This window comes from Embiotoca jacksoni, unplaced genomic scaffold (assembly GCF_022577435.1).
Source record: "Embiotoca jacksoni isolate LCO1_2020_lvr unplaced genomic scaffold, fEmbJac1.0.p SCAF_24, whole genome shotgun sequence".
Taxonomy (NCBI): Eukaryota; Metazoa; Chordata; class Actinopteri; family Embiotocidae; genus Embiotoca; species Embiotoca jacksoni.
In genome coordinates this window covers 2,717,234-2,861,412 of record NW_027185375.1, presented here as the reverse complement: position 1 = coordinate 2,861,412, position 144,179 = coordinate 2,717,234, and the positions used below count along the sequence as shown (strand labels likewise).

At 39.3% G+C, this 144,179-nt stretch overlaps 4 protein-coding genes across 5 annotated transcripts; 1 reads left to right on the top strand and 3 right to left on the bottom strand.

Moving 5' to 3' along the window:
• Positions 1-52,070: 52,070 nt before the first annotated feature.
• On the top strand, positions 52,071-71,013 carry aco1 (aconitase 1, soluble). Of its 2 annotated transcripts, none has more exons than XM_069159051.1 (21): positions 52,071-52,177; positions 53,174-53,306; positions 53,402-53,570; positions 54,578-54,715; positions 54,877-54,946; positions 55,036-55,219; positions 57,088-57,227; positions 57,334-57,505; positions 58,433-58,533; positions 58,821-58,937; positions 60,315-60,474; positions 61,560-61,695; positions 62,521-62,605; positions 62,948-63,104; positions 64,489-64,613; positions 64,710-64,814; positions 65,794-65,936; positions 68,027-68,174; positions 69,416-69,538; positions 69,668-69,853; positions 69,942-71,013. In XM_069159051.1, the coding sequence occupies exons 2-21, from the start codon at positions 53,198-53,200 to the stop codon at positions 70,056-70,058; spliced, it is 2,685 nt and encodes an 894-aa protein (XP_069015152.1). In that variant the 5' UTR covers positions 52,071-52,177; positions 53,174-53,197; the 3' UTR covers positions 70,059-71,013. The 2 variants fall into 2 exon arrangements, with proteins under 2 accessions (XP_069015152.1, XP_069015153.1); XM_069159052.1 differs by lacking the exon at positions 52,071-52,177 and adding an exon at positions 52,288-52,505.
• A 5,319-nt stretch (positions 71,014-76,332) lies between these two features.
• Positions 76,333-81,722, bottom strand: paqr9 (progestin and adipoQ receptor family member 9). The gene is made up of 2 exons (XM_069159050.1): positions 79,115-81,722; positions 76,333-78,913 (listed from the first exon to the last, which is right to left on the bottom strand). Exon 1 carries the CDS (start codon positions 80,714-80,716, stop codon positions 79,556-79,558), a length of 1,161 nt encoding a protein of 386 aa, XP_069015151.1. The 5' UTR covers positions 80,717-81,722; the 3' UTR covers positions 76,333-78,913; positions 79,115-79,555.
• A 7,795-nt stretch (positions 81,723-89,517) lies between these two features.
• LOC138204151 (leucine-rich melanocyte differentiation-associated protein) lies at positions 89,518-94,030 on the bottom strand. The gene is made up of 3 exons (XM_069159303.1): positions 93,876-94,030; positions 93,675-93,752; positions 89,518-91,259 (listed from the first exon to the last, which is right to left on the bottom strand). Exons 1-3 carry the CDS (start codon positions 93,968-93,970, stop codon positions 91,076-91,078), a joined length of 357 nt encoding a protein of 118 aa, XP_069015404.1. The 5' UTR covers positions 93,971-94,030; the 3' UTR covers positions 89,518-91,075.
• Positions 94,031-98,386: 4,356 nt separating this feature from the next.
• On the bottom strand, positions 98,387-135,454 carry frem1a (Fras1 related extracellular matrix 1a). Its single transcript, XM_069159049.1, has 36 exons — positions 135,113-135,454; positions 134,593-134,687; positions 132,491-132,801; positions 129,168-129,364; positions 128,601-128,924; positions 128,390-128,498; positions 127,614-127,745; positions 124,803-125,147; positions 124,572-124,714; positions 122,794-122,990; positions 122,625-122,715; positions 122,324-122,491; positions 122,036-122,244; positions 120,139-120,232; positions 119,793-120,045; positions 114,981-115,175; positions 114,615-114,800; positions 114,333-114,529; positions 114,037-114,235; positions 112,707-112,854; positions 112,463-112,604; positions 111,731-111,923; positions 110,733-110,997; positions 109,391-109,808; positions 107,918-108,119; positions 107,687-107,831; positions 107,476-107,605; positions 107,174-107,246; positions 106,734-106,883; positions 106,417-106,625; positions 106,252-106,299; positions 105,983-106,168; positions 105,460-105,591; positions 104,802-104,917; positions 104,515-104,600; positions 98,387-100,679 (listed from the first exon to the last, which is right to left on the bottom strand). Exons 1-36 carry the CDS (start codon positions 135,353-135,355, stop codon positions 100,477-100,479), a joined length of 6,534 nt encoding a protein of 2,177 aa, XP_069015150.1. The 5' UTR covers positions 135,356-135,454; the 3' UTR covers positions 98,387-100,476.
• Between the last annotated feature and the right edge of the window lie 8,725 nt (positions 135,455-144,179).

The following is a 144,179-nucleotide window of genomic DNA, read 5'->3' as shown; positions in this document are numbered from 1 at the left end:
GGGAGGGGAATAAGGAAAGTGTAAAAAGGGATGCAGAAAAAAACAGTAAGATGGAGATGAGGAGTTGGTGATGTGAGGGCGAGGCTAAAGGTTTAATAAAAAGATTACAGGTAAGAAAGACTAGGCCAGAAAATAAAAATTAACATGCTGTCACAAGAGTCCTTTTCTGGGCCAATATGTCACCTGATTTAAACATATTGTCACAGCTTCCTCCCTTTACCCATTTTTTTGCCATTTTTTTCAAGTCTTTGTCTGCAAGTGACAGGACTTAAAGAATCTGTTGCTAATATTTTGGTGCCAGATATCACAGGGCAATTTTAGAGTTCTTGTAGACTCCATGCCTCTGTAGGTTGGAGCTTTTTTTTTTTTTTATATATACATAGTTGACCAACAGAATGTCAAAATCATTTGGCTCATTAAGAGAAAAAGCACTTTGAAATGCAATACTAAATAAACAACAAAAAAGTATATGTACTATGTACATTTGGCAACTACAAACAGGCAACTATGTCTTAGTATTAGTAACCCTGAAAGGATGTTGATATAAAATGAATTGGTTAAAGTAGTAGGGAACTTACTACGCTATAAGCCTAAATATCCATAAGTAGCAACAATCAAATGTTGACTTAAAAACAATGTTTAGGTACGAACTATTATAAGTTCACAGACACAGTGAAATTTACTGACATCAATATTTTACCAAAAGTACATGATTTGTGAAATTGCTATTATTGACTTTGCTCTTCTCACTGGCTTGAAGCGGGCGGGGCTCATTGGAAAAAGTGATGTCACATACTTCTGCCCAATCTGAGACTTTGAGTGTTCAATTCTTATTGACTCCCGAAAAACATATTTAATCCTCCTTTAAATCAGTGATCAGTTCCTGATGTTAAAGAAGTCATATCAGAGGGTAAGGGAGAAATTTGATTCACAGTTTTCCTAAAACAATACAATTACAGATCAGTCAGGATGCTAATATTCAACAGACATCTTCAACAAGACAGTAAAAGGTCATGGCTGGCACACATTGTACTTTCCATTTTTACCAAAACTCTAAAGGGGAAATAAGGGAGGGTAAAACTACTTACACTCTTTTATTATCTTATTGCTTCCTGTATGCTACTGTAGCGAAAAAATTTCCCCTCGGGGATTAATAAAGTAACTACCTAACCACCCTGTTTTTTATCTCTGCACCTGCAATTCAGGGCTACCATTCAGCCTTCAAAGGCCAAGAGGACGGGGCCTTTGAACGTAGCAGCCTTTGGTGGGTAAAGAGACGCACACAAGTACACACTGACAACACGCAGGTGACATCAAGTAAAGGCAGATGTTTGTGAATCGGCTCACAAAACTGCAAATAACAGTGGAAAATAAAATGGTAACAGTCAGGACAATACCGAATGTCTCTGAACAAGCACACCCCCCCCCCCCCCCCCAACACAAAAAAAAAAAAAGAAAGAAATCTCCAACCAAAGCAAATCTCAACAAATCCCCAAGAACCCTTCAGCATCCACAGAAAGGTCAATCTTCAATCAGGAAGTCTGGGGGAGGCGTGCTGCTGCAAGGGGTCAACGCAACTAAATGAAAGTCTTTTAGTCTTTTGATGCAGTGGGGGTGGCGGGTGGGCTGCTTGCAGTCTGTAGTGAAGTTGAGGTCAAAGACTTGTATCCTCAAGCACTGTCAGAGGCTGATTTGACTTGAGTGGTTACACTACAACTGGGCTGCTGGGTAACAGCCTTTTCACTCTCTTTTATTCTCTGTGGCTGAGTGTCTTTATTCATGGTTTGTATTACTAAGAACCAAGAGCTTGACACAAATGACTTAAGGGACCATTCCTCTACTGAAATGTATACACACTTTACATGTTTGATGTCCATTTTCATATTTTTTCTGTATAGTTAAGATGTAGTAGTTGTACTAGATTACTAAAAGATTCTCACCAGAGAAGTGAGGTTTATGTGTCAAATGTGATACTTGAAACTGTGCAAAACTGCTGAAAATCAGCAAAGACAGTCACTCTGGTCAAGATCATCTGTATGTCAATGTAAACTGACACAGTCTCTCTTCTTTCAAAAACACTGGTAACTTTAACTGCACTGCTGAAATGTCCGAAAAATAAACTTGAGAAATGACATTTCATGCCAGGCACTTTTAGCCTGCACTGCTGTTTTTGAAAAAGGACATCTGATGTGACATAGACACAGTGTGGTAGTTTCCAAACTAAACCAGCTTCCATTAAAACAGACAAAAACACAGATGTAATACTACACTCTGATCATATGGCTATATTTCAAGCTACAGTAATCAATCACAAAATTCTAGTTACATATTTACAAAAACATTTTATATTTGGCCCGGGGACCGAGATCAGCCGGATTCTTGTTCTAAAGAAGCCTCCATTGTGAGAGGGCATTGACCTCGGGTGGCCTAGCCAGTAATCCATCTTTGCTTAAAAAAGGCATGCAGAGGAAGCCAAAAAGTAATGTCACCTCTGTGCCCAGCTGTGGCTCAAATCTGATGCCAGAACTGACAGGGTGAAACAGATAACCAAGTGATCACTTAGAATGTCAGGGCTATTTTTACGTTTTTGGGAACAAGTCCAGTCCATTCAAGTCATTTGAGAAAAGCCCAAGTGAAGTGTCATGTTTGTCAGACCAAGAGTCTCCACTGTTTGAAGGCCAAAGCAAGTTCAAGTTAGAGAACCTCATTTGCAAACAGCAAATCAGTTGTCTCTCAATGGTTAGTCTATTTAATACATTTGGTCAATGCATTCGTAAATTGCCTCCCAGAGTCCCGTCAATTTGGTCATTACCATTTTCATTTACTATATTATCTAAAATATTCAGTTGAATCAAATATCCAAAGCAAAGCCAGATTTGTATTAAATATGGAATAAACAATGATGGCAGTTGATTACTTCTGTCAGTTTCAAATTGTTTCAGAGACTATTGTGCGGGTTTTTTGTTTTTTTTTGGTCAAATTGAAGGGTACCAGCATTCATCTAGTATTGTAGGTCTACACGCAACCTAACACGGGTCTAATCTTGGTTTACTGGCACAACAAAGGCAAAGAAAACAAACCGGCGTTTAACGTTCAAGTTTGTCGGCGTTTGTGTCAGGAGTCCTGTTTTCCTCCGTTTTGCCCCCCGATCACCTCTCCTCCCGTGTCCCCTCAGTCCCCTGTCTGCTCGTTCTGTGTCCTATCCGCACCTCCCGTCCCTCACCCCAGAGTGACCTGCAGGTGTGCTGCACCTCCCTAGTCACCTCCCCGGACTATATGTACCCTTCCCCTGCAGTCCTCTGGTGGTCGGCTCATTAGTTAGTCCCCCGTCCGTCCCGTTCCACCGGTTCCACCTGCAGAGCTACCTGTTGGGAGTCACCAGTCGGTGGAGTTGCCCTCCCGACTCGGAGGATTATAGACTCTGTTTCTTCCAGCGGTCCTGTCCGCTGGTCTGCTTGCTGCCCTGCCAGCTGTGTCTCCCTGGATCAGTCGGTTGAGTTGCCCTCCTGACTGGGAAACAAGTGGACACTGTAGGTGCCACCTTTTGGTTTGTTTGTTTGTTTGTTTTTGGTTATTGAAATAAAGACTGTATTTTGGAACTAAAACCCGAGTCTGTGAGCCTGCATTTGGGTCCTGGTAAAACACCAACCTCACAACAGTTTGTACTTGAATGCACAGTGTTCACAGCTATTCGTTTTCTCCAACCAGTGAAATTTCACTCCCTTTTAAAGGTGATGGAGGAGAACAAAGCTCAGGTGAGCAATAACGCACTCCATTAGTTTTGCTAAGCTGATCGGTTTACTGGTTGTGTTGATCCAACCACTGCCAAGTTAAGGTTGAACATTTCACAGTTAACATCAAATTTCCTCAAGTTCATCAGTGCTGGTAAATTCTGATTGTCACAATCGCAAACATGTATCATGTTGTAACACAACACCCTGTAATTTTATCTCCAGATCATCAACATCAGCAAGACAGATTTAGCCCGACCTGAACCTATCACTGATAACACATCAAAAAAGCTATGATTATAAATATTATTAGGGAGAACCTTTGTAGAATCCCATCAATAAATCATGATAGGAAAAAAAGCATAGTGTATTTTGCATGTTCCTCTTGTCTGACACCTTCAGAAAAGTGTGTCTTTGTGTGTCTGAGGCAGGATATAGGCCACAGGTGCCATGGAAACAAGCCAGAGAGAATAGAAACTGAAACAAACTAGAGAAAAGAAAGAAACCTGAAAGGCAGATGAGGGGACGATGAGGATGTAGAAATGTGGCTTGCAATGAGAACAATATGAAATAAATTGCCAGGCAGAAATGAATGAAGAGCAAAGGTCAAAGAAAATGTAAATCTATACATGTACTACAAGATCCTCATATGCCCACATTCTGGAAATATCATTGAATTTCTTATTTCCGGGTGTTGCCGTATATTTGTTATATTTGTCAGAATTTTACCACCAGTTTACAATTTTCAATGTCCTAGAACTGCACTCTACTAAATGATCAAGTTTACCTTTTGCATTAGGATCGACGGAGAACTTCTTCTCCTGGAAACTGTTTGGAACATAAAACCACAAAACCGCCTCCATGCCCATCATCATCCTTGTCACAGGGGGACCTGGTGGTCCTCAGGACTATGACCTCTTGCTAAGGCCAAAACTGCCTGGCTTGCGTTAGCACCTTGCATCATCTGAACAAGAGAAGCTCCATTGATCCACATGCCATCCCTAAGGACCGAGGCATTAATAATGGATAGAACTTCTCATCAATAAATAATCCCTGGGCATCCATAAAGATAGGAGATGTCTGCTTATTGTTAGATTGAGCACTCCCACTCCAACCCAGAATTGGCTTTTAGACCTGTCACTACACATCAGTGGAGTACAAATGCAGGTCTGAAGCTCAGTGAACGACAGGGTTTGACAGTTCATCAGGAAAATGGTCACTTTGACTGAATCCATCAGTGAGAGTCTCTGCAGACATGCAATCAGTACATGAAGACTTGGCGATATGTTCATTTCAATTAAAGAAATTATAAATCTAGAAAAAGGTCTGCAACAGTATTCTCATATGGACTATTGTCTTATTGTGCGTACCTCTGCCTGAAAAAGAAAAAAAAATCTGCATGGGTGCCAACATGCAAGATACTAAGACATCACATTTGATAACATGCTTCGTTTTTTGTTATTGAGACCAGCATGTCAATGTGCAAAACATATTTAAACTGATGAATATCATTAACACAACATTGGAATTTTCTTGCTGTAGACATTATCCTCTGTTAGATTCATAAACCTTTAAAATACCTTTCTATATTAGAGTTTAGGTTAGGGGTAGGGTTGTATACCGCCCATATGATTATAGATCATTGCTTTACCATCTCAATCTATGATAAGGAAATTTTTATCCCTAAAGGAATCGCCCAGTTCTGATGTATAACAAATGTCTGTGTCACTGTGTCACGAGAAGTGAAGGACTAGCGAGGCGCTTCATGAGCTATCGCTTAAAATGCCATTGCCTTCACTTTTTTCAGTATTCCTCTGTTCTGGCAAAAGGATTCAGAGCAGAAGGAGACTGATTGAAGTTAGTTCCTGAGATGAGCACACATCAACCGCATCAGTCGTTTATTTAAACCTCATTAACCCTATTTCCTTTCTTAGCCCCTACATTTTCCCTCTGCAGTTTTATATTCATCTGTATTGCTGTTTGCCCCTCATAGCGCTACACACAGGATTAACACTTTTGTAAACAAAAAAACTCAACTGGCAGTCGGGAGAATATGCTGCAAGAGTCGGAGATGCCACCTCAGATGTTTTAAACTAAAGGTTTTCTTTTTGGCAATAAGGCTTTTGGTTACCATGGCGATGTCTGAGCGTCATCCTCATCAACCATCTGTGGCTTTTTTTTCCTGTCCGAAACACACAGACATATATTTCCATTGGCTTTCTCATTACCCACAGAAAACCAGTTGATGATTTAAGAAATCAGTTTCCAGTGAAAATGATGGCCCACAGCATCTTAACACGCGCACACACACACACACACACACACACACACACACACACACACATATCAAATCTTCCTCATGACTAGCTCATGGTGTAGAACAGTGAACTTTGGAGCATTTTTGCACCAACTAGGCACAACAGTCTCAGACTATTTGATGTCACTTTTCATATAATTTTGGACTATTACCATGGCATTATGATGAAAACAGAAAACAAGTTGTAATTTTTACAGGACACCGAGACACTGGCATGAAAACTGAAACAAATATGTTCACTGATGAAGTAGGCGCTACTTCCTTGAGTAATCCTAACGTTGGACAGGATTTATATTTAAATTTGCTATTATCTCAGTGTAAACAAATTGATCATGCCAACAAAGTAAATCAGCCAGCAGCTAAAATTAGGAGAATCTACCGAATTTGATACGTAGCAAACAAAGACAAACAGTTAGACTACATACAAACAGCTTTTGTTTTAGCTTGTTCGTAACAATTCACTTTTAACTTAACGAGTGTGTTGTGGTGGGGGTGGTGTGCTGGGCAAGCCTCAAGATCTGGATGAATAGATACAGTATACATGAGGATGTCAGGTCAGATTTAGTTGTCTCTTGTTGAGCTACATCACTGTGCATAGTCACTGGATTCAGCTAGACATGCTGGGGACTTCCTCTTCACCGTTCAGAGTTATTTCCTGACAAATCAGACCAGACAACAGAGAAGTTACCCAGTAATTGTGTCACACTGGTCAATAGCTGTCATCCAATTAGAATTTACTTTCTACTTCTCCTCCTTCAGTGACCAAGATCTCTTCATTCATAAATGTCTTTAAAAGTAATAAGACTACAAGACGCTTCATGACAATTCTAAAGTATCGGAGGAACAAACAACAAATTTATGATTTTTCTATTCAAGGTGCTTTACCAGTGGAGGGGATATGTAAAATTGAATCTGAAGGAGAGATTACAGTACGGCCATGAAGGTCATGAAAATATTTCTGCGCATTAAACTTATGAGACTCACCTGCAGAAATAACAATAGCTTCATTATCTGTTCAATTTTTTTTGAAACAAACTAGTTAACACTTTCCTGATGTGTGACCGTAGGTGTAGTGCTGTTTGAGCCCACCGGAACAATGCTTCGCCACTTTTTTTTCTCCAAGTAAGGAAATAAAATGTTCACAGTTCTGTAGATCTGGTCACTTACATTTTTTAAGTGCTTCATGTCCAATCATCTTTAAAGCGTATGTTATGCAAGAAAGCTAATAAAAAACATGGAATGGTCAAAGTTTTTATATTAATATTGAAGTTGTATTTATTGAATTACAACGTTAACTCTGAGCCTCACTTTAACCTGCTAACGTATCCGGCGTTGAAGTTACATTATTTGTTAACACAGACTCAATACTTCTGTATTTGTTTCAAAAGAAACATCCATAGCTGATGTATCGTTGAGTCAGGCTGTAACCTACAACGGCTCCCCTTGGTGCTCCATCTGCCCATTACCCTGCAACATACTGATGACAAGGATGATGATGATGATTATTACTATTGATTAATCTACTGATTATTTTCACAATTCATAATGTGGTCATTTAATCAGTGGGTATCTGACTAGTTCCGCTCAATAAGCACTTGTTGATGTTTGTCCAAACAGGTTGTGATAACTGAGTGGGCCCTGTAATTTACTACCAGACAGAGCAATGGGCTGGATGACACTACCAAATATTTTAAGACAGATATTAACTGGGATTTTGAAATCACACAACTTTCTCTTAATTGCATTGAGAGCTACATTTCATGTCAAGTATTTTCTTGTAGTGCATTCACTGCCATGTTGAAGATCCGTGAGGCAGTCATTGTTGTACCAGGTATAACTTGTACTATGTTCAATGATATGATTATTTATGTGAACTTATTTTTATTCTCTTGACCTCTTGAGCATTTTTTAACAAATTGTAAAATCAATTTTTTTTTTTTTGTATTGGCTGCCAGGGTTCAGTTCCGACAGCACTTTTTCTATTATGTCCAGCTGTTGCTGTGGTCCTTGCTCAGTAGGAGACAGCAGAACAAGTTAGTCTCCAATTTTAACAGACCATACATACATTTATTAATGATGTATTTCATAGACCTATTTTGTCATTTATGTAGGACTTAACATTTTGTTTAGATGTTTAGAGCTACATGAAAACTCAGAAGATCAACAAAACCAGACTATGACACACTATCTGTGATTCGCTGTTGAAAATGTGCCCAATCTGGTGGATGGATAGTCTGCGGAAGCAGCCCAGGAAGCCGGCTTTAATCACCTAACCGATCAGCTATGAGTCATGGATCCCATTTATAGAACTGCATCTGAGAGCCAGTCCAATCTGAAGAGGCTCCAAAGAGTTAACATACTGTATATAAAATTAGGCTAGGTGTAGCAAGTATTTTTGCATCATATCTAAAAAAATCGGAATAAATTAGCACCACTGTATATTTAGATTATAGTTCTTTAAGAACTGACAGTTGGAACTATTTGACTGTCTAAATATTCCAACCAGATTGGACCAGAATTTGATCCTCAACAGATCAATGCTCAAACTTAAATACTTTGTAGGTACTGAAGAATCTTGTAGTTGGAGGATTCTGCAAAGCGTCTGATTACTTTCAGTGTCAATGTATTCAAACGTTAATGAATGTTGAATCGCCTTTTAAGGATTCAAAGCCAGTGTTTCAACTGTCCAGTGGCAATGATTTTAGAGCCCAAGGAAAGTTCTTGTGACAAAAAACGTCACTGGACGCTAAATGCCAAATGCCCACTCTTTTCCAGGCTTTTGTGTTTCAGGTTTAAGAAAGTTTTTTTTCTGCATAACACCAAGTAACAGCAGCTCTGTGACAGCAGGCAAACTCCAGTTCTCAGCATAAAAGTTGGACATGAACAACAACATCCACAACCTCCATACCTTTACTTTTTGCCTCGTGACATAAAGTTCTGTCTAATTTCTGTATTCGCATTAAATGCATTGATCATGAGGTACAAAGCTGTCCACTGTGAAAGTAATGACTGTGGATAGTGAGCTGTAAAAACGTATCATAACAATTGGCATTAGTATTGAAAATGTAAACACCCTGACTTCAGATCATATTAAAACGTACCGGTATCATTTTAGGTTAAAGGTTTCAATGAACAGCATTAGTTGGAATATATCAGAGATTTGTGGTATTTATTGATTATGACCAGATCATCACAAAAAGCACACACAACCTGAAAGTGAATCTAGTGTAGATTTTATATTCCTAGACAGCTGTGGCTCAATTTAAAAACCAATAAAAAATTAAGGTGCAGAAGCTGCAAATCCTGATGATTTGCTGTAATTTGTCTGGAAATGACTGTGGATGTTTTTCTCATACAGAGACAGCTTTGTCACAAAGAAAAGATGAAAACCGCTGAACTTTTCATCTGCTGAAACAAAACACCGGTCTGTCTTCTCCAAACTGTCCCTGCAGAACAAAAAGTCCTGAACCTGAAACCTTCCCGTGCTCATCAGAAAAGTGAAACCTGAATTTCTTAAGTCTTCCTGATACAATGAGAAAGCGTGGTTGCAGTTGGGTTGTGTTTCAAACTCCTTTAGGATCAGTGCGAGAGGGAGAGGTTTAATTGAGGCAGTGGAAGATTAAAGTGCTTAGGGCTTTGATGAAAGAGCCAAGGAGACACTATTAAATAGAGGCTTTCTACCAGCTGAAAGCATCAACTCAACTTTGTGTCTGCGTCCAAATATGAAGGATTGCGACAGCAGACATAAGCAGAACACCTCAAATTGATTCAATTTCCCTGCGCACAGCAAAGCTCAGCTCCCATAGGTCACCATATGGGTGTGCGTTTGTGTGTTCCAGTGTGCCTATCTAAGCATGGGGGAGGGAGCATATCAATAATTCATCCATTGATTCGAAATACCCCGCTCCCGCAGCCAAATGCTTCGCCTCTGCTTCCACCAACACGATACTTTTGTAGATTCAGCATTACCCAATTGCTGCCTCACTTGCTTTTAGTTTTCCTCTTTCCTCATTCTGGCTAAATAAATGTGTAAGATCAGGTACAGTACAGCATAACAGCATTTACATCTGTTTTGTCTTGTAGTACTTGTTGTACTCAGGTTTGTGACAATGGACACCTAAGTACAATTCGTCCTCTTATGCGAGCACATACTGTAGGTATGGTCGAAGCGCAACACAGCCGACCGAGGGCTCTTTTTGCGGCTTCAGTGAGCAAAAGCACACATGAACAGCCCTATATTGAATCCCACAGACTAGTTTGGTGCATTTCCTACCTATTCCCTATCACTTAAGGTTTGCACAAAAGGTTTATTCAATTTAAATAGCTTAGTTCAATTCATGAGTGAATGGAAAGTATACTATGCACACTCAAAGCTCCCGATGCAACTCATTTATTAACACCACACCATAAGTGACATTTCAGGCTCATTGCTCTTCATCCGTATCGTTAATAAATAAAATTGCATTGGGAGCTTTGTATGTGCGTAATTTACTCGTGCTCAATCCTCAACAGCATTCCAGCACCAGGTTTCAGTTTACTGGATGAGTGGTCTTTGCTCACTTTGACATTGAATTGATGAATAAAGAGCAAATACATTTTCAAATTGAATTATCCTCCTTTTTCAATGCACCACCAACCTGGACAGCCTAAAACCCTTGACGGCACCAAAATCCTCAATGCTCACGGCTGAGACTGTTGAGGCTGCTACATCCTACATTGATTTGATTGGCCATGGCTGTGACACGCCTTCTAAATATCTATTCCTTCTACTTCACAACTGCACCACAGATGCGCTAGCATTTGTGTTAACCATATTACCCAAAAGTCGGCCACACCTACATGTGCTCCCAGTACAAAGACCTGCATTTGAGCTGTGCCTAGATTGATGGAAATAGAACCCTTGGTGTTTGGTTGACCTATTCATCCGACCTGACCTCCTCCCTGCTCAAAACTTGCGGCTCTATAACTACGTCACTTGACTTCCACCTTTGCTCCTATCATAATTACAATGGCCACCAGAGTGCGCTATCACTTGAACATAAACATTCATGTCATTTTGGGGGCATTTACGAAGGCAACTGATGCTGTCTCACACCATGGTTACTTGACAATTAATTACCTGCAAAAACAAATGACCTGTGGGGTCGTTTCATAAGAGAGGACAGTCTCTAGAGAAGGCAAGATCTGCTTGATACAGTCATAGCTGTAAAGCTGGTAAAGCTGCTATATCAAGATTCATATTGCCACATGTAAACATATTTATGGATGGATAAAAATACATTTTAAGTTACTAATCTCAATAACTTTTTCAGAGGTTTCAACTGCATTCACAATCTATTTTTATCCTAAGCATATGGAGTTTGCAGATGCAGGTAAAAACTGGTTGTGAAAGCTCTGGCAGAACAAGCAAGTGGATGGTCTGCTTCCTTTAAAAAAAAAAAAAAAAATATATATATATATATATATATATTATGAGGTCATTAGGTTTTATGCTTAACATGTGGAAGCTTACTGGTCACATGTGAATATTAAAAGATAATACGCATGTACTTGATTTAACACTAAAATATTATCATGTTTTAGCCACTGGTTTAAAAGAGTTAAATTTAGATACGTTAGAAAGCTGTACTATAACGTTCAATATTGGCAAACAATTTAAATACAAAGCACTTCGATGAAGTCAGGAACACAACCTTATGACATGGTTGTAGAATCAAGCAAATTAATTTTAGGATCTGACATTATTCTGATTGATGATTTTATAACTTATAACTTAGTGATCAAAAGTTTTTTTACTGTAAAACATTCATTCAGCCTTGAGCTTACTCTTCTTTCCTGAAGTTGAAGTACTCTTTAAATATTTTCTGTGTTTACACTTCTCAGGCCTTTTCCAGCTCATTTAAGAAGTGGACACGCCTTAAGGCAGCAGTCAACGAATGGAGGAGTGGATAAATACAAAAGTGTGTTTTGTTGTTCATTATTTTGTCTGAGGTTTTGTGGGGTAAGTGGTCATTATGCCAGCGTTTGTCCATGTAAGGACGCTTGCCGTTCATCAAAGTGAACTAATTACAAAATGTGGTGGCGAAATGGTACAAGGAGCCGTGTCGCTAAATCTTTTCAAAATTCTCGCACTTTCTTATAAATGTGGGTGATGTTCAGGCAAGCAGAGTGCACAACTACATTACTTCTACATATTGACATGAGAATATGAACCAAAAAAATATAGGTTGATGCATCACCTAATTTTGCTTAGAGAAAAGACTGGTCGAGGGAGTCCATTTAGCGCTTCGATTTCCTTGAATCACCACACACAAAGTACACTGAAATGTAGTAAGGTTATATTCTGTTTTCCTTTGTCCCTCTAGCCTCAGGGGACAAGACTGCACTGTCACATATGAGAGAGAAGGATAGAGAGAGGAGAGACAGAGTCAAATAATGGGAAAAGAAAATCTCAGCACTGGCTCAAATAAGGCCACAGGACCTGTCTATGCTAATGCAGATCATTTAAAAACAGAGCTTTTAAAAATACTGATCTATGAAAAATGCACACTGGTTACTTGATCTGAGAACTAGTGTATGGAATCACATTTGACACACGACAAACATTTTGATCGGGAAAGAATATCTATGTAATACTGCCGTTATAGTATTTCTTTGTCTACATTTAATCTAAGTACACTTATATACTCTGTGAGGCACTGTGATCAAAAGTTGTTCTAAAACGTAGTATACACAAAAAAATATTACAAAAAGTATCATCTAAATCAGGGGTGGGCAATTCATTTTCCCAAGGGGCCTCATGAGAAACTGGGACTGTTGTGGAGGGCCAACAGGCTGAACTCAATTCTGCTCAATATTAATTTTATCTCTTTATAAAAAGCAGTAAATTGTATGTTTTTTTTTTTATTAGCTGCTACTGGTAGTAGTAGATGTTGCAATTAGGCTATTAAAATGTGGTGCAAGCATTGTAAAAACGTCAACATTATATCACTATCAACATTCACTAAAAAGATTTTGAAAATGAGCATATTTTTTGCAGTATTTCAAAGACCAGCATTAAATTGACTAAACAAAAATGTAACAAGTGCTATTGATATTTTGTTTGTAGTGTAATTACCTCATTTGCTGTTTTTCAGTTATTTGTTTTTGTTCAGTGAGAGAAGGGTTGGGTATTTTCGGTTGTTTGTTTGAATCCCAAAAAACTCAGATCTCAGAAAACAAAGTGCAAATAAATTCCTCGGATTTTGTTCCACCGACAGGTCTCATTTTGCCTCAATTTCAAACACTTGGCAATCAACATACTTTTACAACATGTACAGTAACTTAAAAAAAAAAATGATTAGAAAAATTATTATTAGGTTTCATACAACCTAGGCCGTACAATGCCCAGGTCTGGTCTAAATGGTCTTTCCACTAAACGTTTAACAATCAGACTAATCCTACATTTCTGGGCGAAAAATCAACATTAATATTATTAGTTTTTATTTTTTTTTAAAGGTAATGTTCGTCCAATTTTATTTTCATTTTAGATTTATGGACGTAATATATATACATTCACTTTAAATCCTTCATGTATTTTTTTTTTTTTTGAAAGAAAGCATGACCAAGACGCATACTCAGTGTGATCATTAGGGTTGGAAAAAAAAAAAAAAAATCAACTGCACACAGAACCATAAGGTGAAACGATTATTTGATTAGGCTGTATAAAATGTGACTGAACCATTCATTTAAAAAAAAAAAAATGTATGTCAGTTCCAGACCTAAACTGTATAATTTATATTCACACATATGAAAAAAAATACACTTTAATAATATAGCTATTAATAAGAATTGAATTGAACAAAATTCCTTAATTTTCCTATCCTTATGAACACAAAAAAAAACGTGTCATCATTGAAAGCTGACACTGGAGGGCGACGGGTGTGTCCGCGCTCATGGTGGTGGTCGCAGAAATGCAACGAGAACCAACAATAAACTGTCACATCGCAAACACCTCCTGTGATAAGGTTGACAGGATAACAACAACAACAACAACAACAACAACAACACCTTGATAGTTGGTGTCTACGAGCAAGCGAAATCCACAACAGCGGGCGCACAAAGAGCGGAGCGGAGCGGAGCAGGGACCCACCCTGTCAGCGTGTCGAGAGGAGCCTCCTCCTACTACTCACTACCTCCAGGTTTCCACAACAAAAACAACACAGCGAGAGATGGGAGAATAAGAGAGAGGAAGAATAATACAGGGAGCAGGGTTGATTAAATGGGAGCAGTGAAAGAGTTATCTCAGTAAGGGAAAAATAAAAAAAAAAATAAAAAAAAAAAAAAAGGAGGAGGGGGTGGGGGTGGGGGGGGGAGACGACATGGATGAATCAGCTGAGATGGAAAACACCCACTTGGGGTTTGACTTAACTTCACGGGGAAAAGATGGGAGAAGGAGGTGGGGAGCAAGACGAAGTCAGCGTTTGAAGAAATTAGGCTACCTTTAATACGAACTTGAACACCACAGTGCAATAAACCCTTGTGGCTTCACCCCCCCCCCCCCCCCCCCCCCCCCCCAAGTTCAGGCTCTCTTTGACAGCTTTTCCGCCTGCAGCTCCGGCAGCCTCACGCTCCCTTTACACACTCTCTCTACACCATATGGCTCTCTCCATCTATTCCGTTTACCTTCTTGGGTCTCTTTCTCCTCTGTCCCAGCCCATTGAGGCGATCACTGGGGTCCAGCTTGTAGTGGGAGTGGTTGTCCTCACTCATTTTATCTCCCTCCTCCCACCTCCCCCCCCCAAAAAAAAAAAACCGACCACCGTTAACTCCGGTTTATTCCTCTGTTTTTTTTTTTTTTTTTTACTCTTCTTCCGATCCACTCAGTCTCCCGCTCTGTGAAAAGAAGCGTGCCGACCTCCCTCCTCTCCGATCCCTCACTTTCTGGGTTGTGCGCGGAGCGCCGAAGCCCAGGCGGAGTGGGGCGCTGGGGGGGTGGGGGGGGGGGGAGGAGGAGTGGTCGGGGAGGAGGAGGAGGAGGAGAGAAAAGGGAGGGAGGGAGGTGGGGAGGGGGGGGGGGCACAAAAGTGTTGCTATGGCAGCAGCTGCCACCAATGTTTATATGGAAACCAAAATAGTTGCCGCGCGCGCATGCACGCGCACGCACGCGAACGCGCACGCGTAGCAGCCGTGTGTTTGTGCGTGTGTGTGTCTTGTTTGTCTGCTTGAATGCCTAAATTACATTTGAAATCGTTCTGAAATAATGGAGCACGATATGTCTTTATCTTTTTTTTTTTTTTCTCCCAGATGCTTAATCAATTATTCTTATCATGGCAGCATAACAGTTTAGCTCATGCTAGAGTGTAGTTACCTTAATCCACCTGCAAAGTAAGGCTTTCATTCATATTTTTTTTTTCCTCTGTTCTTTTGCAACTTGGCCTTGATATATTTTTTATTATTATTATTATTATTATTGATTTATGTATTCATCACTTTGTATGTTACTGTAATATTTGAACCAGGTAACCTTTGTGGTCTGGATTCTTATTGTTGTTAATGAAATGACAGGCAGACAGACAGACAGACACGCACATGTAGCAGCTGTGTGTGTGTGCGTGTGCATGTGTGTGTGTGTGTGTGTGTGTGTGCGTGCGTGCGTGTGCGCGTGTGTGTGTGTTTTGGTCATTTCTCACAGAACTGGACTTCAGAAGATGACAATATGATTCTTAAAGTTGCAGTCTGCTTCAAATCATTTGGTTGTATGGATGGACATGGACCTGGACAGGTTTTTTTTTTTATTTCCACTGATTTTCCCACCATACATCTACAATTTCAGAATGAGTAATAATCCAGTGATTGCTTGTGCCATTATTAAAAAAAATTATGAAATAATTTTAAATAAAAATCTTTTTAATGTATTTGTTGGTTGATTTTATAGATAAAACTCACTCGCAAGTCTTATTGTATGTAGCTAGTCCTGCTTGAGGATGCATGTAAAGCATGGTTCAAACAGTAGAGAAAGAGACCAGCCGTCTAGAATGTAATAATGATAATATAATTTCATCTGTGACCATAATAAATAAAGATATATGGAAAAATAGTTAGTAATGAATGTTTACAGTATAACTTGTATATATAATGTGAGAAAGTTGATTTTCAGGTTGGTCGGCATGCTTCTGCTCACAACTAGATTCTGGTTCTGGTGGTTCAATAAGGCTGCACAAGTCCTATAAAATGGCTGGATGGATCATCCTTTTCCCAGGTTGTCCATCTTGAGAGAGGCAGCAGCGGCCTGTGAATGGGCGTGGTTTCAGCGCATTCAGCCGACACGCGCCCAGCTTTTCAGAACATGAGAGTATTGCATATTTTCCTCATGATTTTAAAGCCTAATTTAATACACTCAAGGATGTTTGTTTTTTGGGGAAGGTGGTTTGCATTTATTTGCATTTGCTAAGATGGACATTCAGGTTGTTTAGTATTTTTGCTTAAAGAATAAGGTAAAAATTACTTTTTGGCAATAACATTTCAGTTGATCAAGTAATCAAATTACTAACTAATCATTTCAGCACTGAACATCAGGCAATAATAAAAGAAAATGCAACGGACAAATTTGGTGATAACATAGCAAGTGGACTATGAGATGTGAGGTGGCAAAGCACCAAAATCAGAACCTCATGTTACATGTTTCACTATGTGAAACAGAAACCAATGTGTTCGGATTCCTACCCTTTAAATTCAGTCAATAACCTTCCACCCACTGAGGATTACACACCCAGACATATGAAGAAAATCCACACAACCTTGTCAGTCTTTGTTGTCTGAAGGCAGATAGATTTTAAATCCACGTGTACCCCCACCCCCACCTCACACACACACACACACACACACACACACACACACACATGCACACACACATAGACATGCACACAACCAGCTTCATGAGTTCCTTTGAAAAAGCATTGGTTGCCTGTATCTTAATGATGGCCCCGGGCAATTAGTTCACAGTCAGAGCAGGTTGAAGGAGCACCCCAGTAATGATGATGAAAACTGGAACTATAGCTGCTTTTCCACAACAGCAATTTAATGACCCGTAACCTGGGGGTTCCTATATTGTTTGGTTCGGATTTACCAACATCAGCCCAATAACCGATAGTCCCATCATAAAAACGTAGACCGCCAGGACCCAAAATGATCTTTCATAGTGGACAACAACTGATGCAGCATATCGGATGCCTCATGATGCCAATCAGATTTTATTACCTTCTTTTACGTAATATGAATGCTTCTACAACATGTTGACGCTGACCAAAACAATCGTAGTGCTTTTACACACATGAAGGGAAGGAAAGACAGGATAAAAGACAACCATCATACTGTCCTCTTGGTGCGACCACCGATTATGGGTGTGTTACTAGTATGTAGTCTTGTTTGTGATAGTTGAGATGTGACTGTGAATGGACAGAACAAACCGTACTGAAAAACGGTGTAGTTTTGCTGTGGTTGCTTTCTTGCTCCCGTGATATGAAGTAAGCTATAACGTAAACCATAGGCTTTGTTGATTGACATTTTTGGTGCAAAAAAATCAAACTTTACAATTATCAGTCACAAAAACAAAAACAAAAACCTAACAGTGCAAGAATATGTACATTACAAACTGCCCAAACTCCGAGAGCCAGTGTTACACAAAACATTTTCACCTATCAAATTCTGTGACCAGGTCTGAAATTCTTACTCTCACCCTTCATGCCTAAACCGAACCGATGTTTGAAACACTGTCAGTCACAGAATCTCATGGGTCACAGAACTCAATGAAACACTGAACTGAGTTTTGACTGCAGGGACTCACTATCACCTCTTAATGTACAAAGTGGTTTTGAAAGACCTTAAAGGTGTCAAACATCAGTTTGACATCTGACATACCACCAAAGGTGATTTGTAATTTGTGTTAATGGGTATGAAATACCAGTCAAATGTTTAAAACACACTCAAGACAATAGGACGGTGTGTTCAAATGTCTGAATGGTACTGTATTTGTGCATAAAATGTGTACAGAAATATTTTTGTTTGACCGAACTTGTGCTGCTGCTTTCTCAAGTTTTGAGAAGACGTTGATTAAGCGGAAATAAGTGGACATTGGTATTGGTTTCATGGTCTAGATGAGTGCTGGTGTGTTATAAGGCAGGTTCAAATCTTGGAAAATGAGTCAAGATTTTCTTTCATAGGTCAATCACGAACTTTCAACATGCAAAGGGTGACAGGTAAGCTATCAAAGGCTAGTATATCACAACTTTAATGTTTGGTTTACACATTCATTGATGTGTGAGAAAATGCCTTTCCTTTCAGTTATTGAGACTAATAATAACAGTTTAATATAGAAACTGGAAAAATGGTGGGCATAATTTCTAAACCATGTAAGTGGACAGACCAGGGACAATAGCACCAGTGTTTCCATGCATGTCTAACTGTTGAGGGTCATAAGAAAAGGGTGTTACTGAAGGGGGTTACTGTGGTGTTTCAGGAGCTGTCATTGCTGGTCCAGGAAATAACACTGTTGAAAGACCTGGAAAAGATGGGCTTGTTATAGAGAAAATTTCTTCTTGCAGGCTTGTAAACCTTGAAAATGTATTCCCTAGTGATCAGAGTTTTTCTTTTTCCCTTTTTTGTTTGATTAAAAACAGCAAGTCCCAAAACATCAGGCTTACATGTTTATTGCCATGGTTTTGGTATGATTTTCCTATAGTTCTGCTCCTTGTGTCATTCTCCCTAACCCACCTGAGGTTCCCTGCGTGTGTCTCTCTCTCTGTCTTTGTCCTTGTCCAGTTCCTGTTTCTCTCTATTTCTGCTCACTTGTGGTCCCTTGTGTTTTTTTTTCCACGTCATTCCCTGTGTCCACATTCAACTCAAAAACAAAGACAGAGACGTTAAGGTTCAGTTCAAGACTAATATCTTGACGCGCCTGATGGTTTGTTACACGAAACATCTGAGACGCCGTCCTTGGTAAATATTTTGAAAAAGACAGGTACTTGGGCAGGTATATTACACACGGGGTAGGTGTATGATGCCCAAGTATTTTCTGAAAGTACCTGATAAACCATCCGTCTATCACCGCTATCATGGGCTACTTCAACAAATATTTGATGTTTTTTAACAGTTGCTTCTTATTGTCATCAGAAATAAACCATCCCTGTAGCTGCCAGTATAGGTCCTCATAGGATGCTGACTGGTCTGAAACACCGTTGGTTCGGATGCAAGTTAATAAACTTAACTTGACAAGATGGATTCTTGTGCAATTTTGAATCCAGTTGTAGGGTAACATAAGCTGTAATAAAGAAGCGGCAAAGATGGCTTTCTTTCTACTCTGGGTTTAAATGGTGGAGGACAGAGAACCTAAAAGAGGGAAAATGTGATCACTGGAGAGGTCCAGACTTTTTCATTTTAACATTTGTAAAGTAGGATTTTCAAACTGTTTCACACACCAACGCTGAAAACACACACAAACCAGCCCCAGTGACATTGGCCTGGCCTGACACTACTTTCCATTAAGATGCTGAGCTGTGATGAATGTGTTACACACACATACACATTAAGACAAAAGGAACTCCCACATTCCTCAGTGCTGCTCAATGGCTTCCATCCCACACACACAGAAACAAGAATAAAGGCTTCCCAGTGCAATTAAAGTGATTTAGCAGCAAACGCCTCGGACCCTTGAGAAGTGACTTCAAGGGAAGCTATTGTGAACACGTCTCTCACACTTTAACAAGAGCTGGAGACAAATCTTAAGTGACCGGCTGGGAAGAAAGGGAAAAAAAACATCAATTGAAGCTTAAAAAAGAACAGGAAATATAAAAATAAACGTTTTTTTAAAAAAAATTTTTATTAAGGAGCAATGTATTCTGGTTTCATTATTAGTGAATTAGAATCTAGAAATATTTTAGTTTATATCGCTGTACAGCTTTAAAGCTGTCATGCTTAGGTGTGATCTTCTCTATTCTCTTAAATCTGTGTCTAAGCTTCTGTTCCTCTCTTTCAGCAATACTTGGAGTATTCTTGTAGAACAGAGGGATTAGCATTCAGGAAAGACCATGATTATGCACAAGTGTGGATTACCTACAGGGCAAGTTAAGCACATGCCCCGGGGCCTCAGATCACAAAGGACCCTGATAAACTACTGTTTCACACAGCCTTGTCTCATAATGTGTTACTCTCATATTGGAAAATTATGCAGATTTAAATCTAATACCAAGACGAGTGTCAAAGTAAAGTAGTGCTTGGTTACGCAGTATGTAAAATGAAAGGGTGCAGAGGTGATTTTTAGGGTGGCATACCTGAATCATATCATCAATGTTACATTTGTGTTTTTACATTATGTGTATAGTATCTACTTGTGCACAGTATGTATACAATGTATAAACTGTATGTATACAATGACAATAAAAAAGCATCCCCCCGCCTGAAGGTGTTTATGTTTTATTGTTTTGTACAGTTGAATCAGATCAGATTTAATGTGGCTTGTTTGGGATCAGCAGAAGAACTAAAAAAAAGATTTATACAATTACATTTTTCATTCACCCCCTTTCATAGAACACAACTAAATCATTACCGGTACAACTGCTTAGTTTTAGAAGGTAAATAGAAGGCGATTCAAAAGCACACGCCCAATTCTGAATACAAAAATATTTCTCAGTAACTGAGCATTCCTTGGAATACAGATATTTTAACCTTTAAAGGGGAACTCCACCCTTTTAACTCATGATAGCATGTTAACTGGTGTTGGGAGTATGACTGTATAAGTGAAAAAAAAGTTATTCTCAAGATAAGACTACATTCTCTGAAAACCCAGTCCCTTTCCTGTTTTGTGGTGTTTTGTGCTGTTATTTTTGTTTATGAAGTACATGTTGTTTAGAAAGGGTTACTAAGTGCTGAAATAGCTGAAGCAGAGCTTCTATTAGGACTGTTATTATCTGTTATAATTTGGCAAAATTGTAAACTGCAGCTTGCAGAGGTTGGTTAAATTTACATTATTTTTCGCAATCAATTCAGCCATCATTTTTCATGTAATCAAAAGGATTTATTAAAAAAAAAAAAAATCACTCCATTTCAATGAATCCTTTTTGGTTTTCTGATGTGAAAGAGTTTTGTACTCCAGAACCATAAAGTTCAAAGTTGATGAAAGTCTGAAAGAGGAAACCTTATTAGCTTATGGCCACTCTGTCAGCCTACCACAAAATCACTGGGTTCATTTTAAGCAGGCAAACATCATGAACATCTCCCTGTTCTGCATTTTAAAGCCCAATCCGTGCTTTGTATCGCCGTCCTTTGTACGCCTCAGAAAGCCACGTGCCCTGTCAAATGGCTGCCTGCTTGGCAGGGAGGGAGGGGGCATCTGGCGTAGCGCCAGGCTCTCTGAATATTTTATAAGGGTGCATAGGTGGGGAGGTGGAAAGGGTGGATGGGGGTATCAAGGGAGAGGTGAGTGTGGGTGTAAATGAAATGGTCGGCGGACTGTACGTCATGCTTGCACGGCAATAATGTGGTACACAATGTTACGATTTTTGCACATACGAAAATAAATAAACAGTTCAGGAAGGAACTACATCACATTTAACTATTATTTCAGAATAAAAGAAAAACATACAATGGCGGTTATTCTTTTCGACTGATGCCCTGGTGCAGCTTTAAGTTTAATCTATAGATCTTTTATGTTATCACAAAGAACAATGAAGATTAAACAGAATGTGATTTAGATGCTTTTAGATATTTTTGAATGATTCTATTGTATTGTAACTCTGATTTATCATTTCTACAACTTTCTTAAACAAATCTGAGCATGTTTTGTGCATAGTACACAGAAGCACAATTCAGCTAGGAAGTAATTCTAATTGCGTGTTGTATGTACTGTACTTGTGTACAGTACGTCTCCAACACAGTCACTCACAGTGTAAGTGAATGACACAGAGAATAACAAGCTGCAGGGTTTAATGAGACTATTGGCAGCTGTTGATGACCTGAACAGGACGGTGGCTAAAAAAAGCAGTGATGAGGGATTGATTGGGCTAACAGGCCGATCCACAGCGTGTCTGATCTAGCCTGTGATTCAAGCGACCATGCAGCCCTGACTAATGAACCAGGGTTAGATCAGCTATCTATCGATCTATTTAAAAGATTATGAAGGAGACATGTGATGATGATGATGCCCTTCTGTCACTCTGATTTGAAAGTTTTGATTTGGAGGGTTGCACCTAAGGACACTGCGGTCTAAACATCCTGAGTCATCCTGAGCAGATACAGTGTGGGGTTTGCTCCTGTTTGTTTGCAAGTGCTGGCAAAATCGAAACATTATTTTCTTTCTACTGTAATATTTTTGTCATTGGGCAAACCAACCCAATTTCTCTACCAGAGTGAGCTGGTCACGAATGTAGCCAACTTTCAGATGTCGGAAGAAGTTTTACATTTACACATTTCCTTTTCTTGTGATAGTGAGATGAGAAAGTTAATGGAGCTGGAGGCCAGTAGCTTAGGTGGGAGACTGTACTGTAAAATTGAAGGAAAATTAGCCTGGTCCAGTCCAAAGTTAAAAAAAAAATACACCTACTTGTACCTCTAAACGTAACTAGTTAAGACAATGTGTTTAATCTGTAGACAAATAGCAATAAATCATGCATGTGTGAGATCTGTATCATAATAGCTACAATATAAAGAGAATAGTGTCTTCCTAGGGCTTCGTTTATAACCCTGTGTGGATTACATACAAGCGGCAACCAACAGAGACGTCACCCATTAGTTTGTGAACTGCTGTTATGATCCTTTGAGTTCGGATATTGGCCGCCGCCATCTTGCTAGTTCAGAGCGGTTTGGAGCGTCTGATTGGAAACCTGACGATAGTGGAAAGCTAACTGCAGCACAGGCCTGTCAATCAAAAAGACACGCCCCCCAAAAACACAGCTTTTTGAGGTTCATTTTGTGTTTCTCTCTATAATATTAGATAGCCTTGACCATTCTGTACAGATTCCAGCTGTGTTCCCGCTCTGTACTTTTTTATCTTTTAAGCCTTCATGTGCTCCTCTTACTGAAAATTAAGACTTAAACAGAGGTCCACTAGTTTTGGTAATTATATTTTATATTTAAAGCTGTACTAATCAGTATTTTTATATGGATGTTAAAGGAGTTGTTCGTAGTGACAAACCTAACCTGGGAGGCTGTGGCTCAGACGGTAGAGTGGGTTGAACACTAATCAGAAGGTTGGTAGTTCAATCCCCAGCTCCTCCTGTCCGCACGCCTAAGTGTCCTTGAACAAGACACTGAACCCTAAGTTGCTCCCGATGGTGTACCATCAGTGTGTGAATGTTCTCCTGATGACAGCACCTTGCATGGTGATCTGTCTCATTAGTGTTTGAATGGGGAAACCATGTTAAAGCGCTTTGAGACCGAAAGGTGATAAAGTACTATACAAGTACAGACCATTTAAAAAGAATTATCATCAACTCTGTAGTTCCTCTCAGGTCTATGAAGGTTTTTCACTTTTTTCTGCCGGTTGTTTGGGATTTGCTGCCAGCAGCTTTTTTGTTTTGGTCCAGTCTCACTGCTCTATTCAACCTAAATAAATGAATTTATTTCATTTCTTTCATCTATGTCACTGAAAAGATTGCCTTAAGATGAAATATCTTTTTCAGCTCAAAATTTGAGGATTTGAAAGTTTGAATTCTCTGGCTCCTCTCTGACCGTGATGTTGGCAAAAGTTTGCTCTCAGACATCTTCCCTGTAAAATGTTAGTAGGCTCCTTTTAAACAAACCCCAAAATTTGGAGCCATATGGAGCCAGAGGGGTTTTGGAGCTAACTCTTTAGCGGCCATCAGTAGTATTGCATTTTAAGGCACTCCCACGTTTGCTTCATTTTTCAGACCTGGAAGCTACGTCCACTTTTATATGCAATGTATAAGTTATACATACAAGGAGCAATTGGAAAGTTTCTAGACTGTTTCTGTTGCGCACGACCGGACTGCAGCACAGTAACAAGCATGGAGCAGGGGGAAGCAATGGTGAGTACGTAAGTATTCCAAGTTATGTGCTTGATCAACATCAGCACCTGTGTTACACACATTTATGTGACCAGTGGCACGTGCGCATTTGTGATTTCCTCATGGACGTATGCAAAGAGTGTGCATCAAATTTTGTGTCAAAGTCAGGAAATTGGCAACAGAGACCCTTGAAATGCTTCAAATAGCCTTCGTCAATGAAGCCATGAGCTGGGTGAAGTGTTCTGAGCGTCATTTATAGCATTTCATGTGGGGAAGATGTCCCCGTCAGGTCAGGAACTTAACCAGGTGGGTTTATTTGACATTTGTGGAGTGGTGCACCATGAATTCATCCTCCAGGGTCAGATTGTTAAAACCAACTTTCACCGTAATGTTTTGAATCCTCCAATGGAAAACTTCAGCACAAACAACTTGAATCATTGGGTGATGGCAATTGGGTTCTCTAAAGCAATACAAATACAACACAACTGTCACTCCCCACCCCCCTAGTCACCAGAATTGTATCTTTTCCCTCAAAATTTGATATAAATTGATGTGTGTGTACATAATTTGAAGTTTTAGGTCAGTGGTGACAGAAGTACCGCAGATCAGAAAAACGTGTGACACAGGTGTTGATGATGATCAACTTGGACAAAATCACAGAAGTTATTGCTCCGTTTGTGCACGATAAGAACAGTCTCGGAACACTTTGATCGTAAGATTATATGAGGAGTGGATAAGTAAAATTATATCATTAAAAAAAACAACAGCTTGTGACCTTTTGTTTGTGTGTATATATATACATATATATTAAAAGTTAAAATGAAGAGCATTATCCTCACGGACACTTCAACCTACAAGTCCACAATCTGCCTTACTGCCACGTGTATCTGCACTCTGAAAACACCAACATCTGTTTGGATCTTGAGCCTTAGCTCTGAGCTTGGACAATACAAAAATAGACTGAGGGTCTGAAGAGGAAATAGACATTGCCTCAGGTTTGTACTTATTATCTTAATCTAATTTCACACTCACAGGTGGCGCTGCAACCGTGCTGTCAGACCAGAGAGGCGGGGAACCTTCATCTGTCCCATCTCCAAGGAAACCCTCTCCCTAGGTGTCTGTCTGTCTGTTGTCAAGGCAACAGGGCAAAGGGGAATACTGAAGGGGAAAATACCGATGAAGATGACCGGGGGAGATGAGATGTAGAAACAACAAAGACAGGCGGCGCCACGTTCTGTCAGCTGAGACCTTCATGATGTCGTTGTCATTAAAAATGTACAGACATGTTCATGTTAAATATGAATGAGACTGTGCAGCAGTTCATGATTATCATATTGGCTCCAAAATGTTTTAATACTACTAATACTTTAATACTCTTTTGCCACTCTAACACTGTACAAAAATGTTATTTAATGTAATGTAATTTACTAGAGTTCTGAAAAAAAAAAGGCATAAATCCACCTTAATTATTGTTTTGAAAAGGTTTCGTATACCGTGCTCATTTATCTTGTCCCTAATTATCCACCCCTTTACCCCACCCACCTCCATCCCCAGACAAATGGAAAACAACCTCAGGAGAAGCAGCTGCAAAAAAAAAAAGTGCCTGCGCTGGCCTGGTTTTACAGAGCTGAGGTTGAAAAGAGTGAAGAAAAGAAAAAAAAAAAAAATTCTGTGTTCATTTACTCTGCATTAAACATCTCCAGTCACAAAGATCCAATTTTGTTTCTATACCACTAAGTTCGTCACTGCCAGACAATGGCCATCAATTTATAATTTCAAGCAGCAGCCCCATCTAGTGAGCAAGTTAAACAGACTGACCCTGAGATTTCACCAAAATAAGACAATCTCATAGGGGATTTTAAGTTAAATATTTAGTAGTTAAATATTTAGCAGTTAAAGTTAGGACAGTTTTTGATTCTCTTATCTTTAAATATTTCTGCATTCTTTTTCTCTTCTGCCTTTTTTCTTACTGGATTCCAGTCAGCTCAGTTAAAAGAGTGATCCGAATAATAATCACAGATTTATTGGCCAACTATGTTAACACAAACAAGGAATTTGGTTGAGGTAGTTGGTGATTCTCAAGCAATATACACAATATACCGGCAATGTACTGTACATATTATTTACAAAATTATGTCACATACCTCAGAGCACCAATCACTGTCTGCATTCAGAGTAGAATCTAAAGACAGCTGGTCTCCTAAGCCACCAGCACCTCAATTCCTCATCAAAGAAAGTACAGTAAGCCACCAATGGGTATATGGAAGTCTTCCCCTGATTCATTACTAACTGAATTTACTAGTTGATAGCGTAAAAGATTCTGAACTTCCTTATCAGTCAAAAAAATGTCTTGCACTGCTCCATCCTGATCATCGTTGGCCACAAATGACAAGTAAAACCTTCTGCTGGAAGTTGTGTTTTTAAAAACATTTATAGAGGCAGTTCCAGATTTGAGGGGAAGGTATATTTGAATATAGTTGGCATAGAGGTGATAAGAAATGTTATGTTTTTGGAAAATGGATCCAAAAGGAATGTGTAAGAACAGAAGTGGAACCAAAATGGACCCCTGCGTTACCCCACAGGTCAGGGGGGCCTGTTGAGAGGAGCAGTTCCCCATGTTGACAGAGAATGATCTGTCAGTCAGGTAGGACTTAAAACATCGTATGGCAGTACTTCAGATGCCGACGGAGTGCTCAAGGCGGCAGATTAAAATTTCATGGTCCACAGTGTCAAAAGCAGCAGAGAGATCAAGTAAAAGCAAAATGTCAGGATCACCAGCACCAGCAATGAGTAAAAGGTTGTTAAAACTTTTAAAAGGGCAGATTCAGTGCTGTGAGACGTTCTAAAACCAGATTGAAAAACATCACGGATGCCATAAAACTGATAAAAGACTGAAGCTGTTGAAATACAACTTTCTCAAAGATCTTGGACAAAAAAGGCAAGGTGGATATTGGTCTGTAATTTGAGGGGTCAGAGGGCTCCAAATTAGGTGTCTTGATGAGAGGAATCACTGTTGTGTGTTTAAAATAGGCAGTGACTAAACCAGAAGACAGACAGCTGTCGATAATTGACAGTATACATGGTCCGATTTCAACAAAAACCTTTTTAAAGAGACCTGAGGGGATGATGTAAAAGTGGCACATTGTAGTTTTTAGGTGATCAACAATTTTAGTGACAGCTGTGAGGGAAACGGGCTCAAAGTGGTCCAACACAGCAGAGGAAGTGGGAGAATTAGTTTGATCAATGTAATGGGATGTAACACTAGACCTAAGTTTTGAGATTTTATCCTGAAAGAATCTAAGAAAGGTGTGACACTGTGCCGGAGACATACTTGAAAATGTCAGCATTGGGGGTTGATAACAGAGTTAATGGTGTTGAAGAGAATTGTAGGCCTGTGGCAGTGATTTGCAATGAAGTCGGAGAAGTAGCTGTTTCTAATAAACCTGTAAACCTGCTAAAATATCCTCCGGAGAAAGGTGCGATTGAGGAATTTGATGAATAGAAAACCGTGGCGTGTCTCCAAAAGCATTTCAAAACTCTTGTGCGGTGTTGGAGGTGATCAAACGAAAGCAGCGAACAGGGGCAGGAGAGGGAGTGTCTGAGCCAGCGGTAACAGCTTCAAAGATAACAGGCTTGTGGTCTGAAGACGTTGCTTCACAAATTCCACTGATGCTTACAGAAATACAAAAAGATGAAACAAGGTCCGATGTATGACCATGTGGGACCAGAGACTAGTTGCTCAAGATTAAAAGAGTCAATCAAGTTTAAAAAGTAATGCACCATTGGCTTAAAAGAACAACACACATGAATATTAAAATCACCAAAAATTAAAATACTATCATATTTTGGGACGATTTCAGCTAAAAACTCAGAAAACTCCCGGATAAAAACACCATTAGGTTTAGGAGGCCGATAGACCAGTGCGCATAAAGTTCTGATGGGCTGTGAAAGCTCAAAGATTTGAAGTTCAAAGCTAGAGAATGGATCCATTTTAACCTGGCGGCAACAGAGACTGCTCTTAAAGACTGTGGCAAGCCCACCACCTCTACCAGTCAGCCTGGGAGAATTAATATATCCACAGTTAGTAGGGACAAGCTGTGAGAAGGCACTGGGTTCGTCTTTAAGCCAGGTTTCTGTCAAACACAGAACATCCAACTCACGGGAGTTACAAAAGTCATTTAAAATGAATGTCTTGTTGGTCAGCGATTTGACATTAGTTAAGGCCATTCTAATCTTCAAGCAGTTCCTCTTAATTATTCAGTTTTAGGCATAATCACAACATGCTTGAAAGATGGAGATTAAGCATTAATCATCAGCATCAATACCATTAAAAATGGGAAGTGTGTTTAGAAAAAAATCCACATTTACCTTTTCCTTATCAATATGAATTAAAATATCGCTCTCCAATCTTTCTGTTTCTAATTTCCACCTCAATTTACTGAGGCTGGTCTAATTTGTGTTGGTAAATGGTTCCCTCTTGTGGAGGCTTGGGAACATTACACAGACGAAATTTCTCTGCGTGTAAGGAAAGCCATTTAAAGAGCGTTTACCTAAAGTCCCATTCGAAATTCTTTTAGATATAACGTGGATAATTAAATATAAATAAGCATGAATCCCAGAGGTCAGTGTTCATGTTGTTCTCCGTGATATAACTGAACACGTTTCAATGGCGTGTCCTCTGTCTCCACTGACCTTCTCCTTAGCACTCACCTATTGAGGCTATTATTTTTGGAAGCAGCTCACATGACACACTAATGTGTCAAAGTGTTCTATCAGAGACGCACAGAGAACAAGAGAGACGTTTACTGCCCTTGTCAAAAATAGCACAGCTGACAGTTGTCCATGAGTAAAAAAAAAAGTGGTGTGGAAATCAAAGGTGTGTTTGCAGCAGTGCAGTGTGACTGGCATCAGCTGGGTATTGTGCTGCTGAAAACCCAGCTCCTGAACCAGTGCTTGTTTTCTGCAGAACAGTCCTAGTGTTCAGACAGATGGAGTCACTGTAACTTTATTATCCAGAGAACCAGGCAGAGACAGAAGAGATTATATTTGATTTGGTGTCTATTAAAGGGCCATTTTTATATGTCAAAATGCTATGCTAAGTACCACCCCGATTGGAAAACAGCTGTGACTGTATCTTGGCTTCGGCAAGGGGAAAACCTGTGACATGTCTGTTGTAAACTCTGCTGCATTAACTTTAAGCCGCGGAGTCCCCAAAGTTAATAGGTCTGCAATACTGAATTGCTTAAATATTTTTTTTATACATGGAAAAGCTATAAAAGTCGCAATAGAATTGAGCAGTCTAGTCATTTGACGTAGCAGTTTCAGAAACTTTAATTTTAGATAAGGCCTGAAAGGGACAACTGGAGTTGTGAAGATACATACTATACATTACAATACAAATCTTTAGTTCTAATGCAGTTTGGACAGGGAGAGTGAAACCCAGGTTATTTACTGTAGCTACAATTTACAGATGTCCCCTTAACAGCTCACGTGCAACTTATTCATATATGCTACAATTTACCAATGTTCCCTAAATGTCTCACTTGGAAGCTATTGTTACACCTGGGACATATTGCCTGCATGGCGAGTGTGTGACAGCTACCTCACTGTACTGCGGCAGCTCACTCCTCTATGGGTGGGTGGGAGGAGCTGTGGCTCAGATGGTAGAGCAGGTTGCCCACCGATCAGATGGTTGGCAGTTCAATCCCATTGGCAAGACACAGAACCCCAAGTTGCTCCTGATGGCCAAGAGCGCCTTACATGGCACCTTGTCACCATTGGTGTGCGAAAGGGTGAATGGGAGGCCGAATGTAAAGCAAGATGTAAGTTTAGACCATTTAAAAAATATATATTTTAGCAAATTCATGTTTCAACTGAACACCATCATCTTTTCTCTATTATCACACACTAAACATTCATTTCACGCAGAATATAATGGGCCATAGACTTTACCCATTACGCTCTCAGAGAGGTGAACTGTTCATTATAATGATCCCATGACCTTCACTCAGGATAGACTTCCTATTGTACTATATTAACATTACAGCTAAATCATCAGTTTTGGGTGACGTATGTCCTGGTATTTCTGGGTTTGAAGACCCGAGCATCTGTTTTACCCCATAATAAATCACAATTACATTTTCAGACTTTTTGATAAAAGGCCAATATTGACACACTTATCAATTATACTAGGTGTAACTCAAAACACAGACATGCACATGGATATTTGGGTTGTCAGTTGTACAAAAACATGTAATCCCACTGACTGAATAAAAAGGCTAGAGAGATATATTTTACTTCTGACATTTCAATACAAAGGGGCACTGCTAAATATTTATAAAATCTTGAGATGAATGAGGGGGCTGAGAGAATCCTAGTAAAATGGTTAGTATGTTAAAATGAGAGACAAAATCATCAGTCAGGTCCATCTTGTCTTGTTAGTATTTATACAATCTAACCTAAGGCTTCAGTAAACAGTCAAAAGCTAAATATTCTGCAATGGTTTGCCCCTTGCTGTTATTACCTCAGTTAGGTAATTAATATGAAATCTATTATGGATCTTTAAGATAGCATACACATATGTGAACATATCATGGCTCTCTGAGGACATCTTCATAAAAAATGAATGCTACTTACTGAGAGCTTTACTCATTTGCTCACGAGTCATCTTAGTGTTCGACTTGCCTCACATTATCCAGTTTCATTCAATAGATACTTTCTCATTGTGTTGATATTCAGCCAGGATTAAGGGTCCTCCTATCACTGATTGCAAATTATTTTTTAGAGGATAGTAATTTATAGTAAAACTTGTTTCTAGTGACTAAATGACTTTGACTCTGTAAGCAGTAAAAATCAGAAGGTCTTTAGGTTATGTTACAATATCACATAATTACCTCAGATCATGATGTCCATATAAGCTCAAAGACAATATCAGGTCATGATGTCATGACATTTAGCTTATGATGTCACACGATCTCATTATAGCAGATGAAATCAAGCCATTAATAGTACATGTTATAATAATATGTAGGTTGTCAAGACTTCCTTTCATGATATAAGTTCAGACAGGACACTAGTAGATTGAACTATTATTTCAGGATGATTATTTGTGTTTGGCAGTGAATCTGCTGGAGTGATGCTCCGGGACAGTCTGAGCAGGCAGGACACAAACAGTTCCTGAGATCTAAAAACCTGCACTCGCAAAGGGAGGTTCAAGGTTCAAGGAAAAACTCTTTCAAAAATCTTTGAGACCAAAGTTTCCCATCGGCACATGCACACCAAGCAGTCTATATATGGTACATAACGAGTACAATCAAATCATCGAAGCAATCAAATAAACAGCTCAAAGCCTTTCTACAACAATACGCAAAATATTTGAACATAAGACCTTCAGTGTGACAGTCGAAGTCAGAGGACACACACTGACTTCGCTCTGTCGCTCTCTAATGCAGCGTGCCTCAAGGTGGCGGCTTGTTGTAAGACGTGTACAGCAATATAGAAGATAATGCCATTTCACTGTAGAGCGTGTATAACGGCATTTGTGAATCTGCTTTCTGAGAATCAAACAAGCAGAAGTGGAAAGCGCTAGCACAGAGTGGGTGTGGTTTACGGAAGTGCTTGGAGCTCCACAGCTTGAAAGGAAATTATGATGCTGGAAGAAAAGATTACACAGAACATTCAGACACAAAGGAAATATGACAACAGATCGAGCTCTGAACACTGACACAGACAGGTGACAGTACCCAGCTATTGTAAAATGCAGAAATTCTATTATAAAATAACAACATCTTTAAATCACACGGGGCATTCTACCTTGTTAAGTTTCCCTCCCATCCTAATTGCATTTCCTAGAATTCAGTTTTGATGTTGAGTATCTCATCAATTTTTTTTTTTACATTCATGTCAATAATGATTCATTCTATAATTCGTCTTATAGATTTAGAGATGAATAAATTAGTTGAATTTGGGAACAGGTAAATGAAAAGTCCACATACTAGCATTTTCCAGAGCTTTCATTGCCATCCTGGTCTATTTTTTGGTATGGTTTGTTTTCCAGTATGCCGAAAGGACTCTCAGTACCATTTATTTATACATTTCCTCTAAATATTTCCTCTAATCAACTGTTTTTTTCCCTGTAAGTCAAACTTCTTGTTCTTGTTTTTACAATACATAAATTAAAAAAAAATTATATTCTCAAAAAATAAATAATCTTTTCAATACAATAAATGGCCATGAATAATGTCAAACATTCAGCCTTTTCTTTGCTAAAAAACATTTTAAATTAAACTTCATTGGTTTAAATCTTTTGTGTCTTTTATGTGAAAATATTTTTTAAAAATTCTCCTGTATTTTATTTTATGAAGAGAAAATATTGGACGAGTTAATGTTGCTGGTTGCGAACATTTCAATTATAGCAGCTTAATTAGGCCACAAGACTATGTCAAACATCTGTGAATACTAATGCTGTTTTGATTTAAACCTGTTTCTTTAGCAATTGAGCACCATAATAAAGGATTATTAGGACATAAAAAAAGGAAAGTGTGTTGAGAATTGATATCAACTATATGTCTGTAATTTTCTCCAAAGCGGAGGCTTTCTTCTAACTGTTGCGCACAAAGAGAGATTTCTTGTTGAATGTCCAGACTAAATAAGCAGCACATTTGAAATCTGAGGAAGCACACCACAGTACACCACATACATCGTACACCCTTCTCTAAAAACCCTTTTCCCCCATCTCTGTGTCGCTTCAAGTTGCTAAAGGCACTCAGACAAGAGACTGCAGTGGCATAAACACAGGTCAAAGGTCACAGGGTTTCTTTGCTGACTCTGTGCTGCATTTGTCTCCCTGTGCTTTTGCCTCTGTGACATGATAGAATGGACTTCTGCCACAGAAAGCTCAAACTCAATTCAGAGACTGCTTGAAAAAGAGGCACAAAAAAGTTATTTAGCTGAGCTGTGGGGAAGACAGAATGTAGCTCCTCTGAAAGTTGTCACTGAAATCATCATGAAGCTGTTGCGTCCTTGTTATTTGAAAGTAAAATGGAGAGGCTTATACAGTGAATAGAGTGAACTTGACACAGCTCATATTACTACCTCTGCTGGAAGAAAAAAGGAAGGTGGATGAGATTATTTGAATTGCCGGGCTTTTGATATCAAAGGTTGTTTATCACTAGACTTTGCTATAACAAGGCTGCTATGTTGTCAAATCTTGGTAATTACTTTAGAGAGGTTGCAACATTATGATTGATGGCCAAAATCACAAAAAATAAGATATAAATTGAAACAAATTGGAACTACCTGTTAAATTCAAGTCTGGAAATCCTCTTAAAGGATGAGAAGTGTCATACACATACACTCACTGTTATACAATATTAAGCACGTTTAAGATTTCTCTGCAAATGGTATTTTGTATACAGTATGGACACAAAATGATATTACTGCTGAATGAAATCTGCAGTTTAATCTATTAATCACCTTGATGGTGATACTTCAAAAAAAGACACAGCATCACTGGATGTTGCAAACCAGAGGCCTGAGAGATGTACTACAAAGCAAGTTCAACATACCAAGGCTTTCTTTGACCGAGCGGGCTCAACAAAGCAGAAACTTGGAGTCAAGAGAAAATCGGTAACACAACAGTGAATATCAAATGACTTTGTTAACCCAGGCTTTCCGTTTTAGGCTCTGAGCTTAAAATAGGAGGTGTTTACAGCATCTGACCAATCAACAACTTGGACGAGGGCACTGATTGCAGAGCCACATATTTTACAAACAATGAGTAAATTGCAATCTGAGAAAAGTATACAGAAGTTAAACAGATGATCCGGGCTTAAAGCAGCACAGCTGCAGCTGCCAAATGGTGGAAGGATAGACCCAAAAAACAAATATCGACTGATTGACTTATAATATCACTTTACCATCACTAGCACACAGGAAGATCTGACTATAATTACATGTGTGTATTCCATTAAATGTATTTATTCTTAGATGTTTTTCTCATGACTTGTTTGACAGTTTTAGTCTCATCATTCAGCAAGTTAGAAATGAAAACATCATTCAAAGTGTAGGTTTACTGTCCTATCTGATATTGTATTATTACAACAAGCACAAGGTTTTTGTGCTTCAGTCAGTCTCTGTTGTATGATGACAATCAGTAAAAAAAAACACAACGAAATGGAATCGATAGTTCATGTAAAAATTTACTGGGGAAAGTCAGCAAGGTTTGTTGGTCTCTGAACACTCTGCCCTCCACAGTGGACTGTCTCACTCCGCGCACTGGCTCCATGGGATCTTCTATGATTGGTAGTGACATTTTTCCGAGAGAATTGATTGGTCAGTAGGCGTTACTTTTGTACGTTTTGATCTGATGTCTCGAACATAACCTTTGGGGCAGGTTATATCGCAGCATAAATTAACTAATCTTGCCTTTAGTACACCACTCTTTACCAAAAAAAGCTGAATTCGTGGTTAGCGCAGTAACTTCAGGTTTAACCCTGGATTTTCAGTACTACGAAGCTGCGTCGCCATGGTAACTTATGCTGCAGAGCAGACCTGCTCCAGAGCAGGTTTAGCTCGAGATATCAGATCAAAACGTACAAAAGTGCCACCTACAGACCATTCAATAAAGCTGCTGATAATGATTAATGTATATGCAGTACTGTGAAGACAGCATTAGAGTCCAGACCATATGTATTTGGACAGTTACATATTTTTTGTTCTTTTGGCTCTAAATAAAATAATGGAAACCCAATTAAAGTGCAGTCTCATATTTAATGTGAATACATTTATCTTAATATAGAAGGAACTGATTGGGATTGTAAACATATTTCAAGGCAAAATTTCTCTTTTTGAGCTTATTGATCTCCATTGGTCCTGCACACAGTATGCAGTACAGCTCTACACTTCTACTCAATTTACGCACATTTTTATTTCAGTTCAATTAAATTGTACTTATCGAGTACCAACTCACAGCATAAGTCATCTCAGGGGCCTTTATATAGTAAGGTTGAGACCTTACAACACTGTAAAGAGAAACCCAACAATTCAATAATTCCCACGAGATACTATTTGGTGACAGTAGGAAGGAAAAACGCTTTTTTAACAGGCAGAGACCTTAAAGAAAACTAGACTCAGAGGTCGGCGGCCATCTGCCTCGACTGATTTGGGTAAGCGAAGAGCGGAGAGTCAAAAGACCACAGAGAAACAACAAACTTATGTTTTCGTTTTATTACGTTCAGATATACATGTCAAATCCTGCTGCTGTTATAAGTGTGTGTGCATCAAAAGAAAAAAATAATGGAAAAGGAAAAAGAGGACCCACATACGATGTGATGAATCTTTGGTCTACACAAATAGACAAGACTATGGCATTATCATTCCTTTAGTCATCACAGAAGCGATGGGAGCATAGCAAGGCTAAAAATAAAACTGTGGACGAGCAAATAGAATGCACAATTTATCTGACAGGAGAGGATGAGAGAAAAAGAGAGAAGCTGCAGAAAGTAAATAACATGACCACCCACAACACAATGTAATACAGGACAACAAATGATAGTACAGATGATAACAATCCACACTTAGTCCGGAATGAAATAACTGAACAACTATTACACGGACGCTGTGAAATTTGGTTCTAACATTCACGCTCCACAGAGGATGAAGTCTACATTTTGTGGCTCCCCCACATAACCTGTTTTCCTTTGGCGCAGCAGTGGCCCACATCCTAATGATGCATGCATGTGATGCAGTTTAGCACATGTGAGGAAAGGACAATAGCAGACAGTGGTGGCAACTATTTTTAACAGTAAGCAGCTAAAGCCAGCTTGAAACTGCTGTACATTAACACGTATACAAAGAACTAAGCAAAAAAAACTAAATAAAAGTAAAGCTAACTGACTCTAACAAGCTTTATTATTAGCTGTTGTTTCACAAACTTGTATTGAAGGCGGTTGTACAGAATATACTGTAACTGTGTCAACAATGGGGATCTGTAACTAGTCTGTAACAAATTTACAGCTGATTTACGGTTATGCCTGGCTGTTGATTGGTTGACTAAACATGCTATTGCTCTTTACGAAACACAGTCCAGAAAGCCACAGCCAGATCAGAGGGCTTTTACTGAGAGATATAAGTTCATGTGTAGATTTCTCACTTTTGTCACTTTTTGGTAAAGCAGAGGTCAAAGGGATTTTAAAAGTCACCAAATCAAGCAAAATAAAAAAAAAAATCCCAAATGTGGCAATACTATCCAGCAGAACTAAACAACAATGGGAGTGAAAGTGAAATAACTATCTGTGTGTACTAACACATGACTAATCTGCAAATGCACAAAATGGCCGAACTCTTTTTATTTAAGTTAAATCGTAAAAGTTCTAATTCTGTAATTTAAACTCAGTTTTTAAAAGCAATTATTTAAGTGGAACAATTTCAGTTCAAATATATATGATTCAAATTAAATTTTTATTGACATATATTTCTGCCCATAGCTAGCTAGTTGTTGTTGTTTAAATATATCCAACGATAATATTTCCTCTTCTGCTTTTGATAATATTTGTGACCTCTTCTTTGGAGTCCTCTTATTTTTAAAGGTCCTTTTGCTAAATGGCCCACTTTTATCTAAAATGAGATGTATTCATTTTGGTTCAGCTACTGCTAATGCCGAAAGACTTCTTAAAAACAAAGTGTCATTTGAATCCATCTGACAGATAGATTGATACCCCAGTGTGAATCAAAATGGTGGACCAACTAACCAATAGTGGATAAATAAAAGACTACTTCATTGTTAATATGCAATTTTCCAATTAGATTATACAATAGTTTTTTAAACTAGAGCATGTATTCCTAGGGCAACATGACTGTGCTCAGTGAGTCAAATTTGGCCACATTGGTGGCCCAGGCATAATGGTAATTTGGGTCAATCAAAGACATTCGGTATAATCCTGGAGGGGGCACAAATAACCACTGCAAATTAGTTCTAGCTTCTATTTTGTGAGAAAGGTTGTCAGTGAGAAAAATTTGGCCTGAATGTGACACAAGAAACATGCTGACCTGTTAACCTCAGCTTAATGACATTTCTCAGAAATCAAATCTTGTTCCCTCGCACTGTCTCTGAGGTCATTTGCATCACAGAAATAGAAATGCTGAAAAAAATACTTGAGACTCCTATAACATAAGTCATAGCTGCAATGCAAATCTATCAGTTACCCTCAGACATCTACTGTTATAGGCAGCCAATGTATGCATATTTGTATTAAAGAAGTGCAGCAGTGTTCCACATGAAGACCTTACCTCATCTCCATAAAAAAAAATTTTTTTTAAAAAGAATTGGAGACAATTGCAACTGAATAAAACATGCTCATCCCAGCTTAATTCAGCTGTCGTCAGGCTCCAACACAGATCATGATTGGTTTGTCAAGTGTTGATGTGTCCGCAGAACAAGCATGTGATGGGATTTGTTGAGAAGAGAACGATACAGAAACATAATGCGAACTAGTGAAAGGGCCTAATACACTAACAGAGTAAGAGATTAAAGCAGAATTAAAAAAAACAAAAACAAAGAGAATATGATATATATTATATATATGATATGTGAGAGAGGGAAGCGGGTGTAAAATTAAATTCAAAGATATATTGAGATAACCCAGAAGCGTGTGACTCAGATCTGTGATAGCAGTGTCATTGGACAGATCAACAGTTTCGGATTTACTAAACACCAGCATGACACAGCAAACTGAGCTTGGCACATCTGCCTGCTGCCAGCTGAGGCCCACATCTGGGTGGTATTATACCTGCCACACAGCCAATAACCCACCATTCCCCTAGTAGTCCACAGCCATACACAGCAGGGCAAAAAACTGTCCTCTGATCCCTGAGTAATTACAGATGAGGCCAGAAATCAAGCACAAAGCTGTGTATGGGTAATTTAGGCTCAGATGAAAATCATGAAATTGTTTTCCATATTGTAAAGCCAGGATAAAATGCAGAAGCAATTTCCGGCCTTGAAAAACTGAAGGCAATGTTGTCTTTGTACAATTCCATTTCAGTACAAATGAGAAAACAAGTGATACTAAGTTTCCATTAAATGTATAAATATACTTGTAATGTAAAACAAAAAGGTGGAAAACTAGATTTAAGCATCTGCAGCTATGAAAGCAGCTCACTGATGATGTACAGCATCGTAACATGCTCATAAGAAAATGTTAACAAGTAGATATAGTGTTTACAGCATGTTTGGTCAAAAACCAAGGCCCTATTGTCATACTGGCACAAAGCTGGTCTAATCGCAGATCCAATTCCATTTGCATTTTGGTACAGTAAAACGGGCATTTTTCCACACTTGCGCTAAATTGCTATTTTTGTGGCTCAACATGAACCTGGCTGCGTCGAGTAGGGTGGAACGACACAACAACTATTTTGATCATCCTTAAGAGCACTTGTGACGGCATTTCTCACTATTTTCAGACAAACAAAAACAAAAACATACAACTAATCAGTCAATTGAGAAAACAATCAGCAGATTAATCCATAATGAAAACTGCTAATCATCACTTGCAAATGGATGCAAAACCGTTCAAAAGAGCTCTGCCTTGACCAACCCATAAAAGAAAATCCCTGCTTTTACATTAATGTATTTTATTCATTTTCAAAAAGGAGAAATACATGTTTTTGATTTTATAGTAAAACGTTTCGTCAAAAAAAAAAAAAAAAGGGTTTGCTAACAACCAAGTCTGCTCCAGCTTACACACAACATATTTTTCATTTCCTTAGTTGTTTGTCATCTTTTGCCTTAAGCCCATAGGTAGCAGCACATAAATTTGCACAAAACTCAAAATATATCAATTCAACCTTCAAACATTTTAAACTTGTGAATTAAACCAAGCTGAGTTTCTCCAGCTGAGTTTTCTTTGCCCTCTCCAGCCTGTTGCAGTGTATGAGTGGGATACTGACTGAGGTGGGTGGAGGGATGATGGCTGAATGGCTGTTTGTTGGGGATGGTGGGTCAGATAATGAAAGAGATTTTACAGACATCTGCTGATTTCTGTCAGCTAGAGCTCATAGGCGGGTGTTCCTGTTGGAATAAATGAAAAATCATACATCATAAATTAAAAAGCTAAATTTTTACATTTGCGTTGACCTAAAAGGTCACCTGTAATTTATTTGTGAAAGTAATATTTTGTCTTTCAACTGTTAAGCCCTTTGTAATTTGCTTCGACGGGTATAATAAAGAAAATCTGCATCAGTAAAATAGAAAAATGTCAAATCACAACTCCTGCACTTCATTTATATTATTTTTTTTTTTACAGAGTTTGGAAAAGTAACATCGCTGTTATCAATGGTGGTGAGATTTTGACATGTTACATTAGGAAAAGCACAGGTGTAAATATTATAATGCTGCATATCTGAATGTCATTAGCTGCCTAAATTATAGTGTTCTGGTATTGAGCGTGCTGGCTCGCTGTCATGGCTCACAGCAAAGGTTTTTCTTTTGAGAGCTATTTGGCAGGTATTAGCAGGCCTTATTCACACCAACTCACTCAGGTCTGGGGATGGGTCGTTATAATCTACAAAATCGATTAGTACCAAGCGAATTTTGAATAGTAGTTTTGCTTGAAATGCCCAACCCTACTCAGTTCATCCGAGTATTCCAAATCCAACTACTGCGTTTCATCAAAAAAATTACGTACAAACTAAGTCTAAAATGAATCAAATGTGCCAGCACATCTGTCATTATATCCGTTCCTTTTGTGCGACCACAACATTTTATTGTAATCTCCCGGTGTTAGGAATTGACAGGGGCCAGCTTCCTACCGCAGTCTGCTGACCTGTAGTTCGGGAGTGCTGCACAGTGTGGTAAATGTGAGTTATTTCAGCTGTTGTTACCTTATCTGTCAAGCAGTCATCTTTGGGTTTGAGTAGGAAATGCATTCACAGAGCGTCACATCTCTTTTTGAGCGACACGTTTCTTGTGAGACCCGCTTACTGTGTCGCTTCAGGTTGTATTCTCCCCCTACTTAAATGAAAAAAATATCACTTTCCACTGGCTTCACCCAGTTATAAGTAGTTTCCAGTCTTTGTTGTAGCTGCATCACCTTTTCTTTGAGGTAGGCTGGTTTCCATCATATTCTGCCAGAATTTGCATAGCTTTTGTGACTTTTTGACTCGCTATTTTCCACATTCGGCATAGCGGTGACACACTAACTCACACTTAACCCACGAGCACAGTTTGATTGACATCTATCGCAACCCGGTGCTGGTAGCCTTCCCTGCTTCATTCAGAGCCACTGGATAAAAGCCAGATTTTAGAGCAGCCGATCAAAATGCGGGACATCGTATCAATAAGTGGGACGTGGAGGAAGGAACGGAAATGTTGCGCACCCTACTCGGCACACATACTCAACCAATTGCTTGCGAGCTACCGGTTGGAGACCCCTGGGTTACAGGGACACTGAAATAGAACAGAGCCCTTGTTCGTGTTATTTATTATCTGAGCTTTTCCTGAAATGACAAGTCAAAATGTCTTCTGTGAATAAGGCCTTGGCATAGTTTCACCATTAAGCCAACAAACACATTTTCCCCAGGGGACAAGTCACCTGCTAACGTCATTTTGTAGGCGACATAATTGGATGCTAGATGGATGGCTCGTTGTTTTTCTTACTCTCTCACATACCTCCGCTTGCTGGGAGAGTTTGTGTTTGTTACATCTTCTGGCTTCAGGCTCAGAGCATCATCAAAGAATTATCGGCATATTAAGCAGATAGGCGCTGCATGGTGTGGCACGTTATTTGTAACACGACATAAAAATTACTATCTAAAAATGTATTAGATAGTCAGCTCTAGCATATTAAAACACTATCTGTCCCAACCTAGTAAGCTACACAGCATTCACTACATAAAAAAAGAAATCCTCGCTTGCTTGATCAAACAAACCTTCACCAGGAAAAGAGTGCATCGCTAACATCAGTTTAAAGGCTACTTGAGACTTCACCTGTACTGAACTACTTGAAATCTTCACTTGAATTGAGACTTTATAAAGTTTTGTTGGTGGTAAAATCCCAGAAAAATACAAAAATAAACAAGACTTTACCACCTCACAATTGTTTACCTGCACCGACTAGTTAAGTTGCCGTTTACGCTCCATGTCTGTCCGGACCAAGCAGCAACTAACAGTGACTTCACTCATTGGTTTGTGAACTGACGTTATTAGAATTTGATTTCGGATTATGGACGCCGCCACCTGAAGAGGTTGAAAGCCCAACGACATTACTCCCCGCCCACCGATAGCAGAAACCCGACTGCAACACAGCCTGTCAATCAAAAAGACGCAAATGTAAAAATAATTCCTCAAGGCATTCCTGAGATATCCCGTTCAAAGAGATGGGGTGGATGTGAGGTCACGGTAACCTTGACCTTTCTTATCAGTTCACCCTCAGGTCCATGTAACATTTGCGCCAAATTTGAAGAAATGTTGCGTTAGAAAAGGCTTTGCGTGCCCATGTACACAGACTATTCAATCATTGGACCTGTGCATTGAAGGGATTTGGTCTCAGCTTTTGACGCTCTTTATTAACAGAGATTGAAAAGGAAAAGCAGCGGTCAGCATCAAAGCTTGAAAGATTTGTGATTTGAGTCTGACTGAGGAACAATATCATCGTGTCTAATAAGGCAAACAGCCACCTAAGAAACACAGAAGTGCCAATTTTTTTTTACATTGAACAGCCCTGTATTTGTATTTGTACCTTCCTGTCTGTCAAACCTCCATACTCACATGTCCATAACAGTGCGGTACTTTGAAAAGGTAATGTGAAGTGTTTACAGGAAATACTGCAACTGTGGTTTAATGGGAAACACTAATAAACAACAGGCACAACATGGCTGACTGGTGTAGCTTTCGGAGACTTCTAGTCAACAGCTCTGACTCTGCGCCTTTCCTATTACAGCTCCGAGGTCCAAAACACAACTCGAAACCAACTTGCAAGACTACTCTGCCATCCCAACACTATGTATCAAAATTTGATGCGCTCTCCATCCCAAGCTGTCTGCCAGGTCGAGGCCGATCAACACATAACTGACGTTGTCAAATTACTGATGATGCGACTTGTTGCACAGCCAACTCACATGCAGTAATTATCTGTGGTAAAGGTCAAACTAGAAATAGGCACAGCAAAATGATCCTCGAAAAATTGCTGGTGAAATGAATATTTGCAAAATTTGTAGATGAGCACTAAGAAATAAATCAGCACTATTCAGTCAATGGAAGTTTGCCAAAGCCTGTGTTGAGTTGAGTTCTCCAAGGCAACTGTAATGCATTCTAGCACGGATGCCAGCAGTTCACCAATTCATAACTTTGGTGCCATCCGCCACTAAATGTGCTATTAGTCATAATTCTGTGAGATAGTGATCAAATGACCAGAAGTGCAAAGGTGACCCAGTAGTGGGACATTTCAATAAGCGCGTGATTATGGAGTTTTATGTTTCGGCCTCAACAGACAACTGACTCCTCCTAACAAGCCACTAGCGCGGCCGACCCTAATTCTAAATTTAACAAACAGAGACGAGGCTTGAACATGGTTTAACGCATCACAGTGCAAACATGAACCTGAACATGCTGTGTGCAGTTCACTGTCATCACATGCGAGATTATCTAAGGACTGAAATTCACGTAATTCAAACTGCAGCTCCCTTTGGTAATTCACAGGTTCTCTAACGTCCCCGGTTCCCAGATTTTGGTCGAAGCCGTACATTTGGCATTCACCTTGCATTCCTACCTCTCTAGCCATGCGGACACATAACCGGACGTCAAAGCCGTCTCACTAGTGGCACTGACGCCACTGTACACCTGTTACGGAGGCCTCAGTTTAGAACAGGCTGTAAAGAAAATCACCTTTACAATGACAACATTACATTTCATTTAGCTCACGCTTTTATCCAAAGCGACTTACAATAACCATGCTTTAAAGTGACTAAATACGAGGTTCTGGGTTCTCTTTGTTTATCTCTCAGCAGGCTGATGAAAAGGAATAGATTTCATTTGCAATAGATTTTTTTTTAGATTTTATACACTTTATTGATCCCCGAGGGGAAATTTCTTCACTACAGCAGGGGGGCAGGTAACCTGACCTGAGGTGCATGTTTTTGGATGACGGGAGGAAGCCGGAGAACCCGGAGAGAACCCAAGCAAGCACAGGGAGAACATGCAAACTCCGCACAGAAAGGCCTGGAACCTTTTTTTGCTGCGAGGTGACAGTGCTGACCACTGCACCACCGTGCCGCCCAAATACCCACCAGAGTATGATTAAAAAAATAATAATAATAATAATAAATAAATGAATGAAAATTTTAAAAAGGGAAATTACAAGCACCGAAAGAGCCACATTGAAGTTAACCAAGGTGAACAGGATTAAAAAAAAATATATATATATGGTTTCAGCATTTCAAGAAGACATCAACACCACGACTAACTCTTGGATAAACGGCTTAGGCCGATTAGCCGCTGAGAACTTCATGACTGGCCAGCAGTGATTTGGACGGCCACGCAAGTGTCACATTCAGGGAAACGCCTTCCCTCCTGGCGCCTCGCTGCCTCGTCACAGGACAAACTGCGCTCCTTTGCACTTCAGTGTCACCGTCGGCGACGCGCATTAGCGCGTCAGCAGCCCCACTACGTCACACCGAACTCCTTTGGAAATCTATCACATTCAAGTTTTTTTTTGTCGAATTAGCAAATTCGTGTACGTGTCAGGCTGTGATCAAGACGCTTTTGAATGGCTTTGAGTATTTTTGTTTGATTCGGTGCACGCCGGATCGACTGAGCGCAGTCTTTTCAATAAAATACAAACTTTTACAGGCGCAGCTTACGAAACCTGCCAAGAGTTTGTTTTTGACAGAACGTGAGTACTTGAAAAAAAAAAAAAACAACACACGTTTTGAATTTTTGATTTGACCACAAATCGGGTGGTAGTTAAAGCAAATGCACGCGGAGCTGAAGACGAGTTTTTGCTGAGTCAGACAATAACTACAATAATGATCTTGAACGTGACCCTTTGCAGAATCTCGACACAGTCTTAAACTGACGTGTTTTCAAATGAAGTTCGGTATGTTCTCCTCCCCCCCCCCCGTATCCGCGAGAATGCAGGGGCGCGCACAGGGAGCACAGACGTGTGTACCTGTCGGGTGGTCGCGGGCTCTTCGTTCCCGGTGGGTGAAGGTGTCCCTCCTTCGAGCGACGCCGGGGTGACCGGAGAAGAGGCCATGTTCCCGCCCTCGTCGCTCACTCACTAACGACCGCTCCCGGTGTCACTTTCCGCGGTGTCCTCCAGCGATTCGGCCACGCTGCTCGCCGCCGTCGCTGCGAGTTGTCCCGCAGCGGCAATGGTTTCCTGTCCGAGCACAGTGACTCTCTGTTCCGGCAATACACTGGTGCCGCTGTCCCTCCTCCGGCCGGTGCTCGTATGTTTGTAGTCCGGTAGCCCAGTCCGGGCAGATGACGTTTTCTTCGGGTCTCACTCACTCCTGCATACGCACCACTACACACACACACACACACGCACGCACGCACGCACGCATACACACACACACACACACACTCTCTCTCCTTCTGTGCTTTTGACTTCATCTAATTTGTGCTTTGGAACACAGCCGTAACAGCGAGAGGATCTCAATTTTAATTTTTTTTTTTAATTTTGCGTGATATCTCTCTCACTGCATCAGTGTGTGTGTGTGTCGTTGCTACACATCATCCTGCTGTAACATAGATACATCTTTTAAGCACAGTGAGCACGCTTCATTTGCATGACAAGGAAATAAATTATGATCGTGTCATCACAAAATATTAGAGAATAGATGAGGGTTACCTAAATACTTATATCCTATATACAAGTTTGTAGCGTGTCACATGGCAGAAAGCCTCACACGCACACTTTCTGTTCTGGCAGTGTCAGAACTCTCATAATTCTAGCAGAATTTTTTTTTTTTTTCTTGAGATTACATGTCCGCTGTGGAATTCATTGCAACAGCAGCCCCTTTTTCCTGTTTTTTTTTTTAATCATTCTCTTGTTATTTATTAACACAATCTTCTACATTTAACGCACAGGGATCTGAAAACCCTACTCTAACAAGGCGAACACAGATCAAATTGACCTGTGAACATTTTAGTTCAAAGACCAGGGCATACGAAGGTCAATATAGCAAGATGTTCCCCATCGTACACCTGCCCGGTTGTGGGGGATGGTGGCCTGTTTATTGGGGGTTGGGGTATCAGGAGGGAGAAGGGACGGTCAACCATCCCATTTGTCACGGGGCATGCGGGAGAGGGGGTGTGGTGCTGGAAAGAAGAGGAAAGAGGCGGGTTGTGGCTGATTGGTTTGGCTGGTTAAAGGCTGTGACGTTGACTGGCCCTGTGGGTGACCCTAACAGATGCCGTGTAGAGTAAGGGGAGAGGGGACATCTTGCGGGACTATTTGTATGAAACGACTGATTGGAAATTACTGTAGATAATCACAATGCTGAATTCCAGCTGAAGCAGAAGCAGTCAGTTCATTATGATAAAAATGGATGTACTGTATATCACTGAATGGGCCAACCATTCATTAGCTCTGGGATCCCAAGACTCAAGGACCCCCATGGGTCACCTGCAAAATGTCACTGAAAGAGATGAGAAAGGCCAACTGAGACCAATTGTTAAATTGTTTGGTTTCTCTTCATAAGACATTTATTGGCACTATATAAATAAAAACTGAATTGAATTGAATTGACTGAACTGCAAAGATACTTAAAAAAAACAGACACAAAACAACCACAAAGACAATTTAAAAAAAAAATGATTTCAGAGGTGTAAAACCCCAATAAAAATGGAAAACATAATTACAAAGAGACAAAAATGGACTGCAAATAATTTTGCATCTCTTTGAACCTGAACTTCTTGCTCTTTTGTAGAGAAAATGTTTGCTGGTGCCCTTTCTCCCATCATCTGTCTGTATTGATTGATTCACAACAACAACTGGAAGCTTCGTTTTGATCCGCTACACTTTCTGCACCATTTCTAATTAAAACTTCTGTAGCATTTGAACAGTCGGAAGGTTTTTTATTGTGAAACATTTGCAGGAACCTGCAGTGATTGAAACCGGACACTAACACTGCGGAGGACTAATTCAGAACAATGGTTGAAAACAGACATTTTTGTACAGAAGTGTACTCAGTTCCTATCCTGTCACTTGTAGGTACAGTGCTTTAATTACTTTAATAAATTAAAGCAATTCAAATTTGTAAGCTACATTATTGACTGTTGTATGTAAATTTGCCTCCACAGTGGTTACACAACCTTAGAAACAAGCCACAATTTAACGGTGTGCACGCATGTGTGTGCATTCGTGCAAGCGCGTTTCCAGTGTACTCGGGTACTAACAAATAGCACTAGACCCTTGGTCATCAGGTAGATTACCTAATGTAAGCACTTTTTTCTACTGCTTACCTCATGACTGTCACAATAGAAGATCAAACAATTGTTACTCTGATAACTTTAAGGGAATTGCTTCTTGAACCTTTGTGTTGTGAGTCATGGACTGATTACTCAAAACAGCCTTCTCTTGTGGTTGTTAATTAGATCAAAGCTGCATTTTTTTTACCACTCTGGGCCAGTGAAACATATCCAGCTGACAAGGAGCAACAAACAGTTTCTAAAACAGATGACTTGCAGAAACTTTAACACCTGGAGATGATCCAGTGGGTATTGAGGCGAAAGATCGACACCTGTGTTTCAGCTGTTAACATCTATGTAAAAAACAGTTCATCCCTTTAACCCTTTAAGATGAGATGGCTTTAATTACGATGACCCTAAAATAAGTAGAGCTCAGGAGCACATCTGACTATAAAGCAGATTAGAGAACCTTTTGCTCCTGCGTGTGAACAACATACACACACTCCAGTGAGTGATGAGTGGAGTTTCTGATTCAATTAGTGACCCAATGGGCCACAGACAAATGAAAACAGTCTGTTGAAAATGAAAGAAAGACAGATGATGTCATATTAGGTGGAGCAGGAACTTGGACCAAGAGGTTGCAAACCTTGTTAATCAGAGAGATATGGAACACATCAAGACCTGCACAGATCACGCAGGCGGAGTTCATCTCAGACTTTTCACGTCTTCCTATGCAGGGTTTTTTTCTTTGTATGTATGAGGCTATGAGCAGGCAGTGAGGTTATTTTAGCATTGGGCTGGGATGACTCAGTTTACCTGTCAAAGAATATCACAGCTGGGTGAAAAAAAAACAGTATTAGTGAAGAAGGACTACAGTTGCCTCAAGGGAGAAACAAGAGTTCACTGCTGCGTTTATGTGTAATAGTGTAGACTGCTATATTGGATTGGTACACTGTGTGACATCATATGGAAATGCAGTGGAATTTATTCATCTTTTATCATTATTATATCATGTCTATTAAAGTCTTATTGCATTCCAAATTCATTTAAGGTTTGTAGTTTTCATTTATAAACTTGATGACTGACATTTGACTTAAAATATTAGTAAACACATTTTACAAAATATATAGATTAAAAAAAAAGGGTTAATTAAGTTTATGAAGGAACTTGATCAGCATACAAGTGTGAACAGGCTTCCCAGAAGACACTGATTGAAAGTTAAAGCTCATCAATGACATTTCTTTTTTTGTAGCTTGGAGAAAACACACACTACATACTACAGTATGTGTTCTGTGTACTTTTCTGGTAATACTGAAAGCAATGTGAAGTATGATGATGGTTGGTATTGAATTTAGTGCCTACCTAAGACATAGACAGAATCACCTTTATTGTCTTTGTATCAGCTCCAGAACAAAGTCACTGCGGGGGGGGGGGGGGGGGGGGGATAACATTGTTAAACTAAATCTGACTGCAAAATGTGTCTGACAAGTTGTGGATCGAGCAAATTGTACAAGTTTGTTTAATGTAACCCAGACTTAAAGGCAACAGTTTTAGGTTGCAGCAACTTAAAATGTTTTGTGGTCCAATATCAAATAAAAATACTGCACATATGTAGCATGATTGTTGAGAGCTTTCTGGCTTTAAAGACTATGATACATGCACACATATTTTGGGTTTTGGGTTTAATGTCTAGAAGGGAAACTACAATTTATAACAACTTGGATTGCAGCAATGACTATTGGTTCTATTGGTCATTAGCAATGTAGTCAAAATGATTGCCAAGATTTTATGCTAGAAAAGGCATAGGCAGTGAGAAGATGTTATGACATAGAAACAATTTTAACTTTAAGCCACTTCCACATTGGCTTCACTTTTCAGACCCTGACACTGAAACTTTTTATATCCAGTCTATGACTGAGACCCATAGACAGGGCCCTCTAGTGGCCATAAGAATGACCAGACTGCTGTTTTTTCTTTCAACCATGACCAATCAGTTTTTTATTGCCCATGTCCCAACTTATTTTCAATTTAATATGGGTTTATATAATTGGCAAATCATCGCAGTCTGTTGATATTTACATTTAACACGCCAACCCAGCGTTTTTGGAAAAGGGGTTGTAAGATTGTGCTGCTAATTCGGGAAACATTCCTACGGATCAAATCTGAGTGTAGAAACAAACCAACTTTATTGTTGGAGGTTAGAGCTTTTGAACTTTCAAGTTGAAAGTATTACAATTAAAGTCTGTGTAATATTTTAGCATTGAAACACTGCACATTATGCACAGAGTGTATTTTTGACTTTTGGGGGACTACATACAGCTGGATCACTTGAACTAAGGCAAAGTATAATCTTTAAATATGCTTCTCTGCTAAAGTTTATTATTGCATCTGCTGTTTTAGGCTATCTTGACTACTAAAGCTTGTATCTTTAGTAGCGCTTAAAATGGCACTTACTTTTAGCACTTTGTAGTTTGGCTTTCTTGAAGAAACTGTATTTTCTTGATTCTTGTTGTTCTGGGTTTTGTACCCTCATGGTTGAAATGCACTTATTGTAAGTCGCTTTGGATAAAAGTGTCAGCTAAATGAAATGTAATGTAATGTAATGAGTGGGAACCACCTTTTGTTACCATCTGGCAACAAAAGACACAATTTATAATCCAAATGTAAACAAACACCTTGCCTCCAAAATTCGGAACACAGCACTGGAATCTGCAGTCACACAATTGGCAGGTCTTGTAATGAAGAGACTGAACAACAACAATTACATATGTAATTGGTCATAAATGCATGCATGTGCCCAGACAGATTATCTCTTCATGATCAGTCAAGCACAATGCCTGCAGGACACATGACCTGCAGGAATGAGAATGCCTCATCATGCCTTCTTTGGAGGAATTAAATCATATACATGTAATTTTTAGTCTGACTTGTTTTAAATGTGGAGTTTTAAGTAATTTCCGTGGTTCTTCTGTGCATGTCTGCAGGGAAATTATTGGGCTTGATGTGATGTCATCTTCCATCTGAGTCAGTGCCGAATGGAACGAGGGCTGAGATATTCCAGTTTGCTGCTAATGTATTATAGTGATTTGATGGTAGCGCTTTGTTAAGCCATACAAAATATTCAGAATTTTAGTGTGTAGTTTCAAAATGAAAAGCAGCTGAAAGTAAAATTTAGTTTTTTTTTTTAGGTTTTGTAGCCAATTTGAAACAGAGTTACAAGAAGTGGCAAACTAAATGAACATGTATGTTTATGTAAGTTTGATGATGTGGATATACTCTGATGTCACAATAACATTAGCACAGACCTGTCCGAAGTTCTTCACATTACTTACGGCACTCGTTCTGTTTCCTGTCAACCAATCACAAACCGAATGAGCCCAGCCCCCTGTGAGGTCATGGTGTGTGTATGTGTCTACAGTATTTATTGGGGCCACACATTGTGCTGGCAGTGGCATCTGCAATACTGTTTGAAAAAGGAACAAAACATCTATTCAGTGCTTGAGACTACAAGGTTACCCCACCAATTGTAGATAAATAACAGGATTTTTTTTTTCTTTTTCTTCTGGACAAGCTGTGGAATTTGTTTAAATAGACTAAATTGGACACCATGAGATACTTCTTCATAGGCGTTCTCAGTCAGAAAAACAGGCTGAACTGTCAGTCAATCTTATCAACATACTACCAGTGGCTTCGGCATTTATAAAGAGGACACCTGATTTGGTTCCTCACACATGCATACACTAAGCCGTTACATGCAGTGACATGTTTATTGTATACATTATGATGTTTATTGACATGTTGTATTTTTCTGTTTTTTCGGGCTGCATTTAAAAACAATTCAATATTTAGATCGAGCTTTGCAGTTGGAACACAATACATGTAACAGATTGCACATGAAACACAGTGACATCCTCTTGTTAAATACAGATGAAATCATAATCTAAAGTAGATTCTGTTTTGATTTCTGAGGAGTCACAAGAAGATCAATAAGAGTCATATCTCTGGTAGACAGTGAGACAAATGTTTTGAGAAGGAGAAGAAAAAAGGCCATGTTAGTGCTGAACTATAACTGCTGTGGGATTGAACACAAAAAATGGACTACACATCTTTGAGTCTCCTTTCATGATATACAGCAGCATTCATCTGGTCAAAAGGGCCAAACTCTGCAGCTCTGGATTCATAGTCATGGTGGTGCGGCTGACAGGAGTGGCTGCAGCAGCAGCACTATTTTGTGGCCATTTGAATGGACAACAACAGGACTTTCTGATCTACACAGTTTCTTTACAGGGTCACTCTCAGTTAAACAGAGACAATGAGCAGAGCAAAATTCATTGTGTGGGGAAGACCGGGGCATCTTGTCACTAATTTTCCTCTTTCTTATCCATATCAATATTCTAAAGAAAAAAAATCTCAGGTAGATATTTCATATTCATTACATTTTCAGGTCTTATATTAGAATAGAGCTTTCAGTCAGTTACATAGGTAATGTGCACTTGTGTCAATTTGCAGCTATCACACTGTGACAGGTAAGTCACACTGGATATTGCTGTGAACTTATTGCAGTATCAAGCCAGGGTACAAGTTGATATTAAATTCCTTTGCCATACTCCCGATAGACTTCACCTGCCTTACTGTCCAAACATCATTTCAGATGGTTTGCTGCCACGTTCTGTTTTTCTTTTATAATTCCTAAACATGTCTTTACCCCTACTTTCAATTCATTCAATTAAACTTTATTTATATGGCAACAAATCACAACACAACAGGTTATTTAAGGGCACTGAACATAGTAAAATCCTTAAAACAGAACTTCACAACATTACACAGAGGAATCCAAAAATTCAACAAGTCCCACGTAAGCCTCTCAGAGGGAAAAAAAAAAACCACTCTCTATTAATAGGAGGAAAAACCAGTGGGAGGGAAAACTCCCTTTAAACAGGAAGAAACCTCTGACAGAACCAGGCTTGGAGGTGGATACCCATTTGCCTCGACCAGTTGGGGTGAGAGGAGAGCAGAGAGAGAACAGAACAGCATAGAGATCCAAGGCAATGAACTAGTGGTGGGGCCAGTAATCGAAGACCAGAAACATGCGGCTTCGGGGCCAGGGATATCTGCAAAAGAAAGCACAGAAGCTACCTGAGCAATGGAACTGTATGGGGAGGTAACAAAGTGCAAGCAAAAACTATGGGAGAGAGAGAAAGCATGAAGTTAATGAGATGCAATGCTGCCATAGGCTTATAACAATATAATTTAGGGATGGTTCAGGGTCACTCGAGCCAGCCCTAACTATAAGCTTTATCAAAAAGAAAAGTTTTAAGGCTAACCTTAAAGCTAGAGAGGGTGTCTCCCCCTCAAACCCAAACTGGGAACTGGTTCCTTAGGAGAGGGGCGTGAAAACTGAAGTCTTTGCCTCCCATTCTTCTTTAGGAAACACTATGTTTACAATAGTATTATTGTAAACATAGCCTAGCACAGAATCGCACAATTCCCCCTTTTGGTCTCCTACAGGAGGCTATTTTCACGGGCGCTGCACTCCTACTTAGACTTCTATTTTTGTGATGCTTTTATTCTGAATTTAAACTTTAACCGGAAGTGGTACCACCGGAGGCGGAAGACGTTTCGCGGTTTAAGAGCGCAGCGGAGACTATACGAGATAAATTGGTTGGTAGTGTGCGGGTAACATACGGTCGTGGTTTTCGGGTGTCCCCTTTTGCACACAGAGGTAAGCGATTGACGAGATTTCATGAACTGTCTCAGTAAATTGTTTTACAGAAGCGTGACGTAGATCACGCGTTGTGTGCTGTGTTTTTACGCACAAATGTTTAGACAGATGCTAAAGTCAGCTAACTCGGCTGTCACGTCATACACTATTATGTGTTTCTACCAACCCATGCTATGTTATTATTATTATATGATAGTTAATCGGGAGTTGCGTCTCTTGTTTTTCCCCTCTTAGAAAAAAAAACAAAAAACGTTTCTGTCTTGTGTGTTAATGTTGATCGACTGCGCTAACGCCGACTGACACCAGGAGGCCAAGTTATAAGTTGGAGGTTTGGAAAATTGGAATTAAATTAAGTCGTTGTTTGTTTGCTGATTTGATGCTCTGGCCATGCCACGTTAAATATTCGTGTCGGTTTCGTAATTGCACTCGGTAAGCAGTGTTTTTAGGTGGCCTTTCTGCCAACCAGCCTAACGTGTGTGCATTTAGGAATTGGAGGCCCAGTCAGGTGCTCATATTATTAGTTTACCTTTCACACAGAAAACGCTTCTCTCAGGGAAATAGTATGAAGCAAAACACGCTTTTCTGTCTGTATGATGTTAGTTTGCAACAAGCTTGTGGCACATTCAGCTGTACATTTTCCCGTTCAAAGTTTCGTGAGATTGCTAAAGTTTTGAGTTATGTAAGGCTTGTTAAACGTGGGCCAAGAGTTCACCGATCTCTCAGCTCCAGTATTATGCATGACTTCAACCGAAGATAATCCTTTTTACGCCCTATGGAAAGATTTTGGCATTGTAAGAGCCTCTTTACACAATGTAAAGAGATTATTTTTTTCCCCATTTATAATAATTGGCCTGCATGAGCAGTTTGCATGTTTGAATAGTAGAAGAAAAATTGCCACTCGGAAGATTATTTGATTTGTGCCATTCCTTGCTTCGCTGCTTTTTTTTTATTTTACATGGTTTACAAGAGACCTATTGTTCATATTTCTAATTTTAGATTGATACTAAAACACAGAAGAGGATGTCTGTGGCTCTGAAAAATCCTTTTCAACATATAGTTGAGCCTCTAAACCCCAAGGACCCGACTCAGCAGTTTTTCAATCTCTCCAAGCTTGAAGATCCCAGATATGGTAACAGCAAATACTTATTAAATGTTAATATGAAATCTCTATGTTTACCATCATATATCTGAATGACTTTCACTTTCCATCTGCCCCTCACTCAGACCGTCTGCCGTTCTCCATCCGGGTCCTCCTGGAGTCTGCTGTCAGGAACTGCGACGAGTTTCTAGTGAAGCGTTCAGATGTGGAAAATATCCTCAACTGGAAGCAGACCCAGACTCAAACTGTGGAGGTACCATTCAGGCCGGCCCGCGTCATCCTCCAGGACTTCACGTATGTCTACACTATCGCTCTGCATTAGAATGTTATTAACTTGTTGTATAATGTAGGTTCTTAACAATGAATGAAACCTTGACAAATTACTGTTGTTTGGGACAGCTGTTTTGAACCATACACTTGTAGTTTCAGCAGAATTTCAATAATTTTACATTTGAAAGTCACAAGCACTTTTCACTCAGTGAGAACAGGGTTATAATGTTCTCTGTGGCTCTGGAGGAGTTTTGTTAAGTTTGAGAGACTACCCTAAAAAGCTAAAAGTGATGTTATTGATAGTGATATGGGAGAGTTCTTCCTGTTAAAAAGGAGTCTTTCCTCCCAACTGTCAACAAGTGTTTGCTCAAGGGGAAACTAAAGTTTCTTATGTGTCTTAAGATGACTTGCGGTATGGTTTGAATTTAACTGAATTAAAATGAAAAAAAAAAGAAAACAATTGATGTCTTCAGTGGGAAACAGTGGGTTTGGGGTTGAGTGCTACACAAAGGTGAGGGAAGTGAAAGTATTGACAGATGGACTAATATATTGTTGATTTTGCATACATAGAATATGTAGAATATCAGAATCTGAAAAAACATAAATCCTGCCATTTTGAAGCCATGAAGCTGTTAATTTATTTATATTACTCATCTATATTGTCAGACCAGTTGTGATGCACAACTGAATTATACTTTGACTTGTATTTCAGAAAAGATTCTTCTTCTTTTTTCTTTTTTTTTTTATCTCTTCATCTTCTTTTTCATCTTTTTTGAGAAAAGAGAAAAGAATCAGTCAGGTAGGACTTAAACTATTTTAAAGCTGTGCAACGGGTATCAATGCTCTGCTCAAGTTAAGAGATAAGAACCTCATGGTCCACAGTATCAGATGCAGCAGTGAGATCAAGTAAAACCAGGTTAGCAGGATCACCAGCATTGAGTGAAAGGTCATTAAAAACTCTTGAAATGGCAGATTCAGTGGCGTGATATGTTCTAAAACCAGACTGAAAAATATCTAAACTTCCTTTGCAGCGGTGTTCCAGCTGTAGTGGACTTTGCTGCCATGCGTGATACGGTGATGAAACTAGGCGGTGACCCAGAAAAGATTAATCCAGTTTGTCCTGCTGACCTCGTCATTGATCATTCCATCCAAGTGGACTTTAACAGAAAGTAAGAAAAAGTTCCTAAATTTCTATCCACCATAGGATCACGATGGGACCATCAGTTCATATATGCTGTTTTACTGAATTCTGCTGATGCTCATCGCTTTTTTTTTGTGCTAAATTTAACTAGTATCTAATCTCTTGTTTGTTGTTGTATTTTTCTTGTAGGTCCGATAGTCTTCAGAAAAACCAAGATTTAGAGTTTAACCGCAACAAGGAAAGATTTCAATTTTTAAAGGTATAAACTTGTGCACAATCTTAATGTCTAATAGTTTTTAATTGTGTTGGGTTGCTTTAGTTAATAAATATAATCTCTGTTCTTCCCAGTGGGGCTCTAAAGCCTTCAGGAACTTGCGAATAATTCCTCCTGGTTCAGGAATTGTACACCAGGTCAACCTGGAGTATTTGGCCAGGGTGGTGTTTAACTTTGATGGATTGTTCTATCCTGACAGTCTGGTGGGCACCGACTCTCACACCACCATGATCGATGGCCTGGGAGTCCTGGGCTGGGGTAAGACAATGGTGTATGCATTTAAACACGAGGGTTATTTGTGGCAAACTTCTTTTGTGTACCCTTTTATCATTCTCTTGCCTCTCCATGTCTACATGGCTATATGTTGCATACTTCGGGAAGCAACTAAAAACGTGACCGAGCAATACGTTTTCTGTTGAGAAAAAAATAGTATACAGTCTTGATACCCAGCATATCTTCTTTTTATCCTCTTCTTCCTTGTGGCTTTAATTTTCTGCCGCAAAAACTCTACTCACTACTGCCTCCTTTCTAGCAGCAGCAAATGACTGTTTTCAATGAAAAAGCCTGCTGTACAATCCCTGTCCAGAACAATACAGCAGACAGACACAGTTACTGACACTGATGGGAATTGTGGTGTTTTTTTAGCACCTATGAGCAAGATATTTTTCCTGAGGTGGTGGAGACCAAAACATAGCTTAAACCAGTGATTATTGGACTTGGGTTCATCAGGTGGACACTAACATAACTACAACCAGATGGTAATGCTCTCTACTGGATGTGTCAATGTGCAACTTTATAAGGTGATCTGTCAAAGCTGAGGATGTTGTGCTCTGGCCAACAACAATTAATCAGTGCAACTTTAAAATCTGTTGTATGCTGATGCTGCCAGTATTAAAACTATTTCCTCCAGTTTTCCAGGGTTTAGTGATGTGAACGAAGATATTTTGAGACAATATGCATTTGTCACCTATCTTTTATAAGATTTTTGTGTAAATGTGATTAAATTCCTTGATTTATACAAGTGCTAGGTTACCTTTTGGCAAACGTTACTATCCACACAGTTTAAAGAAAATTCACATTGTATTTTCCAGATGTCAGACCATGTACCAAACCAAAAGTAGCACTTCCCACTGTAGATACAATTTTTTTTTTCGCATAACATAAAATCCACAGATTTAGAAAAAGTTCAAAAAGTCCCATATCACAATCATAGCTTTACCCAAAACAAATACATAATCAGTTCAAATATGTTGTCTGTTCAACTGACAGAATCTTTTTATTAGTTTATTTATTATTTCCTAAACAATGAAAATTCTGTCCATGTTTAATGATAATTTATCTAAACAGAGCAACTCCTAGCAGCCTACTACAATGTGTTTTCATTGTTACTCTGCAACCTATTGAGATATTATTAGTTGGCCGTTATATTCATTAAAGATAAGGTCTCTAAGAAAGATCTTGACATTGCAGAAACATACTGTATTCTAGATTTTTGAAGGAGAACAGACTTTTGCTAGCAGTGAAATATTCCGACGGCTCTGATGAAACGTCACTTGTGGACATCCGCTGTGTGGCCTATAAACTTTGTGTGTAACAGCTCACCTATCTAAAGTGAAGAATAGAAGGTCACATATTAATTTGCTGTTAGATCCTGTCTCTGTGTCGGGAATACTTATGGATAATTAATGAAGCTGCTGCCATTGTTCCACGTGCGCAAATGTGCGCTACTCTTTGTACGCAGTCATGTAAATCCTGCTGCTGTTTGATGTAGTAAGCCAGACTGTAGGCCAGTCTGTTGTGACCAGTGCTTTGTACTTCGCTGTGGTCTGCTGGGGGAGCAGCGTTGGAGCCGGCGACACCAGCAGACTTAACAAACTGGTTAAGAAGGCCGGCTCCATCATCGGCTACAAACTGGACAGCCTGGAAAAGGTGGTGGAGAGGAGGACGCAGAACAAACTATTATCCATATTGGATAATCCTGCCTTGCGTACTGTCTGTAGTGCTTGAACCACACTTTGGGAATCAATTTTCTCGGTAATGACATGACAACAACAACAACAACAACAAAAGTACTCCAATTGAAATGTGATCATTAAGTCCTAAAGAAGTTATCCTTAAACATTCAGGTGTGGGCGGAATTGAAGCGGAGGCTGTGATGTTGGGCCAACCAATAAGCATGGTGTTACCTGAGGTGGTGGGATACAAGCTGTATGGGATCTCAAACAAGCTCATCACCTCCACTGACATTGTCCTCACTATTACTAAGGTAACTAGAACACAGTGGTAATTGCAAAGGTAATTACAACACAAGTGCCTCTGGTCTTGTTCAGCACTACTAACATCACACCCTTCCTTACCATTTGTGTTTTCAGCACCTCCGTCAGGAGGGCGTAGTGGGGAAATTTGTGGAGTTTTTTGGCCCAGGTGTGGCTCAATTGTCTATTGCTGACAGAGCCACCATCGCCAACATGTGTCCAGAGTATGGAGCCACAGCAGCTTTCTTCCCTGTGGACGACATAAGCATTCGGTACCTCGAGCAGACCGGTGAGTGTCCTTCTGTGGACTATGAAAACAAGCTTGAGTGATATTACATGCCTGTAATAATGAGTTTTAATTTTTCCTTTAGGACTATCGGTGCACAAACATTTTATTTTCTACCAATATTGGTTTTATTCTATTTTACTATTTTCAACCAATTTGAACTTAACTTATTTAACAACTGCAGTGATTCTGATTCAAGTGCTGCAAATATGGTTTAACAATGGAGTACTGCTTCAAAGTTCATTTGCAGTATCCTATTACTATCATTGTGTCAACAGATGCTAGCAACTTTTTCCTTAAGAGTGTTATTTTCTTTTAATTTGAAGAGAAATACGACCTAATTTTTTTCTTGCATAATTCCCTTTTCTAGTTATTAAATGGATGCTTAGTTTATTTAAGACTAGGAATTGGCACTTCTAGCAGAAATGCTTTCCAAAATTTGCTCGGAACTATTGGATTATTAATCGACTATTTACCCTACCACTCCCCACCCCTCTAATGTCGGTGTTTGCAGAGTTTGCACTGCACCTCATCTTCATTTATGTTTTGAAGGAGTTCCACACAGAACTTTTGGACGGCTGTGTTTCTCCTATTCGCACTCTAGACTCACAGCGCCACACAGTTCTATCTTGCAAAGCTCCAAAGCCTGATGGCAACCGTGGTGTTCTTCTCCTTATGTTGTTTAATAGCTGTTGGCAGAGAGCTTGTAGGTGAATTACCGACACCTGCTGACGGGAATAACACATTACAACCAGGTGCTGGTAAAAACACAAAGCGAGGAAGAACGATAGTTGCGTATGCTAATTGATTTTTAAAAAAAAAAATATTTTAACGACTATTCGACAAACATGTCCCATCCCTATTTAAGACACCTATCTGATTCATCACAGGTGATTATTTTCATTATTTTTTCTCTTTTTCTGGATTCAGGTCGAGAACCAGAGAAGCTCACCCACATTACAAAGTACCTGAAGGCAGTGGCCATGTTCAGAGACTACAATAATGTTTCTCAGGATCCAGATTTCACTCGGGTCAGTTGCGACCTCATTTTGAAGTTTTAGCAGTTTTTGCTGAGGTTGCTCCCTCCAGGAACACACACGATAGGTCATTGTCTTTTGTAATTTGCAAATGCAAACTGTGAAATGACACCAAACACAAATGTAATACGAATCAAGTAAATCAGTTATTTAACACTAGACTACCAACAGTTTCAGCTACAAGTTGTCTCATGAGGGTGCACAGTCAGAGGCTATTAAGGCAAAGAAGCATAATGTAAAATGACTACCATGACATCTCCTTCCCTTTCTCTCTCTCTCAGGTTGTAGAGTTGGATCTCAGCACAGTGGTTCCGTGCTGCAGCGGCCCCAAAAGACCTCAGGACAGAATTCCTGTTTCTGACATGAAAAAAGACTTTGAAACCTGCCTGGGAGCAAAGGTAGGTTACTTCCAGTAGATACACATTAAACTGGGTAAATATTAAAATCCCTTAATTTTGGGGAAATCTATTACACCCAAAACACAGCTTTTTAAAAGCTGTCTCAGGAGAACATACATCTGAAAACTGGATTTTTTTTTTTTTTTTTTTTTTTTTTTCCCTTGTGATTGCTCACTGTAAATGATCACAAAGCAAAAGAGATAGATTGGGTTTTTTTTTTAAATTTATTTATTATGGTAATTCATTGCCTCATAATTATGCATAACATGAATTAAGGCAGAAAGCGTCGTTCATATATTCCAAAGGCACCAACTTCCTTTTTTAAAAAAAAAAATCCCGTCCAACGTGGTTTCTTTTCCTCCATTCTCACATAGCATTTAGATCAAATTTTGTAACCCTTTGTCGATAGGGCTGGATATCAAATCTCAATACTTTTTGGTACTCTTTGACATCAGTTTTGGTAGATTTGTGATCTTAATCAAATCACATCCTAATTTAATCAAAACATTACTAATTTAAGACTGCTTTCTGTACAAAAGATGTTCATATTTTTCAAAGTATCACAAAAGTAGTGCTTTGTTTTCAGTTCAAAGACTCGGCTACTGTATTGGCTTTAGGACCATAAATGTTGTTTTTAAATTGATCGTGAGTGTCTATAAAAGGGTTGTAGTTCTTTTCATTGCACTTGCGAAATAGAAATACATTTTATCCCTCCGAGTCAGGTGTGTTGGAGGCATATAACCAGCTGCACATATCTCAGCAACGCCTTAATGGAGTTTTCTTCAAATTTGGCACAAACTTTTCACTTTGACTCAGGGATGAACTGCTTGTTCAAAGGTTAATTTCACTGTGACCTGACAAAACACATTTTTGATGATAACTCAAAATTTCAGATGCTAATTAGGAAAATATATACACAAACGTCTAATAAAATAAAATTGTGAAGTGCTGAAATTTTGTATCCAAAATTTCAAAGGGCAGCTTCACTGTGACATTAGCATGTTCTGCAAAAATCACTTCTGGCCATTAATTTAATGCCATAACTCAGGAACAGAAGGGGTGGTTGTGACCATATTTCAGATTTGGTCATTTTCAGAATAGGTGACACTAATCTTTGCTTCCAAAATTTGTAGCTTCTTTCAGGCAACATTCATACTTGAAGCATCGCCTATTGTCATGGCTATAACTTAGCGTTTTATCAGAATGAACTTTATAGGCCGCACATGAGAACATATGTAAGGACTTCTTCAAAGTCTTCATTACATGCATTGTACGAGCCTTGACATAGATGGATGTAAACTGCAACTTGACTGGTTGGCGGAGGTAGACAGCTACGAGGTATTAATGTTCGTTATTTTCTTTATGTAATGTTCTCAGCAAGGATTCAAGGGTTTCCAGGTGGCCCCTGAGCGTCACAGTACTGCAGTCCCCTTCCAATTCAGTGGAAAAGAGTATACGTTGAGCCACGGTTCAGTGGTTATTGCTGCCATAACCAGCTGCACAAACACCAGCAACCCATCTGTTATGCTTGGAGCAGGTGAGTGTAATTATTTTGATTGCATATCGTATCATAGGATTTTGTGTCACCTCAGTTTTGATCACTGGCTCTCAACTTTTTTGGGGCCAGCCCCCTCCTCTTCATCTTCCAGATCTCTTACAATTCTATCCCCCATCAGTGAAAATTTGGGTGAATTTTCTTCCCTGAATATTAAAGTTCATTATTATTCTGTGTTATATCATTAAAAAAAATATGCCATTGAATGCCTAATAGTAGATTTTATTTACTGGATAGTTGCAATGTCCATGTCATTAGTTCCCCATGGAGCAAAAAGCCAGACTTTAATTAGGTCTCGTCATTGATAACAGGGCAGCGAGTCTGAAAACTATACTTTGGCACTAATGTCAAATAATTGGTGTCAATTGGTCCAACAAAAAACAAGTAGCTGGACGGCTGTATAACCTACCAGAGGTTTATAAGAATAAAATAGTCATTTGTAGTACTTTGGGTGAACTGGCCGATAAATAGCCCAGAAGGAGTATTGTCATGTTTGTCAGCCCATTGTATCACAACGCATTAATACCCATAGACTGTATATAAAAGTTGACGTAGCTTCTGGCTCTGAAAAATTAGGCTCCTTCTTTTTAGTGTTACCCCATAATAATTCATGAACATAATCAGCCCTAATCTGTAGTCTGCTTTTTCACAATAATGTTACTGGTTTTCAGAAACACTGATAATTCTGTCCATATGTAATAATAATTTGTCTATCGACAGCAATTTATAGTACAATACATCATTTTTTTTTCAAGGAGGAGGAGCACACCTGGATAGAAAACAATAATAATAATAATAATAAACTTTATTTGTATAGCACTTTTCTAAACTTCAGATGTGATGTGATGTGGTCCCTTTTCCTGGTTTTAGTTAAAAGTCTGGCAGCTCTATGCAAGCCATTCAGGAAAAAAAAGCAGCGTCTTAATTAGGAAGAGACTCGTTGAAAAGCCAGTCCCAGCTGACTTTGGGTAAAGGCAGAGTACGCCCTGGATTGATTGCCAGTCTAGACAGTTTTTTTTCTTTTTTTTAATGACACAGTACTTTAATGATACATACTTCTTTTCCAGGACTCCTTGCAAAGAAAGCAATAGAAAATGGTTTGAGTGTGAAGCCGTACATCAAGACCAGCCTGTCGCCTGGCAGTGGAGTGGTGACCTACTACCTAAAAGAGAGTGGTGTAATGGACTACCTCTTTCAGCTGGGGTAAGCTTCAAAATGTTTGTTTTCATACAGGTGTCTTGATTTATAGAAGACAAAAACGCAGTTAATTCTTGACCTTGGAGAACAGTGATCTGGTACACAAAAAAAAAAACTTAATCTAATGTTCTCTTACTAGTCTTTTTTGTTGAGACAGTTCCACTTCATCTCACAGTGTTCATTAACAGATTGAGTTTGACTTGTCATGGACACGCAGAACAAACATTTTTATCAGCAGTGTGTTATATTATGTGTTATAATAATAATGGGTTCAAAGACAATGTATCAAATGTTGAACCCAATACATTTTATTGTTTTATGAAAAATATGTTTATTTTAAAAAAAAGTTCAGCCCTAACTTTTTTGAAACGTGTTGCTGGCATCAAATTCAAAATTTTCATATACTTTACAAAAAAACAACATTTCGATGTTTCAACATTTGATATGTTGTCTTTGGTCTATTTTCATTTAGATATTGGTCTTCTTGATTAGCAAATCATCGCATTCTGTTTTCATTTACATTTTACACAGCATCCCAAATTTGGAAATGGGGTTGTATTAACAATTATACCGGTGTTATTGTGAAAGATATGACATTGCAGACCCCGAGGATTATACTGCGTTAGGTTGCCTGTTTCAATGTTTATTGACAAATCTCTATAGTGTATATATGTCATATTGTCCATGTTTAGTACACAATAAAATGGTATATATAGGTTGTACCTTGAAGTACGCACAGTGCGGCTGCTGAAGTAGTACTAAGTGATGCAAAGCAACGATTGCAGTACAGCAATGTCACCATGTAAACAAACATTTTTGTCTCTCTGTTAGCTTTGAGGTTGTTGGCTATGGTTGCATGACGTGTATAGGCAACAGTGGGCCGCTCCCAGAGCCGGTGGTGGAGGCCATTACCAAGGTACCCATGGTTTATATGAGAGGCTGTTTCCACATCTCTCTTGTGTCATTCCACCTTTTCATGCTGTGCTTGGCTCTTTTCTCCTTCATTTTTCAGTTCTTCATTTGTTCACACTGTGGCAACACAGTATACTAAAGACCCTAAAAGTTGTCTTTTTTTTGTCTTTTTTTTTTTGCATGTACTTTTTGTTGATCTGAAGTTGCTTTCTTCTTATTTTACAAAGTAGAACAACATTGCTTTCTTCTTTCTTCACAACCCAAAGCAACATTAATGCACAAAGTACCTACAGGATTTTCGGATCTACTCGTATTGTCATGATGTTTACATTGGTTTGTGCCTCAGGGGGATCTGGTTGCTGCAGGTATCCTGTCAGGGAACAGAAACTTTGAAGGGCGAGTCCACCCCAACACCAGAGCCAATTACCTGGCTTCTCCACTACTCGTCATCGCCTATGCAATGGCCGGCACTGTGAGGATTGACTTTGACAACGAGCCCATTGGTGAGTATAGTATTTTTCCATTCTCCACTAAGTGTCCCAGTTATACTATGACAGTGAACCAACATGCACAGGAGCAGGACCGCCCATAAGTGGTATGGCCATATTATGAATACACCTGTGCTTTCCCTACAATGACGAGTCAAAATGTCTGCTGTGAAAAAAAGGTTTAGTATCTCCAGAAGGAACTCCTGTAAAGCCTGATAAGTGTCCTCATGCGATGCCAGCATCTGTTAGGGATGAAGAATACAAGTTTGAAAATGCAAAAAGATCTGTTGGAAACAAAGAAGATGGCCGTACCTCGGTAGTCTTCTTATCTCAGTTGCAAGCTCCAGGCTTCATTAGAAGCTTCCAACATGACACACCCAAATGTCTGACTGTAATATTTGCAGTTGAGTTTCATTGTAGATAATGTTGGCCACTAGGATTTGATGAGGAAGAAGAGAGATTATATCTCTGGGTTTTGTGCACTCTCATTTTTTTTTTTTTTATATCATTCTGACAGTGGTGCATAAGAACAATGCTTAATCACTGCAGTACGGCTTTTATAACTGGTTTTCATTACTTCTCAGTTTTGAGTATCTTTTATCCCCTTACTTTGGAATATTGTGGAGAAACCAAATCCTCGCCAACCTCTCCACACTTGGAGAGCTCATTAGTAACGGGTTAGCTCTGGTTAGCAAAACCAGAGGCATACATGTCACTGTGCATGCGAGTTAAATTGAATGGTTGTGGTCCATCAACCTGTGTGTCATTACACACCAAAGGGAGTTCGCAGAAAATGTAATGTACTGGAACAGGCTTCTAAAAGCCAATGTCGGTGGACAGAAGTTTTTTGTGAAGCTCGGTTTGCCGATCTGGGACAATTTGGTTCCTTGATTTGGTCACTTTGGTCACAGAATACAGTGCATTATGGATAAACCCAGTCATACTTTGCGTCATGGGAAGTGTTTCCATTGGATACTGCTGGATTGAGTACATTGTGTCTGATTTAAAATCATTGGATTTGCTAAAACAACTTATTATAATGTGTTTTGACAAAATTAGCTTTCAAAAAATAGCTTCCAATGGTAGCCTTTTAGATTTAACACTAAACCGTGTACTACACAGTGTAGTCTGAATGTCACAGTACACCAAGATTGTTGACCTTTCGACCAAATTTATTTTAGACCTCAAGAGGCATTCTTAACTCTTAATTTTTTTTTTGTGTGTGACATCATCAGATAAGCCACGGTGTTTAGATTATATTTGATTGACTGCTTTTGTATGTACTTCAAGCTTTCATATTTTCATAGTCAAAACAATTATGGAGCCTGAAGCTGGACAAAAGCGAGGTTTAAATTCTTCAAATATTGATATGTTTTATATATTGCTCTCTCCATTGTAGGCATTAACTCAGAAGGCAAAGAGATATTTCTGAGGGATATTTGGCCCACACGGGAGGAGATCCAAGCTGTGGAGACAATTTTTGTCATTCCATCAATGTTCAAAGAAGTCTATGAGAAGGTTGAGGTAATGTAAACATTGATCTGTTGGAAAGAAAAAGCATTCCAGTAGTTTGACAAGAATCTCTCAGGTCTTACTTTTTTGTTGTTGTTGTTGCTGCAGAAAGTGAATGAACGCTGGAACTCTCTGGTGGCTCCCGCTGACAAGCTGTACACGTGGGACCCCAAATCAACCTACATCAAGTCACCCCCATTCTTTGACGGTTTGGTAAATATACATAAAACTACACATTTCAAAACGTATGCAGCCATCACAAGTGGGATAGGAAACCCCAGGCCTGCTGATATTCAATTACGATATTCATTTGCTTGGCTGTTTTGTTGTAGAGCTATAACCAAAATTTTTGAAAATGTAAATTCCTTTGACAGTCATTGTGAACTCCAAAGCAGAATCAACACAGGCATTTTTTTTATGCTTAAAAAAAATTTGAACATGGAAAAGACATTAAACTTGTGTTTATTTCATTTTCAACAAAAATTAGAAGCCAATGGTTGTTTTCATTGTTATTTTTGTAAAGGTTGGATTTGCTCTTTATTAGGAACACCACTCTAATACTGGGTTGGGTCTCCCTTCACTCTTGAACATCCTCTTTTCTTGGTGTCTGTACTTGTCCTGCTAGATCTTTGTGCTGCATTTGACACGATTATTCACAGCACTTTATTACAGATACTGGAACATGTCATTGGCATTAACTAATAATAGAAAAAAATGACTATATTAACTATTAACCAAGGCTAACCAGGAATTTCCTGTTGCACTGGATGCACTAAGCTTCTCTCTTCTAATGTCTTTCTCTCTATGCCATTGTTACATCTCATAACTTTATACTCTATCGCTCACATATGTTTTAGATTTTTCTGCAGGTATCTCTAATCTGGGGTTACTGGCCCTACTAACCTACCCAACGTCTATCGTTTGTTGTGTCTCTATGTTGTTCTCACTTCTCTGTAGTTTTTCACTTCATCTCTCTGCTTGTTACTGATCCCACAAACCTTCCCAATTTGTATTGTTTGTCATGTATCTTTGCTCTTCTTCTCTCCCTGTGAATACCTCTAAAAAATGTTGCTGCCCTTGACTGCTGCTCGTTTATATCTGAGTAGTGCTGATACTTTTAAGCGCTGCTTCTGAAGATAATTAAGTTCCCCACCCCCGTATGTAGCCTTGACTGTATCCTGTCTTCATTCAGACCATGAAGCTGCAGCCTCCTAATTCCATAAATGACGCCTACGTGCTGCTGAACTTGGGAGACTCGGTTACCACAGACCACATTTCTCCTGCAGGGAACATCGCCAGGAACAGCTCCGCAGCACGCTACCTGTTCGACAGAGGGTAATTGAGCTCACTGCTTCCAACTGTAGTAGAAGTCTCTACAGTGCATCCGGAAAGTATTCACAGCGCTTCACTTTTTCCACATTTTGTTACATTACAGCCTTATTCCAAAATGGATCAAATTCATTTTTCCCCTCAAAATTCTACACACAATACCCCATAATGACGTGAAATAATTTTTTTTGAAATTTTTGCAAATCTATTTAAAATTTTAAAAAAAAGAAAAAATTACATGTACACAAGTATTCACAGCCTTTGCCATGACACTCAAAATTTAGCTCAGGTGCATCCTGTTTCCACTGATCATCCTTGAGATGTTACTACAACTTGATTGGAGTCCCCCTGTGGTGAACTCAGTTGATTGGACATGATTTGGAAAGACACACACCGTCTATATAAGGTCCCACAGTTGACAGTGCATGTCAGAGCACAAACCAAGCCATGAAGTCCAAAGAATTGTCTGTAGACCTCTGAGACAGGATTGTATCGAGGCACAGATCTGGGGAAGGGTACAGAAAAACGTCTGCAGCATTGAAGGTCCCAATGAGCACAGTGACCTCCATCATCCGTAAATGGAAGAAGTTTGGAACCACCAGGACTCTTCCTAGAGTTCGCCGCCCGGCCAAACTGAGCGATCGGGGGAGAAGGGCCTTAGTCAGGGAGGTGACCAAGAACCCGATGGTCACTCTGACAGAGCTCCAGGTTTTCTCTGTGAAGAGAGGAGAACCTTCCAGAAGGACAACCATCTCTGCAGCACTCCACCAAGCAGGCCTGGATGGTAGAGTGGCCAGACGGAAGCCACTCCTCAGTAAAAGGCACATGACAGCCCGCCTGGAGTTTACCAAAAGGCACCTGAAGGACTGTCAGACCATGAGAAACTAAATTCTCTGGTCTGATGAAACAAAGATTGAACTCTTTGGCCTGAATGCCAAGCGTCATGTTTGGAGGAAACCAGGCACCGCTCATCACCTGGCCAATACCATCTCTACGGTGAAGCATGGTGGTGGCAGCATCATGCTGTGGGGATGTTTTTCAGCGGCAGAAACTGGGAGACTAGTCAGGATGGAGGGAAAGATGAATGCAGCAATGTACAGAGACATCCTTGATGAAAACCTGCTCCAGAGCGCTCTGGACCTCAGACTGGGGCGAAGGTTCATCTTCCAACAGGACAACGACCCGAAGCACACAGCCAAGATAACAAAGGAGTGGCTTCGGGACAACTCTGTGAATGTCTTTGAGAGGCCCAGCCAGAGCCCAGACTTGAACCCGATTGAACATCTCTGGAGAGATCTGAAAATGGCTGTGCACCAACGCTCCCCATCCAACCTGATGGAGCTTGAGAGGTCCTGCAAAGAAGAATGGGAGAAACTGCCCAAGAATAGGTGCCAAGCTTATAGCATCGTACTCAAAAAGACTTGAGGCTGTAATTTCTGCCAAAGGTGCTTCAACAAAGTATTGAGCAAAGGCTGTGAATACTTGTGTACGTGTTATATTTTCGTTCTTTATTTTTAATAGATTTGCAAAAATTTTAAACAAACTATTTTCACTTTGTCATTATGGGATATTGCGTGTAGAACTTTGAGGAAAAAAATTAATTTAATCCATTTTGGAATAAGGCTGTAACATAACAAAATGTGTAAAAAGTGAAGCGCTGTGAATACTTTCCGGATGCACTGTATGTAGGTCATCTTTATTATCCCTTTTAAGGAGTTGCTGAGCTTTTTAAAAGTTAAATTAAATGGGAACAGAGTTCCTGAAACTGGTGTAAACACATCAACTCAGTTCATCCTCATTTAGACTGAAGCGCTGACTTCAGTATCTTTAATAATAACTATTTAAAACCCACTATACAGGAAATGCGATCTAGGTTTTTATATTCCTTTACCTCCTGCCTGATGTCAGTTATTGGTGTGTCAGTAAAAGGAGGGAAAAAAAAAATGCTGTATATGAATAAATCTCATACAATGAAACTTCCTCAGAACACAAGAGGAAAATAGTAGTCTGAATCTAACTCAGATGAGCCTTTATTAAAGTCTATTTCTAAACTATTCATAAAAGTTCTCTATTTCACTCTCTTTGTATTTTGACAGTTTGACCCCTCGAGACTACAACTCATACGGCTCTCGTCGAGGTAACGACGCCGTCATGGCCAGAGGGACGTTCGCCAACATCCGCCTCTTCAACAAGTTCCTCAACAAGCAGGCACCACACACCATTCACCTGCCAACTGGAGAAACGGTCAGCCTGCAACACTTTTCATTCCCATAGTGAACCACTGTGTGATGTCAGCCAAAATGCTTTTCTGTTGGCCACCTTTGTCTCATTTATAAGATAATGAATAGAGAAAGTCACGCTGTGAAGGCCCCTTAGACATTGTGATTTTGGTCTGTCCAAGGTAAAACCTGACAATTATGAGAGAAGCATGGCAAAATATTTCCCTAGATTACGCAAAGATGCTAACTTATAGCTGAGTAAACAAAAGACAGCTCACATCAAAGTTCTGTTATCTTATTTTTTTCAAGATTAATTGTCTTAAAAAAGTCAAAATAGTACAAATGCACGTCAGTTTCCCAGAGCCTGACATCCTCAAATGTCTCATTTTGTAAAATCAGCCCTTCCAGATTTTCTGGATAAATTCTTGTGTTTAAGAGGCTGATACCAGGTTATCGAGGTAACTTTGGGTTTAACTCTGGGTGTTGAGTGCCACAAAGGTGGTTCGCTTCATATACATCGCCATGGTAACATATGCTGCAGACATAACCCCCGCTCTGTAGCAGGTTCAATTTGAGATAACAGATCAAAATGCATAAAAGCACAGTCCGCTCCAGAGGGCAGAGTGTTCAGAAACCAACAAACCTCTTTGGCTCTCCCTGATGACTTTTGAGACATACGTTTTGTTTCATTGTGTTTTTGTACACCGCTGTCATCCTACAACAAAGGCCGATTGAAGCCCTTGCAGGCTACTTGTAGTTGTATGATTTGAATGTAAACCCACCTACTGCTTTGAATTATGCTTTTATATTTATTTCCTATTAGTTCCCCAGTCAGTTTAACAACATAGTGGCTCCAGTTGAAAGGATTAGATTAAAACATACAAGTCATAAGAATACTGATTACATTTAAATATGTAATCAGATTTTACATGTCTGTAAACTCATCACATCTAAATGTGATTGTTAGGACAAAAAAAAAAAAAAAAAAAAAAAAAAAATCCATATTAACAGTGCAGTGGCAGTGTAGGGACCGAATTAGTTTGTTTGCTTTTCAAAATATGAGAGCAGTGTAGATGGATGATACAAACTGATGACATGCCTCTGCTTGTTCCGTTTATCTTTTTCTATTCACACCATCACACCATAATTCAGCATTTCTCTCCTAAACCGAGACCACACAGCTTCAAGCAACACCTCAGTGTCAGTACCTGTGAAAAGTCCTATTACATTTGAACTAATCCTTTCATGTTTCCCTTCTTCTTCCAGATGGATGTGTTTGATGCTGCAGAGAGGTACCAGCAGTCGGGTATCCCGCTGCTGGTTCTAGCAGGAAAGGAGTATGGCTCCGGGAGCTCCAGAGACTGGGCAGCAAAGGGCCCCTTTCTGTTGGTGAGCTTCACTTCTCGTCAGTCCCTCCCTGTTGTTATGTCTCTGGTCTCAGGAGAAGCCTTAACATACCTTGCTGTGTGACCCTCCACATAATCACAAGGGGTTTCAACTTTTCGGTTTTGTTTGCAGGGTATTAAGGCAGTTCTAGCGGAGAGCTATGAGCGGATCCACCGCAGTAACCTAGTTGGGATGGGGGTGATTCCTCTGGAGTATTTACCTGGAAACACTGCTGGTAGTCTGGGGCTGACCGGCAAAGAGCGCTATACCATCACCATCCCTGAGCAGATCACCCCCAGGATGATCATCGACGTCAAGGTATGTTAAGGACAAAACGGGGACATAATTGTGCTTTTGACATCATTTTGAACATGACACTTGATGTGGTTTCTTCCTGCCTTCGCAGCTCAACACAGGGAAAATATTTCCAGTACGGATGAGATTCGACACAGATGTGGAGCTTACATATTTCCAGCATGGAGGAATCCTCAACTATATGATCCGCAAGATGACTGAAAACTAATGTGTGTAACTGTTATGAATTCACAATTCATAGGAGAATAATTCCCCACATTTGGTGTAGAGCGCCATTTGCAGAGAGCTGATACTGTAGAATTACATAGCAGACTGAACTGCATATAAATGAGATGAGAGTATTTAATTATCATATGTCGGGTAGAACGATGCTGGTTGCCATTGGAAAAAAGTTTTCACCACTTTTTCACTTAAACCGTATGTTGTCCAGAATTTAATTCTTCTAAAAATCCGTCGTTCTTATGTTTTGAATTTGGTTGTGTCAGAGGTTCAGAGACAGCACTACTGAAACAATGCAAAGGATCATTCATAGCCTAGGTCTTATATTGGTCTGAAGAACAGATATAGCAGTGGACGGGTACGAGCAGAAAGACCCAAACTGTGATAAACCAGAGGGATTCTTAAGAAAGAAAGATCACGTTTAAGATTCAAAAGTTGATTCTTGACCTCATTGGATGGAATCTACATGTCCAAGTTAGCTTTTGAGGTCAAGAGGTCTCTGAATTGCAAACTCCATGCGGTGGATGCTCCAGAAAAGCTACTGAATTGACCATGTGGTAAGGTTGTTTTGATCAAGGTTCTGTTGGTGAAAGTGATTCATTGAAGTTATTGACCTATAGATCATAAAAGCAGAGTTACATGTGACTTGACTCTAATAATCCTGTTACTACTATTCCCGTAACAGTTACCTTATACTGCAGTTTTATTCACAACCATTTTTTTCAAATCGTGTCTCTCAATCCTTTCTGCTTCGTCGCAGATTTAAAACCGTGTTTGTTTGTTCTTCAGACATTGCGCACTTCATTGTAAACCTGCTTTTGTCTGAGCGAGTTCATGTTATTGATTGCCTTAATAACTTTTGGACTGATCATCTTCAATTTATTAATGTTGCTGGTGTCTTGTTTTAATAGTGATTGTTTTGATTATAAAGATTGACAAAACCATGTTGGTTTTTTTTTTTTTACCTCCTCTATGTTCATTATAAGCGTAAACATTACCACAGAATATACAGAGGAAAGGGTGATTTTTGGATGTTCTATATGTCAGTAGGCCTAATTGATTTATTTTTAGAGGGGACTAAAATATGTACTCTTGCTCATTCTTTGGCATTCCTCTAAAACTACAACTAACACAGTTCTAAGACTATCTAGGAATGTTCTTTTTTTTTTTTTTAAATCACCACAAAATAAAAGCCTTAAAATAGTCTTAAAACCCCCTTTGGTTCCCTAAATAGGCTGATTGAACACTGCTCTCACTGATCCTGTATTTCAGTCAGAAGTGTGGAGAAGAAAGGGGGTCTTGATGCCACTTTATCTACATTACAATTGTTGATGACGTGTAGAGACAAAATGAGTGCTTTATGGTGTGCTCAGATGTCTCCGATGTACCTTCCTGCTATGAGTTCAGTTGCTCTTTATGGCCACTAGAGGATAAGATGAGACTATTAATCCCGCAGTGGGGAAATTTAGTCTTCACCGCAACATAGGAATACAGTTAGGAAAAGAAGGTAAGCACACAATAAGACAAAAATGACAAAATACACACAATAAAAATAAGATGGATAACATTTGTTTTTCTTCTTCTTTTTTTTTTAAGAGTGCTGTGACATACATATGAGATACAGTTGCCACATGAAGATATGATGGCACTGTAAAGTCTGACAGCCATCAGTACAACACTCTTTCCTGCTCTGGGGGTGCAGGTGTCACTGAAGGAGCTGCTTACAGTCTCATGGAGGGGTTGAGAGGTGTCGTCTGTGATCAATGTCAGTTCGGCTAACATCCTCGGGACAGAGTTGGCCCTTTTGACCAGCTTGTTCAGTCTTCTCCTGTCTCTCTCTCTGTGCCCAGAAGTCTGCTGGGGCTGTGTGAGGAAACCAGTGTGATTCATGTTACCATGGACAGCGAGCAAAAGCACACGCAGCTAAAGTGAAGGCTTCAAGGTTCTGTATATCATATATCCTAACCGATGACCAGACAAAGAATAGTTTTTGTTTTAATCATAAATCAATGATTAAGACAAACGACTAATATTTGTCTAATTATCAGTCATTGCTGGACTTGTTATGGTCTTCCCAGGCACATTTGCTGTGGTCCCCACATTGAGGCCACAGGTAGCACCATCACCTTTACCACCTTCTCAATATGCTGAATATACCTTGCTGCCACGGAGTACCTATTGAGGGATACACTAAGCAGTAAAACTAGATTTTGATGTGGGGCCCCTCCACAACACGGCCAGATAATGACCTAAATTGTCCTTTAGCTCAAACAACTCATTAGTTACTCTAGATGACATTGTCTTGGCCTCCAGCACCGCTGTGAGGAACCTTGGCGTCATCTTTGATGAGGATTTGTCCTTTAGCCACCAGATTGAGCAAGTCTCCAGAGCTGCAATCTTTCATCTACGTAATATTAATAAAATCAGGGAAATCCTTCCTCAGTGTGATGCACAAAACTAATTAATGCGTTTGTTACGTCTAGGCTAGATTATTGTAATTCCTTGTTGTTAGGATGTCCGAATTACTCATTAAAAACCCTGCATTTGATCCAAAATGCTGCAGCAAGAGTACTGACGGGATTTAGCAAGCGAGATCATATTTCTCCTGTTTTAGCTTCTCTTCGTTGGCATCCTGTTAAATCAAGAAGAGAGTTTAGAATTCTCCTGCTGACTTACAAAGCACTTCATGACCAGGCTCCATCTTATCTCAGAGATCTTAAAGAACCACATCATCCTGACAGAGCACTTCGCTCTCAGAGTGCTGGTTCCCAGTGTTTCCTAAAGAAGAATGGGAGGCAAAGCCTTCAGTTTTCCAGCGCATTTCCCACACAAAAACAGGACCCCTACTGACATAGACTCTATCCCACATCTCATCAATGCGCAGGCGCTTAGATGGACTAGCCTTGTGACCCACATTTAGTCTTTTGTCATAAAGTGGCAACCCAAATTTTTTTGAAATTTTTTTGACATTCAAATAAATTTCACAGAAAATGGTTGGGTGCATATTTCCTTTGTGTAGTTTGTGTAATTTTTCTTTCTGTTAGGGAGACCTGGTTATACTTTTGTACTTTTACACTTTTATGCTTTTATACAAACCAATGAGCCAAGGTTTTACTTATTACAAAGAAACTACTGATGCACACAGAGTTTATTGCTTGCACAATTTAAGGCATTACTACTGTTTCTCACAAGACTTATTATTGTCTGTCACACCGGGTGCACGCTCAAGGAGAACACCATGATTTGGAACATTCGGTACCGCTCTCTGATAAAGTTATGACTTTTGAACAGATAAGAGAAACCTTGCAGTAAACAGGAGCAGCACATGAGACGGTGTAGGGTTTCCTCCCCTTTAGGGCGCTGTTTCCTGTGACTGGTGGAAGCGAAACGAAACGAAGCAAAGCGGCGCGGAAGTGAGACCAGCTTGCGCACCAATGAAGGGACAGCTACTGTAAGTAAACCACGGCCTCCCCACCTTTTTTTTTATGACCAATCAGATAGAAGCACATTCTCATTTAAAACTCTGTAACGCTAAGGCAGGGACTCTTTTTTTGGAAAGTTGGCCGCAGTTAACTGCTTGCAGTCTGTGGTTTTCTGAACAGAAAAGATCCATGCACATGCTGATTTTGATTCTCTAATGCTTAAATAAATTGCTGAACTGAGAAATAACAATTCTCCTGGACTATCTCTTTGCAAATCAACAAATGCGCTGACATTTCTTTATATAATAACTTGTAAAAACAAGTCTATTACTTTAGTTCTAGATTATTATGAACCACACCAAGATGCATTCCTTGTATGTGAATGCTTGGCAATAAATCTAAATCTGAAAAAGAAGAAAATGACAGTGGTTAACTACTGTTAACCAAAAGAATATAGAAAACATGATGGAAATAAAGCATCTCTTTTATTTTCATGCATTAATGTGAGTGGGGTTATGATTCGTCATGTTCCTCATTGCTTCACTGATGTTTTTATTTATTTTCTGTGTCTATTGGGGAGCAGAAGCCTCAATGGGCATTGAAGTCAGTGAGTTTGTTTCCATTTTGTTGCATTTCCTTTTACATTTCAACATGGGAACATTTCCTTTTGTGCATGCTTTATTCCACAGCTTCTATTATTTCAGATATGACTGTTCAATGAAAAACTGTATTGATTTAGCAGTAGCTCTGTTTGAGGAAAATCTTCTTTTTGCAGCTCATGTTTTACTGGCTATTTGTTTCTTGCTTAGAATGTCGGAGTAAAGGGAGACGGACGGATGGAAAAAGCAGGAGTGGGGGATGTGTGGAGCTTGCTGTACATTTTGCCTTACACGCATGATCCTGCACAAGGTTTAGTACACCTACAGCTGGGGTTCTCAACCACTCTAACCTCAGGACCCACATTTCCACGAGGATGTGCTGGACTTGCCTGCAGTGCCTGCAGAGAAAGTCATTTGAAAACATTTGAATTATTCAAACCTTGAAAACCACTGATCTGAATCTACTTTACCCTCCTGCACGTGTATCATAGAATCATGCGAACATTTATCTATCAAATTTTCTATTAAAAAAAAAACCTTTCATTAATTTTGAGTTTTAATGATATGTGAACTTTTTCACAATTTCTTGGTTCATTTATATATTCCACACAGCTGTTTACATATATTTTTTTTTATTTAATAATGTTTTACATTCGTACAACATATATTTACTCTCAAAGTATAGCTGAGACAGACTTGAAACTCAGCCATTGGGCTCATCTGACATGAGTCAGGCCTGCACAGAATGGATCACTAGCAATTAATGCAAAATGCATGCTGGTTAGATGAAAGTTGCATGAACAGAGATCACAGATCGCCTGTGTAGCATTTTAATAGACTTCCCTGTCGAACTTAAAACATCTGAGACAACATAGAAACCGTCATATGGATCTGATAAAAAATTGGGCTGAGATCTAACAGCGTGTAAATGGTCTGTACTTGTATAGCGCTAAAGCCTTTCGGTCTCAAAAGTGCTTTAACATGGTTTTCCCATTCACCCACTAATGAGACAGATCACCATGCAAGGTGCTGCCATCAGGAGAACATTCACACACCGATGGTACACCATCGGGAGCAACTTAGGGTTCAGTGTCTTGTTCAAGGACACTTAGGCGGGTGGACAGGAGGAGCTGGGGATTGAACCACCAACCTTCTGATTAGTGTTCAAAGTGAGTATTGTGACTTCCTTTACAGACTAAAAGCTACTGGAAATTGTCCAGCTTGCTTGTATCATTTGGTCTCTGCCCCCTGCTGCTGCCGGCAGCTCTTGTTTGATTTCGAGGCATTTCAAATGACCTGATTGTGTTTTTTTGACTAGATCACAACTAACTTTATCAACACAAATTCCTGTTACTAAGTGTGTGATTGGGTGAGTGATTGCAATGTTATTTTTTTGGGCACCTGGTGGCAGTCCTTGGATGCACAGAGGTGTGTACTCTAGGTCACAGGAAACAGGAAACAGGAAAAGTGGACAAACAGTCCTCACTTAGATGTAACGGCAATCTAGTGTTCCAGTTTTGTACCATTACTTTACAGGAAGAGTGAACGCTTTACGCAGACCAAAAGAAGTGAGTTTCAGTCCTTTGCCATTTTAATTGTAGTTTATAAAAATACAAATAAAATTGTTGTATAAGGAAAAACATACCATGTCTGTAGCGTTGTGTGGTTCTAGTCTTGATAGCAGTTTGCTCCTCCCACACCTGTGCTCACTTTTCCTGTTTCCTGTTAACTATACATACTCACCCACACACCCTTGTCCATCCAAGTACCGCCACCAAATGTCCAAAAAAATAGCATTGCAAAACATTTAACAAAATAATACAACATGCCAACAAAACATATATACATATGTCATCAGCCTGTAGTAGACTGACTGGTGAAGTCACCATTGGTCTGCTGAAGCCCTGGTTTCCGATTAAAAGCCCTCCAGCATTTCACATGGTCCAGGTACACACTAGGTTTTGACCTAGTCTTCTTAGAGCTATCTGTAAGGGAAAAGTATTATAGATAAGATTAAGATTATAAATAATCTTTCGGAGTCATTGTCCGGGGATCTTCAATTTCTGGGAAAACTATAATGTCAATGTAAATGTAAAGAAACAAATCAAATATATATAATCAAATATTTGGAAAAAAACCAAAATTAAATATGCTACTAGTGTAGCTAAAAAAACACCACAAACATTTTTTTTTTACTAATTACAATACACTTTTTCAAAGTAAAATGAATAAATCACCACAATAACAATTATCTGTCTCATTTATTCAAGAAAATTCATTTGATACATATTAGTGCCGTTTGATAAATCAGTTAACATATTGAAGGAGGGTTTTTACTTTTTCAGCATTGACAGACAATTGTTATCATTATCCTCTTTACTTTAGTCAATTATAATTAAATGCATGTGTACATAATGATTGAGAGTTACTCTTCAGTCACCCCTGAGTACTTCACTGGGTAAGATACAGTAGTCTGTGAGTCTGACATTCACATACTGAATACTGCTTAAACATTAATAATTTCAAGTCTGGCCACAATCTACAAAATAGGTTTCAACGATGGTTCTTTTCAGTGACAGTGATAGAAATGCTGTATTGAGGTAGAAACATCGTTTCAACATCGGATGCATTGTTATCTGATGAATGTCTCTGATTAGAAAGCACTATCTATATCTGAAATGTGTTGAAACAATCCAGTACCACAGGGTTGACCCTTAAAGGAGCTTTAAAGAAGTTTAAAGTGCACCATAACAGCATGATTATCACAGCCAATCATTACGGTCCTTCTGTACTCATTCCAGTGTCTCACAAACAAATCCGCTTCCATCTCTTATGATTTTCTTGTGTGCAAGTGAACGCAGGTAAATGTGCAAATTTTAGTACATCATTTCAAAAATTATACAGTGACCAAACATCAAAATGTCATCATGTTATTAACATGAGGGCTTGCAATGTAAAATGTAACTCCCATGGAGTACGACTACATGACAGATCAACAGTAACAAGGACATGACAAAGAACACACATTATCCAAATTCATCTTCATCCAAATGGTGAGCAAACAGTCATCATCCATTTTCAGTGTATAATTTACCTCATCAGGCTCAAGTACATGGCAGTATAATGGATTCCTCGGCAGGTCTAGCTAAATCAAGGTTGATACCACAACATACATTTTTTTTTGCTGAATACACAAAATGCATAATGTACTAAACAGAACTGAAAAAGCAACTAAATGTGACAAAGCAGAACTGAAAATGCCAGGAGAGTTTTCTTGTCAGATTAAATTAATTCTGTGGATCTCATAATGTCCATTCTAAGTATGTTATTGACGATACATCAATTTTCTTTTCATTTGAGATATTAGAAACAAATCTAGAGTTTTGATCATGCCTAAAAGGCTATATTATTGCTTTATTTTAGCTTCCTTTGCTCCTTCACTCTGGACAATCCATATACTTAAAACACATTGCATGCTTTTTGAAACAACCAAACTCAAACCTGGCCAGAGTTCAAAGCGTTACACAACAAAACAGGGCTTGTCAGATTCGGGTCTAACATCAGAATGCTTGAAAAAACCAGAAAAACTTTGACAGGAAAGGCAGCATATGATCCTACAGCACAGCAATAAATGCTAACGTTAAGGCTAAACCTTAAATCATGCAGTTCAAAGTTGAATAAAGAGATAGTAGCTTCTAAAGTGAGTTTAGTATTTAATCTACATGGTCTCATAACTTCAGTAATGGGTCTCTATTAAGTTTAAGACATGGAGCTAAGCATCCATTCTTCTGAAAAAAATAAATACCAAATTATCTGTCTGAGTATATATATATCTATTTGTGTTTAGTTTGGCTGCTTTTTCTGAAATAAAAAACAAACAAACACATTTGTATGGAAAAGAAACATTGATATCCCAAATGTCCCCACCTTTGTAAATAATAGTGAGATCTTATCTTCATAGACAAATTTAACTGATATGAAAACCTTATACTTGGGGATTATATTGTACAGATATGTTCTGCCTACCATCATTGGAGTAAGAAAATACTTTTACAATTTAGGGAACTGGTTTGAAGTCTTTTTTTTTTGTGGTTCTGCAAAAAACAAAAAAAAAAGTTATTTTTCTAAATGGTTGGTCGACTATAGAGCCATGGAACCCCTATATCAACTTGATCTATCTGCAAAGTGCAATTCTATCCAGCAAGTTCCTGATAACGAAGAACAATTCTGAAATTATTCCAACTACCATCATTACAAACTGTGGCTTTTGAGGAGTTTCATCACATGACATGAAAAGCCTCAGCAGCCCCTGGTTTCAACATCCTTATTTCATCCGTTTACAACACAGCTCTTCAAACGGGAACTCTGGCTAATATATTTTTTAATAATAGATTTATTAAAAAATAGCCATTAACCCAAAAGATATGAATAACAGTACTTCTGTATGCCTCACAAAAATATTCCGGTAAGAAAATAACAGACTTAATCTGAACTCGAGTGCTTGATGCAGTACAAATATAATCAACGAGGAACAAGTCACCAGTGGAATGAAAACCATACAAACCGCCAGTGTATTCACTCTGGCCTGAATACATTTTACAACCCAATAATCCCAATGTTACAACAGAAAATGTCAGCGGGACATTATTATATGCTTTAAAATTGTATGTGTCCTTGAAGATTTTAATGTGAGCATGGCGTCTTTAATGACAGGGCAAGTCTGAACGTACCCCCTGAAAGTGCTTCACTGTCGGACTGCTGTGAGCTCTCGGTTATTTCTGTTGTCATCTGCAACGCTGCCCCATTTCCTGCTGCAAGGGTGACTTGAAAAGAGAGAGGAAATGAGTTTGCATGTGAACGTTTTTGTAAGTCAGAGGAAAAGAAGTTGATCTTAACAAAGGTTTTAAAAAAAACAGGAGTAATTCAACATGAAACAATGGGTTCAACTGAAGCCACAGCAGAGGATATTCGAGAGATTATGTTTAAAATCAGATGAAGCGAAAGTGCAATAGAAAAAAAAGGACCTGACAGCAGATGACTCATCAGAAACTTCTTTAAATGGTCCCTCTTGACTTTAAAGCCGTATCATCCAATGTTATATGGAACATGAGTTATCCTTGGTGGGGAACCGTTCCTCCGTCCTCAAGCGTACAGCCCCGAGAGGTAGTTATGATCCCGACTGCTCAGACGTCCTGTTGGAACATGCTCTGGGGAAAGAATTGACGTGGACTTTCAATATCCGCTCAGCCAAACAGCCACCCTGTGGTGAGCTCAGAATATAATACTTTTATTTGTCCTGTTGTCCCCAATTTTCCATTATGAAGTGGCTGGGACATATTAGGAACTTGGAACGAGAGGGGGGAATAGTTTTTTCTTATGCTCTTCTCTTTGAGACACGGCTCTGTATGCATGGGCAAATTTTTCTTCGTTGTCGAGATCATACAATTTTTTTTTTTTCTCTGTGATCAGTGACATTTCAGGTGTTTCTTGGGTTGGTCTTTTTCTAGCTGGTCTCTTTGCAGCCCAAAGATACAGTTGGCCTGCCAGGAGAACCACACAATGATGGAGACAATGGCAGTCTGGAGTAGGAGCATCACTCCGTAGGTGGAAGCTACGGTAGGGCCAGGTAGGCGCAAGAGGGTGACAAGGGACAGCTGTAGATCCGGGCTGAGCAGGATGGCCCTCACCTCAGCCTTAATCATTTGAAGTTCATCGAGGATGGACAAAAATGTGCAGCAGTGAAACCACTGGTGGCTGTGCCCCCAGATGTCAAAGCGGCCCGGGGCTAGCCGCTCAGGGAACTTGCTGATGTTGAAGACGGCTGACACCAGAAGCCAAAGGCAGTGGCGATAGAAGTAGCAGGGCATGGAGGATGAAGCAACAAAAGAGGAGGAGGTGGCGGAGTAAGGCGATCTGGTGAGGAGGCGGTAAAAGACTGGCGTGGAAGAGATGAGGAAAGGGAGGAGGAAAACCAGGGTCCGGATGATGTATCGATGCTTCCTCCACCTCTGGCGAGTATTGCAGCAAGATAGGACGCAGATGATTGCTACAACACATGCACTTGGGATGTAGAAGGTCTCAAAGAATACGCTGAACTCTGGAATTGCAAAGGATGATGTCAGAGCTCCTGCGGGTTCATGTTTCAAGTCCATATGGGAGCCGTTGTGGTTTCCCATCTCCACTATCCCTGCCCGAGGATGGATATAGTAGTAGTATGCCAATGACGAGCCAACTGTGTAGGCGCTGATTGTTCCATAATCCACAAAGAAGCAAACTTCTCGTACTACCAGAGACATTGAGTTCAGCAGGTGGGCCATGCTGCTAGCCATCAGCAGACAGAACACCCCTATAAAGTAGTTCCATAATGGATAGAAGAATGGGGCATCACCATCAGGTGCACCTTCCAAACTAAACACCTCGACAAAATAGTAAAAAAAAATGAAAACTGGAAGGAAGTGAGTCCAAAAGTTGCCTGTTTCATTTGTAGGCCTGAATGCTGACAATAGACAGTCTCTCAGACTGTAGTTTGGGAACCGGTAGCCAGTCAGGATAAAGTTTTCTATGGCCCGAGGTGGAACATCCGTGTGCCTCAGAAGAGGCAAAGGCTGGCCGCAGTTTAAAAGCATAATAGAGCCCGTTTATTTATGTTGCTGACAATGAAATTCTTCTATTTGGATCAGAGTTTCTTGGAAAAACAGTTTAGTTTTTTATTGCCTGGCTATTGACTTTATTCCTGATGAGAGCCCAGTTAACGATCACCACCATACAATATTGCTTGAGTGGATAAAGCGTGCAGCTCTATCTCTGAAAGATCTTTCAGCCCAGTTCCTTTCGGACTTTTGATCCCCACTTCACGAGCTACAGGCATATCCAAAGGGTCGCCCGTGTATAGTCCAGCGGTATAATGAGAGAAAGGAACAGTACAATTCCCACAAGCCTCAGGCCACTTGCATGGTTATTTTTCTTTTAGTTTCCTCTTTGACCCCTGCACATTACCAAAGGTGAGCAAAACATCCAGTACGCAATGTTTATCTTCCTGTTGGTCCTGTTCCCTTATTTGCATAGAGCTTAGACTTAAAGGATATTCCTTTTTCAGTCACACGCTCATCCATTTGTCTTGTTATGCATAGTTCTGCAGCAGAAAAAAAATGAAGGTCACTTACAAGGTTTAACAGCATGTCAGCTACTTGTCTGAAGTATCCATACAGCAGAGACGTCCTAGAGATGTGTCCATCAGGCCCTGTGGTATGTAGGTCATGCTGGCCATTTGCATGATACCGAGCCACTGCGGGCTCCTATTCCTCCTGTTGTTCCCGGTCCTTCAGCTTGTACCCACGTCCTACTTACAAGTCATTCAACTCCCATTCCGTTGTAATGAAGGGCGCTGCAGAGAAGAAGAAATCCACCGCTTGGAGAAAAAAAAAACAAAAAAAAAAACGTTGTATAGCGGTGCTCAGTCCTCTAACGCAAGGTCACGTTAAAAAAAAAAAACGCCATTTTATAACCGGGGAGTTCACGGGTAAAGGATAGTACACTAACGAGAGCGCTGTGCACCATGAGGATGAAAGCAGCCGGCATATCGGCGAAATCCAGAGGAGAACGAGAGGCACTTTGACAGATGCGTCAAGTTACACAAGCCATAATACCGCGATTCCGGTTACGAGTTTATAAAATAAAACAAGTGAGAAAAAAGAAAAAGAAAGAAAAAAAAAAAAAGAGATGTAAGACAAAAATACAATTTCTTTATGACAGATCTTACTACTATAGTGACCAACAAAAAAAAGACCAAAAAAATATGATAAACTGAAATGCAGACATTTAAAGGGAGATTTCAAATATATCGCCTTTTAGTCTGATACATTCTAATATTCCACAAATTAAGTGTTTCTCTGATTTTAGCTCCATTTTGGAATCTAAAAATGAGGTCGCAGTCAAGGTTAGAAACCCGGCTGTAAAAACAAATGATCCGACATCCTCTCTAATAAAACTTTCATTAATTGTCTTCATTAAAAATTTTCCCAAACAGCATTTTTCGATAAAAAACGAGTTATTTTTTTTTACCTATCGCTTAGACCTTTATAAATAGATTGCATCCATCTCCAAAGTTATGAAAGAAGACAGAATGCTGGAAAACGCTAATTTATTTGTCAAATGACGTTAATCCCTGTACAAGAAATATATTTGCATATTTCTACATTATTACAGTGTAGGCTGTAGACTGTACACTGTAGAATAGTATTGTTGTGATGTGTACACAGTGCATTTATTGTCGTGAGATCTAAACATTGTTGTTGTTGTTGTTTTAGTGCGTAATATTACACTTTAATGCAGATCCACGCCAATACGGTGCTAAATTTGTCAAGGGAAGAAAATAAGAGTCGACTGATGCTTTATTTTGAAGGAAACTTTACCTTCTTTCCGGCTTTGTGTTGTCTCTGCGGAACGCAGAACGACTTTTAAGATTTGATCAATCAGCGTTTTTTTTTTTCTCCCTTCCTTGTGTGAATTTATAATTTGATGTTGGCAAAGGGGACCGACAAAACGAGAGCGCGTAAAACTCGGATGAACGACAGCAGTCAATCGGTGCCGTGCAAACGATTTCTCCCGTTATCTGCTTAAAATGCACAGTCGGTCCTTGTCGGGTAATCCTGTAAGAACACCCGCTGCCCCCTCGAACACTTCCTGCCTTTTTGCCAAAGCAGTTGGCGTCACAGAAATACGCACCATGTGCCCTTTTGCGCCGGCACCGTGATCACCTGTCATGTGACGGAGCAGAAGGAATGACGGAGTAGAATTTTTTTTTTTTAATGTCCACGTATGGAAGACGTCAGGGGTGTTGGAAGGACTACACGCGTGGTGGCGTTGGCTACAGTGGCCTGTTTATTGTTCACAATAAAGCTCCAGCAAACGGGCACCGTCTGGCAGCTTTGTCAAGCCGAGGCGCTACAATATATATACATACATAAATATATATATATATATATATACAAATATATATGTGTGTGTGTGTGTGTGTTACAGTGGTAAGATATTATATTCTTATTTTAAAGGCCCAATATGTCTGCTTCTTTAATCTCATTCTCTCAATTCTCTTTTTTTTTTGGCACTATACAGACAACAAACCTGGCTGGTGTCCCTGTCATGTCCGGTACATTAGCGAACCAAGCCTACAGGCAAGCAACCCCACCCATCCCTTCTTCCTCTTCAGGCTTTAGCTATGACTCTGGTGGCCAAATGTCAGGAACTCTTTAAACCAGCAATTTGACAAGATGAGGTGGAGAAGGCAGGGGACGGTGGAGCGGGGACTTCCCAAACCCTCCTGAGGAATAAGAAGCAGGACCGCATGAACTTTTTGTTGGCGATTGACAGGCACTGAGGATGTAATGGATGTGGAGCCAGACCTTTAGCAAGTTTATATGAAATATTGGACATAAAAGGCTCTTTAGATTTACTTCACAGACCCACAGAAAAGGCTCCCATTTGGCAGTGGAAACACCTGAAATATTATACTTGAAATATATAGAACATTGATTACATTCAAATCTAAGTCAAATCAATCACATGAAAATAGGTTAAAATATATTTGAATTTGCTTGTAACTTTATAAACCACCATCAGTGACTCTCTGATTCCCTCAAGCACACACGATATTCTCTCTGGTAACCATAAACACTATCTTTGTTTAAACTGTTCTGGGACCCTTTTCAGTACTGGTTTTGTCCTTAGCATGCTTTTTTTTTTTTTAAGTGGATCCATGAAGGGTTTAAACAAGAGAAGGACTTGTAATCGCTGCAACAAAATATGCAGCAAGTCAGTCTCTTGACTAGTCATGTTTTGCCGAGGGCAAAATACTTCCTTGAAATATTTGTTTCCCCCTCCTATTAAAGTGATAAACTTCTACTCACTTTTTGATGGTACATTTTCTTCCCATTTATTTTTGCCTAACTGTGTTCAGCATTAGACAGCTGCCTTCCTCTGTCTGAAGGTCTGCTCTGGACTCTTGGGAAGATGGTGCATGCTTATCTGGAAGGACACTCGAGTTAATGACTGCTACTGGAAGGTTTACTAAAGGCCTGTACACAAGGGGGAAGATAAATCCATTGGAATACCCGAGAGGCAGTGAAATGTGGAAAAAAAAATTACATGTAAAAAAAAAAAAAAAAAAAGCTGAATAAGGATCAATTAGAACTTTTCAGAATGGCACTGCACTGCACTGACAACTGCCGTCAGGACATGTTCACGTTAACAGGAACCTTTGCAGATGAGTCACTGAGTTTATATCATACTAGACAGTTCTTCAGTGCTGCAATCTTGCAGCGTATTTCACGTTCTTTGACCAGTAATTGAATCGGAATGAAAAGGCATGCATACACTAATCAGAAACTGTATGACATATTGCGTGCTTTCAGAGTGTTTCTAAAGCATATGGCATTTGTCACCTGATGTACAATCAGTTGACAGTTTTTTGTGTCAGAGTGGATTGAACAATTGGATGCTTCGGTCACCCTTTCTGGTCTGAAATTGGGTATAGGCCCTAGCAGCGATGACGGGCCTATACCCAATTTCAGACCAGAAAGCGTGACTTTTAAATACAAAATTATTATGCGATTGATTTACATGATCTTCTTTGCAGCTGCAATTATGGGTTCCAGGTAGTTAGTGGCTGCCGACCTCACAGTTCTCTCACCTCCCAGGATGAATAGCAGGACAATGGCGGTCCACGTCGTGGCAATTTTGATGTAGTGGCCACAGCAGAAAGTGTAGCCGACGTGACCTCTTGAGCCTCAAATTGTTTTTGCGAGCACAGTGAGTGAAAGATGTTGTCCTCTCGCTCACAAGCTGGTTTTGGCCGAGTACAGACACCTGCTTCCGAAGAAAACAACAAGCTTGAAGTTGTTTTAGCCTTTAAAGAGTCATGAATTATCTACAACTGATGCTGTCAGCCCCAAGCTAAAAAAAAATATATATATATATATATATATATATATATCAAATGAGCGACTGGAGATTTAAGGATCAAGGAGAGATATATAACTATTTGAATTTAACAAAACTTTTGCAAAAAAACAAATCTATCCAGATCCCCAGTGACCCAAAGACAACTGTAGTACTGTGAATCAGATGTGATGCATGTTCAAAGGTTACTCTCATCATTTTTAACATTAGGGCCTATTTTTATTTTTTATTTTTTTTAAGCATGGCAAATCTCACCAAGGCAGCCTGTTGTCTCCTCTGCTGATGCGCAGGAGGCAAGGTGACAGAGCCCCCAGTGGTCTCATTCGCCTCCTTCTCAGCGCTCTCACATTTCTGCTCACTGAGTTGAGCAAGAATAGTGGAGCCCTTAGAGACTGAACATAAAGGATGCTGTCAGTCAATGTTAGAGCAGTGCACAGGAAGGTCCAGTCAAGTCCGTGGCTCTGCTTGGTCTGTTTTCTAAATTAGTGTTGGGCCTATATTAAGTGGTTAAGTAGTAACCAAAGCAATGCCGATGTAGTTAAACAAACTGAGAGGTTTAAACCAAACATACTCCCAAAATACATTGAGAGGTATACTGCAACATTTTGAGAAATATGCTGCCTTCTTTCAAAGAGTAAAATGAGAAGGTTAATATCAGTCGCACATCTGTAAGCCAGATTCAGAATGTGGTTAGTCTTGCTTAGCATTAAAAGCAGCCTGGCATTAGTGGCTGTTTAATGTGGGGTGCTATAGCGCTGCTCCCATTCAATTATTCAGAGAAGAAAGGCTACTTGAACATGTTAAACATTAATGAACGTCCCCAGTCATGAAAATATGATCCAGGTGGGAAAAATCACAGTTTTCCTTCAAGTTGCAACTAATACTTTTTGACTTTTACTTCAAATTTAAGTTAAAACTTAGAATACAGGACCTAAATACCTTTTCCACAACTGCTTATGTCATGTGAGTTTGAGCAGTCTTACTGTATCAACAGTCCAGCCCCGCTCTCATTCCCGGGGTGCCAAACACTGCTGTTTTGTTAAAGCCTTTGGTGTCTGCACTGTGAACACAGAAGAAGGAGGAGGTCATGTGATGAAGTAGAGAGACTGACAAATTATTGTCTTTAAACCCAAAGCATGGTCTTTCCCTCACCAAATAGTTTTGGTTGTAAATCTGAACAAAATGCGATGCCGTGACCTTTTCCTAAACCCAGCCACATGGTTTTAGGTGCATAAAGGCACCTTTTGCGTATGTATGAGAAGGCTGTGACAAAACGGCAGTATTTGATGTGAACGGGTTGAGCAGTCTTAACAACTGTTGGGAATGTGGTGAGAGATTGTGTATATGTGTGTGTTTATTAGTTACCTACAGTTTCGGAAGAGTGAGTCATTACACAGGAAAGCAGGCTTCAAACTGAATCATTAAACACACACACATGCACACAGTGTGTTTAACAAACAAAGAGCTATCTGGTTTTCCTTCCTACCAACACACTACACTTCACACACAAACAAAAAATGTACACATTCACACACAAACAATATATATATATTTTTCGTTTTATATATATATATATATATATATATATATATATATATATAGGACAGGCTCAGACTCCTGCAGCAGTGGTAGGTGCAGGGGTAAACTTCGGCTGATGCTCCCCTGTCAGCTTTCTAATCAGGCTGGAGTCTACTTCCACTCTGATTAAGGAGAAAGAACAACAAAAGCAGGGAGTCGAGCAGCAGCAAAGGAAGGAACTGATATAAGAGTAGAGAAAGAAGAATTAATATGAAAACACTGTGACACTGCAAAATATATAGAGTTGGAAAAGGGGTTCCTAACAAAACAAAGCCCGAGCCGGCCCAACAGGGTTGGAATGTGTCAACAGCAGGAAAACAATGTGTAGGAAAAGTTAACATTTAATGAGATAGACCTTTTAATTTTCATTTGGCCTGTTTTACCTAACTGCTGTGGTGCTGTAGTTCCCCAAAGTTTTTAATCTTCAAACAATTTCGTTCTTTTTTTTTTATATTTAGTGAGATGAGGCATAATAGGTGAGATAAGATAGCACAAAACATTAGTCCAGTGGGTGACATGACAGGATTTACACAATGGGACAAAACAGACATTGGTTACACACAAAAAAAAAAAACCTGTATTTAATGTGTGTTTATTAGACGAGGTGCTGGGCAGTAGAACGACTGTGTATGTAACAGTAAGGGAGCATTGGGGTGGTTTTATAAACACCAAAAAACAATAAATAAATGAATAGAGAACAGGAAGAGGACAATGAAAGGAAAAGCGGAAGGGGAAAAATAGCTGAGTTTTTCTGGCAGATGTGTCTTCAGATGTCTCAGGTCCAGCTGCTTTATGATATTTTATTTGTGTCTAATATTTTGTCTTTCCCCTTTCTTCCAGATACTCTGACCATTTTCTTTATGCTTTTTGAGGTCGATGTGCACGAAGACACAGACACATTTACTGCTGTCTCTTTGAAATATTCAGATTCAAATCTTTTGTTATAATTTTTGGATTGTACTCTCCTTATTCCATGGGTTGGTTTCCTTTTGTCCATAGGTGGTCTTTAACCACCACCTGGCCCTGTGGAAGCTGCTATCGCCCATTCACCCCTCCTGTGCCAGCTCCAAGACCAAATGAGAGGAAGAGAGAGAATCTTTTCCCTCCTTGTTTTTCTTTCTCTTTTTTAAGCCTACTTATGGTGATAACCATACCTGGCATTATGTACGTCTGTACGTCCGCCGGTCTCTTTCTCTTGAAGGCACCTTAGCGGCCTGTGGTGTGTAGGTTGTCAAATAAGACCGATCACATCTAATGAAGAAGTGTTAATAAAGTATAAACATCCCTGAGTAGTCCAACTGGGATGGGCTCATATGTCAAGATGAAGCAATTGTTCAAGATAGTTCAGAAAGATCTATAGGAGAGAAGTGTTTTAAATATAAATCAGGTCTTACAGACGTTTCTAGAGCTACGGTACTTCACAATGTATCTGTGGAACTTCTGGGAAGAATGTGATTACTTTTTCCCACAATTTTATCATTACTGAGAGCTAAAGGAATACAAGGATCAATAGAGCTGTGACTCTTTGTCAGCCTGGTTACAGTGCTGAAAAGAAACCTCTGGTTGGTCTTTTTTTCCCCTTCTATTAGTAATGGATAATATGCACTTCTGGCATTATGGAGGGATTTTTCTTATGTGTTATTCTTAAGTGTCTTCCCAGTTTTTAAATTAATCGGTGGAATGCCTCTTCCATTCCAGCTTTTGTGATGTCAACTTTAAAAAGCGCATTTCCAAATTCTCGTCTCCTTTGCTTTCATTTTCAAATGGGCAACTTTGCAGAGTATCATGCGCAGTGAGGCTGCAGCATGATCAACAAAATGATCCACTTCTGTGGAAGTAAAGTTGTGATAGCTGCCCTGTATTAAATTGGGACATGGCATGGAAGTAAATAACAATGGGAGGACTTCCTTAAATTTACATTACTCGGACATAGATATCTACAGTAGTGTATTTTTTTTCCCAAATCGTGGGTAGTCCATTATTTGAAATTCAACGTTATTACAAATTGTCAAACAATAACGGTTTTGAAAAATACTATGAAATGTTCAGTTTCGATGTCATATGGTGTAGAACAAGATCAAAGGTGGGTCTGAAACGATGGGTGTATTTACTTACATTTGAGAAAAACGAATTGAGTCTAATAAGGAATTAAATGCAGGACTGACTAAACATCATCCACATCAACAAGTCACATACAATATTTACTTAATTTTTTCAAAGTACTAGATAAAAAGTTTGAGAATTCTGATTAAAAACTCTGAGTCACGATGAGGACATTTACATCACTTGCCAATTAGACTAGTTTAACCTCAATTTACTCATCATTTTTAGTTATTTTCTCAGATTCAGATCATCATAATTTCTTCGTTTTAAATGAATACACTTTTTTCGGAATATGGGAAGCTGGGTGTTAAATCTCATATTTGTGGTTAATAACAGAACTACTCTCACATCTACACTTACATCTTCATCCATGCAGCACTTATATACACAGTAAATGTGCACAAAATCCAATTGATACGGTCCCTCTAACTTCACAACAGAATACTACTTCATGTTACTGATGGATAAAGATAAATATTCCATTTCATTGTTTTTTTTACATACCAATTCCATCCTATAAAAGAGAGAGATTGAATCACTAAAGCCTTGTATTTGTCTTACTTATAAGGCATGACAGTAAGCCAATTTACCACTTTGAATTATGTTGTTATGTTTAGCTCTTGTTTGCTCCTCAGTCCATTTGACACCGCTGGAGCAGCTACTTAAAGAATATGGCTAAAATGGTAATAAACACAATCAGAACACATCACAATGAACTCTGTAATCTGATTTTGCACATATTTGAACACGTCATTGTTATATTGTATCATATTTATCGTATTGTGTTGTACATTACACATACTGTTAAGACAGTGTACATTTGCACTCGTACATCATTTTGTACTTTATCATGAAATTTCACATGTATACCACCTGCCTTTTTCTGTTGTATTTTTCTCTCGCTTTGAATTTTTTTAAAAATTGTTTTTCACCATTGCATCGCACTCATATTGTAATAAAGGGGCAGTGATATCATAAATCATATGCTCACACAGTCAGTTTGCCAGCTGTAAACCCTGTATTTTGCAGTTGCAGCTGTGTTGCTTTTCAGCCTGGATTATGGGTTTAACTTCCTCATATTTGTCTAATATTAAAGTTTGCTCTTAGTTTTGTAAAATATGTCGCTCTTCTGCCAATACGCTGTTTTTGACTGATCAGACACTGCAAACCAGCCACTTTTACGTGCCCGTGCTCTTTACTGGATTAGGTAACCTTGGGTTGATTTAATGAGTTGATAACCATCTTTGTGAGACTGCTTGGTGCTATTACATTTGTTACATTTATTTAATCCAGATAACAGAAAGATATGATGGGTATGTTTAACCTCTTTTGCAGAACAGACGTGCGTGTTAGGTAAATGGTGATTCTAAATGGTTCTGGCTGTAGAGGTGGATGCGTGTCTGTCCTTCCGTGATGGACTGGTAACTTGTCCAAGGTGTAGCTCACCTTTTCCCAAAGTCAGCTGAGATAGGCTCCATCCCTTTTGATAAGAGATGGATCACACTTCAAGTCAGCAGGTTTAAAAAAAAAAAAAAAAAAAAAATGTATGTAGGATTTGCATGCATTTGCACACTTTCTTTTTGAGTGTACGTGTTTTGCACTCCAGTGCCTTATGTCATCAGATGCTATTTTGTAAACAATTTACTGGCTATCAAAATAGTCGTTAAATAATTATGTTGATCAACTGAACTAATACTGCTGACTAATCGTTGTACCTTTAAATTATTTCTGAACATAATCTGACACGTTTAAAAACTTGTAAATTAGAATTTGGGAAAGCTGTTAAGTGTTTTCTCAGGGAAACTACTAGGGGGCTCACTAGACTATTAGTATGAGTTTGGTCCTCCTAGTGAAAATATCAAAGACAAAGCATGCAGCTACATCCCCATTTCCCTTATTTATCTGACGCAGAGAGACTGAGATGAGTGGATTGAAAATTGTACATAGGCTGCTCCAATTTTCTCAAAGACTGGCAAAATTTGTCTACAAATGAAAACATTATGCCGTGAGTACAATTTACAAGCTATATAAAATCTCGCCTGTTGCAGCTTTAGCTTTAGTGACCAAGCAGATTAGAGCTTTTAACGTCCGAACATCACGTCAAGAATAGTTAAATAGGAATTTCAGGGACAGGTGCAGAAGTGCATACTCATCTAAAATTGTTTTCATCTTTAATACGATGGTGTAGCTTTATCAGTCATTGGATTTGGATTTGACTGCATGCTTGCTGTAGTTTTAGATAAATACTGACACAAGCAGACATCAAAATTACAATGTATATCATAATCTTGACAGTCTTGCATAAAAAGCGCATTAGAGTAGGGTTCAAAAACGTAATATCCTTTTGTCTACTGACTGTATTTGAGTTTTTCTGCAGGTGTGTGTTTCCCGGATGAGTCCTCCTTTCTCTTTCTGCTGTTTTGACCTTTCTGCTCCAGCCAGTAGGTTTTTCTAGCCTGGGCTCTCTCGTTCTCAAGCACCTCTGTGTCATCCAGAGTTTCCAGGCCTGGGATCTGACTGATCACATATTGTCTGAAAAGGAAAAGACATTGGGAAAACATGCTGTCAGCAACATTTAACAGCTCTCTAGAATTTGTGATTCTGGGATTGGAACAATGCACATTTAAATTATCTCCACAAGGAGTTTGCTGTTGTGCAAAATTCACGATTTTTCAGCAATAAAATTACTCAACAGTAGCTCTACTTAAAGGATTGTGGCAAAAAGTAAGATTTCCCAAACTAAACTTTTCTTTATCAACAAAAAAACCCTCCCAGTGTACACTTCGCAAGACTTGTGAACCTCTCCTCTCATTATCAAAACAAACCCCATGCCACTTGATGAGCCTAAAGAGATGGGATTCAGGGGAAATGTGGTATTATGAGAATTAGGATTCCAAATTTAGATGGGACCTTATAGTTGTTAACACATCATGTGTTGAGTTTATATTATTTTTTTAAAAAAAGCATTTAAAGCACTTGTTTTTACAGAAGAATAAATCCAATTACAGAGAATACATATTTTTTTAAGCAACGTCACTTTTATGAATCAGGAATGTTTTGTAACTTTGAGTCCATGGTTCTTTAAATTCAGGAAAAAAAACATTTCCTGGAATTTCTGTGATATGCATGCTTACATAGTAAGGCAGTACATATGACTCAGTTTTTATTATATAGACTTAAAGACAATTCACATAAATTGGATCACAATTTTTTTTTTTTTTTTTTTAAAGCAGCCGCAAAAATCAAGCATTTCTGACCACACAAAATAACTTGTTCAGTGAACATTTAAACACAAAGATCATACAATAATGTATGATCCAAAACAGCCAAAAGGTGGACCTTGAGTTTAGGGTTCTTGCATTAACCAGAAGAGGGTGCCGTACTTCAAGTAAAAAGATGAAGCTTTAAACGGCAATAACTGCTGCACCAGAGATCTGATCTGGTCAGTTTACAGACATCATCATTGCATCTCGTATATTTTATCATATAATAATTATGTGGTAATAGCAGTGGTAATAAAAGTACTATATTTAATAACAAAATGTATTTATTATTCCTTTTTTTTCTTCTATCATATAAACTGCATTTCTGGGTGCTTAAAGGTGTTTGAAAACTCGTGAAACTTGGAGCACATTTCAGAAATGGGAAAATGTACATCTGAAATGGGTCGCCACTTTTAATTTTGTATCCATGTTCCATATGTTGTAAGTGAGCAAACTCCTCCAACAGAAATGATCAGACTAACTTAAATTTCAATCTGTTTGATTGACGTTTTGCCATGAAAATGTAGGTTGGTGTAAGTTTAATGTACATTGCAAAACAGTCCTATCTACATGCCAACATTTGGTCATAGTCATAGAGCCACCCACTGGCAACAAGAAATTACATGTTTTATGATCCAACTCGAACTGGGTCCGAAAAGCCTTAAGACCGAGAATTTATAATTAATTCAATCAATTTAAAATTAGTTTTTTGCAATCTTAAGACTTTTGCAATGACAGGTTAAAGAGTTTTTATTTAACAGCGTGTCTGTGGCATTACAGTTGTTTAACATGATTTGCCTTGAAAAAAGAAGTGGTTGTAAATTTAATGTACATCATCTAATATGCCTCAGATTCCCCACCAAACCACATCTACATACCAAGTGCTACATACTGTCAACAGGAAATGAGAGATTATCTCCATTGGTGGACTGATCCCAGCAGGTTAACTTGATCACTCAAAATGATTTAATTTAATTTTTACGACTTCAAATGCTATTTCCATGATGATGTATTATTCCCCATGAAAAAGGAAGTTGTTGTAACTTGAATTTACAGTTTCCAATCTGCCCCAAATTTCATGTTTGATAAGACCCCGAGCCTGAGGACATCTACATGACCTTCAGAAGTCACACTCATTGTACCAACTGACAACAGGAATGCCACCTAGTGGACACAGGACTTCATAGAAAATGTAAACGCAAGGCCACATCTACCAGCAACACTAGTTCCCCTAACGGGCACAGGGGTACGAGGGCCCGTTCATGCTTGCAAGTTTGTTTGTTTTTTTGTTGTTTTTTTCATTTAAAATAGTCATCTGTCTGTCTCTAACCTCTTTTTGTATTCCTGCAATACTTGAATTTACCTGCTGGTAGTTTTAATGAATTTTGATTTCCAATTCTAAAACGTAACATCTGTCTAAAAGCAATATGTAGGAAAAGGCTGCTTTTCAACAGTGCTGTAGCCAGGACAACAGCTAGTTACATTAATTACGTTCTGAAAACATTTCTTGAAAACATAAAGTTCTAAATACCTATGAGCAGTCAGTTATTCATATATTGAGTCTTTGGATTTGTATAATGCCTGCCATGTGTAATTTTTTTTTATATATAAAATGTAGTTTGCTAAAATGCCCAAATTACCAGAAATAATGACCAACAGTGAAATATAGGATCTTGATTCTCACCTGTAGTCAATATATTGGGTCAGACTCCCTCCATTGAAATAGCTAGGTGCTGCCTCATTGTTCATCATACTAAGGATCCTAGAATTGAAAGCAATAGAGACACATAAGGGACAAGAAATCAATTAAAAAAAAAAAAAAAAAACCTGGTTGTCTGTACTAAATACAAATCCCCTCCAGGAATTAAAGAGCAAACCAGCTCACTTGATGCTGGGGAACTTTCGCCTGATCTCATCCACAAACACAGGCAGGTTGTTGATTTTGTTCTTGTTGATACACACCGTGGTGACACTTGGCATGTAGGGAAACTTGACGTGAGAGGTGTAGTTGTTGCAATCCAGAATTAGAGTGCTGAGCTTCTCCAGTTGCCCCAGCAGAGCAGGGTTCCAATAAGGATTGAATGAAGGAGAACACACTGAACTACAGTTTCTTGGGCCTGTAAGTTACTCATGAAATATGTATTGTGATGAATATTTATCTGTGTGATAAACTGGACACCCACCTGCTTGATTTTACTGAGGGATGCCATCTGTAGTATGCAGTTTGAATTGTTACAGCTAGCTTTGTATCTCAATCATTTCTTTAAAAAGTGTAGCAAACTGTTTTGTGTTTCTTTCCTTGAACATTTGCATGTACATTATTTGGTGTAGCCTAGTCCTGGTGAGGTTTTTGGGGTACACTCATAGATGTTTGTCACAGCAGGCCTGTAATGGGAGTCAAATTCCCAATACCATATATATATTGTAATTTCAGTCTGCCCCTGTTGCACACAGTTATGGCTCCATTTTTTTTTTTAGTATGAAAGTATTGTGAAGTAATGCTTTAATTTTGTGAATGCTGAGCCAGCAAGGCCAGGAATCCCAATGTCTTGGTCATTCTGGGGTGATTTTACCTTTGAAAAGGATACTCATCCAGCAGATTGTAACTTAGGTCCAGTACCTCCAGGGTGTCTGTCTGTGTCAGTATGGTTTCATAAGGAATTTCTGTAAGGCACTGGTGAGCAAAAGAAAGCCACTGAAAACTTGAGTCATGACTGGATTTACTGTGTTGGCCTGTGGTATGATGATCCATGACCAAAAGTCCCAGCTCTGTAACCTCTTATGTTCCTCTCCACTTGTAACGATGAAGATTAGAGGAGACGTCATATGATTATGCCCATGATCAGACCTTGAGGAAACAACAAAACAAAACGTGGATCACAGATATCAATGACACAGAACATTGTCATTGTGTCACTTCCAAACTCAATGAGTCTGGAAGTAATGATGTTCAGGTTTTTCCATCTCATTCAAAAATTGACAAATGACACAATACTCTACAGGCTTAAGGAATAGACTATCTATTTAAAAAATATGACAGCAAACTTTTGCGCTGTGCTCACGTTGGCTTCATGGCTTCTTTAGCCGCTAGCGGTGGAGGCTAAACAGCTCCTAACAATGACCATATTTAACTCACATCATACAAAACGTTGTTATTGTGCTATTATATGCTAGTCTTTGCTTACAATAATACAATATATGTATGCCATATTATATTTCTTATATGCAATCTCGTATTAATCAATTATTACTCCTCAGGCGTATGCAACAGGCTGTGCCTATATAGGTCAGCGATACTGATGTGGTCAGCATACCGCTGTGCAAAACAACAAGGCCACCGGGTTACGGTATGGAACGGTTGATTTACAACCGTTAAGTTTCACCTCCTATTTTTCTTATCTCTTCTGAGTCATAAAACAGGACCAAGCTGCTAAAGACGAGCCCCCTCAACAAATCAACAGAGGACAGCTCAACTGCGCATGGCACTGTGTTTTTTTTTACTACAAAAAGACCGGGTCAGGGAGAGACAGTCAGTCAGACTTCGTGAACTGACACATACTCTGTTGCGGTCAGGGAAACATAGTCTGGACCCCAGAGCTCTGTAACACTGATTATTCTGTTGCTGTTAAATAAACACCTTGAAGCCTGACATCTTCTCCTAAGGTCTGCTCTAGAAAGAAGAACTGCTTATTAAGTTGAAGACACTGGGAATTGGCGGCAGAGCACATCACTGGGTTCTCGACTTTTTATTTGAAAGAAAAATACAAGTAATAATAGGTTCAGCATATTCCAACAAGTATTAGGTGGGAAATGGAACCCCCATGCAGCAGGTTGTGTACTCCATTACAATTCATTATAATAATCAACAATATTTTTTTGAAGGTTGAATAAAGTGTAGGAAAGTCTCTGTTCGCAGAAAACAGGGCATAGTTTACACGTCAGCAGCAGAATCAAACCTTGTGAAGTTAAATGTGTTTACAAGCTCAGTCCCTGATAATTTGTAGTGGAGCATGTCCAGTATCAGTGATGCAGGTGAAAATGGGAGAAACGCCTCTAAGAATCAGAAGGGTTAAGTTAAATGCCAGCGTTCTGAGTGAACCTTTAGCGTCAACATGATACACATCCTGCTATCCTTAACACACTGCTGGGAACATAATGACACAAATTTCACAGGTTTGGGCTGGGTTGGTAGACCGAAGGCTGAAAGCATCGGTTTCTGTTGATCGCAGTACTGCGCCGCAGAAAAGCATTTCTCAGATTCAGTGTTTGTTTTTCATAGATGGCTCCGAAATCCAGAAACGCAGTGCGCAGGTGCAGCACTATACAACCCAGCAAATAATTGTCAGTCTATACCAAAGAGCTGCTGGGAATACCATTGGCCGTGCAGTGGGTAGAAGAGAGGGAACTAAATAACACTGTTATTGCATCTGAAAGTTTCTCAGCACTTACAAGCAAGCTCTGGTAGATCATCATTCAGAAAAGGAATTATCAATGAAATATTTCTCTCAATGTACAGAATAAAAACTAAGGGCACGCCGACACATTTCCCTTTGGGTTCCTGTCCGTGTTAGTGTGGAGAGAAATGACCAGGCGGATATTCTGGCCAAATAAAGTCTGAGAATTAATCAAGTAGACGTACAAGTCCCATGAGTTGAAGTATTGGTATTCATCAGGACATATGCACAACCAGTATGGCAGAAGTATTGAGATGATTGTGAAACCAGAAGACAAACGTATAACATACAACATGTTGGTACAGGTAGGATTATAGGCTAGAAGTGAAAAGAAGAAAACATCATCTCCCGTCTGAGAATAGGCCATACAGGACTCAACCATACATTACATAAAATAGACAAGCACCCTGCTCCCCCTGCGCATGAACAGAGGGTCGCTTCATGATGTGCACGGAGCACAGAGAAGACGTAGCCTACCCTTCGTGAGTAGGGACTCTTAAGTTTTGTCACTTGATCAAAATCAGAACCTGAGTTATCCACGCATTTGTGAGCAGTGGTCCACATGCTTCGCCAATGTTTGACGCACCTGAACTTGAGCAGAGAGCGCACATCAAAGTATGCCAAAAAAAATTACAAAAAATAAGCAGCGGGGAGCAAAGCCTGGCAAGTAGAAGTGGTGATTGTGTTGTCGTGGCTGAGAAACTTGTGCGTTTTCAGTGCACTGCGAGCGCATTGCCATGTCGGAGAACTCAAGTGCCGTCGTGCCACAGTTCAGGTCATTTGAAGTGAGTGTTTTTCCTCAGGTGCCTCATAACGTCACAGTAGAACTCAGAGCTGACAATCAGACCTTGGGAGACAAATTCACAGTGCAGAGCCCTATTCCACAGAAATATGGCGTTTGCAAGGACCAGCGCACACAGAAACGGGTTTAACTCAGGAACTGAGGATAATGAAGCGAGTCAATTTGTAAAACTTACTCATCAGGGTTTTATCTTCCCACTGCTCAGTGCACATCATGGTGCTGTGCATTGTTTATGTACAGGAGCAGCTTAGGAACTTGAAGAAGGCAAAACACCATGGGCCTCATTTATAAAACATTGCGTAGGATCCACACTAAAAGTGTACCTGCGCACAAAAGCAGGAAATGGCTTGCACAAAAAAATATTCAGATTTATAGAACCATGGGCACGCTCACCTGCACGCAAAGTTTCCTTTATACATCACAATCCACGTGATTGATATGAACATTAACTTGATATCCCACCTTCAACACCCGCATTCAACCATAAATGGTCAATGCAAAGCATATTATAAAAATTGATGCATACAAAATTAGCCACGTGGCTCAGTGGTTCTTTGGTAAATTCTGTAGATACATGCTGCACAACATCAGGAGAATACGTGTACAAGTCTTGTCTGCCTCGCCTTCGGCAATCACCATAGAGCTCTGGCTGCCTCACTTCACCACTATCCAGCCCATACCAGCCTCCTGTCAGCCTTCCCTTCTGCTCCGCTCCACTTGCCTCACACAATCACCCTGCCAGCCTGATCTGCCTCTGTTCATGTCCACTCTGCCAGCACAGCCTGCCTCCACTCATTCTCCCTTGCCTGTCTTTAATAAATTCCTTTCCACTTTAGATTCTGGTCTTGTGTGCTGCTTTGGGTCCTCTCACTCTGCCCAGTACAATAGTATTGATGTAACTGGATCAGATTTATAAGTTTAAAAAAAAAAAAAAAAAAAAAAAAAAAAAAATATATATATATATATATATATATATATATATATATATATATATATATATATATATATAAATTATTTATATATATATATATATAGTATATTTTATTTTAGCTGTGATTCTCTCTCTATATATACATGTATCAAATTCACATATCCTTAAATAGAATAGTTCAAATGAATGAATGATGCATGAATGAAATAGGAGAGCTGGAGTCATGATATGGTTTAGCACAGATTGGAAACAAAGGGAAACACTTATCCAATGTTTAAAAAACGAAATCAAACACAACATTTGCATTGTTCTTATAGTGATCGTATGATAATATGACAGACAAGATTAGAGAAACTGTTAGTTGGTGCATTTAATGACAACGTGGAATACAAATCACATTTCTCAGAGACTGTGGAGTAATGATTTACCTGATACTATTGTGAGCTGATGATAACATCCTCTTAACAAACATTTTCAGAAAGAAAAAACATTTTCGAGTAAAACAGCACAGGAACTGATCTCAAACTGCCGCAACATGGAGTGTTTTGTCACTTTTATTTTGAAAACTATAACCAATTAAATGCCAAGGCACTAATATTGAGGTTAAGATGATTCATATGTGAAATTTGTACAAAAAACATGTTCAAGAAAATGAGTGAGATGGAATTTAGTCAGTATTAAAGCCCATGCGTTTAGAGTGAGTGAGGAGCTTAATGTGTACAGCAAAGGATTTATTTCCCTTAACATTAGTGGTGTCAAACATTAGATATGTCTCAAAACTTGAAGGACTTTCCTCATGACTGACTGATGTTCTAAATCCTGCAAAAAACAGTTTTTTAAATACTGTACAGTAGTAATCAACCATTATTTATACCATATTTCAGGGTGACCTGCTAGTCTCAAAAATAAGTTTGAATACATCATATGGATATCACATGCATATCTATTTTAGTTTTAGCGGGACTCACCAAGCTGAAGACGATCTGGTGTATGTTTTGCTGCATGCAAACCTCTGAGAACTGCTTACAGCTCGTATAAAGGGCCCTCTTTCATACCCTGGCTGTAGATCACATGATGGGGATAATCACATTGCTGCTTAACCTTGTGGTTTGCAGGACCCACTGGCCCTGATCTCAACAACATCAGTAGTGTTGAATTCTCAAGAAGGGGACAACAACAGCAGCAGCTCATAACCAATGAAGAATGTTATTTTTCTGATTATAGACACCGGAATAACATTACCTCTATAATATGGGCATCACAGATGTCTGTTATCTGCAGAAAGTCTCTAAATAGTCATTTGATTTTTCTTGCAAATACTGTAAGAACAATTTACACAATTTATCAAATTAGACCTTATTAAAGGGAATTCTTTAAATTCCATTTGTGCAAAAGTGAATGAACTGATTAAGCCAAGTAGACAAGCAGAGCTTCATTTGATGCAAGTTGATATGTTGTTTTCTCATGGACATGGCCAATAAACATTTATTAAAGTAATAAATGAGGTTTGATAACACGTTTTCTTTAGCTTTATAGAAACATGTTGTAACAAGGATTCATGGAACAAGTGAATGAAGAGTGGAAAATAAATTCTATCCATGGCCAAATAAGTCTTTCAATGGGCCCCAGGCAAAAGTTTGCTTTTTGTACATGGTGAATCTTCTTTTTTGCCATGAAATAGTACAGTGCACATATACATTATATTGTGACACAGAAATCAATTAGCTACAATACAGTGTGCCAGTTGGTTTATGGTAATTTGATTTAACACAAATATATTTAGTATATGTACACTGTAATTAAGATTTAAATATAAATGATAAGTTTCATAGGGCACTGGATTTTATTTTGCAAAATCTGTGAAAACATAAAAGCAACAACCCATTTTGAAACTAAATTACCTGCACCACAAACCAGTGGACACAGTGAACCGGGGCCTTTCTTGGGACCCAGGTGGCCTAGCACACATGTGGGTTATCCAACCTTTGCTCAATCAGAAATAAGGAAAAGACACTTAACAGTTAAAAAAAAAAAATCTTTACATATATAAACAAGAATAAATGCAGTCTAAACAAGGTCACTTACTTAGTACTCAATTTCACAGGTTGCGCAACATGATAATTGTCACAAATTCAATTTAAATCACAGAAACAGTTTCAGAAAACTTCTCACTGACCCTTATTGTAAAGTTGTCTGTCATTGAACTTTAAGTGTCCTAAGGATCAGTCCTTTCTCCTCACCTCTTCTGAAACAACACAATGAGTAGCTCATGGCTGTGACGTTGTATACACTGTTGAATTCAAGTTTTCACAGAACACACAAAGTGGTGACCTCTACTTGTGTTGCAGTCTCTGACTTGCCATTTTGCCCTTCTCCACACCAGGACACACTTTTTGGTTCCCTTCATTTTCAACCGTGAAGAAGTCTTTCTCCAGTTGGTGTAGCTGACAGGCTCGCCATCCGCCCACTCCCAGCGTCCTTGGCCCTCCCTGTCGTTCAGGCCTTATGATAAAAGAGAAAACAATCATTTAATTTTGGATGAAAATACTTAGCCATAGCCCTTTATTGTGTTTCTACAATAGTCTAGTTTGAAAGTATAGAAATACATCAAATCAGCACTGACATGATGCAGTGTATTAACGTGTCATTCCCCAAAATCTAATTAAATTAAGGAACATTAAAGATATCATTAATAATGAATGAAAGTACATGACTACATGCCATTTCATGTGGCATCAATTAATAAAGTACTTTAAAATGTATACTATGTTGGTATTTGGCCTCTGGGCTCTGAATTTCTCACTCCCCAAATATTAAACCAAACTCTGCACAAATCTCAGATCCTACAGTTTGGTTGTTGAGGTGAAGATAGTGGTTTTGAAATGCTATTTAAACCGCAGCAGTAGTGACAGCAGTAATAGAATGTGAAATCATTCTTTTAGATGGGTGGCATAGAGGCAGGCAAAGCAGAAGAATGTTCTCTATTCAGCTCTGTTCATTTGCTGTGGAGAGATTATTATGATTATATTGTTATTGTGTTAATACACTGCTGTTACTCATCACTTATGTGCCTCACTATGAATGCATATTAACTGGAAACTGGAAGTGCTGACAATGCCATTTACAATAGTGTAATACAACTGATTTCCTATGTAACACCAAGTAAAATGTGGACTGAAATCGCCAATACCAATATGATACTGATACTTTGTACAAAAACTTTATGTGTTTAGAAAAGGGGAAATAACAAGCTATGTACGCAGCCTCTCAAAATACACTATAACTCCTGTAGAAGAGAAGAGGAACTGACAGGTTACTGAGACTTGCTGTAAGAATGCTATGTTGAAATTAAATCAAATCAATAAATGCCATAATGAATGCCAATGCCATAATTAAGATATAAATCTGTCAATTATACAATCACATTTTGAAATGATCTGTCAACTGTCAGTCATAAACAATTAGACTAGGTGAGTGAACATCATTTGCTGCTCATGTACATTTAGTAGGTAAGGTGTGTTGCTTATAGAGTAAATCATTTAAAATGGATGTCAAAATTTACAGATTAATTGGCAATAAAATAAATATGTGGGGAACTGCCGTTGTTTGAGCATCAACATACTTGAAGTCTAAATAAAAAGGGAAGCATGGTCAAAACATGGTCAGAAGTACTCTCATGTTCCTGGATATATTCTGCCCGACAGGATTTAGTGATTGAGTTCCGTCTCACCAGTGGCACCTTTCTTCTCCTCTTCAGTCCACTGCAGCATAACCTCACTGTAATCTGTCTTGTGTTTCATTTTCGGATGCATTACTTCGCAGTCCTCCCACACATATCACAAACACAGTTGTCGCTGTTTTCAAACTAAAATATTTGTGACTGTTTGCGATTCATTATCAATGCTAAGACTGTTAGAGCCATAGGTCACAATTGACAATGAGAGGCGAAAGGAAAAGGAATTCCTGTCTTCTGTAGACTGATTCTGTTGTCAGTGTAGTTTCTCTTTCGGTTGATGATAAAATACACTTTTACTCCAAATAACTCAGTTTAAATATTGATCTTTTGATATGAAAATCGATACTGGAAGAGAGACTTGGAATCTACTGATTTCTCAGTCTTAATCACCTCTAATTTACAGCGAGCTATGCTTTTGAACGTACATTTCCTGCACTTTTGGTCAAGATCTTGCTTGCATGTAATGCTAAATTGATTATATGTTTAGTGTGAAAGGAAAATGAAGTTATTCTGTGAAACCTAATTTATCCATGAAGCAAAGTTTTAGAGTTGTCTACACAAATGTGAAGAAGAGTCCAAATTAATTCGTATCACACAAACATACACCCCCTGCAAGTTTAACATAATTTATTTTGTGGTAAGTCAACAAGTTTATTCGTTGAAGTTCAATTAAAAACTGCACTTAGCATATTTTGTAATTGTAGTCATTTTCTTTACTCTCTCTCTAAAAATTAAGGTGTTTTTTTTTTTGGTTCACTTTACAAAACAACATTATGATAACATTTGCTGTTATGTTGAAAACAAAAATATTTTTCTGTCTTAACATAAAGCTGGCACATTCATCTGTCATTTTACCAACTTTTATTATACATGCATTGGACAAAAACACAAACAAAACACTTGTTTTTACTCCCATTTTTCATCAGTAAAAGAAAGACTATTTGTGTGAATGCACACAAATGGTTTCAGTTTTGTTCACAAATTTGTTAAAATCTGTGTTACTGAGGACTTCACTTTTGCCAAGAAATCCATCCGCCTGACATTTTTGGCACATCTAGATGCTGATTAAACAGCATCATTATTGCACAGGTGTGGTGCCCTGGACTGGTCACGGTAAAGGCTAAACACAATGCTTTTAAGAAAGCATGGAGCCGGCATGCGGACTGCAGGAATGTCCACCAGAGCTGTTGTCCATGAATTAAAGGCTCATTTCACAACCATAAGCTGTCTCCAGCGTTGTTTCTCACAACCACAGGACACATGTAAACACACTTGCCCAGTGCTACAAAATGAGCGGGCAAGTGCTCACCCTTGAGGGCATCTTGCACTTCATGGATCAATCCTGTTTTACACTGTACCTGGCAGATGGCTGACAGTGTATGGCGTAGTTTTAGTTTTAGCTTGGCTTTTAATTGAGGCTCTATTGTTTCATTGTTTCATTTATAATTTGGGTTTTAATTGATTTTTATTGTTCAATTTTTATTCTAATTTTTGCCTGTCTTTATTGTATTCTAAGTTTCTTCTATCTTGCTCTGTGAAGCACTGGGATTAATTGTTGTATGAGAGGTGCTCTATAAATAAATCTGAGTTGAGTTGAGAGTTGAATATTGTGGCCGAGCGGTTAACTGATATGAACATTGTAAACAGAGTGGCCCCTGGTGCTGGTGGAGTTAAGATAAGGGCAGGCATAAATTGCGGCCAATGAACACGGGTGTGGTAATGAGAGCACTTTGAATGCTCAGAGATATCGTGACGAGATGCTGAGCCCTTTGTCATGTCATTCATCTGCCGCCATCGCCTCATGTTAATGCATTCCCCACACGTTACACTGATTCGAAAACATCCCAGTTCTTGCATTACCTGCATACTCAACAGACATGTTACCCATTAAGCATATTTGGGATGCTCTGGATCGGTGTATACAACCTGTGTTACAATTTTGAAACGATGAACTTTGTTCAGCCATTGAAGAGGACTGAATCAGCATTCCACAGCATACAATTAATTTATGTCAGGTGTACTAAAACTTTCGTGATACTGTATTTCTATTAATTATTTCTAAAGTAAAAGTTTTGTATGCAAGCTGTTCCTCATAAAGTTTTAAGTCATGAGGCCTGGGACACACTGCCTGTGCATTACCTTAGATGCACGTCTTAGCAGCAGCTTGCTTACATGTGTATCTACCCAGCTGCGTGTCAGTGCGGTGCTGCGGCTGCAGGTCCTACCATTGAATCAATTCAATTCTCGTTAAAAAGGCCATCAGAATAGTATTATTGAGGTCTTACAAGTGATGAGTTGTAACCACGCCTGTAAAACAGGCATCGGATCTATTTTAAAAATGATGCGACGCACACGCGGCGCGGCTGAGGTGTCTCAGCGGGCAGTGTGGCTGCTTTCAGACATTAATATACATGCCGAAATGAAATGACGCCACGCAGCAACAGTTACCATACACCACGCAGCCAGTGTGTTCCAGGCCTGAGTAGTTGGTATTCACAGTGTCCAATGTCCAATAAGGAGAAAATTAGCACTCATGTTGTGTAAAATTACACATAACATATTTCAAAATGTTGTTAATCATCTTTAAATCATAACACCCACCTATCCAGAATGGTTTTCTTCCACTGAAGTCCCACATCCAGTCCAAGTTGACTTTAGAGAGAACACTTGCTAGGGTACCTTTATATCTGAAATGAAAAGAATATTTTTTTTTAAAGGGAAGCGTATAAATAGAGCATATGAATAAGATTTGTGTTGTCTGTGTTTGTGTGACAGACAACTAATCCGAAGCATGCATGTCCATCTCCCTGCCTCACAATTTCTCTCTAATCTTATCACCCTATAACTCACATAATCTGTTTGTGAGAACACAGAAAGTTTGACTTTACCTTTCCCTGCAGGCCTTGTTAGCTGTGCTCCATGTGACCTTGCTCTCAGTACTGAGGATGTAACAATGGCCATCATGAAAGGTCCAGCCCTGCGGACACACCTGAGCACTCACCATCTGTGTTTCAAGAGGAAATGTGCAGAAACGTTGACATTAATAGGTGAACATAAAAGCTTTTTGAAAATCATCTTAGAGATCCATCAACATTTTGTCAAAAGACTACACTTCAATTCTTATGGCGTACTATCCTAGATCCACTACTTTTCAGTCTTCATATGTCAGCATTTAGCATAAAACATAAGGACAATAGAGACTTTCATTACTATGCAGACGACACATGATTTTATATACAGTAGCAGTCAATTCTGATGATCTAAACCCCCTCTGCTCCCTTGAAAAGTATGACTGAAATTAATTTACAGATGACAGAAGTGTACTTTCCTCCATCTGGATTACAAAACAGAGATAATTGTTTTTAGTTCACAAGATAAAAAAATTTTTTTTCCAACAACTGATGTTACTTTCTCAGCAAATTACTCCTGTCACACTCGAACACCTGGAGAATATTGCCAAGATTAGACCTTTCCTTTCTCCCACTGTTAAAAAAAAAAAAAGGTTGCACATGCTTTTATTGCAGGCGGGTTTGCCCATATGTGTACCTCATCAGTTGGTGCCCAGGGTTTCCATGAGACACCATTGCAGTGAAGAAGCTGATTGGTGGTTTGGTTGAAATGCAGGAGTCCCATTAGTTCTGGCACACAGGGCTTTTGGATGGAGTTACCAACTGTAACCTATAGGCCCACAAAAATGTTCATGAAAATTAATCTAGAGCTGCTTCAAATAAAAGCCTGTTTTCACAATAATTAGAAAGGCAACAACACTTAAACAATCATTCTTTTTTCTTTTAATAATAATGAAAACCGCAAAGAATTGTTAGTGGCAACCACTACAGGAGTCTGATATGTTGTTGGTTAGTAAAGGCAAAACCAAACAAACCACCCCTTCCCAAAACACAATGGCTAATATGAATGAAAAATGGCCCTAAAAGATTGATGGGAAACTAAATAGAAATATTGTCTAATTATGAGGCTAAAGAGTTTAAAGACCCTGACAAAGAAGAATGTCTCTTTGTTGGCACAGCATCAAGCAAACTTTCCAAGAACAAGTGACATTTATGCTTACATGTCCTTTAGCCAGTCGAGTTTTTTGAGGTTTTGAGATCTTTCTTTGAGGTTCAGGCTTTGACTTAGTGTGCACTCCAGTTGCCTGCTGCTGTGCTCCCCAGCTAACCACACGGATGTTTGCCTTTCTGTCCTTCCTGGATGGGGAGGTGTCATCTTCGACTTGCATTCGCATTATGCCATGATACTGGAATAATAGAGACAATGGAAATGAATCCTTTTGTGAATTTCAGAAATATCATCAGGTTGGTCTCAGCTGCTGCAACTTACTGTGTAAATTATATCTGTCCCATTTTGAAAAACTGATGAAGGTGCAATCTGAAACACAAAAGACACAGTATCAGGTTATAAACAATTGTAAAGTTTATGGCAAAAAGGAAAAAAGGAAGTTATTTTGGATAAAATCAAATCAAATGGAAATAGTAAGGCACTTACTGATTTTAAATTGTCCATAACTCTGACTTTCTTTTTTAGGAGACTTGTTCCTGATCTGGAGATGTTGTCTCCATGGGTCCAAATGACAGATTCTTTGCCAAGTGGAAGTTTTTCTAGCTTGATGGATCCATGCTGGGGGTATGTATATGACTGAATCTCTTTTCCTCCAAGAACAGGAGCCTCCTGATGCCGATTTAGCCTGCACTGCACTGTTTGAGTTGTAGGAGTCAGGTCAGTGTCTTAAGGCAAAAATGTATCCCCTGAGTTTTTAATTCCACCATATTGTTGAAAAAAGGCAATACTATAATTCTTTTTACCTCTTACTGAGTCCCTCATGGTGAGTTGTGCCTTGTTGGTGTTGCCAATTACTGTAGATTCAGGAGAGACTAGCAGTACTTCAAACATCTTGTCAGCCTCCTCAAGTTCATCTTGAATGATCTCAGTTTGCCAGGTCCGCTTTGACACTCCTTCATGAAAAATTATAATATATTGTATTGCACAGCATTTTAACTGTTAATAGTAAGAATTATGGACGACAATGAAACTCAGAATTTGTACTGTTTACAAAGTAAATGTTATGGTATGCATTTTTTTTAAAACAATTTTTTTGTAACAATGTTTAATAATATTTATTTTTTCTGAATACCAAATTTTAAACTTCAAGTAATGTAGGTTTACACCAGAGGTTTGCAACATTGTTGAGTACGAGCTTATTTTTATCACCAACCGCCACTGTTCTCTACTAATCTGCACATACCTGGGTCAAACTGAATGAGGGAGGAAGGGTTTATGAGGAAATCTTTTCCAGCTGTTGCAGTCACCTCCTTTACCTGCATAAAGAAACATGTAGCAGAAACACATCTTAAAATCTGTTGAATAATGTATTCAATAATTGAGCTATGATGAATCCATCAAAACTGCACTCCAAAGGTCTTCTTTGGAGTCCAGAGAAGCTTTATTAATTACTCTGAGTATTCATAAGATAAAATGAGGTAAATATACTTAGAAATTGAAAATGCATAACAGTTCATCAGTTTCAGTAACAAATGACTTGCAGACCTTGACAGTGACATAAGAGGACTCTGCCAAGTTCCCCTTTCGAATCATGTCCAGTGATATAATTCCCTGCTCCTCACATGCAGAGGACTCAGACTGTGACAGCTCCACACTAGACCATCTAAATTCAAGCCTGGAAAGACAGGGTCAAGTATGGTTTTGACTAAACTGTTAATTCAACATGTCATAAAAAATAAATGCCTTTTTTTCTTACATGTGAGAGAGCCCAGTGTTGCCAAGAGGATCAGATACTCTGAACTCCAGGCTGTCTGAGAGAGACTCCCTGTCTGGACTGATGATATAGGCAATAGTTCTTTTGCTTAGCTCCACCTGAGAGAAGCGCTCTGGCACAAAACCACCTGAAAAGAGTAACGATACAAACTTTTTTTTTTCATTATAAGTTATGGTAAAGTGTACTGTAGATGTAAACAAAATTCTTCCCGACCTGTGATAGTGTTTTCTAGGTAACCAAAATAGGGTGGACGAACGATGCAGAATATCAGCTCCTCTTCTTTGCTGTCCCTGTCTTGAGCCTTCAGCTCTTGAGATGACAGAAAAATCCCATACCGACCGTCAGCTAAAAGTTCTGCTTTCCAAAGTGGGAGCAGCTTCACAACCTCAGGTGCAGACTTATCCAAAGGCTTGATCTGAAATTATACACAGCTTGGTGAAGTACAGGCATTGGTATTCATGAACATTACACAAAAGAAAGCAGTTTCCACTTATGAAATGATGTGGCATGGTTTATATAACATCTTAAGACCTGATGTTTGGGGTCTGTCAGCCAATTGAAAAGGAGAACAATTCAGCACTCTAAGTGCTCTGGAACTCACCTGTGAGTGTGACTTTTTCTTTGACATTACTAGGGCCCATATTGTGTTACTTGCTGTAGCAAACACTATGGATTCCTACTAGTCATGGATTTATCGCTGCCATTTTAGCTTTCTTACAACCACGTTTCCAAATAAGTTGGGTTGCTGTGTAAAATGCAAATAAAAAAAGACTGCAATAATTTGGAAATCATGTAAACCCGTATTTAATTGAAAATAGACAAAAGACAACATATCAAAGGTTGAAACTGAGAAATATTTCTGTTTTATGAAAAATATTTGCTCATTAGCCAGCAACGAGTTTAAAACAAAGTTGGGACAGGGACAAGTTTACAATTGTGTTGCATGACGTCTTCTTTTAACAACACACTGTAAACGTCTGTGAACCGAGGAGACCACTCACTGGAGTTTGGAAAGTCAAATGTTTCCCATTCTTGCTTGATATAGACGTATTTTTTATTTCATGATACGCCAAATGTTTTCAATATTGACAACATTAATAGTGACAGGTCTGAACTGCAGGCAGGCCAGTTGATAACCTAGACTCTTCTACTACAGAGTCATGCTGTTTTAATACCTGCAGAGTGGGTTTTGGCCTCGTCTCTCTGAAAATAGCAAGGCCTTCCCTGAAAAAGAAAGAGTCTGCGTGGCAGCATATGCTGCTCGAAAACCTCAGCACCTATGCAGGCTCCCTTAACCATTCACCTACAAATGCAGGTGAGCTACAGCTCCCAAAAAGCCAGGAAACCAGGCCAGCTTGGTGGCAACATCGCCCAAAATCGGAGCCACCAACCAATGCTCATGTCAAATGGATTCTCCTTACTCAGTGACACACCTGCTAAGAAACCAATCTGGTAATTGGCAGCTCTACTTTCAGTCACCAACTCCAGCGGCCATAGTCTTATATATTCCTGGGACAAGAGTGGGCCCAGTTTATCCCCTGGCTATTTAATTCTCTTCCTATTGGCTCACAGACCCCAGAGGGGAACTGTACATTAAGGGCTTGTTGTATTTTTAAGGATGCTAGGGGATTTGTGACAAAACTGCAAAGCTTGTATAACTTTCAAAACTAACCTTTTATCACCTACCTCAATAGTAAAGAACACAGGCTCCATATGTAACTGCCCATCCAGCAGGAAACCTCGATTAGTGCTGTCAAAGGCAGTGAAGGCAAACCGGTCGATATGTGACGGCCCCCCATCATGTCTATATATCACCTCCTTCTCCTTTATGTCTCTCTGAGTGAAGTTTGAACCAGTGGTCAGTGTGGTACCAGCTGAAACCAGTTTGCCATACTGTGGAGGCTGCAGGAGGACAAAGGTCAGGGCTCTGGGTGGAGTGTCGGGGTCAGACATGGACAGGCAGTCAGGACCCAAGATCATGGAAGAACCTTGGGGAATTATGAGACCTTTGTTGGAAGACAGAGATGGAAGGATGCGATCCACTATTTCCACCCCAATTTCGATGCTTCCACTTTGGCTAGTTTTGCCGTTACTCACAGAAAACCTGTCAAAAAATACAACAAGCTGGGTGTTAAGCTATTTGATCTGATGTTTTAATGTAAAACTAGTTTAGCAAGTAAAAGTTTTATTCAAAACATAATTGATAGATAGCTTTGGGCTGGATTGAGGATTATAGGTTAAAGCACGGTAGCACATAAAAGGTAGATATCTTTAGCTGAAGCTTAAATACTTCAAGTTACTTAGGATCCTGATTGGTTAGAAGTTGTAGATTAACTGGATTTATGATGTAGGGATTTGTTTACTGGTCTGTCAAAAAATGTCAACTATGAGTAAAGATAGCAATAGAGAACCCCAGCTAAAGAACGTGTGCACCAGCAGCTAAAACAAATGACAAAAAGCTTCTCAGTGGAAAGCATTGAAATGTCATTTTAAATATTAATCACATTGGAGGGAATCTGGAAATCCAAATTACCTAACGGTAGGAAGGGGAAAGAAGACTTAAATACCGGAGCAAATGCAAGCAGGGTAAAGGAGAAAATGTCTGAAAGTAAAAATCAGATGTGGAGTAGTCACAGAAAAGAGTGGCTGAGTGAGAGAAAAAGAGAGCCCATCTATAACAGAAGGGGGGAGAGAGGGAGAGAGAAAACCATTTAATCTTATCTCACAAAAAAGTAGTCATACTGGGTGTCCACCCAGTATGACTACTTTTATTAAATAGAACTTACAACTGTTCTGTGTTCTTCATATTGACAGGAATCAATGAAAGACTATGTAGCTTGAAGATCATTCAGATTAGTCATTCTTTTTTGATACTTTACTGAGGGGAACATCTCACTATGCTTAGAAATCTACAAAGTCTGCAGGCAAGTATGTGAACAATGCCATCTAAATTATATTTTCTTGTTAAAAAATAAGATTTAGTAAGAAGTAATTCTGTCTTTGTCTATAGACAGGTTCTTGGACTCACTGAAAGTTTTCTCTGGGTGTGCTGGCAAGGTTGTCATGTACATAAGCTACAATGTTCGCTGCTATGTCCATCTGACTGAAGGTGGAGATGACAAGCCCAGGATGTTTGACATATTCTATGTGTCCATGGGCAGGTGGGTTGGTGATGACATACAGAAGGTCCTCTGGCTCGTCCGTGCCATCTGTGGCTAACAGTGCATCTGTGGTGAGAACCACACGATTGCCTCGGGTGACCTTCACTGGCTTCACAAAGATGTAAATGTTTCCTGAAAACAACAATTAAACATTTAAAGGTTACGTTCGCATTAAGACAAGTAATAAAGATTGGACAGGGTATAATTAAGATCAATATATATTGAATTATCAAAATAAATATATATTGACTAATATGCTGTTGGTCCTTCACATGCCACCAAAAAAGCATCATCAAAGCATGGACTTTACAAACTCTGTGTGGCCATAAAACGTCCGGCAGCAAAACCTTATTAGCATTTCTTTTAGATCCTGGAAGTTGCAGGTTCGATTAATTGTGAATCAGACATGTTCCAACACATCCCCCAACAGCCTAACACCCATGCATTGTTCGTCCAAACCTTGGGAGTACTTTTGGTAGATATTCACCACTGCTGACCAGGAGCATCCCACTCCTGGTCCCACTCCAGTCATTGCTATTTTAGAGATCCTCTGATCCAGTCATCTGGCCAAAACGATTTGACCCTTGTCAAAGTGGCTCAGATCTTTACACCTGCCCATTTCCCCTGCATCCAACATCGTTTACGACATCTGACGTACCATCTAATATGTCTTAGACCTTGACATGCACCATTGTTACAAGATAATCCGTGTTATTTGCTTCATCTGTGAGTAGTAAAAAATGTTTTGGCTGAGCAGGGAAAATGTTGGTCATCTAACCCGGCAGTCATGAGGACATCACAAGCAGGCAATTTCATCCAAAGCCACAGTAAGTCTAATAGAGAACTTAAGACCAAATTCCAGTACCTTTTTCTAGATCTTTCACAGAGATCTGAAAGTGCTGTGGGGGTGATCGATTCTTTCCGTCCAGCAAGTGGAAGACAAAAAAGTCCTGTGTTTTAGCCCGGAGGCCTGTATGCATGTAGCGCAGAAGGTTCATGTCCACCATTTCCTGAGTGCAGTTTCTCCCAGGGGCAAGTGTCACCCACTCCTGACCTTCCTGAGACAGGATTAGTCACAGTTAGTAGCACACCACCTTCTTGTACCAACCCAGTGTCTACAGTGAGAGTTCACTCAGTAAAGTTTTGACAGTTGTCTCCTTAAGTAAAGAAAACCCAGACACAGACACTCAGAGGCAAAGAGAAAGTTAAGGTTTGGTTAAGGCATAAAAACAACTTGTTTAGGTTTAGGTAAAGAACACGTTTTGGATTAAAATATGTACTTTTTGAGGATTAGTGATCCTTTGTCATCATGCTTAATACAATAAACAGGTGGTTAAGGTAACGACACAGTCATGGTTAAAAGAAACAATGCTCACAGGAAACAAACAGCTGTCTTCTGTGTTCAAATCCAGTGGGGTTTTTTTTGTCATCCAAGGTGTGTGAACGTGTGTGAGTGTGTGTTTGAATGGGTGAATAGGAAACAGTGTTAAGTGCTATAAGACCGCTTTGGTGACCAAACACTATGCATGTGCAAACCATTTACCATGGTATAAAGAAAATGGGGTATCACTTTAAAACTTTGTCGCACTGCACCAACCTTAAACTGAAGTAATCCTTCAGTTGGAACGATCTCAAACATGTACATGACCTGAGAAGCAGGGGTGTCACTGTCCTGCGCAAATAGGGTAACACCAGATATAAGCCGGGCTTCTCCTGGTTCCACCTCAAGTCCATTGTTCCTAAAGTCCACAAGATTGACAAAAGGTTTACTTTTCTTTCCCACAATCAGTCATATGATAAATTACTTTTAACAGGAACTCTGTTGAAGATGTTCATCTAACCTGATGACACATGGCTCCTCGTCATTCACTGGCAGCACTTTAACCATCACCTGTCTGTAGAGTAGGTGTTTCCCATCAGTCATTTGGATGGTAAAACTGTCCTCCATATTCTCAGAGTCATCGTGCATGTACATCAGGTCAATAATACCTGTTGGACAATGATGATACAGATTTATTAAAGCAGTGGTCATAGCTCATTTTAAATTAAAGATGCATAGAATTTAACTCAAGAATTTAACTTCTTATTGAGGAAAAGTCTCGTTTTAAAAACCAGTGTCTTGTTGTCTTGTCTGGTTTTGTAGTTTGGCCAATTTCACTATTGCTATTTTACACATCAATTCAACTGCTGAGTAATCAGACTGTTAGGTGCTCTAAGTCTTCAATTTAATAACTTTATCGAAACTGCTTATTTGAAAGTTATACACCTAGGGTGTCTTTTAGATTGTCAAACTGCTAAACCTTATAATTAAGCACAGTATTTTGCAGTTGAACTAAAACGTAGACCTGCACAATACAGCTAAAGCTGGATGAATTTTAGCCGAGCTGAGCGAAAACAATGGAAGCAGGGGGAAACAGCTTGCCTGACTCTAAATGTCAAAAATATGCCCACTAGAACCTCTAAAAGTTACAAAACTAATTTTACAGAATAAAAATTACAGGTTGTATGTGTTCAGGACAGCTGTACATTTGAACTAATTTCTGATCAACAACATCCGAGTGCAGGGACCATGTGCAGCTTCGATCTTGTCATTGTTGTGAGGTTATTATACCTTTGCAGACACCCTCACTAAACCCTGTGATCACCAAGTGGCAAAATGTATTACGTACACATAATTTGCACAATCGGATATGGAGTTGTTTGCTAAGAAATAGCTGGCATATGTATCTCCTAAAACCACATATTGTTGTTTTGATATTTATGTGCCAGGTGTTATTTAGTGAGCATTGCAGATTTGGGAAGATGTATTTTAGAACTTTGGGCTGACTCACAGTAAGAGCTGGTCTACGATCTCTCAGAAATAGTTTTAATACATGATGTCCAACCTTGGCGGAAATGTATAGCCGCTGGATTCAGAAAACCAGCTGTGTAACTTCAGTCAGTTACGTGGCATTTGGCTGACAAATGGTGAAACTTTGATCACAGTCATTTAACCACTCAGTCAGTGACAGGCATTCACATTTATCGGACTGGCCCAACTTGCAGTCCAGCCAAAAACAGTGTAGGTCAAACAACAAAGTATAACCAATTTAAAGTAATATGTATATATCTTTTTTTTTACAACTTCAGTCATGATGGAAATGAGGCTTTAGCAATGAATGTAAAAAGTACCATCTGTAAGATCTGTCATGGTAAAGTCCACCACTCGGGATGGAGAATTGGCTTTTTGTCTTTTGTTGCCTCTGTGGTTGACAATGCTGCCATGTTGAGGAAGTTTGTCTATGCTGAAAAGCAGGACATTCTTGGGAACATCCAGGTCTGTTGCATGCAACACCGACAAGTCCAGCTGCTTCATTTCTCCTTCTTGTACCTCATCACACAGGGAAGTCAGTCAATATTCTGAGAAGTAAATCTGAGGGAAATGTCTCATGGTCTTCAGTCATGAGACACTGATCATAAAAACTTACTGTGATATTGTGAGCCACAAACTCTGGGATCTCATCATTTGTTGGGTTAATAAGGATATAGAAGGGGATGTGGGCAGATCTGTGTTTGCCATCTGAGGCATAGACCATGAACTGGTCAGTTGTGGGTTCCATCCGCTGGTGTCTGGACTGTACATAGTTAACATGTCCTTCAATGATGTCTTTGTATGAAAAAGAATCTGGGGAAAAGGAGGTTACACCAAACAAACACATATTATTTTTTATTTCACCTTGTTTTTTGATCATGTATATCATGATGCTTACCTATGCTTATGCCTGTGTTACTTTTTTCAAAGCCAGGACTGGGAAGGACATTTTCAATGTAGCCGAACTGGGGTGGAGAAATCAGACTGACCACCAGCTCATCCATGACTGTGTCCATGTCAGAAGCTTTCAAATGTGATACAGTAATTGGGGCAGTCCCACCTTCATCCACCATAAAGATGTATCCTACAAACACAATGATAAACCACATAGCAGATCAAATTTAGTATTTTACAGCTCCAAATATTTGTTATGATCCAAATAGAAAATGTCAAAAATCGACAACAACAAAAAAACTTGTAATTTCTTTTCACTCTTTTAATTAGTAAATTCAGTTCAAAGATGGTTGGATTGAAAAGGGCCCACCTGTTGCTAGTGAAGGTGGCTGGCTGTTGACAGGAAACACTGTGATCTGGAGGTCGTACACGGGGAGACTTTCCTGTAGTCGAGCCTTGTCTCTGGTCCTGATGGGACTGCAGCATAAAGCGGAGGTCTCTGTCTCCCCATCAGAAATTATAAAAGTGATTGTGTCATGGCGAGGCGTGAGTCCAATTTCCAGTCCTAAAACCACAATCATAAAATTCACTTTTAGAGACAGCCCTTACAGTATTTTATTGTATGACATTTGTGATGTAAAGGAAGCTTACTTTATATGCACGGCCGAATTAAACGACTAGGGATCCTTGACACAATTCATTAATTGCATATATAATATAGCCAAGACATACATATACGGTGGTATAATATGCAAACACAATTCTGATCTCAAAACTATATTTTGACTAAATTTCAAGCAAAAGTATTAGATTCGCAATCAAAAAGGCTTGTTTCAAATTAAAAAAAAAAACCTCTTTGTGAGCTACTTCGTTATCAAAATTCTCATGCCTTTGACCAAACCAATAAATTAGTAAGCTAGAGGTGGGCGATATGTCTGATAAGTTTCTTCGCTTGATCAAAATCAGAACCTGAGTTACACCTGCTTTTGCTAGCAGTGGTCCATGTGTGTCAGTAATTCTTTACACACTTGAAACTTGACCAGAGACCGTACGTCAAAGTTTGTGACAAACTCTGGAAATTGGCAACAAAGACCCTTGAAATGCTTCAGGAAGCCCATGGAAGCCCATGGAAATGAAGCAATGAGTTTTTGAGTGATATTCGTGTTTCTGATGGGCGGAACATTACTGTCCAAAACCAAAAAAGGTGAATCACATCAGGCAACCAGGTGGGTTTTCTTTGACATTTGCTTGGTTGTGCGATTTGGCTCCCTGCTACATCTTTCTGTTCCCCAATAATTTGATGTGCGGTTTCTCGAGTTTCAGGTATATAAAGAATCGCTGATGCTCCCAGACCACACATACTGTATGCTGCCATCCAGAAATCCTCTTTTTCAGAGAAGGCCATGCTTATTTCAGGAAGACAATGCCAAACCGAATTTGCACGTATTACAAGTAAATGGCCTCGTAGAGTAAGAGTCCAAGGTGCTAAACTGGCCTTCCTGCAGTCCAGAACTGTCTATAGCTTTAAGATTAGACTCAAAACATTCCTTTTTAATAAAGCCTATAGTTAGGCCCGGCTCGGGTAGACCTAAACCAACCCTTAGTTATGCTGTTATAGGCTGAGGCTGCTGGGGGACCTTGTTACATGCTGAGCTTCTTTTCTTTCCTCCTACTCTTTAACTGACTCATACCTCACCATCTTTTTCTCTCCCATAGCTTTTTCTTATTGTCTGTTGTCTCCATACAGATCCCTCGCTCGCGTAGTTTCTCTTCTTTCTTTTACAGATGTCCTGTCATGGAGCTGCATGTCTCTGCCCTGCGCTTGGCATCTCCACCAACAGTTCTTCTCTTATATCTCTATGCTGTCCTTTTCTCTCTCTACTCTCCTCTCACTCCAACCGGTCAAGGCAGATGGCCGCCCACCCCTGAGCCTGGTTCTGTCGGAGGTTTCTTCCTGTTAAGAGGGAGTTTTTCCCTCCCTCTGTTGGAGGTTTTTCTCCCTTAAAGAGGAGTTTTTTTTTTCCCTCCTAGCTTATGTGGGAATTGTTGAATTGTTGGGTTTCTCTGTATAATATTGTAAAGTCTTGCTGTAAGGACTTTAATGTGTAAAGTGCCATGAAATAACCTGATTTGGTGCTAGAGAAATCAAATTTAATTTAATTTAATGGAACAGTGGTAAACATGCCCCTTACCCAACTTTTTTAAAACGTGTTGTTGGCATCAAATTCAAAACAAATATTTTCAAAAAAACAAAATTTCCCAGTTTCAACATTTGATATGTTGTGTTCATCCTATTTGTAATGATTTGCAAACTATCCCAATCTGTTGTTATTTACGTCTTACACACTGTCCCAACTTTTTTGTAAACAGGGTTGTATAAGTTTAACCAATCATTTTTTGTTTTTTCTTTGTCTATCCACTATCGAATGCATACAATGTAACTTTACAATCAACAGAAAAAGCCAAGAAAAAAAAGCCAATTTAAGACTAACAGCAGGGTAAGACCATATCAATTTTACCAAATGTTAAATGGTCTGCACTTATATTGTGCTTTATCACCTTAGCAGTCTCAAAGCACTACAGTTTGCGTTATTCACCCACTGACACACACATTCACACACCAATGGCTGCTGAGCTACCATTTAAGGTGCTTGCTCGCCATCAGTAGCAACTTGGGGTTCAGTGTCTTGCCCAAGAACAATTGGATATGTACGCAGTAAGAACCGGGCATCGAAACATCAACCTTATGATTAGTGGGCAACCCACTCTAACATCTGAGCCACAGCCATCCTGCCTAATGTACAAAGTGTTATTAAAAGATGATAAAAAAAAAAAAGTATGTGGCACTTATCCATCCATCATCTTCCGCTTATTCAGGGTCGGGTCACGGTGGCAGCAGGCCCAGCAAGCTGACCCAGACTTTTCTCTCCCCCGCAACATTTTCCAGCTCATGCTGGGGGATCCCGAGGCGTTCCCAGGCCAGCCGGGAGATATAATCCCTCCAGCGTGTCCTGGGTCTTCCCCGGGGTCTCCTGCCAGTTGGGCATGCCAGGAAAACCTCCAGAGGGAGGTGCCCAGAAGGCATCCTTCTGTGGCACTTATATTGCACTTTATCACCTTCGCGGTCTCAAAGCGCATTACAATATTTCCCATTCACTCACTCACACACATTTACAAACTGTGTACAAGGTGCAAGCTGCTCGCCAGCCATCAGGAGCAACTTGGGGTTCAGCGTCGTGATGACATGTGGCTAAACATGTCATCACTGGTCCGATCACAAAGAGGTCCAGAGAAAAGTGAGAAAATTCCACATTGATTTTATTGACTTCAGATTGCCCGAATCGGGTGTCATTACTGCCGGCGTGAATAACAGTCTTAATGTATTTACATTTAGCCTCAGCCAGCAGTTTCAAATGTTATTCAATGTCGCTTGCCCCAGGCCTTCACATTTGTCAAAATAGAGCTGCCAATGACCAGAGTTGGTTTCTCAGCGGGTGTATCACTGAGTGGGATAAATTGATTTCAAGCTATGCTTCTTTCGTACTGCTACCCAGCCACCCTGCCGTTCTGGTGCTGCGGGTGACCGGCTAAGGAAGCTTGCAACCCTTGGTAGCTTTGGCCTGCGAGATGGGATTTAGATATAACCCCGTTTCAGAAAAAGTTGGGACGCTATGTAAAATGTAAATAAAAACAAAATGCAATGATTTGCAAATCTCATAAACCCGAATTTAATTGCAAATAGACTAAAGACAACAAATCAAGTGTTGAAATGGAGAAGTACAAGCTACCCATGCCATGTGCACTAATGCATCCCTATACTGTCAAAGATGCTGGCTTTTGAACTGAGCGCTGATAACAAGCTTGGTGGTACCTCTCCTCTTGGTCCCCTTCTCCTCATGGATGCTGCGCATGGAAGACGTCCATGATTTCAAAAAATTATTTTAAATTTAGACTTTTCAGTCCGCAGGACAGTTTTACACTTCACCTCAGTCCATCTTAAATGATCTCAGGCCCAGAGAAGGCTGCAGTGTATCTGAATCATGTTTATATATGGTTTCGTCTTTGCATGGTAGAGTTTTAACCTGCATTTGTGGCTGCAGTTATGAACTGTGCTCAAAGACAATGTTTTGATCAAGTTTTTCTTTGCCCAGAAAATGTTTTCCACCACAGAATTGTTTGTTTTTAATGCAGTGCCGCCTGAGGGCCAGAAGCTCACGACCATCCAATAATGTTTTTTGGCCTTGTCCCATTCAAAGAGAGATTTATCCACATTCTGTGAATCGCTTAATGATTTTATGGACTGTAGATGATGAAATCCATAAATTATACATTATACGCAGTCTTTCAGTGTCAAACCTCTCCCCATCTTCACTGTCAAGTCAATGTTACTTGCCAATCAACCTAATTAATTGTGGCTTACGCAACTTTACTAGTTTTTTGTTACCCCTTTCCCAACTTTTTTGAGACAGGTTGCTGCCATCAAATTCAAAATGAGCATGTATTTTTCATAAAACAATAAAAATTCTCAGTTTTAACATTTGATATGTTGTCCTTAGTCTATTTTCAATTAAATATGAGTTTATGTGATTTGGAAATCATTGCATTGTTTTTATTTACATTTTACATAGCGTCCCAACTGTTTTGGAAATGGGGTTGTATTACAAATTGCACTTTTAATTATAGACAAAAACTAATTATTTTACATTTCATGTCAATCTGTGATTTTAGACGCAGTTATGCACAGTGACTATGGACAGCTAGTTAGTTTGCCAACTTATTTAGTTTGTTGTTTCTTAAATTAACAAAATGTTATTTGCACTAGGCAATATCTGATCAAAGAAAATGTACATTACTTTCAACAAAGCATGTGGGTTTTGACTTTGATATTTTGTACAGTACTGCAATTTCAGTTTCTAGTTTATACTGGGACTGGTCTTGACAATATCAGATTGTGAGGAATATACAGCCCATTATTATTTGCCTTAACAAAGAACTGTGTTGACAAAACTGGTTGTCAGTGGAACATAATGACTTCTTATATTGATCAATTCTACAGCTATTGTCATCAATCCAACAGCTTTATAACATAATAACAGCTTTATAATATATGCAAGTGTGAATCACATGGACTGCACTTAATCCTAATAAATATTTGGATCTTGGCCTACCTTCAGCCGTCTACCTGTGTGTTTGTAGGTGATGATCCCTGCAATGATGTCTGCCTGGATAAAGTGATCAACCACAACACCATTTCGCTGCACCACACCATGAAATGGCTGCCGAGCAATGAGGAAGGCCAAGCTGCTGTTGTCGCTGTCAACATCAGTAGCAAATATATACTCTGCTGTGATGACAATTTCCTGTCCCTCTGCACAGCTGAGAAATGGTTTCAAACCAGCAACCACCACTGGGACCTCATCATTAATGGGCGTTACCTGAAAGTAACAAGCAGGTCAGAGACAGAGTGTAAAGCTCTGTAAATTCTTTATTATATATTCTTAGTTATTTTCTCAAATGACAGCAATTACCTTCACTTGTAGGATAAAACTGACTGAATTGGTGCCATCTGTTGCAGTGAATTTAATGTTGTCATCTGTAGTTTCTGAGCTGTCGTGATTGTACCTGCATAAATACATAAAAAAAAAGATTGGCGAGTCAGAATAAAATGATCAACATTTGCACAGTGAAATTCAGTTAAATATATTGAAATAATCAACCTGTTCTAAAACAGCTTAGCTCACTTACCTTGTAACCTCAAAAGATTGCTTTCACGAGGGAGTACTAAATAAGTCGAAGCATACTAAATGATGTTCTTATTCAAGCTGACTGTGGGGACTGTATGGAGTTTTGATTTGTTGGATCCTCACTCAGCTTTTTGAACTAAGGAGTGAATTTGTCATTTGAATGTATCTTTTCACTTTTACACATTGCCATTGATTTTAAAATTCAAACAGTTGTTTTACATTTTACACTGATGCAAGTCTGTAGGAATATCCAGACACGCAAGAGTTGCTATTACAGACGAACACCTTTTCCCTATGTACTGTATATCCAAGAGGATTACGTGTTCCTGTGAAATTGGATTGGGATATGGCGTCATTGTGTTTCTGGACTTGCATATGTTTTGTCAATGTTTTCTTTACTACCGTCTGCTGGATTTAGATGTATGGCATTCAGCAGATGTTGTAAAGTGTTCAAAGCAGCTAAAGCATGTGGTTCATGTGACTTATTTATAACAAATGTTGAAATATACTATTTCAATTTAGTAAATATGTCAGAAAGGTTGCTTTTAGTTTATGAGCTTTAATTTTGAAGTGCAAGCAAGTAAACTGTGCAGTTTTGTCATAACTTGTGTGATGTTTTGAGAGAAGTCAGGTTTGTTTACCTTTGTCCTTTGCAAGACTGCAGCATATGGCCAAGTAAAGTGTTTGAATGTTTAGTTTGAGTGACACCTGTTTTGGTCACCATTTGAAGATTCCAGAACACAATATTTTCCTGCAGAGTAAGATTTGTAAGACTTTGAATTCAAGGAAGCTGAAAGCTAACACTAGATACAAAGACAATGGAAGGCAAAAGCTGTGTCTGGTTCCCTTAAGCCTTCTCCCATCATTGTCTGCCCTGTTGAAGGGCACAGCATTTGGAGGCTCTGCTGAGATGTGTGCAGCATGGTTCAGCTTCAGATAAATGTTTCCAGCCATCACAACAGCAGGTGGCTAAATGGTGATTCTGACAATTTAAGGACAGAGTGCAGGAAATCTGAGGTATTCATACATACTCGGAGAGCTTCTACCAAGCCCAAAATGATAAAAGGTACCAGGTCACACCATTAATCCCGACACTCAGCAAGAAAGATTGTGTAGCAGACTTTCACCTACCCATCAGATATCATAGCTTGTAGAAGCTATGATGGAAAAAAATTACTTGGTCATTTACAAAGTATTTATTGAGGAAAATGATCTAATACTACACATTTGCTAATGGTTAAAGTATGTGAGCCTGTGCTTTCAGTATTTGGTGTGATCTCCTTGTGCAGTAATAACGGCAACAAAACATTTCTGGTAACTTTTGATAAGTACACCATATCAGCTTGGAGGAATTTTATCCCATAGACTCATGTGCTTTCAATTGTTGTCTTGCTCTATGACCAATTTTCTATTGAGATCAGGTTCACTGAACACTGAATTACGTGTATAGTTCAGAATTCAATGTTCCATCAAGGATGCCAATCCATCCTTGCCCAGATGCAACAAAACAGGCTCAAACCATGATAATACCACCACCCTGCTTCACAGAAAGAATTGGGTTCTCATGCTGGAATGCAGCGTTTTCATTTTTCTAAACAGTAAGCTTCTCATTTAAACGAAAAAGTTATATTTTTGTCACATCTGTTCATAGAACATAAAGGGATAATGCAGGATTTCTGACCTAACTTTAAGGCTTTTCAGGTCTTGCAGAGTGAAGGTCTGGCCTGGTTTTAGTGGGAGGCCACCGTGCTGCAGAGCCCCATGCTGTGGATCTCTCTGAAGCTCCACCTGCAGGGTTTCCTCCACAGAATCCACATCTGACAGCAGCAAGTGTTTGGGGCTGAGCCAGCAGTCCCCTCCCTCATCTACAGTCAGAGGGTTAGTAATAACCTGAAACAAAATGGATCCACACTTTTTCTTTATATCCACACATAATAAATGGGATAAAATTGACAATTTTCTTTCCTACCTGTGGTGGCTGGTTGTCCACTGGCACCACAGTTATGTTAAAGCAGATGCCAGGGACTGTTTTACCCAGGTGGTTGGATACAGAAAGATAAAAGTGTATATACTGGGGGTAAGGGCCGATGTCCATGATTGGAGGCATGTAGGCTACTTTCATGAAGTTAACTGCATGCTAGAAACCACAAAACAGAAAAAAACAAACTGTATGAGTTTTGATTGAGCAACACATGTTCTTATAAAACACTTAACTATGAAATAATAATAATAAAAAAAATAAATTAAAAAAAAAAAAAGCTTTACAGTACCTGTGTGAAGAGCCTCAGTACTGGTGCATTGGAGTCTTTGGTGAATTTGGGTATACTATCAACCAGGAACAACCTCCCTGCATCTGTATTGCTGCTTATTACAATAAAAACACATTTAATACAGAAAGTTTTCCGATAGTGTGTTTTCTTAAGAAACAGATGTACAAACCTGTGAAGCCCTGTATAGACAAGTGGAGTAGTAACAGTGTATGTCAGCTCACTGTCTGGTGATTCCTGGTCAACAAAGTGAAGCTGCTCCCGTGTTATATGGACTACTTCTGTTTCTTTAACCACAAGACACCGTGTGGAACCAGGAACCTCTTTAGGTGGTTGGTCTGAAACAGGTTCTATGTGCACCATCACCACCTGAAGACAACATAGCAGATCATTGAATCAGATATTAAGTTAAAACCTGTACAGAATTTCTTTGCAAAGTATCTGTGTCTGTTAAATCTGCACGTTCTTGATACAATCTCAAGTTTTTGTATGTCAAAGTGGGCTGGATTCTTGGACATGGATTAAGCCAAATCAAAGACCAAGGATGCTTTTACATAAAAAAATGTTCAATGACTTTACCCAATGTGCTAGCAACATAGCTCTGTGTCATTCTGTCTGTCAACAATTTTGGTCCAGACTAAATTATCTCTAAAATAATTCAAAGGGTTGATGAAACAACACTGATTGGAGGCATGTCATATAAATGTAAATACTACTTTAATTCTATAAATGTGGTGGCGGGGTGTGGTTAGCTCAGCTGCAGGGGGTGGAGAGTGGAGGGAGTGGCTCAGGGAACGGTGCCTGGAGAAAGATAAGGGTCCCAGCTGAACTAAATCAGGATGATTTGTCTCTCCTATATAAGTGAGCAGGACCTGGGGCGGATCTCTTTATAAAAAAGCAGTAAATTGTATGGTTTTTATTAGTAGTAGATGTTACAATTAGACTATTAAAATGTGGTGCAAGCATTGTAAAAACACCAACATTATATCACTATTGAATCAACATTCACAAAAAAGATTTTGAAAATGAGCATATTTTTGCAGTATTTCAAAGACCAGCATTAAATTAACTTTATACAAAAATGTAATAAGTGCAATTGATATTTTGTTTGTAGTGTAATTACCTCATTTGCTGTTTTTCAGTTATTTGTTTTTGTTCAGTGAGAGAAGGGTTGGGTATTTTCGGTTGTTTGTTTGAATCCCAAAAAAACTCAGATCTCAGAAAACAAAGTGCAAATAAAATTGGATCCTTTAAGTTCCTCGGATTTTGTTCCTACCGCCCACTGACAGGTCTCATTTTGCCTCAATTTCAAACAATACACTTGGCAATCAACATACTTTCACAATTTAAAAAAAAAAAAGGCAAAAAGACAGCCAAAGGGCCGGATGTGACCCGCGGGACGTACAATGCCCAGGTCTGTTTTAGACTGTTCGAAAATCTAAATCCCTGTATAGTCCACTATATAGCGCGTCAGCCATTTTGTAGTGCTGTTCGAAATCGCAACGATAAATTTAATTCACTATTTAGTTCACTATACAGTTCTGCCACTGGCAGCACCGCTGCGTTATAACTAGATTGGCTACAACTTTATATAATTTGTAAGAAGCGAAATTACAATAGTGACACAAGCACTAGAGGAACATTGATAGACCGATGACGATGTGGCAAAATTGATTTAAGCTACCTGAGAAAGGGAGCAGCGTTTCTCTGGGAGGTGGTTTGTCTTGGCAGTTGGATGGAATACACAGCTGAGCCAATCACAGTGACCCATGACGAAAACAGGTAAACAAATGAAGACACAGCTTATCCACAACATCATGTTGTTGTCTGGATGGGCTGAGCAGCACAATTTGAACACATAACACCACAAATCTATGTCCTCATTTTAGCCTGAGGTAATTTATAGAAATATTAATAACACTATTTTAGAGTTGTGTTTCTGCTACCCACTTGAGGCTCTGATAGGTTGGGTGGATCATGAAAATCAGAAAGGACCACCTCAAAAGAATCATCGAACACCTCGTTCCCAAGGTGTCGATAGTATACCATGGACTGAGACAGGTCCTTTTGCAGAAAGTGGCTGACAGGATAACCTGGAATAAAATTAAGAATATGGTTAAAACATTAACATAAATGCAATTTATGTTAAAATCGATAAAAAATTAAGTCCATTGTCCTGACCTGTCAGCCCTGGACCGGGGATTTTCATAACCTCTCCTGCGTTTGGGGGGCGGGTGATGTTAAAGAGGATGTAGTCATCACTGGAGTCCATGTCTGAAGCCTGGAGTGTGGTGCCTCTTAGCAGTGCCATCTTCCCCTGAGAGATCTCCAGCAGCATGTTAATGATGAGAAACGGAGGACTGTCATCCTTAGGAAGGATTTTGACAGGGAACTTGTGTCGGGTCTGATGGTGGCCGTCTCTGATGCGGAAGATTATGAAGTCCTTGGTGGAGTCGCTGTTGTCATGGTGATATCGGACCGTGCCCACTCTGATGTCATTGACAGTAAATATGAAGCCCTTTCCACCTATAATGTACATCAAGCAATCAAATAAAAGTAGATATACAATTTTAAAAAGTCATATTTGATTACAGGACAGTTACATGGTAGTGGTCTCTAATTTAGATTTTGCACCAATGATGAGTAATGTTGGGAACCAAAGCTCTTCTCTCACTGAGAAGATAGTAGCATTCCAGCAGCCTCTATACAACACTATAAACAAAATGTATAGACAACACTTGTTTTGCTATCATTTTTCATTTTAAGAGTGCATGCGACTGGAATGCCGACTACAGCAATGTCCACCCGAGCGGTTGCCCATTTATTCAATAATCATTTTACTACCATAAATCCTCTGCATACTCATTTTAAAGAATTAGGAAGTATGTCCAACCACACCCACCCAGGCCCAACTCGTCTAGTTGTGAGTGGGCAAATTTTCACCCTTGATGGTGTCTGGCACCATTGTATGGGCAACGGTATGCTGATGTGAACCTTGTGAACAGAGTGGCCCATGGTGGTGGTGAGGTTATGGTAAGAGCAGGCATAAGCTACAGACAACAAACAGAGGTGCATTTTATTGATGGCCATTTGAATGCACAGAAATATTGTGATGAGATCCTGAGGCACATATTATTCATTGAGTATGTTTTGATAATTGGATAATTGTTGCTCCCACCTTTATGTCTGCTTGGCCAGTAATCAATGCTGATGGAAAACCGCTGGACCATTGCATAAACCTGGCAGCTGGAATTGGGACAAATGCTTGCTCATGGCTGATTTGACACTCTTATAGGGAGTTATTACCCCAATCTGCTGGGCCACTTTGCAATCTAGTTTTTTTGTCCGGTGGCCCAGTGGACATCTGTCATCTTGTTACATAGGATAACCGTTCTCCCAATCATGTTGCTCCTGCTCCCTGGAGATGTGCAGCACAGACAGTGGTTGCAGTGATTTTCACTACAGTATCATGGCTATTTTTAATGCAGTGCCACCTGAGTGCCCTAAGATCACACCCATACAATATTGGTTTTCAGCCTTTTCTCTTCTCTACAGAGATTTCTACCGATTCTTTGAATCTTGTTATGTTGTTATGTGCCCCAGATAATGAACATTATTCTTAATTATTGCACTATTTGCCAATGCAGTCTTTCACAGAGTGGTGAACCCCATATTCACTTCTTGACACTCTGCCTCTTTGGAAGGCTCTTTTTATACTGACCTGTTGCAAGTTAACCTAATTTGTAGTAAGATGTTTGACCAGGTGTTTTTTTTAAAGGTGTTGCTGTTATCAAATTCCAAATGAGCATATTTTTCATTAAAAAAAAATTAATTTGTAAATTTCATTATTTGATGTGTCTTTGGTCGATATTAATTGCATTAAATGTAAATCATCGCATTCTGTTTTTATTTACATTTTACCCAGCGTGCCAACCTTTTTTGAAATGGGGTTACACATGAAGTTGTTTGATTTACTGTCAAATATCACTATCTCCTTTTCTTAGCTGTACTATGATTTATATATCTTTAACCATTTTTAATGTAGAGTTCACATAATCTACCTCTATGTTGTGCCCTCCTCAAAGGAAAAAGCATGGACCATCTATTTTGTTTGCTGGTGAGCTGTTTGTGTTATTTCACACATAAAAATATAGAAAATACTACATCAGGAAAACTCAATTGTCACATTGTATCTGATTATACTGACTTGAGAGATGTATCTATTAGTCTATTATATCTATTAGTACCCTTGTTGTCTGGTTTCAGAACTGATCATGTGATTACGAAAAGTACTAATGCACTCTCTGTTTTCCTTGGATTGGCACATGGCAAGTGTCCTTGAAGTAAATATTAACTGATGAAGTTGTGCAAATCACCAGCACACAGTAGTTGACAAATTATGCCAGAATTGTAACTGGGAGTCATTCATTTCTGAAATACAATGCACTTACAATTGTACAGAAGTTTCCTCAACAGACTTCAGGAAATTCTGAAATGCTAATGGTAATTGTTACATATCCTGAACAGGGGGGCTGGAGTCTATCCAGGCTAACTGTGGGCAAAGATAGGGTACACCCTGGACAGGTTTCTAGTCCATCAGAGGACCAACATAGAAACCATTCAATAACCATTCTCACTCACATTCACACCTATGGCCAAGCATTTCTTTGGACTGTGGGGGGAGCCAGAGCACCAGGGGAAAACCCATGCCTCATGTCTCCTTACCATGCTTCTTCTGTGGAGCAGTTTGTCCTTGACAGAGCAGGTTTATATTAATGTGAATACTACAACACTCCCAATACGCTAAGAGACTTCTCCTGATTTGGACTCCTCAGCTTTCTATGCCAGCACTGTTATGTTCCCTAAATTTAAACTGTGCGTGTTTCATTGAGTTCTGTCATTCCAGATCTATCTGGTTATCTCTGTCATTCGAACTTCTAAGTAGCGAGGTGCAACTTTGTTTGTGTTTGTAGATAGTGGTTGTGTCAGTACCTCTGACAGTCAGCCGTCCATGCTGCAGGCCATCCACAACGATGATGCGAACAGCATTCAGGTTGTCATTATCTACAATCTGGAGCTGCTCCCAGGTTATTGGACGAGACTGACCCTCTAATAGGCTGAGACCTACAAAACAGAATGTTCTTAGAAAAAGTAGTATTTCACAAAGTAAACACTATACCGTAATTCATTATGGAGAATACAAAAAAAATCGGATATTCCGAAGCTGTAATGTTTGAGCATCCAGCTCCATGTGTTTAGAGAACAACTGATTGCGTTTACAAGGCTTTACATGAGAATGAGTTCCTGTGTCTTCCTCTTTGGTGGAAGCCAGTTTTTAGTTTTATGCAGCAGTTTTGTTGTTTCCTCATGTCTAACCACTGAAAGCCTGGTGTATTAATGTTTAAATGCCAGGTAAAGAGTTACTAATGCTTTGATATATGTAGGCATACACACAAAGTAGCATTCATTGGCATTCATTTGAGTTGTGCTTTTAGTTAACTGACGAATTTATGTCAAGTATTCATTTTCTAGTCATTAACTCTGCTTTGGTGTCCACCATCTCCTTAGATAAACATGACTCCTTAGCTGCTAAATGTTTGACTTTCTTCCCTACCTTGTTGGTAACTTGAACTGTCTGCTGTTTGGTGTTAGGTAGGGGGTCTACAATTACATTTCATACTATAAACAGCTGTCTGCTGCTAATGTGAAAAGGCCGATGTCTGAAGTTTTGTATAATCAGCTTAAATGCATTTGCAATGCCAACATACCCATGTTCCAGGACACTCTGGGCGCATTTGTGTCTGTATTTCTTACAGACATGTGAACAGTCATTGGGGGGCTCTTCTCAAAGAAAAAATCATGTACCTCAAATTCCACCTGTGTAGAAAAATATGTTTTTCAGATACCAGTAATAACACAAAATGTATTGTTTTATATATTTAAAATCAAGAGAAAATACCCCATTAAGGGACATGGTACCTCATAATTCCTACGTTGGGTATGTGAGGAATTTGGTGGTTGATACCCAATGAGCATGTTATTGAGATCAAGCCATGTAAAAGAGGAGACTGGGCGAGTGTGATCAGACAGATGGGCAATGAAGCCATCCACAGGAGGTTTGGTGATGTTAAAAACCAAAAGCTGTTGGGGAGTTTCTTCATCTTCAGCATTTAGTGTAGCAGTGGAGAGTGGAGTGAGGATGAACTGGTCAACTTCCAGGATAAACATGGACATGAAGGACATTTTGGGAGGCTGGTTGGGCATTGCACCAACTATCCGCACTGGAATCCAGGCCTGTTCAGACTACAACATAGTATAAAGATAAAAAATCAGATCTGTACTTTTTGCTGTACAAACATTTTACTTTCTAACACTGCAGACATGTGAAATCTCACACATTGTGCAGCCACTGGGTACATTGTTAAATCAAAAAACTAATAAATATCTAATAACAGGTAAATGTTGATCCATCACATTGGAATATCTGTATTTTATACCCCAGATTGACAAATACATTTATGGTAAATAATTGGGCTGCCAAATTACCTGGTATATACTACCACTCCTGGTGTCCTTGAGGTTGAGTGTGATTGCGATGTAGTCTGCATCTGGAGATGGAGGGTCTCTGTGCTGATACCTTAGCCCCAACATCAGGAAGTCGTCACAGGAAATTTTCATGAACGTCACTAGCTTCAGACCCTTCAGGCAATCTTCAGATTTACACATAGCTCTGGCTTTATTATCTGAATAATGACACAACCATGCAGAGATAACCATATTTTAACATACTGAGTGTAGAATCTAGATAATGCCACATACACCTATCTTACAAGGAGAAATCAAATTGTTGTTGCTGCAAGTGTTAAATCAAACGCTCTTTCAAGTTTTAATTGGGTGCCACAGGAGTTTATTCTTAGTCAATTAACATTAACATTATTTCAAATAACATGATTGTACCCAATCTGTACTTCAACCAGGATTGAAATGCAGATGACACATTTTTATAAGCCTCTAATTTTACTATAGCCCCATCTCTTACTCATCTTCAGGCTGCTTTTGATGCTTTCCTTATATCATACACTTGTATTCCTGGTAACTATATTATTAAAGGTTTGTTCTAAATTGTACCCAGATCATACTTGCTATTTGGAAATTTGTCTTTGCAAAAGACTGTCACTCAAGATACATATGTAATATTTACCCTAAAACTGAAAATATAACCCTCTTCCCTTCTGTCTGTTTTTCTAAACTGTAAAACTTTTGCTTTGTCAACTTTTATGTTTGCACTTGATTATGGAAACCTTTTGTACGATCATGCTGCCCCATCATTATTTACTACTGCACAGAATGTGATGCTTCATCATAATGCAAATTTTCTACTCATCATTGCCCTGCATGTAACAAATCTGGATGGACTGCCCAATATCCCAAACGTATCAACAAACCTTGGCTTAACTAGATTGGGTGTGACAAATAACAACTCCCTTGTTCATCTGTCTACTGCAAAGTTAGGGGCTGTAGGACAAATGTGGGTTGTTCAACTTGCCAACTTTGAGTGGCACTATCAAGTATCGCCCTGGGAAGAACCACACTAATCAGTCCCTCCAGGAAATCTTGCGATCGCAATAACTGACGCAAATTAAAGCAATTTGGGGGAGCTTGTGATTTTTTTTTTTTTTCTGCAAAAAAAAAGTGGTAGCATCAAAAAAAGACACTGTGGGAGAAATTCTTACCCTAATGAATGTGAGCTAGTGGCGCTGACAATGAAGGGCTGAAAGAAAAATGTTGATTGCACAAATAGTTGGGAGTGTCATCTTCCTGCAAGAGTGTATTTACTGTCTGACCCTATGTGTTGTGACCTTTGTTTCCCCAGACCTCCTTTCCTCATGTGTTCTGTCATTCCTAGGTGTATTTGTTGTGTTTGGCAATGTGCTTGTGTTTTGTTCTGTCCTCCTCTGCCCGCCTCAGTCACCTCCCATGGCCACGCCCCTCATCAGTCCGAGCAGCTGCCACCAATCCTTGCTGATCACCACCTGCAGGTTGCTCATCTCACTAATCACCTCCCTAGACTATATAAACCCTGGTCCTGCAGTCCTTAGGTGTCGGTCCATACTCTCAGCTACATCCCCTCACCCGCAAGCCAGTGCTACCAGCCATCTGTCCGTTCCCAGTCCGTTCTGTGCTGGCGATGTGTCGCGGACTACCAAACACTTCATCCTGCCTGCTCCCCTGTGTCGCAAGCATCCAGTCTGCTGCCCTCTTGTGTCGGACCTCGGGAAACCACGCTGGTGGATCCAGTCTGCTGCCCTCTTGTGTCGGACCTCGGGAAATCACACGGACCACTAGCTTCCGGCCGGGCCGACAACGCCGCCCGCCCTGTTCCTCTCTCCAGACGGATTGCTGACGCCGGGCCACTAGCTTCCGGCCGGGTCGATGACGCCGTTCCTGTCACTGGATGGGTCTCCGACCACAGGCCACCAGCTTCTGACCGGGTCAACGCCGCCGCCCCTCCATTTCCTGATTCTGGGCAGGTCGCCGATGCCGGGCCACTAGCCAGGTCCTGACTCCGGCTGTGTCGACGCCACGCCTCCAGCTCAGGGTCTGGAGGGAGTCTGTCTTCGCTGTCGACGTCCTCCAGCTCACCGTCCGGAAGGGTTCCACCTTCGCCGCCGACGCTTCCCTTCTGTGCAGCCGAAGAGGTCCCACCTTAACCCATGCTCCCCTACAGACCTCCGGAGAGGTTCCTCAAGTCCGTCCTGCCCCATGGCCGTCCTCCAAAGCAGTCACTCAAGTACGTCCTGCCTCATGGCCGTCCTCCGAAGCGGTCACTCAAGTACGTCCTGCCTCATGGCCGTCCTCCGGAGCGGTCACTCAAGTCCGTCCTGCCTCATGGCCGTCCTCCAGAGCGGTCACTCAAGTCCGTCCTGCCCCATCCCCGTCCTCCGTTCACCCAAGTTTCCTTACTCGTTGTCTTTTGTTGTTGTTGTGATCCTCCGTCCCTCCTCCGGACCCCCTCCTACCACCCAGTTTGGTCGCGGAGAGGCTCCCTTTGGCACTGTCAGGATCCCTGTCTGACCCGATGTGTTGTGACCGATGTGTTCTGTCATTCCCAGGTGTATTTGTTGTGTTTGGCCATGTGCTTGTGTTTTGTTCCGTGTCCTCCTCTGCCCGCCTCCAGTCACCTCCCATGGTCACGCCACTCATCAGTCCGAGCAGCTGCCACCAATCCTGCTGATCACCACCCTAGACTGTATCAACCCTGGTCCTGCAGTCCTTAGGTGTCGGTCCATACTCTCAGCTACATCCCCTCACCCACAACCTGTTGCCAGTAATACCAGCCTTCCGTCCCCTGTTCCGTCCCCGACCACACACTTAATCCTGCCTGTGTCGCAAGTATCGAGTCTGCTGCCCTCTGGTGTCGGACCTCGGGAAACCACGCTAGTGGATCCAGTCTGCTGCCCTCTTGTGTCGGACCTCAGGAAACCACGCAAATGATCCAGTCTGCTGCCCTTTTGTGTCGGACCTCGGGAAATCACAAGTCACTCCAGTCTGCTGCCTGGCTGCCTGCCATACCACACCACATGACATTTACATGATCTAAAAGTTGTGATAGTCACACAAAGAATCTACAAACTAAATTTGTGTTTTATACAACCACTGACAAATATTATATGTAAATGTTACTACAACTTGGGAATCACTTAAAGGGGAAAAATACCTTTCCATCTTTTCACAGTGATTAACCAGCTATTAGTGAAGCATGTTGTATTTCTGTTTACATCTTTTTGTTTTTGTATTAGTAGGATGTCTCCAATTCACTTTTAAATAAACTCAGTATTTAGGATTTACAATTGGATATAAGGGGTTACCAAGTTGTTGACGCAGATGGATGAAGCTCTCTGGCTCGTCCCCCCTCTTGGCGGCTTTCTCTGGTTCTCCAGTGACGAGTTTGCCATGGGCCGGCAGTTGGGTGTCATGGCCATTGAGGTGGATGCTACATTCCAGACTAGACCTCCTCTCATAGTGGAAAGACACCACATTACCATCTACAGCATCAGAGAGGCCATAGAAGTCAGGTATCTCTAGGGATTTGGGCCCCAGTTTAATAATACTGCATTCAGGTTCCATAATGTCCACATGTAGAGAAAACACCTCCATGTATGTTTCTATCTCTGTGAACCTAGTCAAAAAACACAAGATAATAACCCAAGAGATCAATGGACTCTTTACAAAATAAATTGTAAACTCACATTTTACCACTTTTTTGTGTCTGTTAAATATATTTTAAGTATACAATAAGATAAAAAAAAACAAAAAAAAACGAAATACAACCTTGGGCCCAAAAACTTGGGAGGCTGTGTAAAATGTGAATAAAAACAGAATGCAGTGATTTGCAAATCATGTATACCCATATATAGCTAATTGAAAATAGAAAGACAACATATTACCAACATGTCAAAAAATATATGCTCATTTGGAATTTACCTGTTGTATTTTCTGTTGCATGATGCGCCAAATGTTTTCAATATATGTCAAGTCTGGACTGCAGGCAGGCCAGTTTAGCACCTGAGTGGTGTACTACGAATCAAGTTCAACTTACCCAGGCTTTCTTTGCCTGAGCTGGCTGAACAAAGGTGAAACTCACCATCAAAGATAATCGGTACTACGACACTTTCTCTGTTAACTCAGGCTTTATGCTTTCGGCTCTGAGCGCGTTCACATAAAAGAGGAGGTGTTTGCAGCATCTGACCAATCACAAACATGGACAAGTGCACTGACAGCAGAGACGCATATTTTAAAAACGAGGAGAAAACTATCATTTTAATAAACTATAATTAACCCTTTTATGTATTGAGGTCACTACAGTGGACAGCTATTCAAATGTTGTTTTCTTGTATATGCATGGGTTTTGATGGCATAGTTGCACATCAGCCACTACAGTGAATGCTATTGCATCATCCCATACGAGGCTGACTAGTGACCTCTATACATCAAAGGGTTACGTTAAAGACATAATCTACACTGAAAGCGGCACATCTGCAGCTGCTAATGATGGAAGGATGTGCAAAGAAACACAAACTGTGAATGTGTTGCCGAAGTTGAAAGATTTGTCCTATTTTACATTACATTTAGCTGATGCTTTTATATAAAGTGACTGACAACACACTGATGGTACACCATTGGGAGCAATTCTTTTTTTTTAGCGTTCAGTTTTCGGGTTAGGGCTCAATGTGGATGGAGGAGCTGGGATTGAACCACCAACCTTCTGACTAGTGTGCAACCCACTGAGCTACAGCCTCCCTATAATAGCACCTTACCATAAAGTGCACAGGAAGATCGGACTAATTACACGTACATATTTCATTAAATTGATTTCCTATTAGATGTATTCTCATGACGTGTATGAACGTTTTAGTCTTATCATTTCACCTGCAGTCCCGGAGGTGTCAAACGGACTGAGGAGCAAATAAGAAATAAATATAAAATCATAATTCAAGGTGAGAGGTAGGCAACAAGTGCAATGCTTTAGAGCATCAATCAGTTCCTGCTGTAGGATGATATCAGTAAAAAAGAGTGAAATTAATCTATACCTCATAAAAATCACTTGGGAAAGACAGAGGTTTGTCAGTCTCTGAACACCTGTTGTAGGTGTATGCTGTTGTAAAATAAGCTGAATGCGGTTTGGCTTTGTTTTGCTGAAATAAGCAAGGCCTTCCCTGAAAAAGATGTTGTCTGAGTGGCAACATATGCTGCATATGCATAATTTCGAAATTTCTCCATTTGATATGTTGTCGTTTCTCTATTGTCAATTAAATGTGGGTTTACATGATTTGTAAATCATCCCATTGTGTTTTTATTTACATTTTACACAGCATCCCAACTTTTAGGGAATTAGAGTTGTGTTATCCAAAATCACTTGTAGTGATACACAGTTAAACAAAAAAATGTCTTACTTATCCTGGTGTTGTACCTGTATAGGCGAAACTTGACAGTGTCTTTCTTTAAAAATGGACAGCCATTGTGGACATACTTTACTTCAGTAGCCAGATAATGGCAATCAAATACCTAAACAAATAAAGGGACAAATCTGTGTCATCAAGTGTAATGAGTGAGGACATATGTGACAACTTGCTTTCAATTACAATGAAACTCATTATCCCTTACTTCTCTGTTACAATTTATTTTTGAAAGGTTTCATGTGCTTTTATTGTGCCAAAATTCAATTTAAGGGGGACCATAAGGGTCAGTTTCATTTTGAGGACAAATATTTTAATCTCCTTTATTTTGAAAAATAAAGGTAAAAACCGGGAACACAGCTCATCTCATCATTACCACAACACTAATGTTATGTGGTTTCCTGCACATCAGCTCCCAAAAAGTGCTACAGAAGTGTAATGAGAGCCTTCAAAGTAGACAACTTTACTTTACTACCCCTGGTAAATTGCCTGGAACAAGCAGGGTTTTTTGTTAGAAGGGGATTTTTCCATTACCTGAGGCACAAGTTTTCCCACTCGTTGATTTATGGGCTCATTTAACACCACCTCCACCTTGCATGCATCCTTCTGACGGGGGATATGGAACTGCAGGTCACCCTCCTGCAGGTAGGCTGACTGACCCCGTTTCACCTTTAAACTCTTATTGACTTTCACAAGAGAACTGTGCGATGAGCAGATCATTCCCAGCAAAAGCACTGGAAGTAACGTCCAGGCCAGCGTTTGACCCTGTGAACCCATCACTGTCGGTCGCAAGGTAACTTCCGGTAGGATCTCTAAAGGTCGTCTCCACACAAAAGCAGGATCGCTTTCAGAAACACACCTCAGTTAGAGATTTTAGTAAAACAAAGGATACCTTTCCTCTTGAGAAGAAGCTACACTTTGCTCTGGTTACATGATGATTATGTTGCATGTGGCTGTGCGCTTTTATCCATTCACATGATCGCTCAGGAGCTGTGAAGGAAATGAAAAATTTCAGTCTAAAGCATTTTATATGTAAAACAAATCGTGTCAGTATCACTCTTTCCTATCCCTGATCTCTGTAACACATATACATGGCAAATGCAACAAAGCAAAGCAAATGACCAAAACCAAAAACATTACAGAATTCAACAATTTCATACAAAAAGGGGAAAATGTTCAGTTCAAGCAGCAGAGCTTTGAAAAGAACCACATGGAACTGTAGTAATACTAATTGCAGTGACAGTAAAGTATTACAAATGCTCATAAATATAGGTGGTTGTAAATACATGTAAAGTGGCACCCAACAGTACAAAAAACAATGTCACTAGACTGGGTCTATATGCAAAAGCATAGGAACCAGTATAAATACACGCTTTATTAAAGAAATAGAGGTTTATGGCAATGTTGTTTACTGTTTTTGTAAATACAAGTTAGAGAGTTTTAGCTCATTCTAAATTTATATTCATATATTCTGTGTTTTGTTCTTCACTGAGCTTGCCAGGAATTTTTTTTCCTTATGAGCAAATAATGGCCTTTTCCTGAGGCTTTGTCATTACTCTTGTAAAATGGTATATGATATGATGGTTTCTCAGTGACATCTGATTTTTATCACCTTTTATCAGATTTTATGGTTGTGGTTCCAACATGAGTCTTTCTGCTATAAAAGACTAGATTAGGGTTGCTACATATATGTTTTAAGCAGCAGGGGAAAGACTTCCTATTGAACCATCTATAAAATATTTGTTATTGTAACCCAAGGGTACCATAAATTGTTATAAAGTATGTATTATACGACAAACTTCCATACAACAGCCTTTTTTTTATTCTATTTTCTGTGTTTTGCTACTTTTTCCGAAGAAACCAATGAAGTTTCTTATCCCACTCTAGTTTTCACTGATAATTTGTGTTGGATCTGTTTTCTATCTTAAAAAGGCTTCAGACTTCATCCTGCCACATTCCTTCACTGCTTGCCTGTGACACGTACCCCAGACCTCCCACAGAAAGCACCTTATAATCAGCCTGTGCATAGAGGAACATGTTATATCCTGTCCCCATGAACAATGCTTGTGTTTACAGAAAATATAATGTTCAAGAAGCTGTGTGCCAAAACAGCCTTTAAAATGGTCACAACCCACTTTCCACATCCAACTCACACCCTATAATGACCACTGGCAGTTTACTCCTTTAGTGTATACAAAAAAATAAAATTGTATTCACAATTTCAGGGATTTTCATGTTTTAAAATCAATTAGAGTGACATGTTTTCATGTAAAAGCTGTTAAATCTGTTGTAGTGTAGCTGAAAATAAGGCTTTCAATTATTATTGTTCAGCAAAAGCTGAAATGTTGGAGCTACAGTATGGAGTTTGCTCTGAGAACAAGAATTTGCACTTTGTATGACCTGCAGTCTAAAATATCAGCCATAGTATTATTTGTGCTGTAGAGTCAGGGTGGTTTCTTTGATACCGTTATAGTTGATATCACTGTTGCAAAATTCTGTCAATCTGACATGATTAGAGACACGGTAATACAAAAATGTTAAAAGCTGCATCAGTTTTTTTTGTTTTCTTTGTTTTGGTCACATAGGTGCAGATATCCTGTTTATGTATCTGAAAACAATTATCTCCTGCAACATTTCTTTGACATTTGCCAAGGACACTCACCCCAGAACTCGCACAGAAAAGAAACATTTTTATTTACCATTTTGGAGATTTTAATTTATTAAATATACCTCTAGGGTTAAATATTTCATTGAAGAGGCTATCAAAGGTATGCTGGTCCAGCTAAAGATAAGGCTGTTACTTGGGACAGTTCTAATCACAACATAAAAACATTATCACTTTTTTAAATCATTAATTATATCATGTTGCCATCCAGCAGATACAGGTAAAATGGTAAATGGTCTGCACTTTACACTGTTTCCTATTCACTCACACATGCAAACACTAATGGGGCTAAGCTGCCATGGAAGGTGCTCACCATCAGGAATACATTCACACACCAGTAGTACACCATAAAGAGCAACTTGGGTCTCAGTGTCTTGCCCAAGGACACTTTGGCAAGCAGACAGGAGGAGCCAGGGATCGAACTGCCAAACTTTCGATAAGGGGCAACCACTCTACAATCTGAGCCGCAGCCGCTCTGAGATAAAAACTGAATAACTCCTAACATATATATCTGGTAAAACAACGTATTAGTATCAGTTTAAAAAAAACATAAACTGTGCTGGTAGAAAAAAATTGGAATGAGTATAGACGGTACACCATTGGGGTATTTTTAGTACTTTCACCTTAGCAACACTCCTTCACTCTATGGCCAAATTTATATAGACACCCACATTTGCTCTGTGCCTTTTTTTTTTTCCTTGTTCAGTCTAGGGCTTGCATCATCAATCCATCATATTAAAATTGCAATCTCGATTGATGCCTCTGTAATCTCATTTCTAAATGATAATGATCCTGCTGAATTTTTATTCGAGACATCAGGTAGATCAAAAAATAATAAGGTATAGTTACAGCCTGCAGACCAGGGGGTGTTCCATGAGGTGGGCATGGTTTGAGGGCTCACGTAATGCCCTGGATCATATTTCAACATCCTTGCCATAATGAAACAGGCAGGTTGTATTTTTTTTTTCAAAACTTGTGGTGACAAACAAATTTAGAAATAACAGGAAATATAGGAACAAAGAGGGGCTACAACTAGAGCAACAATGATGGAGATGATATGGCACAATCTCAAACAGTCATTGAGCAATAAAGGCTCCACAGTACTAAAAAGGAAACAATGAAGTCAAAATCAGTCAAAGACAAAAAGGCAAAATTTAGCTTTAGTTACTTAAAGTAGTTGGCAAAGTTAGAAATACTGTATATGGCAAAAAAAATTGCGAGATAGAATCATGATCTCAATTCTAATCAAAAAAAATTGTGGTTCCCCCTAGTTCCAATAAAAATGAAGTCATAATGGTCTTCACTTATGCAGCTCTTTATCACTAGCGGTAACAAAGCACCACAGTTTCCCATTCACACACACATTGACAGCTGAGCTGCCATGCAATATGCTCACCATTAGGAATACATTCACACACCGATGATACGTCATCAGAAGCAACTTGTGGTTCAGTGTCTTGCGGAAGGACACTTAGGCCAAGGACTGAACCGCCAACCTCCCAATTAGAGGGCAATCCGCTCCACCATCTGAACCAGAGTCGCCCTATAATGCAGCCTACAATGATGCTTTACAACAGGAGACAAAGTGTTGTAGGACACTACAATTAGTGTCCTACAACACTTTGTCTCCTGTTGTTTTCTAACTTTATGGAAATGCAATATTTACAATACAAGTACCCCTTTAAAGAAGTCTTATGAATGGAAACAATTAAAAAAAAAAAAAAAAAAAAAAAAAATAGCTGCCATGTATACACAATGAATTATATGTGTTAAATGTGCACTCGTAGCCACTGGTAAGAAATCAAACATTAGCAATCAGGTAAATGCACTAAACATTTATATTACAAAACAATTTGTAAGCAAAAATAAATTCTGTTTCTCAATTTATCCAGAATTGTGCAGCCTTGGTTTAGCCCCCCCCCCCTAGTTCAAATAAAAGTCAATGCAGCATACAATAATGCTTTAGATAGTAGTGTCTTACTTTGCAGCTGTCCTACAACAGTTTGTCCTTCTACTGTGTCAGTATGCCCTGCCTCTGTGCACAAAGCCAGCGCCGTAGAGAAATATTTCTCCCAGTTTGGAATGGAAGAACTTGACTTGCCTGGACAGAGCCCTGACCCTCACCACATCCAACATCCTCAAGATGAATAGGAACACTCACTATGAGCCAGAACATATCACTCATCAGTGCTGTGTTTGACATGTAGAGCAAAACAAAGTCTAACTGGATGCCAGGACAGAGAGTAACTGTAACACAGATAACACTCTAGTCCAAGCACTGTGTCATACTTAAGGATGGCATATTGCTGATATTTACGCTCAGTGATGTGTCCTGTTAAAGATCTACTCAGCACTCACCCACAGTTGGGAAACAGCGGGTCATACTGTTAAACTGGCTGAAGTAGTCTGAGGGTCCTGTCCCTGCTTGCCGTTGATCCTTTTTCCTGTTTTGGCAGAGACTCGTATTACAGTCGTCTTGCAATATATCAACGAGATGTAACCAGTTAGGCCAAACTGTTTTCTGTCATGTTGGGAACTGAGGACTTACATCCTGAAGTAAAGACAATTAAAGACCACTAACCTCACCTTGACTTTACCTCGCATGTCGGGAAGGAGCTGTTTTCTGGAATGGCATCAGTGAGTGTAAAAGCCAGCAGGTCTAATGACAGACTACATTCACATTCCCATCGTAAACCCATGGCTATATAACATGCTCTTCCTGGTCCAAACTTAAACAAAAACAGTGCTGGGTGGTATGTAATATCACTCTCTCCAGCTGATTCATACCTGTTTTACTCTTTCCTCCTTACTTCTTCACCAAGTCTGGTGACACCAGCATTTTAAACATTGACTTCTCTGAGCCAAATCAATTTATTTCAATGACAATAATTTACACCACAACAAACCATTGTTGACTTGAATGGGAACGAGAGTTGGGCAGTCCAAAACAAATCATGGCTATTGTAGCCTGTTAACTGCGTTACATAGTTAGCAAACCATATGCTTGAAAGCCAAATAAAAGGTATGATTAAAAGAAGAAGAATGTTCCTGTTATGCATAATGGAACACAGCACTAACCGGCCCTTACACAACACAATCGTTGCAACCCACTCCCCAACTCATGTGATTTGGTTTCTGCGACTTCTTTCTGTTCCTCAAAAATTTCATGTAAAATTTGTTGCACTCTCTTCTCAAGAAAGGTCCGTGGTGAACTTGCAAATGCGCCAATACCACTAGTCCAAAAAATGCATATCACCTCTGGTGCTTACGTTGATCAAGTAAAAGTAACTTGGAATTCTACGTTATAGATCAAGGGTGAGCAATTAATTTTCCCAAAGGGCCTCATGAGAAACTGGGACTGTTGTGGAGGGCCGGACCAATAGGCTGAACTCAGACCAGCATTATATTAACTTTATACAAAAATGTAACAAGTGCTATTGATATTTTGTTTTTAGTGTAATTACCTCATCTGCTGTTTTTCAGTTATTTGTTTTTGTTCAGTGAGAGAAGGGTTAGGTATTTTCGGTTGTTTGTTTGAATCTACCAAGCAACTCTCTTGTAATTGTGTTAATGCTGAATGATAATTGTTTGCAATAGATGTATTGTAATTCAACTTGCTCAAATACAGAATGAAACTCAGCCGCCCATGGAGAGCTCCGTGATTTACTCCAGAGAAAAACCTTATTGACCCTATTCTCTCGCATATAACCAAACGATTCCACTGTCTAATCATTTCAGATTTGTGTTTTATCAATCCAGGAATATAACCCATGTCACCCTGTACAGCATACAGTAGTATAAAGCGTAGAGTAGGAGCAAACCTTTGAACACCTAAAAAGTGGCAGCTCTATTTAGTAAAGCATCAGCAATTTTATGCTCTTTAAATCTCCATATCCCTGAACAATAATTTAGTAGGGGGTTTACACGATTTAAACTTATTGACAACAGATCCCAGTGCTCTCCCGGCTAAACCTGCCGAAGTTTAAAACATAAACTCATGAGGAATGAATCCCAAATGTTTATATTCAGATGCACATTCTAGTGTTAGTCTCAAAAGTCAAATTTTTCCTACTTCTTAGGAGACTTTTTTTGCTGAAATTAATGATTTATGTTTTACTTCAAGTTATTTTCACCCTTCATCTGTAACACCAAATTTAACGTAATTTATAATTAATTAGGTTCAGCTAGTAGAGTGATGTCATTTGCGTACAACAAAATGCCTCGGGTTAAGTTGTTCAAATGTATGCCTTGATAGATACCTTCATTTCAAGAGCAAAATCGTATACATATATTGTAAACCCGGTACAGCCTGGGGATGTGAAATTTCAGGAAGAAGGGCATTAATCAGGCAGGAGAGGTATAACTTATTGTAGTATGGGAAATGTAAGGTCCAGTTCACCCATATTTGTTCCATGTAATTTAACATTTGTACATGAAGTTACTTACATAAGTAACATACTATAAACCAAGCCATGATCTTTTCCTAAAACTTAATCACTTACTTGCGTACTTTCAGTGTCTAACCCTAAGGCACCTTGTGCATATTTCTGACACACCAGTGGCTTTTTTTGGACATAGGCCAATAAAAAAGAATACACAAAGAATAACTTGGGACTCTTACCGAGAGCCGTTGTTGTGAAACTTAATTTGTTTTTCACTATGAGCCACGTAGCTGAAAGATTTATGGTGTGAGACTGAGCTGTGTAACATGTGTCTCTGCTCCCCAGATAGGAATGCCTGTTACATCCAATCACAGCATCTTCTAATCTTAATAATGATAGGGTCCTTTGCACCCAGCAATTTTCAAAGAAAGTCGAGCCATCTGGGAAAAACAAAGGATTCTGCTGAAAACACAAGTGGTAACATTTGGCTGCTGCCCAGAAGCATAGAGCAGAATGTGCAACAGAAAGCCTTAAAAATCTCCAAAATACTCCCTAACTGCAAGGAAGAGAAGCTAATTGTGTGAAAAATGGGTGCCAGTGCAGAGCTGGACACCACTGCATGTTACAGTGCTGTAAGACAAAAAAGTTTAAAAATACTTTTCACTTTAAATACCCCATTAATGATGATAAGTTTTACACTTGTAAACTGGATTGCATTCAATGTAAGCGTATGAAACTTACTGTAATTTAAAGGACTACATTAATAACTGAATAACTGAATACTACATACTCAGTTATTGGGAACCCTAATGCATTGTATAAGATGAATATTTTCAGACAAAAAAAAAATGTAGATTTAATGAAGGAAGAGTTGTAGATGATGCTAAAAGAGAGAAAATCTTTCTGTCCAAATCAAAATTATATTTTTTTAAACGACAACAACACAAAGAAGACATCCAAGTAAACATTTTGTTGTGTTTTAAAGGTCTCAATCAAAGACTATCAGATACATTTAGCCAAGTTCTTACCTGGACAGCTGGTGTTTCCTCTTGTACTCCCCTACCTGTCTGCTCTCTTCTGCTTTCAACAGCAACTACGGCATTTACAGAATCTGGCTTATTTCTCAGTAACAAACTCCTCCCCTGGGAGAGTGAGATGAGTAGATAGGAAGAAAAACAGAGGGAGGGACAGAGGCTCAGGGCAGGAAAAGCTAACTAAAGACAACTTCCTCCTTTTGTTGCTATTGTGGAATCAGTAATGGGAGCGGAAAAACCAGAAGACAAACAGAAGGTTCTGAGATCAAAGTCTTGTCCAAAGTGTCTGGTGGTTTGTCATTACTGAACAGATGTGAGTAAAGATACAAGGGTGATGCACTAATGTAAGAAAACATATGAGGGGAGAAATTGGATATTCTGTAATGGATTACAGACTCTTTATAGCAGTGGTGAAAATAGAAAACACTTTAGACAAAGAATACAAAGTCCTCTTACACTAATAACTAAACCTTACAGCTGCTTCGCTTTACAGGTCAGCACTTTGTCGGATCTGTATGGAATCCCAAAGTGTTGAATATTGTCAAAAAAGGCTTTAATAAATAAGCCATTCTTTGGATTAATTGAGTTAAATATCCAAATAAACCAAGAACATTATGATACCTGAAATTTTATTTCATTTTAGACATTTGTGTAGCCCAGGTAAAAAAACATGCGTAAATCCAGGGATAATAAATAGTTTAAATTAATAAATAAATGAAAACAGTTTATTAAAAAGTAAGATTAAAACTACATATTTCATTTGTGTGTGATAAAATGTAAAGTTCATGGAAAAGAATGTTAAAAGTGCATTGATGTATTTTATGTTTTCCTTTTTTGATAGAAGCAGATAATTTTATTGAATGATTTCTGTCGATAGAGGTGTATGTGGTCACATGATTGTGCTGAGGTGGGTGCTAATGAGCGAAGCGGTGGCGTGGCGAAGTTTTTGCCGATGGGATAAACTACATGGTCAGAGTGGTTTCAGGTCACTTTGTGGTCAAATTCACAGAAAACACAAAGTTTCAAAAACCAGTGACAGAAGCTCAAATACAGCCTAAAACTGCATTGCAGTACCACGGCTTAAACTAAGTGTTTACAAATAAATTTCTTCATCAGTACTATAGCAAATGGAATAAACTACATGGCTGAGGAGTTTTCAAGTCACTTTGTGTCCGCAATTTAACAGAAAACTATTTTAAATCTCACTTTCTCAGCCTAATGTAAAACTGCATCACAGCACCACGGCTTAAACTAAGTGTTTACAAGCAAGTTTCCCACTCAGAACTATGGCAAATGGGATACACTTCATGGCCAAGAAGTTTTCAAGTCACTTTGTGTCCGCAGTTTCCCAGAAAACAGTATTTCAAATTTAAGTTTAAACCGTGGCACTGTAATGCAGTTTTATGCTGTATTTGAGCTTCTCTCGCACAAAAACAGCCTTTATTTATTTAAAGGCTGTTTTCAAACGTTGTGTTTCCTGTGAAAATGTCCACACAAAGTGACTTGAAACCACTTTGGCC

What these genes read in the sequence shown, in the direction of transcription:
- LOC138204151 (XM_069159303.1), bottom strand. Translation starts at nt 93,970, where the DNA reads ATGCCAAGTGTCACCACGGTGTGTATCAACAAGAACAAAATCAACAAC. An exon ending in CGAAAGTTCCCCAGCATCAA is followed by an intron (nt 93,753 to 93,875) that starts GTGAGCTGGTTT and finishes TTTCAATTCTAG; the next exon opens with GATCCTTAGTATGATGAACA. An exon ending in ACCCAATATATTGACTACAG is followed by an intron (nt 91,260 to 93,674) that starts GTGAGAATCAAG and finishes TTTCCTTTTCAG; the next exon opens with ACAATATGTGATCAGTCAGA.
- aco1 (XM_069159051.1), top strand. Translation starts at nt 53,198, where the DNA reads ATGTCTGTGGCTCTGAAAAATCCTTTTCAACATATAGTTGAGCCTCTA. An exon ending in GCTTGAAGATCCCAGATATG is followed by an intron (nt 53,307 to 53,401) that starts GTAACAGCAAAT and finishes CCCCTCACTCAG; the next exon opens with ACCGTCTGCCGTTCTCCATC. An exon ending in ATCTGTTATGCTTGGAGCAG is followed by an intron (nt 60,475 to 61,559) that starts GTGAGTGTAATT and finishes CTTCTTTTCCAG; the next exon opens with GACTCCTTGCAAAGAAAGCA.
- paqr9 (XM_069159050.1), bottom strand. Translation starts at nt 80,716, where the DNA reads ATGCTTTTAAACTGCGGCCAGCCTTTGCCTCTTCTGAGGCACACGGAT.
- frem1a (XM_069159049.1), bottom strand. Translation starts at nt 135,355, where the DNA reads ATGGGTTCACAGGGTCAAACGCTGGCCTGGACGTTACTTCCAGTGCTT. An exon ending in TGGACAACCAGCCACCACAG is followed by an intron (nt 122,245 to 122,323) that starts GTAGGAAAGAAA and finishes ATTTTGTTTCAG; the next exon opens with GTTATTACTAACCCTCTGAC. An exon ending in CCTCTTATGTCACTGTCAAG is followed by an intron (nt 107,247 to 107,475) that starts GTCTGCAAGTCA and finishes TTCTTTATGCAG; the next exon opens with GTAAAGGAGGTGACTGCAAC.